At 46.4% G+C, this 112,087-nt stretch overlaps 2 protein-coding genes across 5 annotated transcripts; one reads left to right on the top strand and one right to left on the bottom strand.

The window, feature by feature from the left end:
- Positions 1-26,272: 26,272 nt before the first annotated feature.
- ACSBG1 (acyl-CoA synthetase bubblegum family member 1) lies at positions 26,273-85,561 on the top strand. Of its 3 annotated transcripts, XM_027520730.1 has the most exons (16): positions 26,273-26,456; positions 52,689-52,787; positions 54,059-54,159; positions 67,665-67,885; positions 68,329-68,417; positions 68,716-68,836; positions 77,691-77,771; positions 77,860-78,009; positions 78,346-78,522; positions 79,434-79,615; positions 80,539-80,769; positions 81,478-81,695; positions 82,741-82,880; positions 83,430-83,676; positions 84,903-84,984; positions 85,250-85,561. In XM_027520730.1, the coding sequence occupies exons 1-16, from the start codon at positions 26,377-26,379 to the stop codon at positions 85,275-85,277; spliced, it is 2,247 nt and encodes a 748-aa protein (XP_027376531.1). In that variant the 5' UTR covers positions 26,273-26,376; the 3' UTR covers positions 85,278-85,561. The 3 variants fall into 3 exon arrangements, with proteins under 3 accessions (XP_027376531.1, XP_027376532.1, XP_027376533.1); XM_027520731.1 differs by lacking the exon at positions 52,689-52,787 and having other exon boundaries at positions 26,274-26,456; XM_027520732.1 differs by lacking the exon at positions 52,689-52,787 and having other exon boundaries at positions 26,275-26,456; positions 84,903-85,561.
- Positions 85,562-85,841: 280 nt separating this feature from the next.
- Positions 85,842-102,970, bottom strand: IDH3A (isocitrate dehydrogenase 3 (NAD(+)) alpha). 2 transcript variants are annotated; one of them, XM_027520733.1, is made up of 11 exons: positions 102,872-102,970; positions 98,580-98,642; positions 96,138-96,221; positions 94,457-94,571; positions 93,194-93,381; positions 92,599-92,732; positions 91,632-91,734; positions 91,467-91,531; positions 90,441-90,525; positions 89,835-89,987; positions 86,700-87,398 (listed from the first exon to the last, which is right to left on the bottom strand). In XM_027520733.1, the coding sequence occupies exons 1-11, from the start codon at positions 102,896-102,898 to the stop codon at positions 87,315-87,317; spliced, it is 1,101 nt and encodes a 366-aa protein (XP_027376534.1). In that variant the 5' UTR covers positions 102,899-102,970; the 3' UTR covers positions 86,700-87,314. The 2 variants fall into 2 exon arrangements, with proteins under 2 accessions (XP_027376535.1, XP_027376534.1); XM_027520734.1 differs by lacking the exons at positions 98,580-98,642; positions 102,872-102,970 and adding an exon at positions 96,356-97,337 and having other exon boundaries at positions 85,842-87,398.
- Positions 102,971-112,087: the final 9,117 nt, after the last annotated feature.

Below are 112,087 nucleotides of genomic sequence, written 5' to 3'. Positions count from 1 at the left end.
GTCTGAATGGTCAGATAGACATCTTCTTTGGCCTGGTCCCAGCAGGACACCTAGCTAACCCAGGGACTTCATGGGGTACAGGAAAAGCAGATACGCCTACTAAGGGCTGGGTACTTTTTTTTTTGGCTGTACTATAGGGCATATGGAATTTTAGTTCCCCAACCAGGGATTGAACTCGTGTCCCATGCAGTGGAAGCGTGGTCCTAACCACCGGACCACCAGGGAAGTCCCTGGGCACTTTTTACTTAACCTTTGTACCTGCCCAGAAGAGAGGGGACACGCACTTCATTTCACCAGTGAGGAAACTGAGACTCAGAGAGTTTCAGTAGCTTGTCCAAGCTCACACACAGCTAAGACAGGAACACTGCCAGAACTCTAACCCAGACTAAATGATCCCAAAGCCCACCATGTTCTTTCCAGGCCACCTCACACCTGCTTCTGTGGCCAAGGTCAGATAGCTGGGCCGTAAGTAACAGAGCCAAATCTTCACATGACGACTGTAACAAGGGAGCAGAAAAACAGCTCCAGCTCTGACCAAATCTTAGACTCTTTTCTTTCTTTTTTTTAATAAGGAGTCAGGTTAACCACAGTTCAAGCATTTTGCTGAGTTTCTGGAAAAATTGTATAATTCACATACATTTCTAATTTTGAAATAAGGAGCTGAGACCTGAAAGGAGGCCATAGCCTGCAGGCTCACACACCATCTTTGTTCAGGAAGGTAAAGTCTAGAACCTGAGCCTTGTAATTCCCAGCCACCAAAATACCCTAATTACTATAGTATGCTCATGAATAATCTAAAAAACAAACTTCTCATTGCAATATAATACATCCCTGCTGTTGCTATTTATTGCTCAGTCATGTCTGACTCTTTGCAAACCCATGGACTGTAGCCTACCAGGCTCCTCTGTCCATGGGATTTCCCAGGCAAGAATACTGGAGTCGGTTGCCATTTCCTTCTCCAGAAGATCTTCCCAACCCAGGGATTGAACTCCCATCTCCTGCTTGGCAAGCAGATTCTTTACCACTGTGAGCACCTGGGAAACCCCATAATATACCGATAGAAAATACAGAAGTCCCAAGTGTGCAGTCCAGTGAATTATCACAAAGTGAGCACTTGTTTTTTTACCCCTGTCTAGAATTGGAACATTGCCAGCTCTCCAGAAGCACCCTGTGGTGCCTCTCAATCACAATGCACTCCCACTCCCCCAGCCCCCAGGGGAACGAACCACTATTTAGACTTCTGAAACAGATCCGTTTTGCCTCTTTGTAAGCCCTGTATCAACAGAGCCAGGTAATAGGTATTCTTCTGTGCCTTGCTTCTTTTGCTCAATTTTAAGTTGGTGAGAATTATCAGTGTTGCTGGTTTAACAAGAGTTTATTCATTCTCACTGCCATCCAGTGTGTGGTCCATTCTACCATAGTAGCCATCTGCTCTACTGTTGATGGACATTTGGGGCACCAGAGGTCATTGCCGTACTGCCATGAGCATTCTGGTGTATAAGATTTGGTGCATGTATGTTCATACTTGTGTTAGGTACACCCCTAGGAGTGAAATTGCTAGTGGGCTGGGGGTGGCTTGCTCCTCTTGCCTTCCCCCTGCACATCGCCCCCACCCCGCTGCTGCCCCCCCGCCACACACACACAATAGAGACTCCTACTTGTTGCTTTGAGAAATCCCCTGTGGGCCCTGCCCACACACATCCCCCGTTGCCCATGAGACCCTCAGGCTGCACTGTGGAGACTTGGGCACAAATTTGCTGCGATGCAGCCATACCTTTTCTATCTCTCACACCTTTGTTCCTAGAATTCTCACACCCCCAACCCCCTGGCTGGGTATGGCACATCTGCTGAGAAGTGCTCTCCTCAGAGCTCTTCAGATAACTCCTTTTAAACAAAGGCCCTGCAATTGCCAGTCGGGAACCAGTCCTGTTCAGCCTGCCAGTTAGTGATAACTGCAGCTCATCTTACACCAGCCTCTACCCTGATATGGAGCAACTGTAGCTCCTCCCAGGGCAGGGACTGCAGAGTTCCTCTTGCCATTATCTCCCTGCGGCTCATCATGGTATGTGGGAGGTGCTCATAAACTTCTGTGGAATTGGATCCAGCTTTCTAAAATGACAGTGGGGTGATGCTGCTGAAAGTCCTGTGACCTGTGCTGTGCTTGGCCTCACTCTGTGTCTGTCTGCTACAGCTGCTGTAACAAATTGCCACAGATTGAGGGGCTTCAAACAACAGGTATTTATTCTCTTCCAGTTATGGAGGTCAGAAACCTCCGGTTTTGCTGAACTAAATCGAGATATTGGCAGGACTGCATCCTCCTAGAGGCTCTAGGGGAAGGATCCATTTCTTCATCTTTTCCAGTTTCTAGAAACCGCCTGCATTGGCTCATGACCCACTCCTCCATCTTCAAAGGCAGCAGCACAGCGTCTTCAAATCTCTCTCCGTCTTCTTCCATCATCACATCCCCTCCTCTCATTCTGGCCTTCCTGTCTCCCTCTTATAAGGACCCTTGTGATTAGAGTGGGCTTTCCTGCATAATCCAGGATAAACTTCCTGTCACAAAACCCTTCACTTAACTCACATCTGCAAAGTGCCTTTAACATGTAACATATTTTCAGATTTGGAGTATTAGGACATGGACATCTTCAACAGCCATGATACTGCCAGCCACAAGCCCCAAACCCTTAGCCTGCCAGTCAGGGCCGCAGACCTATGCACTTGCATTTCCTTCTGGTCAGGCCACACCCACACCCTCTTCTCCTGGCCCACACGCCCCTCCTTGGTCATTCTCCACACGTGACACTTTTCTACCCCCACACTTGTGTTCCTAGAATTCTCACACCCCAAAGCCCAGTGCCTCTCATCCAGTCTCTCCTTCAAGCCCCCACTGAAAATTCAGCTTCCCAGGAAGCCATTCCTGATCCCCCAGATGAGAGTGGCCTCCTCTCCTGGGTCACACACGGGCGATGGCTCTGACAGGTGGCATTGCTCAGGTTCAAAGCCTGGCTCTCTCATTTGCTGCCTGTGTGACCTCAGGCAATTTAACGTCCGTGTGTCTTAGTGTTTCTTCATCTATAACATCTATAATTTAGAAAAAAATTTAATGAATAATAGTGGTGCTTTTATTAGATTGTATAAGGGTTAAATGAGACAATGTACATAAGATGCTTCAGCACAGAGCCTGGTATGTAGTAAAAACTTGATTTAAAAAATAGTCCTGGGGACTTCCCTGGCTGTCCAGTGGTTAAGACTCTGCACTTGCACTGCAGGGGATGTGGGTTCATTCCCTGGTTGGGGAATGAAGATCCCGCATACTGCACAGTGCAGCCAAAATATAATAAAAATTAATTAAAAAAAAAACTTGCATTATTTAAAAGGAAAAAAGGAAGTCCTATTTCCATTGTTACTGGTGTGCAAGGCTGTAACTCATAAGTAGACCAGTGTTACTCATCCCTGTGACCCCAAGGGACCCCCTGGCACAGTCACAAATGCTGGCTGATCTGCATGAGAGGGATGGAGGGATGGATGCGTGGCCGCATTTATTTGCCATTATCCAGCTGAGTGTGTGATCAGAGCCTTGGAGCCAGCAGGAGAAAGAAGTAGGCTTCTATGGCCCCAGGCTGAGCAGAAGTGGCAGTTTAGCTGTGAGTGGCAGACGGGTGTCTCTATGAAATGTATCAAAGAAAGCTGGAGAATGTAGGGGTATCTGGAAAGCTTCCCAGAGAAGGTGAGTGTGGGAAGCTTGGAGTGAAGCGAGGCAAGGGGCCAGCTGGCTTCTCTTCCTGGGCCCTCTCCGTCTGTCTGCCGTTTTATATCACCTTCTCTGGCCTCCCAGGCCCTGCAGTGCGAATGTTCTTTCAAACAGTGGCAAAGCCCAAGAGAAGTCGGTTTATAGGTGCTGAGAGGGTCCCTGGGGTTGAGATAGCTTTTTTGTGACTAGGGGTCCACAGAAGGCTGATCAAGGCTGTTTCCGCTCAGCCAGGGTTGGGGGCTGTTTGCTCCAGGCCTACTTGGTGGCAGGGGGGAGAGCCAAGGTTTGTCAGGGCTCTGACTCAGAAAGACCCCCATAAAGAAAAGAGCTCTGAAAATTCTACCAGGGCAAGAGTGGTCTATTGGGGTGACCAGATTCCTATTTGGGAAAAGAAAAAAAAAATCATTTTCTAGACACTTGGGCAACATTACAGAAAAGAGGCCCCATTCACTCACCTGAGACTGGGCCCTGCACTGTGAGTGCCTCTGGGCTTCCAGAGAACAAGCAGGGAAGACCCCGTTCCTGGGTGACTGCACCTGCTCACCATGCTGTGGCCGCAGAGGCCTCCTCTGGGCTCCCACCACAGCCCGGCTGGCCCTCAGCACTGGAGACCAAGGCCTGGATTGAAGGCCACACTGCCTGGGTTCTGATCCCACGTCCGTGAGAGCTAGCTGTGGGGCCTCGACATGTTCCACCCCTCAGAGGTTACCCCTCCACCCCTGGAGGACGGGTAATAATGCCTCCGGGCAGGGCTGTCATGAGGCATGCGTAACCCTTGGATGAGGATGCTTGGCATGGCTCTGGGTACACACAGCACCTTGTTTCAGAAGGCTGGAGCTCCCAGCATCATTAGAGAGCCATCACTCACACCTGACTGTGAACTTCTCTGGGCACAGCTCGGGCCCTCTGGACATCAAGGAGCAGGTCCTGGGAGAGAAAAGGGTCACCCTAACCCTGACAGGAGAGGGGACTTCCCTGGCTCAGTCAAAGACTCTTCATCCTTCACAAAGGGCTCTTCACCCCCAACAGCCTGGCCTTGGAGGTTTGTCGTTAAGCAGGACACTGGGTCTGAGCCAGGAGCAGATTCTCCACGCTCGGGTGTTCAGCCCTCCTGGGGAGCAGCGCCGACTGTCCCAGCCTGCCTGGGCCTGACTCCTGGCTGCCCAGGCCACTCGCCAGGATGCTGAGGCCTTGGCCGCTTGTCTGTTGTTCCCACTCCTGGCCATCCCCTGGGGAGGTCACAGACACAGCCAGCCCAGGCAGACGCTGGCGATGTCCCAAGCTCAGAGGAGAGCCCACTGCCAGCTCCCTGATGTTGGGGTGTGTCCCAGAAGAGGGTCTTCCCAGGCCAGCATTCGGGCTCAGAGAGGAGGACCTGTGTGCCCCTCCCCCAAGGGCACCCCTCTGTCCCTGTCCAGCGCCACAGCCCCTCTCCCTTATGTCAGCCAGGTTATTTCTCCTCTCTGGACCTCAATTTCCTCATCTGCAAAATGGAGGCAGAAGGCTGGAAGACGTCGACCCCTGGCCTTTCAGGTCTGAAGTTACGGACCTCACCTGAGTGCTCACTGGGTTTCTGGGTTGAACTTTTGGAGCACCCTTGGCTCCTGCCCAGGGGAGGAGCCTCAGAAACAGCTGTGTATAAGTTATAGTCACTGTCAGGTGAGGAAAGAGACGTTCTGAGACGCGACGGCCGTGTCCAGGGTCGCACAGGCTGAAATCAAGTCATGCTAGCTCTCAGCCCCTTGCCCATCGCGGCCCACTCTCCCACCCTCAGGGGCACCAGCCCAGGCAGCAACGAGCACCCTCAGCCCTGAGGTTGTAACTGATGAGAGACCCTGAAGAAAGCTGTCCAAACCTCTGTTTTTCTCATGATGGCCTGCCTCCATCCCAAGTTACAGAGTTTCCCCGGGCTTTAGGGTAACAAAAAAATAAACATTCGTTCTTACTGAAAGCTTCCACTCTGTTGTAGGTGCTTTCTGTGTACTAACTCAGTATGACCCTAAGAGTTAGGAATTATTGTGACTCCATTTTACAGATAAGAACACTGAACCATGGGCTTCCCAGGTGGCACTAGTGGTAAAGAATCTGCCTGCCAATGCTAGGAAACGTAAAATACCTGGATTTGATCCCTGGATAGGGAAGGTCCCCTGGAGGAGGGCGTGGCAACCCACTCCTGTATTCTTGCCTGAAGAATTCCATGGACAGAGAAGCCTGGAGGCTTATGCAGGCTTGGAGGGTCACAAAGAGTCGGACACAACTGAAGTGACTTGGTGTGCATTCACACTGAAGCACAGAGAGGTTAAGTAATGTGCCTGAGTCACACAGCTTGTAAGCATCCCCATGTTCCCTAGAGAACAGAGCCTAAGGCAAAGCTTATGCTCTACGGCTTTGCTGGGAGTGCATCGTAGGGCACAAAAGTAAGGAGAGGGGAAAGAAGGAAGGAAGAAAAGGGAGGAAAGCAAATACAAGATAGTAAGGGCATTTGTGAGCTGGACACCATCCCACAGGAGAACACAGCTCTTTGCTACATTGTGGAGGACATCTGGACAGGCCCTGTGCTCTGCTCCTGGGAACACTTCGTTGAGGGGAGGAAGGGAAGGGACTCACTGCAAACTTTCTCCTGTGTGTCCACAAGAAGGAGCCCATGCAGAGTGAGGAGTGTGGTGCCCAGGAAGGAGAAAGGACGGGAGAGGTGAGGGCCAGCCATCCACGTGACAGACCGGATCCGGGTCCCAGCCGGCACCTGCACCCTCCCGTGTTCAATTGTTAGCCTTGTCTTGGATTGTATGGGTCATTTTGCTGTCCTTTTTGCTTCAGCTGGTTTCATTTAGGGTTTCTGGCCCCTGGCAACCAAGAGTCCCCATTTTACAGATGAGCAGACTGAGACTCTGAGTGGTAAGGTGACTCGGCCTGGGTCACATAGCTAATCCAGAAGCCAGTGTGCTCAAACTCGGCCTGTCCCATCCAGACCCTGAGCGTGAGGGTCACGTGGCCCACCATCCAGGCCTCTCTAGGTGAGGGAAGATCAGGGTAAGGGGAGAAAGTGTGTCCTCTGCAGACGTGGGGCAGGCGTCTAGGTCTGCTCCCTTCCTTCCTTTCTGCCCTAACTTCTTCCAACAAAGGACTTGGTCCTGGGTGGCCCCGTCACCCTTTACAGTCTTCCCCCACTAGTTATCTGTAGAGTCGTCTGTGCTCCCATCTTCCTCTGCCCCTACTCTCAGCAAACTTCTACCCTGGTGGCCTGAGTCTCTGAGAAGCTGAGTCCCTGGAGAGGAGACTGAACCTCAGAAATCCCTGTCTTCTATCTGCAGCTGGAGAAAACTCAGCTCTGATTCCAGGACCGAACTCTGCACCGCACCCACCACCGCCACCGCCCCCCACACCCCCATTCATCACAGACAGGGACCCCCACGAGAGGACGCGGCTGCAGCCCGGGGCCACAGCGCTCTTCGGTGTGCAGGGGTCTCACAGCTGAGGCCTTGGGGCCCGATGTCCAGGGCACACTGCGGCGGCTGACACAGGTATCCCGTGGGGGATGGAGGAAGACAGTTTCTGTGGGTGGGGGTGGGGGTGGGGATGGGGGTGGCAAGATCCATGTATCTTGAGAAAAGAGGTGGGAGGCACTGTGGCCAGCAGGGGTCAGCAGAGGCCCAAAGTGCTCCTGCCCTTCCAAGCCGTGGGGCCAGGATGCAGCATTTCAAAAAAAAAATACATATGTAATACATATGCTGCTGCTGCTGCTGCTAAGTAGCTTCAGTCATTTCCGACTCTGTGCGACCCCATAGACGGCAGCCCACCAGGCTCCCCCGTCCCTGGGATTCTCCAGGCAAGAACACTGGAGTGGGGTGCCATTTCCTTCTCCAGTGCATGAAAGTGAAAAGTGAAAGGGAAGTCGCTCAAGTCCTGCCCGACCCTCAGCGACCCCATGTACTACAGCCTACCAGGCTCCTCCATCCACAGGATTTTCCAGGCAAGAGTCCTGGAGTGGGGTGCCATTGCCTTCTCCGATGTGACACATATACATGGTAACAAAAAAGTAGCCCAGAGGAACTGATACAGAAAATATACACCATGCTCCCCCTGCCCAAGCCCAGAGGCACCTGGCAGGTTGGGTGTGGGAGGTGTCTTACCAGGCTCCTCCCGTGGGATTTCCCAGGCAAGAGTACTGGAGTGAGGTGCCATTTCCTTCTCCAGAGGATCATCCCCACCCGATCAAACCCGATTCTCCCACATTGTAGGCAGACACTTTACCATCTGAGCCACCAGGGAATTCATTCATTTATTTTTATTGAAGTATGTTGATTAAGGCAGTGGCACCCCACTCCCGTACTCCTGCCTGGAAAATCCTGTGGATGGAGGAGCCTGGTAGGCTGCAGTCCATGGGGTCGCTGAGGGTCGGGCAGGACTTGAGCGACTTCACTTTCACTTTTCACTTTCATGCACTGGAGAAGGAAATGGCAACCCACTCCAGTGTTCTTGCCTGGAGAATCCCAGGGACAGGGGAGCCTGGTGGGCTGCTGTCTATGGGGTCGCACAGAGTCAGACACGACTGAAGCGACTTAGCAGCAGCAGCAGATACTGTATGATATCTCTCATATGTGGAATCTAAAAAATAATACAAATGAATGTATACACAAAATGGTAACAGACTCACAAACAAATTTATGTTTGCCAAAGGAGATTGGGAGTGAGGAGAAACAAGTTAGAGGCATGGGATTAGCAGAGACAAACCATTTGGGGTTTTTTAAAACTGTTTTTATTCTTTTTTTTTTAGCTGTTTCTTTAAATTTTTTTTAAGCTTTTTAAAAAGTTGAATTGTAGTTGATTTACAATGTTGTGTTAGTTCTTTGAGGTATACAGCATAATGATTCAGTTATATATAATTCTTTTTCAGATTCTTTTCCATTATATGTTATTACAAGTTATTAAATATAACTATAAATACAAAATAGAGACAGCAGCCCACCAGGCTCTGCCGTCCCTGGGATTCTCCAGGCAAGAACACTGGAGTGGGTTGCCATTTCCTTCTCCAATGCATGAAAGTGAAAAGTGAAAATGAAGTCGCTCAGTCGTGTCCGACTCTTCTCGACCTCATGGACCGCAGCCTACCAGGCTCCTCCGTCCATGGGATTTTCCAGGCAAGAGTACTGGAGTGGGGTGCCATCGCCTTCTCTGAAATAACCCTGTACTATACAGTAAATCCTTGTTGCTTACCTATAAAGATTTCTAGGTTTAGGGCTTCCTGGTGGTTCGGATGGTAAAGAATCAGCTTGCAATGCAGAAGACCTGAGTTTGATCCCTGGGTTGGAAAGATCCCCTGGAGAAGGGAATGGGAACTCACTTCAGTATTCTTGCCTGGAGAATTACATGGACAGAGGAGCCTGGCAGACTACAGTCCATGGTGTCGCAAAAAGTTGAACATGACAGTGACACTCACTCACTCATTTCTATGTTTATCTATAACCTATCTCTTGCGAGGGCTCTACTGGTTTCAAGCATGTGCTTATCTCTCTAGAGTGTGATTTGTTACTGCAAAGGACACCTGTGAACAATGATTGCACTCATATACTTAGCTCCCCTCCGCACTTCCTTCCAGTGCTTGATCACTTCAATTTTTGGTTCTACTATTCATTTCTGTAGCTCTAAACAGCCTCTTATCTATCTCTTGTTCCATCCACTTGGCACAGTATCTCAAAACCCTCAGTGTAAGATGAAAGTCTGAGAGAACCCTACTCCCATCTATCCTGTGACTTCTGTCAACTGGCCCTTAACTCTGACTTTGTTCAGATGAATAACATTTACATTCTTTAATGAAAACAAAATTCAAATTTCCAAGCTTTTCTATAGCAGTTTCCAAAAGTATCCTATGATCAAATATTATATATGTACATATATTATATATATCCTATATATCAAATAGTATAAATAATCGAAACTGTGCTCCCTGCATTGTGAGCACGGTGGTACATGGACAAATACTTTACAAAATGGTTTTATATTTATTTTAATATGCATTATGTACGCATGTATATAATGAGTCCTTCAGTATGTGTTTTTACAAATCTAATTGCTTAGGATGAAGCTAGAGTCGATTCCTAAATGCTAAAACTGAGTTAAGGCGAAGAAAAATATTAAATGATGGTAAACACCCAAGGCATGCAGATGTAGGAAAAATCATGAAAGGGCTAAGAGATTGATTGGAAAACTGGTTTTGATTCTCAAATTCAAAAACTATTAATAGCAAGCACAGCAATTGCTTTGCTATGACAGTACTTCTCCTCCTCTGCAGAGCCCAGCAGCAAAGTGCAATGATGTTTCCATCTGTAACCAGGTGTTCCAGAGCCTAGGTTTCTCAAGAAGCAACGTGCCAGCACTGAGAACACTGTATGCTCAGGCCATTCAAGATGGCTGTTCTCTTGCTTTCTGTACATCCCCTGCTAGACTCGTTCCTGCTTCATTCACGTGACTATCCAATCCTCTAATTATAGGCCTTACTTAGTCCCTGGTAACTAATGAGCCCAGCTGATGTCTGTTCCCCCTATAAATGGTAGCCTCTTCTCCCCAGTGTAACAAAGATGGCTGCCACTTCCTGCTTGCCAGGTGCTGCCCACAGAGTGAAGTTGTCCCAGAACTCTTTGAGACATATAGGATCCCTTGCCTAATAGACCATTGATGTCTCTGCCACAATCTTCAGGCTTTCTTCAGTCTCAAGGCTGGGCAACTACCCGTCTTGCAGACCTGCAGGACGCAGCCCAACCCACGTATCAACTCTGTCTTCTTCCACTTAATTGTTTCCAAGTGTTTCACGTTTGTTGTTGCACCACCATTCATTTCTGCAAGTTGTTTCTCTTGGTGTCCCTAATCACCCTTCTTTTTTTTTTGTCTCAATCAAACAGCACATCTTCAGGTTTAATCATTGTCTCAGTCATCCCACTGGTTACATGGAGGGGCCCTTTTACCTGGAGAAGAACTGTTAATCACCCAAGAACTGTTGATTATGTTGTAATGGTTAGAGTCCGTATCTATACTCACAGGTCAGAAGTCATTCAGTTGATCTGCCACCCCCACACCCCCCGCCACAAGCCTCCTCCAGCTTGTGGAAGCCTGTGCCCCAGCTGGCCCGTGTGGGCATGTGTGCTTCAGGATGGAACACTTGCAGAGGTGGGGCAGACACAGTGGGTCCAGGCACCTACCTCAAGGTCTCGGAGGGCCTCCTAGGGAGGCAGGGGTTAGATGCAGCCCTCCATGGGGATAAGGACACCAATAGCGGAGGCATCAGGGAACTTTCAATTTTCTTATATATACAAAATCTTATTTTTTATTTTCTTTTGTTTTCTTGTATTTTTTTTTTTGCTGTTGTGTTTTGCTTTGATGTTTCCTTTTTTTCTAATATATTTTTATTTTTCTACTTTTATTTTATCGTTTATTCTGTTATTCTGCTCTTTTCTGCATGTTGTCTGTTTTTGGTTTTTGTTGTTATCTGTCCATTTGATATTTTTGTGTTGTTTAATCTTGCTTTTATTTATTTTACTTTTTATTTTTGTTCTTGTCATTTTCATGTCTTTTTTTTTTTTGTCTTTTGTCCTCTTAGCTTTTCTTTCAGTTTTTTAACTTTTGTTTTCTGTTTAGGTTAGTTACTGGTTTTGATTTGGGAGCTCATGTTTCTTTGGGTTACTTGTTTTTGCTTTCCTTTTTTTTGCTTGTTGGTTTGTTTTTTGGTTGCTTGGATTTGCTTTTGCTATTTGTCTAGGATTGTATCTGTCTGTTTGCTTTCTTTTTTGTTTGTGTGTCTGTTTTTATTTTTTGTTCTGTTTTATTTTTATCATTTGTTTTGGGCTTTGTTTGTTTGGGGAGGTTTTGTTTTTGTTTGTTTTTTGCCACACTGCAAAAACCCATGACTTGGAGGGTCTTGGTTCCCAGGGCAGGGGTCAGGCCCGAGCCCCCATGATAGTGCCAAGTCCAAGCCACTGGACCACCAGAGAACTTCAGACCCCAAGGAATAGTAATCAGTGTGAGCTCTCCTGAAGGTCCTCATCTCATCACCAAGACCAGGTTCCACCCAGCTGCCTCCAAGATCCAGTGCTGGACGCCTCAGACCTAGCGATCAGCAAGGCAGGAAAACAGCCCCATCCATCGACAAAAAATGAAACAACAGAAAAATATGTCACAGATGAAGAAGTAAAGTAAAAACTTACTAGGCCAAGTAAACAAAGAGGAAATAAGCAACCTACCTGAAAAAGAATTCAGAGAAATAAAAGTAAAGATGATCCAAAATCTTAGAAATAGAATGAAGAGTATGGGCTGAGAAAATAGTGTTTAATAGGGACCTAGAAGAAGTAAAGAACAAACAAATAGTGATGAACAACACCATAACTAAAATAAAAAATATATACTAGAAGGAATTAACAGCAGAAAAACTGAGACAGAGTGGGTAAGTGCGCTGGAAGATCGAATGGTAGAAATAACTGCTGTGGAACAGTATAAAGGAAAAAAAATGAAAAAAAAAAAATGAAGACAGTCTCAGAAACCTCTGAGACAACATTAAATGTACCAACATTCAAATGATAGGGGTCCTAGAAGAAGAAAGAGAAAGAATCTGAGAAAATATTTGAAGAGATTATAATTGAAAACTTCCCAAACATGGGAAAGGAAATAGCCACCCAAGTCGATGAAGTGCAGAGTCTCATATAAAATAAACCCAAGAAGAAACATACCAGGCACATATTAAGTAAATTAATAAAAATTAAATATAAAGAAAAAATATTAAAAGCAGCAAGGGAAAGCAACAAATAACAATCCCATAAGGTTATGAGCTGACTTTTCAGCAGAAACTCTGTAGTCCAGAAGGGAGTGGCAGGATATATTTAAAGTGATAAAAGGGAAAATCCTAAAACCAAAATTACTCTACCCAGCAAGGATCTCATTCCGATTCAGTGGAAAAATCAAAAGCTTTATAGACAAGCAAAATTGAACAGAATTCAGCACCACCAATCCAGCTTTACAATAAATAATAAAGGAATTTCTCTAGGCAGGAAACACAAGAGAAGAAAAAAGACCTACAAAAACAAACCCAAAACAATCAGGAAAATGGTAACAGGGACATCAGTTCAGTTCAGTCGTTCAGTCGTGTCTGACTCTTTGCAAATCCATGGACTGCAGCACACCAGGCCTCCCTGTCCATCACCACATCCCAGAGTTTACCCAAACTCATATCCATTGAGCTGGTGATGACATCCAACCATCTCATCCTCTGTCATCCCCTTCTCCTCCTGCCTTCAATCTTTCCCAGCATCAGGGTCTTTTCAAATGAGTCAGTTCTTTGCATCAGGTGGCCAAAATATTGGAGTTTCAGCTTCAACATCAGTCCTTCCAATGAACACTCAGGACTGATCTCCCTTACGATGGACTGGTTGGATCTCCTTGAAGTCCAAGTGACTCTCGAGAGTCTTCTCCAACACCACAGTTCAAAAGCATCAATTCTTTGGCACTCAGCTGTCTTTATAGTTCAACTCTCACATCCATACATGACCACTGGAAAAATCATACCCCTGACCAGACGGACCTTTGTTGGCAAAGTAATGTCTCTGCTTTTTAATATACTGTCTAGGTTGGTCATAACTTTCCTTCCAAGGAGTAAGCGTCTTTTAATTTCATGGCTGCAATCACCATTTGCAGTGATTTTGGAGCCCCCCAAAATAAAGTCTGCCATTGTTTCCACTGTTTCCCCATCTGTTTACCATGAAGTGATGGGACTGGATGCCATGATCTTAGTTTTCTGAATGTTGAGGTTTAAGCCAACTTTTTCACTCTCCTCTTTCACTTTCATCAAGAGGCTCTTCAGTTCTTCACTTTCTGCCATAAGGGTGGTGTCGTCTGCATATCTGAGGTTATTGATATTTCTCCTGGCAGTCTTGATTCCAGCTTGTGCTTCATCCAGCCCAGGGTTTCTCATGATGTACTCTGCATATAAGTTAAATAAGCAGGGTGACAATATACAGCCCTGACGTACTCCTTTTCCTATTTGGAACCAGTCTGTTGTTCCATGTCCAGTTCTAACTGTTCCTTCCTGACCTACATACAAATTTCTCAAAAGGCAGATCAGGTGGTCTGGTATTCCCATCTCTTTCAGAATTTTCCACAGTTTATTGTGATCCACACAGTCAAAGGCTTTGGCATAGTCAATAAAGCAGAAATAGATGTTTTTCTGGAACTCTCTTGCTTTTTCAATGATCCAGTGGATGTTGGTAATTTGATCTCTGGTTCCTCTGACTTTTCTAAAACCAGCTGGAGCATCTGGTAGTTCACGGTTCACGTAGAAGCCTGGCTTGGAGAATTTGGAGCATTTTGAGCATTACTTTACTAGCGTGTGAGATGAGTGCAATTGTGTGGTAGTTTGAGCATTCTTTGGCATTGTCTTTCTTAGGGATTGGAATGAAAACTGACCTTTTCCAGTCCTGTGGCCACTGCTGAGTTTTCCAAATTTGCTGGCATATTGAGTGAGGCACTTTCACAGCATCATCTTTTAGGACTTGAAATAGCTCAACTGGAAGTCCATCACCTCCACTAGCTTTGTTCATAGTGATGCTTCCTAAGGCCCGCTTGACTTCACATTCCAGGATTTTTCACATCCTGCGTGGCACTGGAGTGGAGAGCGGCAGCTGTGCAGCACTGGAGTGGCCGAGAGGAGATACTCCACATCCAAGGGCAAAGGAGAAGCCCCAGCAAGACAGTAGGAGGGGCGAATTTGTGTTTAGACACAAACCCCATTCCTGCCCGAGACACTAAGAGGGCTCAAACAAACCTTGTGCACACCAGGATCCAGGGACCCCACAGAGACTGAGACAGAACAGTGCCTGAGCATCTTCTATTGAGGTACGGCTCAGCAGTGGACTGCCGCAGGGACAGGGGCTCTGGGTGCAGCAGACTTGGGTATGGCATACGTTCTCTTGGAGGAGGTCGCCATTAACCCCACCGTAGAGCTGCCAGAACTTACACAGGACTGGGGAATAGACTCTGGGAGGGCACAAACAAACCTTGTGCGCACCAGGACCCAGGAAAAAGGAGCAGTGACCCCACAAGAGACTGACCCAGACTTGCCCATGAGTGTCCAGGAGTCTCTGGTGGAGGCGTGGATTGGTGGTGGCCTGCAGCAGGGTTGGGGGCACTGAGTGTAGCAGTACATGCATGGGATGTTTTGAAGGAGGTCACCATTATCTTCATTACCTCCACCATAGTTTCGCCCCAGGTAAATAGCAGGAAGGGAACACAGCTCCACCCATCAACAGAAAATTGGATTAAAGATTTACTGAGCATGGCCCCACCCATCAGAACAAGACCCAGTTTCCCCCTTAGTCAGTCTCTCCCATCAGGAAGCTTCCATAAGCCTCTTATCACTCTCCATCAGAGGGCAGACAGACCAAAAACCACAATCACAGAAAACTAACCAATCTAATCACATAAAACTGTAAGCCATGCTGTGTCACCCAAGACGGGCGGGTCAAGGTGGAGAGGTCTGACAAAACATGGTCCCCTGGAGAAGGGAATGGCAAACCGCTTCAGTATTCTTGCCTTGAGAACCCCATGAACAGTATGAAAAGGCAAAAAGTTAGGACACTGAAAGATGAACTCCCCAGGTCGGTAGGTGCCCAATATGCTACTGGAGATCAGTGGAGAAATAACTCCAGAAAGAGTGAAGAGGTGGAGCCGAAAAAACAACACCCAGTTGTGGATGTGACTGGTGATGGAAACAAGGTCCGATACTGTAAAGAGCAATATTGTAGAGGAACCTGGAATGTTAGGTCCATGAATCAGGGCAAATTGGAAGTGGTCAAACAGGAGATGACAAGAGTGAACATCAACATTTTAGGAAACAGCGAAGTAAAATGGACTGGGATGGGTAAATTTAACTCAGATAACCATTATATCTACTACAGTGGTCAAGAATCCCTTAGAAGAAATGGAGTAGCCATCATAGTCAACAAGAGTCCAAAATGCAGTACTTGGATGCAATCTCAAAAATGACAGAATGATCTCTGTTCGTTTCCAAGGCAAACCATTCAATATCATGATAATCCAAGTCTATGCCCTGACCAGTAATGCTGAAGAAGCTGAAGTTGAATGGTTCTATGAAGACCTACAAGACCTTTTAGAACTAACACCCCCAAAAGATGACCTTTTCACTATAGGGGACTGGAATGCAAAAGTCAGAAGTCAAGAAACACCTGGGGTAACAGGCAAATTTGGCCTTGGAGTACAAAATGAAGCAGGGCAAAGGCTAATATAGTTTTGCCAAGAAAACGCACTGGTCATAGCAACACCCTCTTCCAACAACACAAGAGAAGACTCTACACATGGACATCACCAGATGGTCAACACTGAAATCAGACTGATTATATTCTTTGCAGCCAAAGATGGATAAGCTCTATAGAGTCAGCAAAAACAAGACCAGGAGCTGACTGTGGCTCAAATCATGAACTCCTTATTGCCAAATTCAGACTAAAATTGAAGAAAGTGGGGAAAACCACTAGACCATTCAGGTATGGCCTAAATCAAATCCCTTATGATTATACAGTGGAAGTGAGAAATAGATTTAAGGGACTAGATCTGATAGACAGTGCCTGATGAACTATGGACAGAAGTTCATGACATTGTACAGGAGGCAGTGATCAAGACCATCCCCAAGAAAAAGAAATGCAAAAACGCTAAATGGCTGTCTGAGGAGGCCTTACAAATAGCTGTGAATAGAAGAGAAGCGAAAAGCAAAGGAGAAAAGGAAAGATATACCCATTTGAATGCAGAGTTCCAAAGAATAGCAAGGAGAGATAAGAAAGCCTTCCTCAGTGATCAGTGCAAAGAAATAGAGGAAAACAACAGAATGGGAAAGAGTAGAGATCTCTTCAAGAAAACTAGCCCATGCAAAGATGGGCTCAATAAAGGACAGAAATGGTATGGACCTAACAGAAGCAGAAGATATTAAGAAGAAGTGGCAAGAATACACAGAAGAACTGTACAAAAAAGATCTTCATGACCCAGATAATCACGATGGTGTGATTACTGACCTAGAGCCAACAGGGTCATACGTATCAATAACTACCTTGAATGTAAATGGATTAAATGCTCCAACCAAAGGACACAGATTGGCTGAATGGATACAAAATAAGACCATATATAAGTTGTCTATAAGAGATCCACTTCAGACCTAGGGACACATATAGACTGAAAGTGAGGAGATGGAAAAAGATACTCCATGCAAATGGAGATCAAAAGGAAGCTGGAGTAGCAATGCTCATATCAGACAGCATAGACTTTAAAATGAAGACTGTCAGAAGAGACAAGGAAGGATACTACATAATGATCAAGGAATCATTCCAAGAAGAAGATATAACAATTGTAAATATTTGTTCACCCAACATAGAAGCATCTCAACCCATAAGGAAAATGTTAATGACCATTAAAGGGGAAATTGACAGTAACACAATAATGGCGAGGAAGTTTAAAACCCCACTCATATCCATAGGCAGATCATCCAGTCAGAAAAGTAATAAGGAAACACGAGCTTTAAATGGCACATGAGACCAGGTATACGTAATGGATATGTATAGGAAATTCCATCCGAAAGCAGCAGAACACACTTTCTTCTCAAGTGCACATAGAATATTCTCCAGGATAGATCACATCTTGGGTCACAAATCAAGCCTCAGTAGATTTAAGAAAACTGAAATCGTATCAAGCATCTTTTTTGACCACAATGCTATGGGGTTAGAAATCAATTATAGGAAGAAAACTGTAAAAAAAAAAAAAAAAAACAAACACAAATGCATAGAAACTAAACAATAAGGTAGTAAATAATCAAGAGATCACTAAAGAAATTGAAGAGGAAATAATACATCCAAACCAATGACAATGAAAGCACGGTGACCCCAGACTTATGGGGTGCAGCAAAAGCAGTTCTAAGAAGGAATTTTACATCAATACAGTTCTACCTCAGGAAAAAAACAGGAAAAATCTCAAATAAACAACCTAACCTTACACCTAAATAAGAACAAACAAAACTCAAAGTTAGTAGAAGGAAAGAAATCACAAAAAGCAGAGCAGAAGTAAATGAAAGAGGAACAAAGAAAACAACAGCAAAGATTAATAAAACTAGAAGCTGGTTCTTTGAGAAGATGAACAAAATTGATAAAATTTTAGCTAGACTAATCAAGAAAAAAAGGAGAGGATGCAATCAATAAAATTAGAAATAAAAAAGGAGAAATTACAACTGACACTGCAGAAATACAAAAGATCTTAAGAGATTACTACAGGCAACTATATGCCAAGAAAATAGGCAACCTGGAATAAATGGACAAATTCTTAGAGAAGTACAACCTTCCAAGACTGAACGAGGGATAAATAGATAATATGAACAGACCAAACACAAGTAATGTAGTTGAAACATTCTCCAGGATATGTGATTAAAAAGTCTTCCAACAAACAGAAGTCCAGGACCAGATGGCTTCACAGATGAATTCTATCAAACATTTAGAGAAGAACTAACATCCATCCTTCTCAAACTCTTGCAAAAATTGTGAAGGAAGGAACATTCCCAAGCTCATTCTACAAGGCCACTATCACCCTAATACCAAAACCAGACAAAGATATCACAAAAAGAGAAGATTATAGACCAATATTACTGATGAACATAGACACAAAATACTAACAAACAGAATCCAACAACATATAAAAATGATCATATACCGTGATCAAGTGGGATTTATCCCAGAGACACAAGGATTCTTTAATATGTGCAAATCAATGTGGTATACCATATTAACAAATTGGAGAATAAAAACTATCTCAATAGATGCAGAAAAAGCTTTTGACAAAATTCTACACTGATTTATGATAAAAAAAATAAAGACAAAACTCTAGAAAGTGGGCATAGAGAGAACCCACCTCAGGATAATAAAGTCATATATGACAAGCATCATTCTCAATGGTAAAAAATTGAAAGCATTTCTTCTAAGTAACAAAAGAAGAAAGTCCATTGTCACTACTATTATTCAACAGAGTTTTGGCATTCCTGGCCATGGCAATCAGAGAAGAAAGGGGAATAAAAGGAATCCAAATTGGAAAAGAAGTAGAACTGTCACTGTTTGCAGATGACATGATCCTGTATATAGAAAAATCCTAAAAATGCCACCAGAAAGCTACCGATAGAAAATTAATACAAATAAATCTCTTGCAGTCTTATACACCAACAACAAAAGATCAGAAAGAGAAATTAAGAAGACAATCCCATTTATCATTTAACAAAAAGAATAAATACCCAGGAGTAAATTTACCTAAGAAGGCAAAAGACCTGTACTCAGAAAACCATAAGATGCAGATGAAAGAAATCAAAGACTACACAGATGGAGAGATATACCATGTTCTTGGATTAGAAGCATCAATATTGTGAAAATAACTATACTTCCCAAAGCAATCTACAGATTTAATGCAATTGCTATCAAATCACCAACAGCACTCTTCATAGAATTAGGATAAAGGATTTTACGGTATGTGTGGAAACCCAAAAGACCCTGAACAGTCAAAGCAATTTTGAGAAAGAAAAACAGAACTGGAGGAATTCGGCTCCCAAACTTCAAACTATACTATAAAGCTTCAGTAATCAAGACAGTATGTTACTGGCACAAAAACAGACATATAGATCAACGGAACAGAGTAGAAAGCCCAAAGATAAACCCATGCATCTACCGTCACCTAATCTATGATAAAGAGGCAGGAATATACAATGGAGAAAAGACAGTCTTCAGTGAATGGTCCTGGGAAAACCGGAGAATTAAAGGTAAAAGAATAAAATTAGAGGGACTTCCTTGGTGGTCCAGTGGTTAAGACTCTGCCCAGAGCAGGGGGCCTGGGTTAGATTCCCTGGTCAGGAAACTAGACCCTGCATGCTGCAACCAAGACCCAGATGGGCAAAAAAAAGAAGAAGAATGAAATTAGAACACTCCCTAACACCAACACCATACACAAAATAAGCTCAAAATGGATTAAAGAACTAAATAGGCTAAACACTATAAAACTCTCGAAAAGTGAAAGTGAAAGTCATTCAGTCGTGTCTGACTATTTGTGACCCCATGGACTACACATTCCATGGAATTCTCCAGGCCAGAATACTGGAGTGGGTAGCTGTTCCCTTCTGCAGGGGATCTTTCCAACCCAGGTATTGAACCCAGGTCTCCACCAGGGAAGCCCTTAAAGGAAAACATAGGTAGAAGGCTCTTTGACATAAATCGCAGCAAGATCTTTTTTGGCCCACTGATAGAATGGTGAAAATGAAAACAAAAATAAATAAACGCGGCCTAATTAAACTTACAACCTTTTGCATAGCAAAAGAAACCATAAGCAAGACAAAAAGACAACCTTCAGTATGGGAGAAAATATTTGCAAATAAGGCAACTGACTAGGGATTTGACAGAGGCAAATTGACAGAGGACCCTGGCAGGCTACAGTCCATGGGGTTGCAAAGAGTCAGACACGACTGAGCAACTAACACTTTTCACGTTCATATATACATATAGTTGATTCACTTTGCTGTACAGCAGAAACTCACACAACATTGCAAAGCAACTATATTCCAAACTTTTTTTGAAAAGTCATTCACTTGACCAACATTTATTTAGCACTTACCCTCTACCAGGCACTGTTTTGTTTTCTTTTTTTGAAGTGAAAAGGCTACATTTTATTTTCCAAAATGCCATCACAGGCCTTCTTTTTAGAAACGCAGTTTTAAGCAGTTGTATGATTATTTTTTTCAGTTAATTTTATTGGAGAATAGCTAATTTACAATGCCCCGTTAGCTTCTGTGCATAGCAAAGTGGATCAGGGTACATTTATTCACTCGTTTTTAGATTCTATTCCCATATAGGTGATTAGAGAGTATTGAGTAGAGTTCCCCATGCTATGCAGGAGGTTCTTATTAGTTGTCCATTTTATAGATAGTAATACTAGGCATTGTTTTTAAGAAAGGAACTAAAGAGACGGAATTGCTACCTTGTAGGAGCCTGTGTCCTAGTGGACAGATAGATGTTGACGCACAGAGTATCCTGAAGTGAGGTGATGGTGAAGGCATGGAGAAAAAATAAACAGAAAGAGAGCAGGGTGCTGGGTGGGGGTATGGGTTTAGCTGCAGCGGTTGGGGAAGGCCTCACTGAGAAGGTGATTATCTGAGTGAATGCTGAAGGGATGAAGAGGGAGTTGGATGATACATGGGGACAGTGTGTCCCAGGCTGAGGGAACAACCTGTCCAAAATCTGTGGCAGGAGGTAGAACACGGGCAGCAGGGAAGGGAAGCGAGGCAGGCGGGAGGTGTTGTGGGAGGAGAGCTCAGAGAGGGGGTCAGGGCCAGATCAGAGAGCCCCGTGGCCCAGCGTGAGGACTTTGGCTTCTGTTCTGATAAAAGAAGCCTGAGACAGTTCTGGCAGAGTGCAGTGTGCTTGCAGACTTTGCTTGCAGTATGCTTCTCAGAACAAGGCCTTTGAGGCCTCAGCCCTGGCTGGGGCGGGGGAGGTGTGTGATCTGAGACCCACTGCTCAGGGAGGCTCACAGGGGCCCAGGACCCAAAGGCTGGTCATCCGCATCTGATGGGGTCGGGGCTCCCCCATCAGCACACCCTGTCCTGAATCCTTCTAGCTTCTCCCTTCCCGTGTACCCCCTCAACTCTCACTCCACCTCCTCTCTTTTCTTATCTAATTTCAGGAGGAGGAACAACTGGTTCTGTGCACTCCTTTGCATCAACATGTTCTAGGTCAGATGTTTCTGGGAACCTCTGTTTCTGCCTTAGTGTGGACCAGCGGAGGGAATGTGGTGTTCACCGGGCCCCAGTGGAAGGAGGGAGGCAGAGAGGTAGGTACCAGATTATCATCAGAGATACAGCAGTGCCTCAAGAAAGCCCTGACTCACCCTGTCTCCCCAGTCTTCTAGTCCTCCTTACCCACAACTCCAAGAAGCATTGATTACTGACCCCCATCACTATGACAAAGCTCAGGCTCAGAGAGGTTTGATGCCTGGGTTGGGAAGATCGCTTGGAGAAAGGCGTGGCAACCCACTCCAGTATTCTTGCCTGGAGAATCCCTTGGTTAGAGGAGCCTGGCAGGTTGCAGTCCATAGGGTTGCACAGAGTTGGACATGACTGAAGTGACTTAGCACACACGCAGGCTCAGAGAGGTGGGGCCCTAGCCCAAGGTCACGCAGGTCATAAGCAGAAGATGAAGAATTTGAACCCAGATCTGTTTAAATGCAAAGTTTGGGGTTTCCCACGTCCTGTGGTTCCTCACTGTCAGATACAGATTCTGAGGGTCTACAAAGAGCTAGGAGCCTTTTCCCCCCCAAAAAAGGCAAACACACACACACACACACACACCCATTGCCTGTGACTTCAGGGGATTCCCAGAGTCTAGTTAAGAACACCCATACCATCCTTGGGCTGTCTCTCTGAAAGGCACTCAGTGGGCTGGGCCCTCCTTGCAATGCAATGCCCTTGGCCCCCAGAGCATCCTAGAGATCCCTAGAGCTCCTAGCCAACAACCACATCCCCCTGCCCCCCACGCAGCCAGAGCAAGAGGAGAGCCCTCCAACTGATGCAGAAAACATTTTAGCCTCTCTCTCTCTCTCTCTCTCTCTCACACACACACACACACGGAAGGAACAGATATTCCCAGTCAACAAACTCATGTAGGCAAAACTGAAACTTTATTTTTCTGTAACTCCATGAATTTTTAAAATCTCTTCCCCCTTCCTCCTATTACAGAATAATTAATGTATCCATTTCACACAAAAAAACTGTCATTTTCCAGTTTAAACTAAGTCGAGTCCCAATGGTTCCACTTCTAGGGATTTATCTTAGAGCTAGACCAACTCGAGTGCGTATGGTGCAGAAATAAGGTTGTTTGTTTCATCAAAAGACTGAAAACAACCTCGATGTTCATTGCACAGGACAGATTAGATGCATCCCGGCCAGACCATCCATGAAATGCTGTACATCCCAACAAAAGCACTAGGAAGCCCTCAGTACAATAGGAAAGAGAACATTGTCAAGTGTGAAAAACAAGATACAAAACTGCATACTGTGTTACCATTTGTATATGTCTAGAAAGACCCTGATGCTGGGAGGGATTGGGGGCAGGAGGAGAAGGGGACGACAGAGGATGAGATGGCTGGATGGCATCACCGACTCGATGGACATGAGTTTGAGTGAACTCCAGGAGTTGGTGATGGACAGGGAGGCCTGGCGTTCTGCGATTCATGGAGTCACAAAGAGTCGGACACGACTGAGCGACTGAACTGAACTGAGAATACTTCTGCATGCGTGTGTGCTCAGTTGCTTCAGTCATGACTCTTTGTGACCCCATGGACTGCAGCCCGCCAGGCTCCTATGTCTATAGGATTCTCCAGGCAAGGCTACTGGAGTGGGTTGCCATGCCCTTCTCCAAGGGATCTTCCCAACCCAGAGATTGAACCCATGTCTCCTGCATTTCAGACAGATTCTTTACCTCTGAGCCCCAGATGAAGCCCCTAGAATACTTCTAGAATGATGCAAAAGCAAGTTTTAACAGTGGTGGCTCTGGGAGAAGAAATGGGTGAGCAAAGGAGGGAGAAGGATGGAAGGAAACTTGACACTTTTCACTGTGAAGTTCTCTGTGCCTCTTTTAAGAAAAAAATTTATTGAGAAAAAAATTCACATAATGTTACCATTTTAAAGTGCACAATTCTGTGTCATATTGTGCATTCACCATGGTGTGCATTCACCATTTTGTGGAGCCAACACCTCTATCTACTTCTAAAACATTCCATCACCTCAAAAAGGAAAGTTTGTGCCCGTTAAACAATCAACTCCCTTTGTACATTTTATGTTCCTGCTTTATCAGTGAGGGTCCCCATAAAAAAGAGATGGCCCACTCAGAGGGGAAGTTAGAGAGGGGAGGGTAGGGTAAAGGGGGCCGCAAAGGATGGGAAAGCCACAGCAGGGAGTTGGACCACTCCTGAGGTCCCAAGCCGTCTGGGCAGGAGGTCAGACAGGACCTTCAGCTGCCAGGACCAGGAGGAAGCTGCTGCCAAAACTGTGGCCAGCAGGGAGAGAGCACGAGGAATCAAATTCCCAACCTCTTTCTATCGGCCCTCCGTTCCACTGCTGTCTGTATTGGCCTAACTTGACCAGAGGCCAGGGGCCTCGGAGATGCCCATACAGGTCAGCTCCCGGGGGACGGAGCCCATGGAGAGGGAATCCGGTCACAAAGGCCGACTAACCAGCACATGGTTATAGACACTTTTTCAAATGAAGTTAGGTAACTGTTTTTAAAGCTCAGCAAAATTAGACTTTGCTGCTCCCTGTCCCCCTCCTTCTGTATGAGATCTGTGGTCCTGGGCCTCAGGTGGGGTCAACTCTTCCTGCCGGGCCCACTGAATACCCATTCTCCCATCAGCCTCTGTGGCCAGCACGCTGACCCTGCCCTCTGCTCATGTGGACCCTTGCTCCACTGCTGCATTGAGGGGGGCTGCCCAGGCCCTCTTGGTTCTGGTGCCCTGGACCATCTCCTCCTCTGTGGCCTGTGCCACATAATCTAGGGCCTTGTCACTTTCTTGGGAAGCCTCAGGCCCTACTGACTTCTTCCCTTCTTACTGCTCAGGAAATGTACTCTAGGGAGCTCCTCTCTGAGCCCCACTCAGGGTCTGGCTTCCTTTTGGAAGTTTCTTCCCTTCTCAGCTCTCAAGATCCCTAAGAATCTGAGGGGTGGGGTTGGGGGAGGGAGAATTTGTTCTGCCACATTGCACATCTTTCCAAACCTTTCAGGCTTTCATCTTAACCAAAGCTTTTGAGCTTAAGAATTAGATGTCTTTTTTCTCTGATTCAGTATCTCCTTTGTGGCAGGCTCACCACTTAGCACTCACAATGATGTCCCTCTCAGCGTACCCAGTCAGCCCGTGAGCATGACTCGGCCCATCACCTTCTCATGTCCAGTTGGAGCTGGCAGCCACCTTGGCCAGCCTCCAAGCCATCACCCTTGTGATCCAAACAGTCAATTTGAGGCCCAGAGAGGGAGAGAGGCCTGCCCAAGGTCACAGGGAGAAGAGGTGAGTGGAAGATTCAGGCCTCAAAGCCAGACTTCAGGCCTCCTGTCTAATGTGCCTTCAATGTATTGGGAGACAGCACCCTGGGGTCCATGCCCTGAATTTCCATGAATGCTGGCAAACTCTTTCTCAGCCACCTGCGTCCACCAGTTAAGACAGTATTACCTGTGACCCAGCTGAACCTACTAACCACTTTTGGGGACATCTTGCAGGAGTCTCCACCAATGCCTCCTGTAGACAGTTTCAGCAGACTCATGTTCCCCCAGAAGTCATGCCCACCCACAGTCTCGGAATGTGACCTTATTTGAAAATAAGGTCTTTAGAGATATAATTTTTTAAGATGATGTCATATTGGATGAAGATGGGTCCTAGTCTGATGACTATCGTCCTTAAGGGGATATAAGGGCAAAGACACAGAGGGGGAAGACAGTCATGTGAAGACTCAGGCAAAGACTGGACAGATGCAGCTATGACCCAAGGAACTTCAAGGATTGCTGGGAGCCACCAGAAGCCGGAAGAGAAAAAGAAAGATTCTTTCCTGGAGCCTTTAGAGCAAGGCCTTGCCAAGACCTTGATTTCAGACTTCTGGCCTCCAGAACTGTAAGAGAATACATTTCTCTTTTAAGCCACCCAGTTCACGGTACTTTGTTCTGGCGAGAACTGCCCAAGGGAGGAGATTCCTGGTATTCCAAGAAAGCCCTCAGTTTGCCCTGCCTTACGTGAATTTCCCACATCTGTTTACAGATGCCTGCAAACCCACCATCAACACCCTGCTTTCCTTTAACTGAAGGCGCAGATCCATACTTCTACTAGGAGGCCCTGGTAGTCATGCTCCTGGGTCCCTTATGACATCTGCTTCAGTGCAAATGCTTCTGTCAACTATACCGTAGTCCTCAGTGTTGGCAATGTCTCTCTCCTTCCTTCAGACTGGGGTTCCTTGAGGGCAGGAACCACGGGTCCTGCTCAGAGCTCCAGCCTTCAGCGCAGAACCTGGGGGAGGTGGGTTGAGAGGATAAAACCCCTTCCTGGGTGCTGTGTCAACAGTGAGGCAGGTTTGCAGGGTGAGCTACTGCAGGATCTGAATCCAGACTGGTGCTGAGAACCCCTTGTGCTCTGACATGGCCTCTAAAGCCAGTGAGGAGGTTTTCTGGGGACCCAGAAGCCCTGAGCCCATTGGCCAGACTTCCTGGGAGAACCAGAGCAGATTTGCATGAAAAAGAACACTGGCTTCATTGAAATTCTTCTCATCTTGAGTGAAAACAAAACCACAAAGAAAAGGAAAGTTTTAATCTTGAGCAATTTCACCGTTGAGGAGTGTTTTGAGTTTCTAAAAATGGAGAGGAAATAGGTCTCTTTGGGCCACTCCAGTCGCCGCCTCCCCCGGCCCCAGGCCCGCCCCCCTGCCCCGTCAAGGCCAACCTCCCAGGCTGAGGGAGACCGCTCTCTCTGGCAGATGCCCGAGGCTGGTGCCACACAGTTCTGGAGCTGGACGCAGCTGTCCCCCCTAGAACCCCAGCATGCCGGACAGCAGAGCAGCCCCGAAGGAGAGCCTGCTGGATGCAAGCCTGGGGACCACCCAAGAAAACGTGGGAACCAGGTAAGTTGGAGGTTGGGTCTCTGTCCACTGAGCCCATGGCCAAGTTCTGGACTTGACTCTGCTGTGTGACCCTGAGTAGGCTGCTTCACTCTCTGAGCCTCAGTCTCTTCATCTAGGAAACGAAAGAAAGGGTCTGGATGATCGCTAAATGGGATAAGCCCTGGAGTGGGACATGCGTACTCCCCTGTGTGGCCCAGAAGGGCTCAGCCGAAGAATGAGGGCATGAGTAGGGGGCTGCAGTTGGTTGGAGGAAGAAGAAGACAATAAGAATGTATCCCTGTCTTCTCAAGGGGGAACTTTGGCATGTGGGGTCAATGTCAGACAAGGACAGGGGAAAGCCAAAGAGTCCGGCTCCAACTTGCTGTGTGACCTTGGTGGGTCCCTGCCCCTCTCTGGGCTGCAGCTTCCCTGTCTGGATATGAATGCAGGAGGTGAAGTTCCCCCAAAGCCCTTCTGCTGTATATGTTCTACTAATCTGGGTTTCCCTGGTGGCTCAGTCGGTAAAGAATCCACTTGCAACGCGGGAGACCTGGGTTCAATCCCTGGGTTGGGAAGATCCCCTGGAGGAGAGCATAGCAACCCGCTCCAGTATTCTTGCCTGGAGAATCCCCATGGAGAGAGGAGCCTGGGGGGCACACCCCAGTGGGGTCACAAAGAGTCGGAAAGGACTGAGCGACTGAGCGCAACTGTGATCCAGAGGAAGCAGATTCAATTTGTCAGTCATCACCAGTGCCCACTCTAGCCTAGGCCCTCCCCATTCAAGGATGGGGGATCCTGAGAAGTTGGAACCCAGTCCTGGCCCCAGGATTCCCCAACAAGAGGGCAGGGAGAAGGCAGACACACAGACCTCCAGATGCCTGTGATCTGTGCCAGGAGGGTACAGGCCCAGAGGAGGTGAGAGGGGCTTCTACCGCGGACTATTTTGTTTGTTTTTTGGGCGGGGTGCTGCGCTGGGTCTTAGTTGCGGCCCACAGGATCTGTGGTTGCAGCCTGCAAACTCTTAGTTGCAGCATGTGGCATCTAGTCCCTGACCAGGGATTGAACTCAGGCCCCCTGCTTTGGGAACGTGCAGTCTTAGCCACTGGACCATCAGGAAAGTCCCGAACATCACACAGGCCTTGGATGGCCAGGAGGGCACTGACATTCAGAGAGGAAGTGCCGTGCGGCTAGAGGGAACAGCGTTGGGATGGTGAGAAGATGCGAAGAAAGATGGGGAACTCAGGGAGGGGCGAGGTCTCGCTGGCTGCAGTGCGCAGTGCAGAAGGGGAGAAGGACAAGGGAGAAATGCCAGGGGCTGAGCCCTCTGGGGAGAGTTGCCGGTGTTTGAGCTACAGAGTGAATGGCCATTGTTCTCATGGGAGTTATGAGGAAGGAAAGATGGAGCAAATGAAAGAAATGTCAATGTGACGGACAGGCAGAGGACCCCCCTGCCCCCCAAGGCTGAGGGTCTGGGCCCTGCCCTGGGTCTCCAGAGAGCCCAGAGTGGGCTCCTGTCCTCACAGAAGCAGAGGCACCTTACCTGCAAGGCCTCCAAGAGCTTGAGGTCCAGCCCCTTCCCTGGACGTGGGCCACACGCAGAGGGTCGATAGGATTCAAGGGGGCTGGCTGGAGCTCCCTCACCCTGGGGAATGGGCTCACAGAGGCGGGGGCCTCTTTTGCAGACTCTATGAAAGGGAGGCAGAGCCGGGAATGGTAGGTATATGAGGGGGCCTATGAGGGAAGAGAGGGCAGAAAACTCAGAAGGTCAGTCCCCCTCCGCTTTCTTGCTTAGCAACTTTGGGTAAGTTGTTTAGCTTCTCTAAGTCTCGTTATCACTCTCTGTTCAAAGGAAGACAAAAGCCTGTTCTCTGTTGACCTTGCAGAAAATCTGTGCAGAGTCTATCAGCTGGTGTGTATGAAATGCTTCCAAAGGCACAAGGGCCACCCCTCACAGGCACAGTGAACCTCCTAGGCCTTGCAGAATAGCTACGAGGAAAGAGCTTTGAACCCTTGTTTAACATGTTCTAAAGTCAGAAGCCATTACCATGGCCGTAATGCTCCTCGTCCCTCCAGACCGGCCCCAGGAGCACAGGGCTCCATCTCAGGCTTGCCCATCTCTCCTGGCCTTGCGGCCCCTGGCAGGCTGCTGCTCCTGGGGCAGGGTGGGTCTGCACTCCTCCAATAGTCTGGGAGAGGCCTTATCTTTCCCCCCCTCCCCTTCCCAGGGTTTCGGAAGGAAGGCCGGAGATCGGGGAGCTGGAGACTGAGAGCAGAGGAGGGTTTGCATGCCAGGCTCCCCCAGATGAGTTTCCTTTTGTATCACACCACTTGCAGGGCTGGAGGGAAGGAGCCTCTGCGGGGCTGGAGCTGGGGCGGGTCTGATGCTGACCTGGCAGCTTGTGCTCTGCGTCCTTCGAGGCCACAGTTGTAGACTGTGCCGTCCATCAGGGGTACCCATTGGATATGTCGAGTCCTGTTAAATTCTTGGTCCAGTAGAGGCACCAGCCTCCCTGAGCTGGAAGAAGCCCAAGTTGGAGGAAGGGCTTTAAAAGAACCAGAGGAGGGGACAGTTCATCCTGGGTTTGAAGGGCCGTGGATGCCCTGGTGGCAGGCAGGGTCATTCTGTGGACAGAAGGTGTGGTTGTGGAAGAGTTAAGGTAGCCATCGGACCAGTTAGATTGGGCCAGATTAACTGCTAGGTCTGGATAGGCCGGTGTGGCCAGACTAGGGGCCACCAGAGTCAGAGGAGGCAAAGAGGAGACTTGGGAGGCATGGATGCAGCAGAAGCAGAAGAGGAGCCTAGTTTGTGGAGGTGGCTCTGGCAGCGGTGAAGACAGGCTGGAGTTGGGTGGGCTGGAGGCAGACGCCAGAGGAAGGGAACCTGCAGAGTTGAGTGTGGCCCAGAGGAGGACAGTGAACCCTGAACTGACCGTACTCCTGGACTCCCAGCTGCCTTTCCCAGCTCTGCCTGCTCTGCACTGGGGGCAGAGAGGAGACCCCTTGGAGTCAGGGGCATGGGGCAGGCACAGGAGGCTGCTGCAAGCCTGGTGAAGAAGGCTGCTCTCACTGCCAAAGCTTCCTGTGGATGATAGGGAGTGAGCTCCCCATCTCTGGGGTATGCAAGTCTGGGAGGAACAAACAATCACAATGCAAATACTATGGAAATTATACAGGCATCCTTAAGAATATGGAATATCCAGGGCCTTCCAGTTTTCCCAACTTCCTTCCCCTCACTTCCCCGTGGTACAAAAAATGGTTATTGTAGTAGAATTACTTTCTCTCTCATATTTTGGATTCTTTGCTGCTTATCGGTTTCTGTGAGTATACATTTGTCTATTGAAGATTGTTTCCTGTTGGGACTTCCCTGGTGATCCAGTGGTTAAGACTCTGTGCTTCCAATGCAGCGTGGGCAGGTTCAATCACTGACTGAGGAACTAAGATGCCACATGCTTCCTGGTACGGCTAAAACTTTTTAAAAAATAAATAAATAACAGCAGTGTAGTCTTCAAACTCAAAAATATATAATATTTATTGTTGAATAAATATTGTCCCAGAGGACATGGGAGTATATTATAAGTGTCACTGGAAGGCAAGGTCAAGAGTCCTAGGATAAAGGGCAGAGCACATCCCAGAAATCAGAGTCCCTAGGGCAAAATAACCCTGTCCCAGACATCTGAATACAGATCTGGATGCCTTCAGGATGCAGGTCAACCCAGGCCAGAGCTAAGTTTTTGCAGGGGCTACAGAGTCATTAACTAGGAACAGCAGAACCCAGGCTGGCCTGGAGTCAGAACACTGAACCAGAAGCTGACTCACTCTGTCCCCAGGCAAGTTCCCTATTGACAGCCTCTCAGGCCAGTGAAGTTTTTCTTTAGGTCATTGAGTCTAACCCAACATTCCCATATTATTAACCTACCCTGACTTGAAGACCTCCAGGGACGAGGAACTTACTCACTTAACTCTTTGTCCCTGCAGAAGACAGGGGCAGTGGCGGGAGAAAGTCCTGTATCACATTGGGTTCCATGTGTGCTCCCTGGGTCCTGGCTCTATAGCCCTCCTCCACAGGCAGCCCTGGTTCCTTGCAAAGGAGCCTGTGAGGAACAATGAAGTCAGGGCTAGGAAGGTACTTTGGAAACTGCCAAGGTTGTGACCATGTGAAGGACATCTAGGACCTAGCATGGACTCTAGCCCCAAGAAGCTGTAGCATAAGCATTTACATCTGCAAAATGTAATGCGTTGTGTTTTTTATTAATGGAAGCAAATTTTTCACTAGATGGCTTTTGACAAAAAGCATATACCCATGTAATCAACAACTCAATAGAAAGATAGAATATTTTCATCACTCCAGAATGTTCTCTGCGCTTCCTTCTAGTCGACTTTCACCCCCACTCATCCTTAAATAACTAGATTTGAAAAGCCACTCTTCGGTCTGCTCTTGAACATCATACTAATGGAACCCACTGTATGTGCTTTTCTATGCCTGGTTCCTTTCACTAATCACAGTGTCTACAAGATTCCTCCACACTGTGAAGTGTTTCAGTGGTAGTGTTGTTTTCTGCTGTTGGCTAGAATGCTGTCATGTGGCTATACCACAATTTGTTTATCCTTTCTCTTGTTGAGAGGATTTGGGTTGTTTCTGGTTTGGAGATTTTATGAATAAAGCTACTGCAAACACTCTTGTATAAGGTTTTTTTTTGTGGACATATATACTGATTTCCTTGGAGAAGTCTCTAGGTTGTTGTATCAAAAGGTCAGTTCAGTTCTGTCGCTCAGTCATGTCCAACTCTTTGCAACCCCATGGACTGCAGCACGCCAGGTTTCCCTGTCCATCACCAACTCCCAAAGCTTGCTTAAACTCAAGTCCATTGCGTCGGTGATGCCATCCAACCATCTCATCCTCTGTCATCCCCTTCTCCTCCTGCCCTCAATCCCTCCCAGCATCAGAGTCTTTTCAAATGAGTCAGTTCTTCGCATCAGGTGGCCAAAGTACTGGAGTTTCGGCTTCAGCATCAGTCCTCCCAATGAATATTCAGGACTGATTTCCTTTAGGAATGACTAGTCAGATCTCCTTGCTGTCCAAGGGACTCTCAGGAGTCTTCTTCAACACCACAGTTCAAAGCATCAATTCTTTGGCGCTCAGCTGTCTTTATAGTCCAGCTTTCACATCCATACATGACTACTGGAAAAACCATAGCTTTGACTAGATGGACCTTTGATGGCAAAGTAACATCTCTGCTTTTTAATATACTGTCTAGGTTGGTCATAGCTTTTCTTCCAAGGAGCAAGCATCTTTTAATTTCTTGGCTGCAGTCACCATCTGCAGTGATTCTGGAGCCCCCCAAAATAAAGTCTGCCACTGTTTCCATTGTTTCTCCATCTATTTGCCATGAAATGATGGGACCGGATGCCATGAACTTAGTTTTCTGAATGTTGGATTTTAAGCCAATTTTTTCACTGTCCTCTTTCACTTTCATCAAGAGGCTCTTTAGTTCTTCACTTTCTGCCATAAGGGTGGTGTCATCTGCGTATCTGAGGTTATTGGTATTTCTCCCAGCAATCTTGATTCCAGCTTGTGCTTCATCTAGCCCAGCATTTCGCATGATATACTCTGCATATAAGTTAAATAAGCAGGGTGACAATACACAATCTTGACGTACTTCTTTACCTATTTGGAACCAGGCTGTTGTTCCATGTCAGTCAAAAGATAGGTATACATATAAGGGGATTAAACGAGTCAATCCTAAAGGAAATCAATCCTGAATATTCATTATAAGAACTGATGCTGAAGCTGAAGCTCCACTACCTTGGTCATCTGATGTGAAAAGCCAAGTCATTGGAAAAGACCCTGATTCTGGGAAAAATTGAAGGCAAAAGGAGAAGGGGGCAGCAGAGGATGAGATGGTTAGATAGCATCACCGACTCAATGGACACTAATTTGAGCAAATTCCAGGAGATAGGGAAGGACAGGGAAGCCTGGCATGCTGCAGTCCTTGGGGTCGCAAAGAGCTGGACATGACTTAGCGACTGAACAACAAATTACATGTATAAGGAAGCCACCAGAGGTTTTCCAAAGTGGTCCTAGCATTCCCACAAGAAGTTTCTGTTGCTCCACATCTTTGTCATCATTATCTATTGTTACTCTTTTTCAATGATAGCTTTTCTGGTGAGTGAATGGTGCTATTTCATTGTAATTTTAATTTCCCTGATAATGATGTTGAGCATATTTTCATGTGCCTGTTGGCCATCTCTGCATCTTCTTTTGTGAAGTATCTATCCAAAACTTTAGCCCATTTTGTAATTGGGCTTTTATTATTAAACCTTTTATTATCGATTTGTAGAGATTTCTCCATAAATTCTTGATATCAGTCCCTCTATGAACACGTAGAACTCTTTCTCTATATGTTCTATGAGAAGCTTTATGGTTTTTGTTTTTATAGTTAGGCCCATGATCCATCTCAAATTAATATTTTCCTTTTTCTCACATATTTATCCAGTTCTTCAAATGCCCTTTGTTGAAAATGATTTTTTTTTCTGTATTAAATTGTTATGGCCCCTTTGTTTAAAAAAAAAAAACGTCAACTGGCTACATGTCTGAGTCTATTTCTGGGTTTACTTCCACTGAACTATTTTTCTCTCTTTATGTCAATACCGCACTGTCAGCATTGCTACAGCTTTATACTAGGTCTTACATCAGATAGTGTTTGTCTTTCAACTTTGTTCCTTTGTTTTATAAACACGATCGTTTTGGCTGTCCTGGGCGTGGCAGAAAGCCTCTAAGATGTGCCTCGGTGACTCTTGCCTTTTGCATTCTTGTGTCATTCCATATCCGTGAATGGGGACCAACCTACTAACTTATTTCTAAGAAGCAGAATATGGCAAAAGTGATGGGATTTCACTTCAGAGATATGGTTATAAAAAGACCATGATTTCATTTTTACTGCTCTCTCTCATTTTCTTACTTACTTTCTCTGAGGGAGAGGCCCACGTGGCAAAGACCTGAGGGAGACCTCTCTGGCCATCAGCCAGCGAGGGATTGAGATCCTCAGCCCAACAACCTGCAAGGAACTGAGTTCTGCCCACAACCCCATGAGTTAAACCTTCAGCTGAGACTGACGGTTTAATGACAACGTCATGAGAGATTTTGAGCCAGAGGCACTCAGCTAAACCTAGATTCTTAACCCATAGAAACTGCAAGATAATAAATGCCTATTTTTAAAAAGTCACTACACTTGGGGATGCTTGTTATAATATAATCGGTTAATAACACAACAGCTCCTTTGGGTTTTTTTGTTTGTTCATTTGCTTGTTTAATATTTATCTTTATCTATTTATTTGGCTGAACTTAGTTGTGGCAGGCAGGATCTTTGGTTGTGTCATTTGAACTCTTAGTTTTGAAACAGAGCAGGACTGCATGGTCCTTGTCCCCCCCCCACCCCCCCATCGTGTCCTCTGCCTTCCTTTTGTCTGTGGGAAACTTTAGTCAAAGAATAAGTTTAATCAGAGAAATGAGAAATACTGAAACAAAGGACAACAGTCTAAGGAGACCAAATAATAATAACGTAGTTATTAAACATAGTTAGGGACCTTCCGTTCTCAAGGGCTGTAGATAATATTCTTAGCCATATCGTGTGAGCTGTCTTAAAGATACCAAAACACCAGGTGGAAAAGTTAACTACATGATGACCAGACTGTACCCAGGACTTGAGCTTCCACAATTCTGAAAACTGACCACAAAAAAAAATGAGAACAAGTGCACCCGAATTGAAGACTAACTGTACCTAAAACAACCAAGATGATGCTAGTCAGACCGCTGATGACCGAATGAAGATGACTGTTAGAGATGACTATGTTGTTTCTGCAGGTAACAGCATCCCCTACTCTGTCTATAAATGCTCTCACCCCATGCTTGTCAGGGGAAGGAGTCAGCCTTTGGAAAGATATCCACCACCTTCCCCTCGCAGTTGCCAGCACCTGAAATAAAGCAAACTTTCCTTTCCACCTGATCTGCCCTGCTAATTGGCTTCCCTTCCCTGCCCCCACTCATTTCCATAATAGTTTCAGCATGTGGGGTCTAGTTCACTGATCAGGAATCAAATCTGGGACCCCTTCATTGGGAGTGCAGAGTCAGCCACTGGGGCACCAGGGAAGGCCACACAATAGCTCCTTTGTATTCTCATGCAGAATTTAGAATTATCTAGTCACGGGACTTCCCTGGTGGTTCAGAGGTGATGAATCTGCCTGCCAATGCAGGAGACTCAGGTTCAATCCTTTGTTCAAGAAGATCCCCTGGAGAAGCAAATGGCAACCTACTCCAGTATTCTTGCCTAGGAAATCCCATGTACAGAGGAGCCTAGCCAGTTACAGTCCATAGGGTCACAAAAAGTCAGACAAGAATTAGCAACTAAACAAGTCAGTCTCAACAAAAAAGACTGTTGGAATTTTGGCTAAGAACAAATTGAATCTATGTTTCAAACTGGGGAGAATTTCCTGATCAATGAACATGGTATGTATTTCCATTTATTTAGATCTTTGATTTCTCTCAGCTATGAACTGTAGTTTTCAGTGTAGATGCCTTACACACTTTTTTCCTAAACCTGTTCTTTAGAATTGCATGGGTTTTGATACTATGTAAATTGTATTTTATAATTAATTTTCTAATCATTTGTTGTTTGTATAGAAATACAATTGATTTTAAAAAAATATTGACCTTGAATCTTGTGATCTTACTTAATTACATTTGTTAGTTCTAGTGCTTTTTTTTTTGGTAGATTCCTTTGGATTTTTTAGGCATACAAATTTGTTATTTAACAGATAGCTTTATTTCTTCTACCTGCTTCCAATCATTTCACTTTTTAATTTGTCTTGCCTTGTTACACTGACTAGGACCTCCAATATAATGCTGAATAGAGACAGTAAGAGCGGGTATCCTTGCCTTGTTTCTAATATATTTAGTATTTCCAGTGATCTTTATTCCCTCTTGTAGATCTGTTGCAGGAAGGGGGACCCCTTCCAGGGCCTGAAACTGGGCTCTTGTCTAACACTAGGAAATGTGTCTGAGGAGACACATGTGCTGACAAAGCAAGAGATTTTACTGGGAAAGGGCACCGGGAGGAGAGTAGCAGGGTAAGGGAACCCAGGAGAGCAGCTCTGTCACATGGCTTGCGGTCTTGGGCTTTATGGTGATGGGATTAGTTTCTGGGTTGTCTTTAGCCAATTATTCTGACTCAAAGTCCTTCCTGGTGGTGCACACCTTGTTCAGCCAAGGTGGATGCCAGAAAAAAGGATTCTGGGACGTGATCAGACATATGGTGTCTCCTCTTGACCTTTCCCGAACTCTTCTGGTTGGTGGAGGCTTATTAGTTCCGTGTTCCTTACCAGGACATCTTGTCCTAAAACAACTCATGCAAATAGTTGCTATGGTGCCTGGCCAGGGTGGGTGGTTTCAATCAGTGTGCTTCCCCTAGCAGATCCATGTTTTCATCTGGGGTAATTCCCACTATAAACCTGAATAAACATTATTCCCTGAATACACTCTTGTAGCATTTCTTGTAGTGAAAATGTTGTGGTTATTTCTTGCTGCTTAACAAGTCACTCAAAACTGTGGTGCCTCAAGCCAACAACAATTCCTTATTATCTCTCATGGTTTCTATGGGTCAGTAATTCAGGTGCAACTTAGTTAAGTGATTCTAGCTCAGGGTCTCTCATGAGGTTACACTCAAGATGTTAGCCAGGGTAACACTCATCTGGATGGAAGATCCTCTTTCAAGCTTATCTATAAGGTTGTTGGCAGACCTCTGTTCTTCATTGGCTGTGTTAGCTTCCTGTTGCCACCGTAACAAATCACCATAAGCTTAGTGGTTTAAAACAGAATAAATTTATTCTTTCATAATTCTAGAGGGCAGAAGTCTGAAATCAGTTTCATGGGGCTAAAATCAAGGTGTCATCAGGGTTGTGCTCCCTTCAGAGGCTGCAGGGGAGAATCTCCTCTTCTTTGCCTCTTTCCTTTTTCCTCTTCTTTCCTCTACCAACATCTACCCTTGGCTTGTGGTTATACCTCTCCAGTCTCTGCTCTCTGCTCACATTGCCTTCTTCTCCTTTGTGTGTGTGTCAAATCTCCCCCTATCTCCCTCTACCTCCCTCTTGTGATACATGGGATTGCAATCCAGTTCAGTTCAGTTCAGTTGCTCAGTCATGTCTGACTCGTTGAGACCCCATGGACTGCAGCACGCTAGGCCTCCCTGTCCATCACCAACTCCCGGAGACTACTCAAACCCATGTCCGTCGTGTCGGTGATGCTATCCAACCATCTCATCCTCTGTTGTCCCCTTCTCCTGCCCCCAATCCCTCCCAGCATCAGGGTCTTTTCCAATGAGTTGGTTCTTCACAGCAGGTGGCCAAAGTATTGGAGTTTCAGCTTCAGCATCAGTCCTTCCAATGAATATTCAGGACTGATTTCCTTTAGGATGGACTGGTTGGATCTCCTTGCTGTCCAAGGGGCTATCAAGAGTCTTCTCCAACACCACAGTTCAAAGCATCAATTCTTTGGCACTCAGCTTTCTTTATACTCCAACTCTCACATCCATACGTGACTACTAGAAAAACCATAGCTTTGACTAGATGGACCTTTGTTGGCAAAACAATGTCTCTGCTTTTTAATATGCTATCTAGGTTGGTTATAGCTTTTCTTCCAAGAGGCAAGCATCTTTTAATTTCATGGTTGCAGTCACCATCTGTAGTAATTTTGGAGCCTAGAAAAATAAAGTCTGTCACTGTTTCCATTGTTTCCCCATCTATTTGCCATGAAGTGATGGGACCAGATGCCATGAACTTAGTTTTCTGAATGTTGAGTTTTAAGCCAACTTTTTCACTCTCCTCTTTTACTTTCAACAAGAGGCTGTTTAGTTCCTCTTTGCTTTCTGTCAAAAGGGTGGTATCATCTGCATATCTGAGGTTATTGATATTTCTCCCAGCAATCTTGATTCTAGCTTGTGCTTCATCCAGCCTGGCATTTCACATAATGTACTCTGCATGGAAGTTAAATAAATGGGGTGGCAATATACAGCCTTGACATGCTCCTTTCCTGATTTGGAACCAGTATATTATTCCATGTCCAGTTCTAATTGTTGCTTCTTGATCTGCATACATTTCTCAGGAGGCAGGTCAAGTGGTCTGGTATTATCATCTCTTTCAGAATTTTCCACAGTTTATTGTGATCCATACAGTCAAAGGCTTTGGCATAGTCAATAAAGCACAAATAGATGCTTTTCTGGGACTCTGGCTTTCTTGATGATCCAACAGATGCTGTCAATTTGAACTCTGGTTCCTTTGACTTTTCTAAAACCAGCTCAAACACCTGGAAGTTCATGGTTCATGTACTGTTTAAGCCTGGCTTGGAGAATTTTGAGCATTACTTTACTAGCGTGTGAGATGAGTGCAATTGTGCGGTAGTTTGAGCATTCTTTGGCATTGCCTTTCTTTGGGATTGGAATGAAAACTGACCTTTTCCAGTTCTGTGGCCCCTGCTGAGTTTTCCAAATTTGCTGGCATATTGGGTACAGCACTTTCACAGCATCATCTTTTCAGATTTGAAATAGCTCAACTGGAATTCCATCACCTCCACTAGTTTTGTTCATAGTGATGCTTCCTAAGGCCCGCTTGACTTCGCATTCCAGAATGTCTGGCTCTAGGTGAGTGATCACACCATCATAATTATCTGGGTCATGAAGATCTTTTTTGTCTAATTCTTCCGTATATTCTTGCCACCTCTTCTTAATATCTTAGGCTTCTGTTAGGTCCATACTGTTTCTGTCCTTCATTGTGCCCATCTTTGCATGAAATGTTCCCTTGGTGTCTCTAATTTTCTTGAAGAGATATCTACTCTTTCCCATTCTGTTGTTTTTCTCTATTTCTTTGCACTGATCACTGAGGAAAACTTTGTTATCTCTCCTTGCTATTTTTTAGAACTCTGCATTCAGATGCATATGTCTTTTCTTTTCTCCTTTGACTTTAGCTTCCTTTTTCTCAGCTATTTGTAAGGCCTCCTCAGACAACCATTTTACCTTTTTGTATTTCTTTTTCTTGGGGATGGTCTTGATCACTGCCCCTTGTATAATGTCACAAACCTCCATTCATAGTTCTTCAGGCACTCTGTCTATCAGATCTAATCCCTTGAATCTACTTGTCACTTCTACTGTATAATTGTATGGGATATGATTTAGGTCATACCTGAATGGTCTAGTGGTTTTCCCTACTTTCTTCAGTTTAAGTCTGAATTTTGCAATAAGGAGTTCATGGGACTGAGTTCAGTGCCCGCCAAGATAATCCATGATCAACTCCTTGTCTCAAGATCCTCAATTTAATCACATCTGCAACACCCCCCTTTTATTGGATGGGGGAGCATATAAGGTAATATTCAGTTTTGAGAGATTAGGAGATGAATATTTAGGTAGGGGGCATTTTCAACTTACCACACTTGCTGTTCACCAAAGACCTTTAGTTTTGCCAGTGGACTTCTCTAGTATAGTCTGCTTGAGTGTTTTCTTGACATGACAGCTGGTGGCTGGGTCTGGGGTTGTCTCCAGTGTTCTTTACTCATATGTCTGATGCCTGAGGTGGTGAGACGCAATAGTCTGGGGTTTGGATCAACCAGGAAGGCTCAGTATCTCCTCTATTTAATTTCACATGGTCTCCTTCATAGTGGCTTCAAGGTAGCCTGACTCCTGACATGGTAGGTCAGGGACACAAAAAGTGTGTATTGTGAGAGAATCAGGTGAAAACCGTATTACCTTTTATGAGCTAGCCTTGGAAATCACATAGTGTCACTTCTGCTACATGGTATTTGTTAGAAGCTGGTCATTAAGGCCATCTCATACTTAAGAAGAGGAGAATAAGATGATTGATGGGAAGAGTGTAAAGAATTTGCAGACATGATTTCAAGTCATCACATAAGCGTGGTGATGAAAAAACTCTCATATGTCATTTAGATATCATTTCACTTTAAAAAATATTGAAATATGGTTGATTGACAATGTTGTGTGAGTTTCAGGTGTACAGAAAAGTGAAAGTGATTCAGTTATACATAAATGTGTGTGTATACATATGAAAATATATATATATACACACATTCTGTTTTTGACTATTTTCCATTATAGGTTATTAAAAGGTATTGAATATAGTCCTCTGTACCAACAATAGGTCCTTGTTTGTCTCATATTTACATTCATTTTTAAAGATATTTGATGTTTTACAGGTAGCTGAGGCTCCATTTATTTTTTTACTATAACAGCTTTATTGAGATACAAATCACATACCATAAATTTTACCCATTTAAAGTATAAAATCCAATGATTTTTAGTATATTTCTAGATTTGTGCAAACATCACCACAGTCTATTTTAAAGTATTTTCATTACCCAAAATGAACCCCTAACCCATTAGCATTTCCATTTTCCCTCAAGCCCCCAGTCCTAGACAACCACTAATCTACTTTTTGTCTATATAGATTTGCTTAGTCTGGATGTTTCACTTAAATGATCTGATATGATATATCATCTATTGTGAATGGCTTCTTTTATTCAGCATGTTTTCATGATTCATATTCATGTTCTATCATGTATCAGTCCTTCATTCTTTTTATGGCCAAATAAATTCCAATGTATTGACATGCCACATTTAGTTTACCCATTTATCAGCTGATGAACATTTGAGTTTTTATTTTCAGGCTATTATGAATAATGCTCCAATAAATATTTACGTATAAGTTTTTGTATGGACATATGTTTTATTTCAGATATAAACCTAAAAGTGGAATTGTTCGATCATATAACTCCATGCATAATCTTTTGAGGAACTAGCAGACTGGTTTTCAAAGCAGCTGCATTACCTACCATCAGAAGTGTACAAGAGTTCCAATTTCTGCACATCCTCACTTGTGGGATCTTAGTTCTCTGACCAGGGACTGAACCCATGCCCTGGGAAGTGATAGCACAGAGTTCTAATCATTGTGCCATGAAGGAATTCCCAGTATCCATCTTTTTTATAAGGCCATTCTAGTGGGTATGAAGTGTTACCTCATTCTGGTTTTGATTTGCATTTTCTGATAGCTGATAATGCTGGACATCACACATTTCTTCTCCATTTGTTTATCTTTGGAAAAATGTATATTCAAATCCTTTGCCCAGTTTCCATTGGGTTATTTTTCTATTTTGTTGAATCATTAGAGTTCTCATATCAGGATAAATGATTTGCTAATTCTCTTACCAGATGAATGATTTGCCAATATTTTCTTCCATTCTGTGGGTTATCTTTTCACTCTCTTGATGATGTCCTTTGAAGCACAAAGAGATTTCATTTTGATGTAGTCCAATTTGTCTATTTTTCTTTTGTTTCTTGTGCTTTTGGTGTCATAGCTAAGAAGGCTTTACCTAATTCAAGTCTATATAGATTTATTCTTATATTTTCTTCTAGCATTTTTACAGTTTAAGCTCTTGCATTTGGGTCTTTGATACATTTCAAATTAATTTTTTGTGTATGGTGTGAGGAAAGTGTCCAACTTTATACTTTTGTACATGGATATTGAGTCACCCCAGTACCACTTGTTGAAAAGACTACTTCCCACATTGAATTGTCATGGCACCCTTGTTTAGAATCAGTTCAGTCGCTCAGTCGTGTCTGACTCTTTGCGACCCCATGGACTGCAGCACGCCAGGGCTCCCTGTCCATCACCAACTCCCGGAGTTTACTCAAACCCATGTCCATTGTGTTGGTGATGCCATCCAACCATCTCATCCTCTGTCGTCCCCTTCTCCTCCCGCCCTCAATCTTTCCCAGCATCAGGGTCTCTTCAAATGGGTCAGCTTTTCATATCAGGTGGCCAAGTATTCGAGTTTCAGCTTCAACATCAGTCCTTCCAATGAATATTCTGGACTGATTTCCTTTATTAAAAAAAAAAATTATTTTATTTTATTTTATTTTTAAACTTTACATAATTAGGAATGACTGGTTGGATCTCCTTGCTGTCCAAGGGACTCTCAAGAGTCTTCTCCAACGCCACAGTTCAAAAGCATGAATTCTTCGTCACTCAGCTTTCTTTATAGTCCAACTCTCACATCCATACATGAGTCCTGGAAAAACTATAGCCTTGACTAGACAGATCTTTGTTGGCAAAGTAATGTCTCTGCTTTTTAATATGCTTTCTAGGTTGGTCATAACTTTCCTTCCAAGGAGTAAGCGTCTTTTAATTTCATGGCTGCAATCACCATTTGCAGTGATTTTGGAGCCCCCCAAAATAAAGTCTGCCACTGTTTCCACTGTTTCCCCATCTATTTGCCATGAAGTAATGGGATCGGATGCCATGACCTTAGTTTTCTGAATGTTGAGTTTTAAGCCAACTATTTCACTCTCCTCTTTCACTTTCATCAAGAGGCTCTTTAGTTCTTCATTTTCTGCCATAAGGGCGGTGTCATCTGCATACCTGAGGTTATTGATATTTCTCCCAGCAATCTTGATTCCAGCTTGTTGAGAATCAATTGACTATAAATACAAAGACTGATTTCTGGATTCTAGATTCTACTGCATTTATCTGTACGTCTGTTTTACGCCAGTACCACTTTATCCTGATTACTGAAGGACACACTGGCCGTGTGTGCTCAGTCGCTTCAGTCGTGTCTGACTCTTTGTGAACCTATGGACTGTAGCCTGCCAGTCTTCTCTGTCCATAGGGTTTTCCTGGCAAGAATCCTGGAGTGGGTTGCCATTCCCTCCCCCAGGGGATCTTCCCCACTCAGGGACTGAAACTGCATCTCCTGCATTGCAAGCAGATTCTTTACTGCTGAGCCACCATGGAAGCAGGACACTGTAGCATTATAGTATGTTTGGAAATCAAGAAGTGTGGATCCTCCAACTTGTTCTTTTTCAAGATTATTTTGTCTATCTGGGTCTTATGAAATCTCATAGTAATTTTATACCAGTTTGTTAATTTCTGTAGAAAAACCAGCTAGGATTTTGATAGGGATTATGTTGACCTGAAGATCCATTTGGGATCTACAATATCAAGTCTCTTGATCTTGAGATGCCTTTGCATTTACTTAGCTTTTTGTCTTCTTCTTTCAGCAACGTTTTGTTCTGTTCAATTAAAAAACCTTTTTCTCTCTGCTCTTTGGATTGAATAATTTCTATTATTCTGTCTTAAGGGGAATGAACTTTCAGGTATACGAACTTTTCAATCTGCTGTCAAACTCATCTGGTAAATTTCTCATTTCAGAGATTGTATTTTTCTTATACTTTCTATTTTTATGTTGTGATTTTCCATCTGTTCATCAGTTCTATCATTTTTTCTTTAAATTACTGAACTATTAGTAACCGTTTTAAAGTCTTTGTATGCTTATTCCAGGGCTTCCCAGGTGGCTCAGTAGTAAAGAATCTGCGTGCCAATGCAAGAGACACAGGAGACTTAGGTTCAATCCCTGGGTTGGGAAGATTCCCTCGGGTAAGAAATGGAAACCCACTCCAGTATTCTTGCCTGAGAAATTCCATGGACAGAGAAGCCTGGTGGGCTACAGTCCAAAGGGTCGCAAAGGGTCAGACAGGACTGAGCAATTGAGCAAGCACTCATGCTTATTTCAACATTTGTGTCATGCCCGAGTATGTTTCTATTGGCTATTTTCTCCTCTTGATTTTGGCCCACATTTCCTGATTTTTCAGATGTCTGATCATTTTTTATTACATGTTGGATACTGTAATGACATGTCAGGAGTATATTTACTTGAAGAATTTAAAATTACCTGCGCATTAAACTTGCGTCTCAACCACAGTGCTCTGCCTTTCTGAGTCAGTTTCTCCTACCAAATCCCATGTTGCTGAAGCGTGTGGAGAGGAATAAGGAGCCTCAGAGAGCCTCACTCAATTTTAAGCAGTGCCCATTATGGTTCGTAACATAAAATCTGGAGCCAGATTGCCTAGATTTGAATCCCAACCATTCTAGTTACAAGCTCTGTAGACTTTAGCAAGTTACTTCATTTCTCTGTGCTTCATTTGCCTCTTAAATGGGGATTATAATTTAGTACCTGCTTTATAAGATTGTTGAGATAAGTAAATGTGTTGACACGTATGACATTATTGGAACAGTGCCTGGCACCTACTAATTGTTCAGTAAGTATTAGTTCTCATTGTTAATAAAGTGAAATGATGTTCTCCTAGGAGATCAGTCTCCCGAGGCTCTGTGTCCACACTGCACAACACCCTTACCTGCCAGGCTCACAGATGTCTCTCGTGTGTGTAGGCCATATATGTGCCTGTCTCCTTCATGCCTATCTTTAGACTATGGGCTCCTCCAGGACAGGGACCAAGTCTGGGAGCCAACATCCATATGCTGCAGGGGCATAACACCCCTGTTGGCAGAAGTCTAAACCCCAACCTTGCCCCCATCCTGACACCATGAAGTTTCTCTGGCTAAGAACTGGTCCAGAACCTGAAAAATGGCAGTGTTCTTCCTTCCTCTCATCTCCTTAGTAGAACATGGAAAACCACCTATCATCAGAGCTGGAATTTAGAGACCATCCCTTCCACCCCTTCATTTTATAGACGGACTAACTGAAGCCATAACAGGAGAAAAAGTGTAACCCAAAGTCAGACTTGTGGGTCTTCAAATAAAAACGGCGAGTGACGGGAGATGGCAAGCTTCTTTGCTGTCTGCCAGAACTGCGTCAACTCCAAGTTTCATGCTGCCTCCCAATTACGATGCAAAACACCAGTTGACAGTTCTCTCTGTCAGTCATCAATACAATAGAAGAAAATGGTTTGAGGATTTAAACCTTGTTTCTACCCCAAATTTTTCAAAATTTTGGAGGAAGGGCGTAATAAACACATCTAATCATGAATGCTCGGGAGTGGGAGTTCCGAGGACCGTGGGACGCCCACCTTCTGCACCTCACTCGCTTTGGCCCCTGCCCCACCCACTCAAATCACCCAGCAGGCCGGAGACTATCAGGTACAGCCTGCCCAAGGTACACACTGAACCTGCCCAAGTTTGCATCCTACTCTGCTAACCAAAAGACCTTTGGCAAATTACATAATCTCCTTGTACCTCAGTTTCCTCATCTGTAAAGTGAGGATAGTGATAGGCACTGTTGAGCTGTTGATAGTGATTGGGCTGTTGAGTGGACTGAATGTGTCAATATATGTATAAGGTGCACAGAACCCTGCCTGGCACACGTCACTAGTGCAAACGTGGTGATTGTTAGCCATTCAGTTCACTTCAGTTCACTTCAGTTGCTCAGTCGTGTCCGACTCTTTGCAACCCCATGAATCGCAGCATGCCAGGCTTCCCTGTCCATCACCAACTCCTGGAGTTCACTCAAACTCATGTCCATCAAGTCAGTGATGCCATCCAGCCATCTCATCCTCAGTCATCCCCTTCTCCTCCTGCCCCCAATCCCTCCCAGAATCAGGGTCTCTTCCAATGAGTCAACTCAGCCATTACTATCATTATTCTTGCCTTGCTCCGCCCAGCTTCTCAGGCCTTGGAGTCCAGAAACACCCAGTCCTGTAGCCTTGTCCTTGCCTGGCACAGCAGAATTCCAGCCCAGACATCCAAATCACCAGTCATAAACAGAAAACTGGAAAGCCCTCTGCCTGTGACTTGCCTGGGGAAATTGAGTCCCAGAGAGGACCAGGGACTTTCCCAAGGTTATCCAACTGAGGTGGAATTTGAACTAGAATCCACATGTCCCAGTGTCCAGGGACCTGTCTAGGGCATGACCAGACTCCTCCTAGGCCATGCAGAGGACCTTGGTGTGACCCTGTAGGCTGTGTGATGGCTTGAGAAGGTTAAGCATTTGGTGCTGCAGATTGGGTTAGAAGTCAGCTGGCTGGTGGGACACCCACATCCACCATGGCAGGAGCCAAGATGAAGCTGAGACAAGCCTTTGGCCTCTCAGCAAGCACTCCTGTTAGGCAAAGATGGAGGAGAAACACTGATCCTCCTTGCACTGGGGATCAGTCACAGTCAAGGGCCCCAGGTGCCTGCCCCGAATATGTTCCTTCTGATGAACCTGGCAAGATATGTCTTGGGCTACCCCTGCCCTGCCCTCACCCTTTCTGAGAGACCGTGTGTTCCCAGAAGATCTCTGCCTTGGACAAGCTCCATCTGTGGGCTGTGGTCCCAGGCCTGGGGGCGGTCCGCAGCCTGAGTCTGTGGCACTTGGACACTCTCCTGTCCACACCAGCTTCCTCTGCTCCACCACTGCCTGGGGCACTTGTCCTCTGCCTCATGTTAAGTAAACCTTCACCCCTATCCATCTTTCCTCCTTCAATTTCCTTGTACCCTTTCCCCAGCCTGGTCTGGTGACCCCACAGTGACCTTGAAAGCATCTTTACTTATTAACTGTCAATTCCATCATCTCTAAGACTTTGAGGCAGGGACCAGGCTCTGCCTTTGAGACAAGGGCTTGCCTCCACCCCAAAGGCCCCGAGCAATGTCTGCAGAGGAGGTACTCAGTAATCATAGTAGGAAGGAGGAGCCTCCTGGAGCTGGCAGTCATGGGGCAGGCAGAGGTCATTTCCAACTCTGAGAATATGGGCTTAAGATTTCTATTTCATAGTAGACAGTTCGGTTTTAAAAAGTAACACCCAGCCTCTAAACGTTAAGCGCTCTGGGATGGACACAGCTAGCATGGCTCCAGCAAGAAGCATGAGAGCTGGGGGTCCTTCCCAAAGGGCTTCCTGGAGGAGGAGGGGTCTGAAGAACAGTGGGAAATGTGTGCCAGGGAAGGCAAGCTTGCAGTTTTTGAGAGGGGATAGAAAGGGAAGATGACACATCTCCCAAGTCCTCCTGCCTAGAATAAGCCCATTTGCCCAGCCTCCTATCAGTTTGGAAACTCTACATTTAGAGGAGTTGTCGAGCTGCCTGGGAGGAGCTGAGGGATCTGGGCATGCATTCCTGCTAGCCCCCCAAAGTGAGGACATTTCTCCCACCATCCCCACCAACTTCGACCCCCAGTGCCAACTCCAACATCAATGCTCTATCCTCGCCAGGAGAGTGGGAGGAAGAGGAAAAAAGTGGGGCAACCCACACTCTCTTTAGGACAGAGGAAGGATCTGCATTTCTATCTGGGGTTCACTGGGGTTGGAGTGTATGGATTTCCAAAGCACCCTGGGTGCCCTGAAACTGCAAGAGCATTTGGGCACATTGATAGGGGTGAGCGGAGGGCTTCCAGCAGGTTCTCAAAGGGGCTCCTGACCCATGAGAGGCTCAGGGGCAGCACCCCAGGCCTGAATTGTCAGGTGCCCCAAAGTGGTAGTGGGCGAGGATCACTGCTAAGAAAAAAGCTGTTAAGAAATTGGAATTGAAAGGGGAGAATTCTCTTGAAGTTGGTGTGCTGGTAGTGACACACCAGCTTAGTGTAGCAATCTGGGAGTCATATGCCATGAATGGGTGGAGAGCCTTGGAATAACCCTTGCCCCATCCTGCTGCTGTGCCCTGCATCTGAGCCTTCAGTTTAGGGCTTGCTTAAATTTTCCCCTAAAACCCAGTGGCCTCTGTTTTTTCACCTCTTCCAACACCTGCTCACCCGAGAGGCAGTTGGCAGGTGACAACTCAGGTGGGAAGGGGTTTGGGGTTGGAAGGTGAAATAGCACAGTGATTGGCAGGGGTGTTTCCAGAGAGCAGGGCCCAGGTTTTAGAAGATGCAGATATAATGCCACAAACCCAAGAGTCTCTGGAATGAGGTGGAAGTGGTGAGGGCATTAGAGGAAAAAGGGCAACGTGCAGAGATACTGTTTCCATGGAAGAGGGGCTCTCTAGAGGCAACGTGAGATGGAGCTGTCAGCCGAGTTTTATGATGCAAATAATGGTCAAATCCAGCTTACATGGTGTCCTGGTTTCAAAGTCAGTTATGGAAAGCTGGATTTCAAATGACATCTCTGCCTCTTGCTGGGCATAACATCGAACATGTCTAAAGCTCTCAAGTAGCACTGACATATACACCATCATTTGTGAAATATATGGTTGGTGGGAAGTTGCTGTATAACAAAGGAGCCCAGCCTGGTGCTCTGTGATGACTTAGAGGGGTAGGATGGGAGGTAGGAGGGAGGTTTAAGAGGAAGGGGATATATGTAACCCTTCCCTTCTCCAAGGGATCTTCCTAACCCAGGGATCGAACCCAGGTCTCCCACATTACAGGTGGATTCTTTACCAGCTGAGCCACAAGAGAAGCCCATGTATATATACAATTATGTGTGTGTATATATATATAATTATGACTGATTCATGTTGCTGTGCAGCAGAAACCAACACAACACTGGAAAGCAATTATCCTCCAATTTAAAAAAGGGGGGGATAAAAGAGGAAGGAGAAAAAAATAAAATAAAGTTCTCTGGGCCTCTGTCACCTCACCTGGGAAATGGCACCATTAATCCACCTTGGGCTGTTGGAAGACGTGAAGAGTCAACACACATAAAACACTAGGCACAATATGTGTATTTAGTAAAGAAAAGTTTGAAAAAGCAAAGGAAAAAATGTTCAGGTTGCCTGCCTAACCCCTGGGGCCCAGCACCAGCTCCAGGCAGAAAGCCCTGCAGCAGGAACAGTGTCTTCCTGCGTCTCTGCCAAGGATGACAGACAACACACCCACTGGCATCGGCAGGCCCTCCCTTGCCTCCCACCCCTCTTTATGTAAGCCTCAGAGGTGGGCAGCAAGGACCTGTGCCAGGTAGGTCAGAGGTATCTGTGGCCACACCTCACTGACAGTGTCAGGGCAGACTGGGGCGGGTCCCCACTCCCGCCCAGCCCCACTGCCTCATCACCTGGCACCAGGGACCCTGCAGCACTGGCTCCCACACCTACGATGCCTTAGCTGAAGGAGCACAGCGAATGCTGTGCCCTGTGCCTACCAGCCCCAAGGAGGAAGGTGAACACCCTGTGGCAGCCAGATCCTCCCTGGAGGTGCACAGTCCATCACTGTAAGTCCTCGGTGGGGGTCTTCCGGCTGGGAATCAGGGATCGCAAGAGAGATGCCAGGGTAGCCTTATCTTTGAGATGAGACAGGCAGGTCAGGCCAACTAACGAGCGGTATGGAGTGTGGGGTCTGCTGTGCGGGGCAGCAGGGAAGCCAGTAGGAAGCCACTGCCGTCAAGAGCTCCAGCTGTGCAGCTATGTCTGTGTGCCCAGGACCGTGGGATCAGAAGGAGGCACAGCTCCCCTCCCTACTCAGGAGGTTTTAGGATTTGGGGAAGTATTTGGACAATGCCCTCGATTGAAAATATCCTGCAGCATGTAGAAGACAGGTTCTCCCTTTGCCCCCAGGACAGAGAGAGGTGAGAACCAGAACAAGAAAGGGATGGGAAAGAGTGGTGATGGTGTTGGTGGTGGTGGTGGTAGGGGTTTACTAATAGTGGACAGGAGTGAGGAGGCTGGGAATCTGATGTATTTGCTCATCCTGGTAATTGATTGGCCCTGGGGCCCAAGGCAGCCACCTGCTGTGAGGCTGTGTTGTTCCGAATGTGATCAGAGCATGTGGGCTTAAGTGATGGTGAATTACAGACAGGTACCGAGGCCGGGAACCAGTGAGGTATGCCCTGGAAGGAGGGCAGTCGCCCCAGACCTGGCCAGGCCACAGGGTGACTCACTCTGTATCTCTATTGCAGGGCGCTTTGGTGGTGCTGGGCCTCTCTGGGGCTGATGCGGCTCTCCCAGGGGACACCTGAACAGGCTCTCTGAGGTTCTCGTTCTCTCTGGGGTGAGCTTGCAGGGTGTGGCCACTTCTCGGGGACAATGCCAGAGGCACTCCTGCTCAGGTCTGCCAGCTCCATCCTGAGGACCGTGTAAGGAACAAGGATCCTACCCCTTCCCACCTCCTGGCTCCCACACTGCCTTCCAGGAAGGAGAGTTCTTGGGCTTGGCAGGGTACCTGGACACCCAGACTTGGATTGGGACTTTTCACCTCATTTAGTAACCCTCCGAATCTCACCAAAGAATTTCCTCCTACTTATTCACCAAAAGATTCGTGAGAGCCTAAGCACTACATGTATCCTGTTATCCTCACAATAGCCATGGGATTAAGGCAGAAAACTTGAGGCTCAGAGAGGTGCATGACTTTCCAAAGGTTGTACAGCAAGTAAAGTGACTTAAACACAGGCAGGCCAACTCTGGGTAAATCTGAGTACTCTATTGTTTCAAGAAAGCATTTATGGAGTACTTAATGCATACAGACCAGAGTGCTGAATGGGAAGAAAGGGCAACAGAAATAAATAGGAGCTAGATCTCCATCCATGAGGGGTTCACATGAAAAATGAAGGCTCCCCTTGACTTAAATGTCACACACATAGTGACGACTTGAGAAGGATTAGATCCAACCAACATTTACTGAGCTCCAACTGCCTGCCAGAGAGCACTTAGGGCCAGAGGACAGGGTTGAATCAGGCATGACCCCTACTCTCAAGAAGCTTCCCAAGCTACGGGTGGCCTTCAAAGCCCAAACCTGCGTGTTTGAGGGCTACAAGGGTGAGAGGGTGTTGGGGATCATCCAGAAGTGCTTCCTGAAGGAGGAGCTGAAGGAAGCTATTGGCAGGCTCTGTTTTTAAATGATTCCCATCAGATCTTCTGGAAAGTTAGGAGGAGAAAGGAGAGCCAGTTCAGGGAAAGGAGAGTGCAAGCCCTCCCAGACGCCTCTGCTTACCCCCCACACCGCACAATATACCTGCTCCTACGTGCCCTCGAAGTGCTTCTTGCTCCCCATGCTACTACAGGGCAGATGCTGAAGAAGTTCTTGCTTCTGTGAAAGTGAGTAAGGCAGGATGCTCACAGTCCGTGTGTGTGAACTGGGGCTGAGAACAGTTTGCATCCTTGTGCTAAGTTGCTTCAGTCACGTCTGACTTTGCGACCACATGGCCCATAGCCCACCAGGCTCCTCTGTCCATGGAATTCTCCAGGCAAGAATATTGGAGTGGGTTGCTGTGCCCCTCCTCCAGGGGATCTTTCCGAATCAGGGATTGAACCCACATCTCTTATGTTTCCTGCATTGGTAGGTGAGTTCTTTACTACCAACACCACCTTAGCGTCCTCATCAGGGATCTTTTTCGGATTTTCCTCTTTCTCCAAGGAATGGAAAAGCAGAGGCAAGTCAGTCCCCTTGGGCCGTTCTCTCGTCGTCACTGTCATTCTGCTACTTAGGAACTTTCTCCTGTGACACTGAGCTAAGTTCTGGAGTGCCATGTTCCAGGCGTAGTGGAGGGAATACTGTGTTCCTCACCTTCGACAGGCTGCATGGGTTGACTATATAATATTCACACTTCCCCTGTCACAATGATTTGCCAGCCACTTGTGATTTCTGGAACAGCAGCAAGAATCAGTAGGGGCCCAGATTGCTCTTGAGGAGTCAAAACAGAAGGGATTTCTCCCCATATCTCTTTTCTTTGAGGAAAACATAAATTCCACTTTGGAAGCCATCTCCTCTGACTTAACAATTCTAACAAGCTTGGCTATTTTATTTACTAGTCTGCTACCGGAAAAACCTCACAGAGTAGGAGGGAGGTGAGTCACTGGAGGCCAGCACAGTGACAGTGGCACGAAGTGGCCACTGGTGATGCAGGCAAGGATTAAAGACTAAAGACAAGCATGGCCAGCAGCGACACGTGAGGCAGCAGCCACCTCAGGAAAGGACAGGTGGCCCTCCATGCCCTGCAGTTTGACTCACTTCTGTGTCACAACCAAACCGGTAGATTTTGTTACTAGCATGACCCTGGGTGAGCAGGAAAAAGTCATAGGAAGGTTCAGCACATTCTGTTTCAGTCGATGGAAAAGGGTGCCCTCCCCTTAAGGGGACTAAATCTTGAAGGTTTGAGCCAAGGGGCAGAGTACTCTTTACTCATTTGGATAATTAGATCTTGGCCTTGTCTTGCTGCTGCTAAGTCGCTTTAGTCGTGTCCGACTCTGTGCGACCCCATAGATGGAAGCCCACCAGGCTCCCCCGTCCCTGGGATTCTCCAGGCAAGAACACTGGAGTGGGTTGCCATTGCCTTCTCCAGTGCAGGAAAGTGAAAAGTGAAAGTGAAGTTGCTCAGTCGTGTCTGACTCTTAGCGACCCCATGGACTGCAGCCCACCAGGCTTCTCCAGTCATGGGATTTTCCAGGCAAGAGGACTGGAGTGGGGTGCCATTGCCTTCTCCTGGCCTTGTCTTAAGCATGCAAATTTCTTCAGGCCCATAGAGGGCTGAGTAAGACCCTCCGTGGGCCATCCTCAAGGGGTTCTCGTCTCGCCAAGTACAGGCAGGGGGACAGGATCCACCCTCTTCTTGAGGGAGGGTCGGCTCAGGACACGGGAGAGGAGAGGACAGCAAAGGCGACTGAGTCACAAGAGGTTTGCTGCTGCAGTGGCAGGGGTAGGGGGCAGACGCTTCCCGAAAGGCCCCACAGGAAGTTGCTTCCTACCGTCTCTCCTCCCCATAGACTGAAGGAGGCTCTAATCTGATGGTTAGGCTGGGCCCTTGGCTTCCTGAGGTGTTCCTTCATTTACTGTTTGTTTAGCTATTTTAAAACCAGAACGAGTTTATGCAAATTTGATTAGGTGGCAGAAATGCCGCCTGTACCTTTTGATGGTGGGGATTTAAAAACAAGCTTGTTTGTGAGGCAGCAGTTAAGATGGTGGGAGATTATAGCCAACGATGGCCTTGGCCAGTGTGGGGGTGGCTACCCAGCGGGTGATTTCAAAAGTTGATCACTTTAAGCAGGCAGCCCTATCTTTTGAGGGCAGGGACCAAGATAGAGCATGGATGTTATACCGAGTTCACGGGATACCATCCTCCACCCCCAGACTCTCAGTGTGGGACCCTCAGCCTAGTTGGGTGTGTGTGCCCCAGCTTGCCCTGTAATTGCCTGAGCCCAGAGCTCAGGGGTCATTTGGTGACATCACAGTCTTCTTTGCCCCAAAGTGGAAGCAGCTTTTACTCAATGACCCAAGAGAGTAGTGGCAGTGACCAATGATCCAAAGTCACAGGACACGTCCTACGGTTTTCAGAAGCCTCTGTTTCCCTCTGCTGGCACAACAGGCCTCATCCCAGAAGCACGCTTTTCAGTCCTTCTGGCAGCCTCCTGGAGCAGGTTACCATAGCAACAGAAGGGCTGCTCCAGCCTTGTGGCCCAGCCTTGCTCACAAAGTTCCCAAGAAGGGGACCAGCCTGGCACCCCACTCCTTATCTCCCTCCTCCTCACCCTCCCCCTTTCAAAACCTCATGATGTCTTTTGCTTTCAAATCTATCTCAGGTTCTTAAACAGACTACCGCCAGGTGGGCCTGAGTGTGTTCGCAAACTCAGTTTGAACCTGCGGTACCAGCAAGAAGTAAGAGCGAATGTGAAAAGCAGGTAACTGAGCCAGGTGCCTGGGAACTGGGCAGGGATGGGACCAGCTCCACTCTGACAGACAGGTGGGACTCTGAAGCCAGGGTCCTGCCTCAGGGCTGCCAAGACCAGCTGCACAGGTTACACACTGCACAACTCCAGGCTCTGTTTATATAGCCTATCACTGTGACATGAGTCCCCAGAGTTGAGTAACACCATAGCCTTGTTTGACCCTGAGGTGAATACTGAACCCCATCTGCTCATCCACCCAGAAGGTTGAGGTCTGGCCAGATTCCTTCGAGGAGGAATCATGCGAAAGAGCATTGAGGCTGAGTATATAACAGAGGCCCAATAACCCCGTGGGCTGTGTTGACCAGAAGATGATTCATTGTGCAGGGCCACCAAGCCTTGAAGGCAAGGGGATCTAGACCAGGAGTGAAGACAGATGGCAAGAGCCCCAGGTTTCCCTGGTCCCATGCCTCTCCTCTCCATCAGGGAATGGACACAGGGCACCTTCACAGACACCACTGGGAAGAGGGCCTCATTTGGGGGCCAGCTTAGGAGCCATGAGAGCTGTAGGAATGTCCTCAGCTCTGCATGAGCGTCTAAGAATGGCTGCTCTCAGTGCCTGAGGGCTGGTGGGTATGGGAGTGAGGGACTTGGAGGCACCTCCCAATCCTCAAACCTTGCAAGCTGGACTCCAAGCCTGTCCTTGTCCAGAGGGGGACACTGAGCCCAGAGAGAGTCATGTGCGTTCCCAGGGTCACACAGCAAATTAGAGTAGAGCAGGGCTTGATTTTGCTTTCTACTGAGCCCTTAGAAACTGAAGGGAGAGCGTGGCATGGGGGTGAGGTTGCTGCTGCTGCTAAGTCGCTTCAGTCGTGTCCGACTCTGTGCGACCCCATAGACGGCAGCCCACCAGCCTCCCCCGTCCCTGGGATTCTCCAGGCAAGAACACTGGAGTGGGTTGCCATTTCCTTCTCCAATGCATGAAAGTGAAAAGTGAAAGGGAAGTTGCTCAGTCGTGTCTGACTCTTAGCGACCCCATGGACTACAGCCTCCCAGGCTCCTCCATCCATGGGATTTTCCAGGCAAGAACACTGGAGTGGGGTGCCATTGCCTTCTCCGGGGGGTGAGGTTAACTCCTGCAAATAATAAGGTCTTGTCCCCTGAGCCCCCTAGGATACAGCGATGCCAGTGTCACCCCCGGGGGTGCTCGACGCATTCTGGGCTGGCATCGAGAGCCCAGGCCAGCCTGTTATTTTCTAACAATTGTTTCCCCCTTACCCCTCCAGCTCCCTGACTGATGGGCAGACGCTCTCCAAAGAGCCCCTAAGCCATGCTCTCAAACTCTCGACCCCAGAGAAGGTGAAAGATGCCCAGTTGAATCCTCCAGGTGAGCTGGCTGGGAGGCTGCCGGGCAGGACTGGGTGGGCGGGACAGGGATGTAGCTGTACTGGGAGTGCTGGAGGGGGTTAACAGAACACTACGAAGCAACCCAGGTGACCCACAGGACAAAACTTGGGGGGACAGGCCAGGTAGATATACTGATCTCCACGTCCCCAGGGACCCCACTACATCCCTTCTCCTTTCACGGCCATCAGGGCCAAGCTTGATGGAAGGTGGTGGGAGGAAGGTTTTTCTCTTCAGGAAGCTTGGGAAGAAGAGAGGTCAGCGATGGAAAGACACCTGGGGCCTCACGTGTTGGGTACCTGGGATCTCGGCTTGGGGTTGGTAAAGGAGGAGAGGAGGCCCAGATAAACAAGGCCTTGGAGTTTCCAAGTGGGTTGAGGCAGTTTCTTGCTGGGCCAAGGGGCAGGCTAGCCGGCAGTCACTGGCAGAGTTGTTTTTGAAGACTTGGGAGGCCGCGTGCTCTTCTAATGACGTTTACTTCCAGATAATTGCACCTTGAGGGAGGCGTTTACCCTGGCGACTCATCAAAATGATAGTAACAACATGGCTTTTGTTCACTTTTATTGGCTGTACAACGATATTGTAGCAACAGTGGAAGTTTAAAAAAAGTGGAAGTGACCGGTGCCCAGGGGAGCGGGTCACTGCCTCCCCGGTTCCGAGATGTCCTTGGGACGGCCCATTGTTGCCATCATGTCTCTGGTCTGTGTCAGCTGCCCGGGGATGAGGTCCCTCAGAGGTGCTGGTTTTCTCAGAGCTTTCCCAGCTTCCCCCAGAGAAGCCAGGCTTAGGGGTAGGTCCCTGAGGGGGGTTTGGGTGGGAGCTGGTCAGGGAGATAGCAAGTTGACTTTTAGGTGGTAGAGTCTGGACTGGTTGAGTATTTTGTAGGATGATCTCCAACGTGGGTACGCCTGGTGTCTTCAGACAGGGATTGTGGGTTTAGGGGTAGCAGGTGGTAGCATTTGAAGTGTGACTGGCTGGGGAGGCCAGTTCTAAGGGTCCCCGAATGGGGCAGTAAAAGATGCCAGAATTGGGGACAGGAGGAAGGAGAAGGACTGGGGCCTTTATTCCAAGGTCTCTTCCCTCAGCTTTTCTTCTGACCTGGGTTTCCTGGGGAGAGGACAGGCCTGGTGTGAGGGCAGGGAGAGAATCAGGACCTCTCTGCTCTGCCACAAACTCTGTCATGGACTCGAGGCAGAAACTGGGCCCAGATCACCATGCTCCTCATTGGTGAGGAAGCTGAGACTGAAGAGGTGGTAACGCCAGCCCAGGGCTCTGGATCCCCAACTCCCTTGCTGCCTGGCGTCCTGGAGACCAAATGCCACTCCCCTCACCCTGGTGGGGCTCGCAGCTGCCCCTCGCCCAGGCTGGGTGTCTCGGAATGGCTTTGGCAGGGATCTGGCCTGTAATGTGTACTTTCCTGGACTCTGCCTCTCTGCTCTTCCTCAGAGATGAAGAAAGACTAGGACCAAGGAAAGGATTGACTGATTTCTTCTTCTTTTTTTTTCTTTCTTTTATTTGACTGCTCTGGGTCTTAGTGGTGGCATGTGGGATCTAATTCCCCAACCAGGGATTGAACCCAGGCCCCCTGCAGTGGGAGTGCGGAGTCTTAGTCACTGGACCATCAGGGAGGCCCCAGGTTGACCAATTTTTGAGGGGAAGCATTCGAAAGGCACCAAGAGAGCCCAGGAGAGGGGCCAGCTGGGCCCAGGCAACTCCAGCATCTCGTCCTGGGATTCAGGGCAGCTAGCTGACTTGCTCTGTTGCTGTGTCTCACCTCTGGTAGGTCCCATTGCCTTGCTCAGGCTTACTTTCCTGACTAGATAATTCTGTCTCTGCAGTGCTCACGCAGCAGCTGTCAGCACCTGGGGAATGTGCACAGCAAAGCCCTGGAGCTCAGAAGTCTTGGCTGTGGGTGATGGCTTTGGTGTTTTGCAACTTGAAGGGCAGGAAGGGAGCTAAAGTGGTGCAAGCTCGGTGTCCTCAGAGCATTCGGTGTCTGGAATGTTTCCAAGAAGAAAGGAGTAATCTCCAACCCCGTTGGGTGTAATTGCTTAACCTGAGTTAGTACCTGGCAGCCCTGCAGCAGTAGGGCAGAAACTAAGCAGATTTCAAACAGGTGGGTAGGGAATCCCAGAGAGGGTCCGTCAGCGAGGGCTAGCAGCCAGGGGCCAGGCCAGAGTGAGGTGGGGGCAAGTTACCAGCTTGAATGGAGGGGTGGGGAAGGAGGAGGCAACTGTAGGGGAGGCAGCGAGGCCATTCAGATTTGCCAGAACTTCCAAAAGCTGTGGGAACAGCCAGGCTGGGGGTGCATCTGGACTCCCCATCCTTCGTGCAGGGCTAGGCTGCTGGGGATACTGAGGTGGACAAGTTTCTTTCCTGCCCGCCAGGAACTCCTAGTCTGAGGGCAGACAGGCTCTGGGCGAAGGACACACTGAGGCTGAAGAAGGAAGGCATGCTATCTAGGAATTGGGTGATCAGGGTGGACTTCCTGGATGAGGACAATTTCCAACTCATCTCATATTTTTAAACTCCCCTTAGGCCTAGGCCTGAACTGAGTGGTCTGCCCTTGGGAGTTTAGCATCTAGAGCTGGGGATTAGGAGACAGGGACAATCTGGGAGGGACTGAGGCGGTTTCTCAGCACAGTTGCCCAAGGGACCCCAGGCACAGGGTCCGAGGTCAGTGCCAAGCCGACCTCATTGACTCCCACAAGCCTGGCCCATGGGTCATGCTCTGCCCATTTCCATCTCGTGCAGCCTCCAGGGTTTTGAAGTGTGGAGGGGGAGGCTCTGGAATGCAGCTGCACTAAGATCCAGATTCACCACGGCTTGAGTGCCCACCGGGTGCCAGTCTGGCCCTGGGTCTTAGTTTCACAATTTCCCAGAGGCTCCAAGAGCCCCCGCCTTGTGTGGAAGAGGATATTGGAGCAGCCACACATGGGGAGGGGCCTAAAAACTGCCATTTCCATAAAACTGAGAGAAAGCAACCATCTGCACCAAAGACTGTTAGGGAGAAGGTTTCAGGGGATTATGAGATGGGTTAAATCCCCACACATCTGCCCCCGTAATAAGAGTAGCTTTTGCTAGGCTCGGTGCTGGGCTTCCTGGGTGGCGCTAATGGTAAAGAACTCACCTATCAATGCAGGAGACTAAGAGATGCAGGTTCAAGCCCTGGGTTGGGAAGTTCCCCTGGAGACCAGAATGGCAACTCACTCCAGTATTCTTGCCTGGAGAATCCCATGGACAGAGGAGCCTGACGGGCTACAGTGCACAGACTCACAGAGTCGGACACGACTGAAGCCACTTAGCACAGGCTCTGTGCTAAGGGACTGACTTGCATTCTTTCATCTTCTCTTCATGGCAGCAGTAGAGTAGGCACGTCTATCAATCTCATTTGGTAGAGGAAACTGAGCTCAGAGAGGTTCCGTGATTCTTCTCAGAGTCACACAGCTAGTAAGATGTGAAAGTCGGAACTGGCACACTCCTCTTTGGAACTGTTTAGGTGGGGTCCCCTCCCCTCCTGCACACCCTGGCCAGCCCCTGTGTCCTAACTGCGGAGCTGCAGCCTCTCTGGGGAGCTCTTGGAACCTTGCCTGCAGGATTCAGTGTTCACCTGAGTCTCCTGAAGTTCCCAAGGAGCTGGCGGGTCCTTGAACTGTGCTCCCCAGGCTGGGCTCTGAGCAGCCCAGATGGCTGTTCTCCCGGGAACAGCCCCACTGTGTCAGGCTGCAGAGCTGCGGGGATCTGACTTCCATACAAAGGCAGCCTTGTGCCGAAGCTAGACATACATTTTTTCCTAGCCCTTTCTAAATTGAGCAGGAACCCCAGCTGGAGCAATGCAATGTCAAGACCACAGGGAGGGGAGGGTGTCCAGGGGGAGCAGCTGCTGGGGATGGGGCTGGTAGAAGTGCTGGTCAGCCCTATTCCCCACACCCACTCTCCCTAGGCGATTCTCACATCCACAGGGGAGCTTTGAGCTGGAGGTCAGGAGGCTGAGAACTCAGCCCGGCTTGGTTTCCAGGCCTCTCTGTGTCCCACGCTCCTACCCTCCCACACGTTTCAAGGGCAGACATGGTGTTTCTGCTGGAAAGAGCTCAGGGAGCTCAGAGCCTGTGGTTGGGGCAGGGAGGGCTCCTGGAGACAGTGTGAGGTAGAAGATCTGCTATCATTTCAGCCTGAAGCAAGTGTAGGGGAAGGTAAGAAGGACTTCGCAGAGGTCAGAGGAAATGGGAACACGTGGTAATCTTAACCTTTACAGTCGAAAAAAGCAGAGCCTCTGGGGATACTTGCGGAAAACTTACCTTAATGAAAATGTCCAGTTCTGCCAATTATAGGTGAGCCTGGGGCTGGATACACTGCTGTGGCCTGGGCAGGCCTTGACTTTAATCTCTTGCCAGGTCCTGAAGCCACCATGGCCTCTTTGCCTTATATATCCCCAGAGTGTCTGGCAGGGGTAAATGGGTTCCAAAGACTCTTAGCAGAGGGTCCCTGTGTGAAGGGGCATCCTCCTGGTGCTTGTCACCAGACGGGCCTTTGCAACAGAGGCTGTGGGATCCGGTACCCTGAAGGGAGGTCTGTCCTGGCTGGGGAACAACATGGGTTGATCCAGGATCAGAGTCTCCCTCCTTCTGCTTAATCTGCTTCATTCTAAGGCCTTTCCCACAGGTTGCAGAAAACACTCCGGGTTTCTCCTCTTCACTCTTGCTCTCCTGTTTCGACCTTTCCCAGTGAATTAGGAGTGGCTTCCTCTGCTGTTTAGAAGCCTTTGTTCCAGAGCCCCAGAGAACACAGCTCCCCGCCTGCTCAGTCACCCTCAGCATAAAGGGCAATTGATAAAATACAGGACTGGTCAGGCCAAGAGGAGTTGGAGAAACATGAGAGGCAGGGAGGGAGGGAGGGAGGGAGGGAGGGGGAGAGAGGGGGAGGAGGAAGGCAGTACAAAGTGCAATCTGGGCCTTGGGAAAGCCCAGCCCAAGACTCAGCGGACACTCTCTGGATGTGTGCTTAAGGCTATTGGTCTAACTGTTGGTTGCCTTCTAGAATTAGGTCTGATTTGGCTCTTGGGTGCCTAACTGGGTGACAGGGACCTTGATTGGATCCTGGCCATGTTTTGGCTATGATGACAGCAGTGAGCTTGGCCAGGCACAGGGCAGACCTATGCCCCTGTTGAGTGTCAAGGCAAAGAGATGGGGACAACTATAAGGGCCTGGCAGCCCATTCTGATTTCTTACATCTCTGCTATCCTCCAAGGACTCACTCCCGGGAGGCAGGCTGAGAGGTACCACAGCAGCCCTGAGCCCCTTCACGACCCCTCCCTCCTGCTCACTTCTGAGCAGGTCACTTTGTGGCAGAGGGTCAGGGACCCAGGCACCACTTTTCTCTTCCCCAAGGGAACAGACCATGGACCCCCAGAGCCTAAACCTCATTCACTAACCAGCCCCCTGGCTCCTGAACTGGTGCCTTGTCCCAGTTCTGCCCCTAACCTGCTTTGACGTTGGCCATTCTTGCTCACTCTGAGACTCCGTTCCTTCTCCTTCTGTGTGCTGTGTGTAGGAATGCCCTGCCTCCACTTCTCAAGGATGCCCTCCCCTCCCCCCAACCCTGAGGTCTCAGTCGATATCCCTGCTGGGCAGTGTGTGTGTAGTTTTATTCATTCTTTTGGCAAACATTTACTGCAAGTCCAACACTTGCATCAGAAGTTCAGAGTCTAGTCAAGAAGGCCAGAGAGCTATTTCTTGAGCAGCCAAAATGTGCTAAGCTTTTTAACAACATTACTTTGATGCAAATCTTTTCAGTTTTACTTATGTATTTTTATATGCACTTTTATTTGCTCCTTTTTTTTACTTGAAATTATATTGTGAATATCTCCTTGCGTTATTAAATATGTTGTAAATACTTTGTTTTGATGACTGCCTATGAATCCATGATATGGCTATACTCGATCGAATTTAGCCAGTGTCCTATTATATCGATTGACACTTTTACATGACACAGTGCTCTTGCCACAGTACAAAGGCCAACTCTTGTCTGTTTATTTATTACAAATCTTTGCTACTTCATGTTCTTTGATTTCAGGAGAAACCCAGGTACATAGGAAGGTAGGTGAGTTCAGATGGTTTTAGTGGATGGAGGTGACCGTGAGGACAGGCAGGGAAGAGAGGAAGCTTAGAAAGTGGCTGTGTGGGGGTAGGGTGGGGGTGGGAAGAAATGGACTCCATGGTTCCCTACTCCAGTGGCAACCACCACTGTTCAAACCCAGCCTCTCTGTGCCTGGCTGAAACCACCTGCTTCTCTCTGCTCCCTAGACCTGCTAGGACTCCCACCACCCCATGATCTCTGCAGGAGGGGCCACGAGGAGCATCCCTACGGGGCCCTGCACGGTGACCTCATGGTCCCTGTGCAGGTGTGGGCTTCTGGTCTCATCGCTGTGGCCAGGGGAGTGGGGCTTCATAGGCAAGGGACCCTTCTGACTGCTCTGCCCACCGCACTGATAGCTAAGACTGGATCTTCCAACATGCTGTCCAGAGACTTCTCCTCTGACAGAGATGAGATTGGGAGAGGAAATGGTGTGAGCAAAGGCCCAGAGATGGGGATGCATGAGAAGGGAGGATGGATGAGGCACCTCAGGCAGGGGCACTCATCTGCCTTCCTTCCCATCCATTCCTAAGCCCAAGGCCACAGAGCTATGGTGGACTCAGGAGGACACTGGGCAAGGCTGGGTCTTGCCAGCCCTACCTAGGGGCGCTTAGGACAGAGGTTCAGCCTGGCATGGGCTGCTGGAGCAGGCGTCTGCTCTGGATGCCCACCTCTCTCTATGCCTGGGCACCAATGTGTCCTGCACCACCCTCAGGCCACCTGGGGAGAAGGGAGGCAGGGAGCGAGGGGCAGGCCTGGGTGCCCTGGACACAGTCATTTGGTCCAGCCCTCTGGGATTGGGATGGGACAGAGGCTGACTCCTGCTTCCCTGAAGGCCCCCTGACCTCTGCTCAGAGCCAGGCGTCTGTGATCAGGACCCAGGGAGGAGTCAGACCTGCCTTGGAGAGCCACTAGCCTGATGGGAGAGGCACATTCGACCAGGACTCGGCCCGCAGTGAGGCTTGGGCACTGAAATCCTCAGTGAGGGGGTTGCACTTGGGGCCTGAAGGGCGGGAGAGGGTGATGTGATGGAAGAAGGGTGTTCAAGGCAGAGTCACAGCCTGGGCAAAGGCATGGGGTGGCCAGGAATGCAGGGCACTGGGAGCAGCTCAGGCTGGCCACGTCAAGGTGGCAAAGGCTGGTGAGCCCTTCTAAGGAGGGCCTTCCTTAGAAACCACTGTGAGGGCATCACCCTGTGGTCAAGGGGAGATGTGGGAGGCTTTGAACAGGTCAGATATGGGTTAAGAAGGGTGGTTCTGGGAAACTCTGGAATGTAGGAAGAGGAAGTGGCCAGAGATCATGACTGCCCAAGGTCACTGAGCCTGAGCTTGAGCACAGGACTTGGGTAGGAGACAGGATGGTCCTTTTGCAGGGGAGGTGTGGGTGCTGAGGTCAGCCTGGAACCCTACTGCAACCCCAGTGTGGCTTTGGGAGTCAGACCGTGGGTGGGGATCCCAGCTCTGCCAGCTGTGGCTTAGCCTTTCTGAGAGTCATAGAGTGAACTACAGCACAATATGGAAGGTTGTTCAGTGTGAGGTCACACAACCAGATGGCACGCAGCCCACTTGGCACAGGAGGGTGCTCGGTAAACGGGAGCTGTGATCATTTTAACTCCTTCATGGGAAGGACAATGATGGGGCCTCTCTCTGGGAGGCCAGGGGCAGGGTAGACCCCTTCACACCAGAGTCTCCTCTTCTGGTGGTCTGGGGGTTCCGACAGCTGAGCCTGTGCAGTAAACGTGGAGAGAAAGGGCCAGGCCAGAGCCAAGCTGCCTGGTCACACTTCCTGAAGGGCGTGGTTCCACCAGAGGCCAGGGCTCTCATCCCTGTCACAAAGCAACCAGGCTAAGAGGAGACTGAACTCACAGACCAACTGCCTTTCCTTCCCTTGTCTGTTCCTTCTTTTCTTCTTCTAAGAAGGAGGTGAGACAACTTATCCCTGAATCATAGGCACCATGGATAAAAAGAGAGGTGTGTGTGTGTGTTAGTTGCTCAGTCGTGTCTGACTCTTTGTGACCCCATGGACTGCAGCCCGCCAAGCTCCTCTGTCCGTGGGATTCTCCAGGCAAGAATACTGGAGTGGGTTGCCATTTCCTCCTCCAGGGGATCTTTCCAACCCAGGGATCCAACCAAGGTCTCCTGCATTTCAGGCAGATTCTCTACCACCTGAGCTAAAAAAAAAAAAAATACAAAAACCCAATGCAGCAAAAAGACAGAACCATGTATTCTGTGGGAGAAAAGGAACCAAATAAAGGAACTTTATCCAAAATAGCCATCAAAATTTAAGTGCTTTTTTCTTCAGATGCAGTAAACCCACTTCTAGAAATCCATCCTTAGGACAGCCTAGAACAGGGCTGAAAGCTGGAAATCACTTGAGTATCTTTCAGTGGGGAGGCTGTTATGATATGTACATTATGTTATGAAATTGATATGGCCAATGGAGTATTATGTAGCCACACACAACGAGGGAGAGAAAGATTTTTTTTAAGTTAAAATCTTTTGTTTTACTAGATTTTTTAAATTTAATATTAATTTATTTGGCTGCACCGGGTCTTAGTTGCAGCCCTTGGGATATTTCACTGTGATAGGTGGACTCTCTCGCTGCAGCTCGCCAGATTAGTTGCTCTGCAGTACATGGGAATCTTAGTTCCCTGACCAAGGATTGACCCCATATCCCCTGCATTGCAAGGCAGATTCTTAACCACTGGACCACCAGGGAAGTCTGGAGAGATAGATACTAATGTCGCAAAAGCTAAAGATGGATGATTTGGATAATGATAATGTTTGATTGGGTCCATATAACATTTTTTAAAATGTGAGCAACATTAAAAAATCAAGTGATTGTACTTTAACACCCAGATTTCAGGTAGCTCTTGGTTTCCATTCCTCCTGGGCACCAAATCCTAGAGCCAAGGAGCAGCTGCCCTCTTTAGAGGCTTGTATCCCCCTGCCAGTCTCCGCTACTCCCTGTTACCTCCCTGGCCCTGAGTCTGGGGTCGGGACAATGGTCACTGCCCTTGTATTACAGCTTCCCTTAGCGAAATATTGCACAATTCTCTGTTTTTGTCAAAAACAGAGAAACAAAAGGCAGACTACAGGAGCCATGTGTCTCAAAGAAAATGGGAGGGAGCCTATTTCTTTGTGAAAAGCAAGACTGTGCCTCTGAGTTTCACTTGCAAATCCTGGGGCAATTCATTTATTTATTGTTTAGTATTATACATTATTTATTATTGATGTTGATACATTACCCACCTGCCCCCTGTTGGCATTTTGGGTTTGCTACCCTTGATTACTTTACCCTGAGTAAAGTTGCTCAGTAATGTCCGACTCTTTGAGACCCCATGGACTGTAACCTACCAGGCTCCTCTGTCCATGGAATTTTCCAGACAAGAGTCCTGGAGTGGGTTGCCATTTCCTTCTCCATGGGATTTTCCTGACCTAGGGATCGAACCCAGATCTCCAGCATTGCAGACAGACGCTTTACCGTCTGAGCCACCAGGGAAGACCCTTTACCCTTGATTAATACAATAGTAACATGATTCTTTTTTTTCCCCCTTTGGTTAAAAAGATAACAGCCACAAAGTTAAAATGAATTCCTTGTACATATATTTGTATACACAGTGCGTGTGTGTGTGCTCAGTCGCTTCAGTCGTGTCTGACTCTGTGCGACCCCATGGACTGCAGCTGCCAGGCTCCTCTATCCATGGGATTCTCCAGGCAAGAATACTGGAGTGGGTTGCCATTCTCTTCTCCAGGGGATCTTCCCAACCCTGGGATTGAACCCACGTCTCTTAGGTCTCCTGCATTGGGAGCCGGGTTCTTTACCACTAGCATCACCTAGGAAGCCCCTGTATACGCAGGACACACACCAAATGACAACAGTGATTACCTAGACTTAAGGAAGACCTATCCATTTTTATTTTATGTACTTCTAACGTTTCCTGTTTCTTAGAACAAACATATAGTTTTGTAATTTTTTAAAAAAAAGGTTCACTTAAAAATTGATAAGTGAAAACTTTTGGCTGAGCGAAACTTTCACAAGAGGTTGTAAGACTTATCTCTCATTATCTTGGCAAGCCTGGGGGAACAGGTAAATGTAGTGGAACCTGAGCAACTAGAACGCCCACAGGAAAATATACCTTTTCTGTCCTAAGCACCAAGAAGAACCTGTACTAGGGAAGGGAAGACAGCTACCAGCTACTGGAAAGTGATTGCCAGACTCTGGGCACTCTGGTTGGGCTACCTTACAGAATTCTCGTGCCAATTTGGGGGGTGGTGTTAGCATTCTTCCTCCTTTTTTTTTTTTTCTGGCTGTATCTCATGTCTTGTGGGATTCCCAACCAGGGATCGAACCAGGGCCCTTGGCAATGAAAGTGCAGAGTCCTAACCAGTAGACCACCAGGGAATTTCATTTCCTCCCATCTTTCCATTTTTAAAAGCAGTTTTGTTCAGGTGTACATTTGCCCTTTGTAAATGCAATGATTTTTCACTTTTTCATTGAAAAAAGTCACCTTTTCAATGATTTTTTAGCAAATTTGCAAATGTACCAGCCTCATTGCAATTCAATTTTAGAACATTTCCATCACCCCAAAAAGACCCTTGATGCAAATTTGTGGTCACTCCCCATTCCCAAGTCCCAGGCTACCACTCATCTGCTTTCTATCATTTCCACATTTCTGGACGTATCATAGAAATGAAATCAGACAATATGTGGTCCTTTTGGCTCCTTTCACCAGATATGTTTTGAGTTTCATTCATGGTGTGGCCTGTATCAGCACTTTGTTCCTTTGTGGAGCCAAATAGTGTCCAGTTGATGGACATTTGTTGTTTCCACCTCTTGACTGCTGTAACTCACGCTGCTATGAATGTTCCTGTACAAGTCTTTGTGGGGTACGTACTTTCATTTCTTGCTGGGTTGTATAGTAGATTTACGTTTAACTTTTTAAGAAACTGCCTAACTGTCTACCATCATGGCTGCACCATTTTATATTCCTGCCACCTGTATGAGGCTCTGGTCTCTCTTGCCAGCCCTTTGCGCTTGAAGACTATTCGAATGGAGCTGGGAGGAGAAAGACTTGCCAAAGTCACGCAACAGGGAATGGCAGAACGGAATTTGAACCCAGGTTGACCTGACTCTACAGGCTGTGTCTTTACCCTGGTCTGCTCATGTGAGCAGACTTGCACAAAGTGCAGGGGTTGGAGACCGTAAAGAGGTTGATCTCTGGGGTCTGCCAGGCTGGGGTTCCAGGAAGAAGAACCTGGAAGAAGGGGCTTGGAGAAGTCTAAGGAGCAATTGGAGAGGGCTCCTCAGCAGGCGCTGACTCAAACCTCCACTAGGGGGCGTGGGGGTCCAGCAGCGGCTGGTGATGGGCCTCTGCAGAGAAGGCAGCCATGGATGCCAGCCAGCCTGGTCTTGGCCTTCAACAGTACACACTGCCTGGCACTGGGTGACCTTCTCTCTGCCCTAGCCTGCATTTCCAAGCAGCCATGCCCCTGCCCCAGACATTCTGTTTTCCTATTTGGGCCTGGATATGTCCCCTTTTTGGAGAAGGCAATGAACCCCACTCCAGTACTCTTGCCTGGAAAATTCCATGGATGGAGGAGCCTGGTAGGCTGCAGTCCATGGGGTCGCTAAAAGTCGGACACGACTGAGGGACTTCACTTTCACTTTTCACTTCGCTGCATTGGAGAAGGAAATGGCAACCCACTCCAGTATTCTTGCCTGGAGAATCCCAGGGACTGGGGAGCCTGGTGGGCTGCAGTCCATGGGGTCGCACAGAGTCGGACACGATTGACGTGACTTAGCAGCATGTCCCCTTTTAATGGCTTCTCTGATGGCTCAGTGGGTAAAGAATCCATCTGCAATGCAGGAGACACAGGAGACGTGGGTTCAATCCCTGGGTCGGGAAGGTTGCCTGGAGGAGGAAATGGCAACCCACTCCAGTATTCTTTCCTGGAGAATTCCATGGACAAAGGAGCCTGGCGGGCTACAGCCCAAAGGGTCCCCAAGATTCAGACGCGATGGAGCAACTAAGCACGCGTGTATGTCCCCTGTTCCCCGTCCCTGGCCTCCATGGGAGGAAGGGTGGGCTCTTCTGTCCCAGCCCCAGGGCCTCCACCTCTTTCTGCCAACTCCAGGGTTCACATGAAACCCTAGAGTATTGAAGGAAGAGACAAGGTCCATCTGCTGGCTGCCTCAGAACCGTCTGTCATACAGCTCACTGTTGGTCTTGGCTCCAGATGGATGTCCAAGGAAGTGGGACCTCTCCCTCTCAGAGCGGGTTGGCCAGCAGGTGGCGCCGTAGCCCCTGTGGTCCCCACTCCCTCACCGGTGACTCACCGTAGAATGACTGCTCTGGCCCCAGAAGGCAGCCCCATGGACAAGTGTCTAGACCACCCAACCCCTTTGCAAATGATCCGGAAAAAGGGAGGAAGAACAAGGTGTGCATTTATTGGGCACCAACTACATGCTGAAGCTCTTTCATTCTTTTGACCCTCATAACATCCCTGAGAACTAAACCCTCAGCTTTCCCCTGAGAAAACAGACTCAGAGGTCAAATAGCTCACCCCACATCTCACGGACGAGATGGTAAAGCTCTGTTTCATCTATCGCACTCAGTAAACTTAATGGGTAGGTGGTGCCCGGGACAGTGTCAGGCATGCCTTTCCCACTGTGTGACATGGGGGAAATGACTGAGCCTCGCTGAGCTGCAGCTGCCCCATCTGTAAAAGGGGGCTACCAGACCCATGTTGTGCAGATGAGATGAGATCCCCACGTGAGGGTTTCACATGGGGCCTGGCCCTGGCAGGGATGAGCAAAGAGATGGTTAGATTATCTCGTGGGACTGGGAAATTTTCCAGGCTAGTGATCAGAGCCGGCTAGTTTCCAGTCTCCTCTAGCCCCCTGGAAGTGTTGCTATTTTTGATGTTTTGATCTTCTGCCATTTGGGTCTGTCCCCAACCACTTCTCAGGAGACAGAGGAAGGGTAGAAACCCCAGAGGATCCGAGAGTCCTGCTCTTCTGGGCAACCCCCACATCCACTGCTGACTACCCAGCCTCTGGGGGCAAATTCCAGCTGGCATGATGGACCCTAGCAGAAAAATGTCTAGGGTCCCCAAGGCCTCCTTCTGCCCTCCCTCTTCATTGCTGCCTCCCTAGAGCCTTGCCCATCCTTCAGGGCCGTCAGGCATCCCCCTCCAGGCAGCCTCCTCACCAGTCTGCCAGCCCTTGTGGCTCAGTGCTCAAGGCGTTGTGGGAACCAGAGGCCTGGGAGCTCTGCCCAGGGAAGGAGCAAGAGTCCCCTGGGGACAAGCCCTGGCTGGCACAATGCAAGCTGTGGTCTCCCTGACCCTGCAGAGGAGGCGCTATGGACGACTCGGGCCGACGGGCGCGTCCGCCTACGCATAGACCCCATCTGCTCGCAGACTCCCCGCACTGTTCATCAGATGTTCTCCACGACTCTGGACAAGTATGGGGACCTCAGTGCTATGGGCTTCAAGAGGCAGGGCACGTGGGAACACATCTCCTACACCCAGTACTACCTGCTGGCCCGCAAAGCTGCCAAGGGCTTCCTGAAGGTGAGGAAGCCGCCCAAGGCCTGACCTCAGTTCTGGCCTTCACAGACCTCCTTCCGATACCCCACTGGACAAGCCCTTAGACAAGATCACTGTAAAACCGTCCTGTTCATTGAGCTAATGGTCCATTCTGGCCTGGGGCTGAGGGTTTACGTTCATTGGACCCTTACTACGTGCCAGGATGTGTCACAAGCTTCTCATTTGTCGGCCCGCTCGAGGGGGCTGGGAAGCCTGGTGCACTGGGCTGAGGGGTGGGCTCCCCGGGAAGGCCTGGGAGGGGCAGCAAGGGCTGTTGAGTGGCTGGTCCCCCAGGGCACACTCTGACCCTGGGAGGTGGTCCCTGAGGTGGGCCGGCAGAGTCCCCTGCTGTCTGGAAGGGGGGTTTGGTGAGAATGAGAGGCCCCTTTCCTGCTGGTTGACCCGGACTGTCTACCTTTGATCTGGAGCTCGGCCTGGAGCGGGCCCACAGCGTGGCCATCCTCGCCTTCAACTCCCCGGAGTGGTTCTTCTCAGCAGTGGGCGCAGTCTTCGGAGGGTGAGTGGCTGAGGGAGGGGCAGAGTTCCCAGTGGGTTGGAGGGGGGCAAAGAGTGAAGAGAGGGTCATTACTCTTTTTAGGGGCCCCCCACCCCCTCCCCAACATCTCATCTCTTCCCTGGGGCCCTCTCCAGACCCGCTTTTGTCCCCTTCTGCCCAGGGCAGCTGTGCTGAGCTGCCTGGCCGGCCATGGGAGCTCTCTGGGGCCAGGGGCTGTGGGTGTGTTGGGCAGGGGTCGGGGCTGAGGGGGTGGGCTGCTCTACCCGCCCAGACACCCATCTTCCCGGGTCTCTGACAGTGGCATCATCACCGGCATCTACACGACCAGCTCCCCTGAGGCCTGTCAGTATATCGCCTATGACTGCCGTGCCAACATCATCGTGGTCGACACACAGAAACAGCTGGAAAAGATCCTGAAGGTTTGGGGGAAAGGGGGCAGCAGCCACGGGGGTCAGGCTAGGCACCCTCATAGACCTCCACCTTCCCTGCCAAAGTCACCCATCATCCTCAGCAGCAACCCTCCTCAGGACAAGCACACATCAGCACAGCAGGGTGATGGCCGCTGACCCATTTGTCAGGTCTGAAAACTGAGACCCAGGAAGCTCAAGGAACATACCCTTCATCCCCCACAGCCAGCCCATGGCCTTCCATGGTTTTCCCTTCAGGGAAGTGTTGAGTGCCCTTGGGTGGTTCAGGGCACTGACACATGAGCACCCAAGTCTGAGTCTTGGTGGGGAACGGGCGTACGGGCTGCCACAGGGTGGGGCTTGGGCCAAGCCAGAGCAAGTGCTGCAGTGTCTTCTAGAGACTGTAGGGCACAGTAGGAGCCCAAAAGTGCCTCTTGGGGCAGCTGGCACCTTTCTGGCACACTGATGCCTCCTGATCCATTTAAGGCCCCTTCTTGATTGACCCTGTTATGTACACCACACTGGCATTCAGTGGCCTGAGGACACCTCTGTGCCCCAGCTGTACCCAACAGCCTGCAAGGCCCTCCGTGGCTCCTTGCATCTCAGAGAGGCTTCCTCCGGGTTGACTTGGCTCTGGTTCTGGAGCTGTTACCTGGACCTCGGTGCCCCCCTGCTCCTGAGGGCAGGAGAAGTGGTCTCCAGCCTCCTGGGATGGTGGGACCTGGAGCCCCGGACTGGCCAGACTAAAATCTGTGTTCTGAAACTCTCCAGACAAACATAAATAGAGAGAAAAGTATAGTGGACCCTCATAGAGTGATCATCCAGATTTAATAATCATCAGTGTTTTTTCATCACACCCATCAGTAGGAAGTATTTGAAGGCAAATGTCTGACATCACAGCATTTCACCCCCTAAATAGCTCAATATTTATAAAATATAAGACAGTTTCTTCATCACAGCAACTTTATCGCCTTTATTTACACTAGTCAAAGAATTCTTTCCTATCATCTAATACTGACAATGTGTTTTTCCAGGCAATTCGTTTGAATTGAGATCTAAACCAGGCCCATGTGTTGCATTTGGTGGTGTCTCTTAGGAGTCTTTTAATTCAAAACAGAGCCCCCACCTTTTGTCCGGTACCATAGACCAGTGTGGTCCAGGACCAGTCACATCACCTGGGAACTTAGTTTCATAACCCACCCAGACCTACGGATTCTAAAAAACAGGGTGTGGGGCCCACACCTCCCGGTGATTCTGACACAGGCTCAAGTGTGAGAGCCTCTGTCATAGACATGCTGCAGAAACCAGGTCAGGGGTCCTGAGCTGTTGTGTAGCTTATCCCTGTAACCTCCACGCTTCCTTTAGATCGCAAGCCTCGATGCCCTTCAGATTAGGTGCTAATTGGCAAAAACACTCCGTGGGTGGTGCTGTGTGCTTCCCATCGCACAGCTTCAGGAGGCATGTGATGTCAGGTGGTACCGCTTAGACTGGCGCTGAGCTTCATTCCCTGGATTCGGGTGGCCACCTGCTCATCCACTGCAGCATTCCCCATCACTCTCCACTGATGAACTTTGCCTGAATTAATTATTATTGAATACATGAGCCATGGGAAAACACTGGTTTTCTAATTGATCAGCTAGGATTCTTTTCCAAAGAAAGAACTTTCTCTCATCACCTGGGGCTCTTTGCTACTTGAAACATCCTGTTTGTACAAAGTAGATGTGGTAGATAAAAAACTGGCCTATGTCGGTGACTGTTCCATGCATATTTGAATGAATGTGCATTCTTCAGTTTGTTGGGTAGAATGTCCTATAAATATTAATAATGTCAATTGATTGATATGTTAACTCATCTATATCCCTGTTAATTTTCTATCTGTTTGTTCTACTGGTAACAAATACTGAGGGTTGAAATCTCAATTATTGTGGATTATTTATTTATCCTTTTAAATCTGGTTTTGCTTTGTGTACTTTGAAACTCTGTCATGTATGCACATAGTTATGTTGTTATGTCATCTGGATGACTTAACCCCTTTATCATTAAGAAATGTCCCTCTGAGAACCATTCTTCCAAAGCTACTTTGTCTTATATTAATATAGCCACTGCAGATCTCTTCTGATCAATGTTTGCATGGTATATATTTTTGCATTGTTTCTCTTTTAACCCACATATGTCCTTATATTTAAAGCAAGTCTCTTTAGACAGCATATAGTTGAGTCATACTTTTTATCTAGTCTGACAAAATTGTCTATAAAACTACCACTTGGTTCTTTCCTATTTGTTCTTTGATCCCATCCATCCCTTGATCCTTTTCTCCTCTCTCGTGATTTCTTTTGAATGCAATTTTTTGTTTTGTTTTATTTTTGAGTATTCCATTCTATGGGTTTCCCTGGTGGCTCAAAATTCTCCAAGCCAGGCTTCAACAGTACGTGAACCATGAACTTCCAGATGTTTAAGTTGGATTTAGAAAAGGCAGAGGAACCAGAGATCAAGTTGCTAACATCCACTGGATCATCAAAAAAGCAAGAGAGTTCCAGAAAAACATCTACTTCTGCTTTATTGACTATGCCAAAGCCTTTGACTGTGTGGATCACAACAAAATGTGGAAAATGAGATGGGAATACCAGACCACTGACCTGCCTCCTGAGAAATCTGTATGCAGGTCAAGAAACAACAGTTAGAACTGGACATGGAACAACAGACTGGTTCCAGATTGGGAAAGGAGTACATCAAGGCTGTATATTGTCACCCTGCTTATTTAACTTACATGCAGAGTACATCATGAGAAATGCTGGGCTGGATGAAGCACAAGCTGGAATCAAGACTGCCAGGAGAAATACCAATAACCTCAGATATGCAGATGACACCACTTTATGGCAGAAAGTGAAGAACTGAAGAGCCTCTTGATGAAAGTGAAAGAGGAGAGTGAAAAAGTTGGCTTAAAATTCAGCATTCAGAAAACTAACATCATGGCATCTGGTCACATCACTTCATGGCAAAAAATGGGGAAACAGTGGACACAGTGAGAGACTTTATTTTGGGGGGCTCCAAAATCACTGCAGATGGTGACTGCAGCCATGAAGTCAAAAGACACTTGCTCCTTGAAAGAAAAGTTATGACCAACCTAGACAGCATACTAAAAAGCAGAGACATTACTTTGCCAGCAAAGGTCCATCTAGTCACGTATGGATGTGAGAGCTGGACTATGAAGAAAACTGAGCACCAAAGAACTGATGCTTTTGAACTGTGTTGTTGGAGAAGACTCTTGAGAGCTCCTTGGACAGCAAGGAGAGCCAACCAGTCCATCCTAAAGGAAATCAATCCTGAATATTTGCTGGAAGGACTGATGTTGAAGCTGAAACTCGAATACTTTGGCCACCTGATGCGAAGAGCTGACTCATTTGAAGAGACCCTGATGCTGGGAAAAATTGAGGGCAGGAGGAGAAGGGGATGACCGAGGATGAGATGGTTAGATGGCATCACCAACTCAATGGACATGAGTTTGAGTAAACTCTAGGAGTTGGTGATGGACAGGGAGGCCTGGTGTGCTGCAGTCCATGGGGTCACAAAGAGTCTGACACGACTGAATGGTGGCTCAGATGAATTTGCCTGCAACGCAACAGATGTGGGTTCCATCCCTGGGTCGGGAAGATCCCCTGGAGAAGGGAATGGCAACCCACTCCAGCATTCTTTTCAGAAAAATTCCATGGACAGAGGAATTCCATGGACTGGTGGGCTACAGCCTATGGGGTCATAAAGAGTGGGACACGACTGAGCGACTGACACTTTCACTTTCATTCCATTCTATCTACTGGCTTCTTAGCTCTCCCTCTAGTGTTTGCTCTAGGGCTGACAATATGCATCTTTAACTCATCACAGTCTACTTTCAAATACGATCAGCATGTAATATTGTACTACTTTGCATGTAACATATGAATCTTACAACTGTGTACTTGCATCCCCTTTCCATACTTTGTGCGATTGTCATTCCTGCTTAAGTTCTACGTAAGTTATAAGCCCTGCAATGTAGTATTTTATTTACTTGCTTAGTTATTTATTTGGCTGTGTCAGATCTTGTCAGATCACATGGACCACAGCCTTGTCTAACTCAATGAAACTAAGCCATGCCGTGTGGGGCCACCCAAGACGGGCGGGTCATGGTGGAGAGGTCTGACAGAATGTGGTCCACTGGAGAAGGGAATGGCAAACCACTTCAGTATTCTTGCCTTGAGAACCCCATGGACAGTGTGAAAAGGCAAAATGATAGGATACTGAAAGGGAACTCCCTGGGTCGGTAGGGGCCCAATATGCTACTGGAGATCAGTGGAGAAATAACTCCAGAAAGAATGAAGGGATGGAGCCAAAGCAAAAAGAATGCCCAGTTGTGGATGTGACTGGTGATAGACACAAGGTCTGATGATGTAAAGGGCAATATTGCATAGGAACCTAGAATGTCAGGTCCATGAATCAAGGCATATTGGAAGTGGTCAAACAAGAGATGGCAAGAGTGAATGTCGACATTCTAGGAATCAGCGAACTGAAAGGGACTGGAATGGGTGAATTTAACTCAGATGACCATTATATCTACTACTGTGGGCAGGAATCCCTTAGAAGAAATGGAGTAGCCATCATGGTCAATAAAAAAGTCTGAAATGCAGTACTTGGATGCAATCTCAAAAACGACAGAATGATCTCTGTTCATTTCCAAGGCAAACCATTCAATATCACAGTAATCCAAGGCTATGCCCCAACCAGTAACACTGAAAAAGCTGACGTTGAACTGTTCTATGAAGACCTACAAGACCTTTTAGAACTAACACCCAAAAAAGATGTCCTTTTCATTATAGGGGACTGGAATGCAAAAGTAGGAAGTCAAGAAACACCTGGAGTAACAGGCAAATTTGGCCTTGGAATATGGAATGAAGCAGGGAAAAGGCTAATAGAGTTTTGCCAAGAGAACGCACTGGTCATAGCAACACCCTCTTCCAACAACACAGGAGAAGACTCTACACATGGACATCACCAGATGGTCAACACTGAAATCAGATTGATTATATTCTTTGCAGCCAAAGATGGAGAAGCTCTATACAGTCAGCAAAAACAAGACCAGGAGCTGACTGTGCCTCAGCTCATGAACTCCTTATTGCCAAATTCAGACTTAAATTGAAGAAAGTAGGGAAAACCACTATGTCATTCATGTATGACCTAAATCAAATCCCTTATGATTATACAGTGGAAGTGAGAAATACATTTAAGGGACTAGATCTGATAGACAGAGTGCCTGATGAACTATGGACAGAGGTTCGTGACATTGTACAGGAGACAGGGATCAAGACCATCCTCAAGAAAAAGAAATATAAAAAGGCAAAATAGTTGTCTGAGGAGGCCTTACAAATAGCTGTGAAAGGAAGAGAAGTGAAAAGCAAAGGAGAAAAGGAGAGATATAAGCATCTGAATGCAGAGTTCCAAAGAATAGCAAGGAGAGATAAGAAAGCCTTCCTCAGTGATCAATGCAAAGAAATAGAGGAAAACAACAGAATGGGAAAGATTAGAGATCTCTTCAAGAAAATTAGAGATACCAAGGGAATATTTCATGCAAAGATGGGCTCGATAAAGGACCTTCTGTTAGGTATGGACCTAACAGAAGCCAAAGATACTAAGAAGAGATGGCAAGAATACACAGAAGAACTGTACAAAAAAGATCTTCACGACCCAGATAATCATGATGCTGTGATCACTCACCTAGAGCCAGACATCCTGGAATGTGAAGTCAAGTGGGCCTTAGGAAGCATCACTATGAACTAAGCTAGTGGAGGTGATGGCATTCCAGTTGAGCTATTTCAAATCCTGAAAGATGATGCTGTGAAAGTGCTGCACCTCAATATGTCAGCAAATTTGGAAAACTCAGCAGTGGCCACAGGACTGGAAAAGGTCAGTTTTCATTCCAATGCCAAAGAAAGGCAATGCCAAAGAATGCTCAAACTACTGCACAATTGCACTCATCTCACATGCTAGTAAAGTAATGCTCAAAATTCTCCAAGCCAGGCTTCCGCAATACATGAACCATGAACTTCCAGATGTTCAAACTGGTTTTAGAAAAGGCAGAGGAACCAGAGATCAAATTGCCAACATCCACTGGATCATGGAAAAAGCAAGAGAGTTCCAGAAAAATATCTATTTCTGCTTTATTGACTATGCCAAAGCCTTTGACTGTGTGGATCACAATAAACTGTGGAAAATCCTGAAAGAGATGGGAATACCAGACCACCTGACCTGCCTCTTGAGAAACCTATATGCAGGTCAGGAAGCAACAGTTAGAACTGGACATGGAACAACAGACTGGTTCCAAATAGGAAAAGGAGTATGTCAAGGGTGTATATTGTCACCCTGCTTATTGAACTTGTATGCAGAGTACATCATGAGAAACGCTGGGCTGGAAGAAACACAAGCTGGAATCAAGATTGCCGGGAGAAATATCAATAACCTCAAATATGCAGATGACACCACCCTTATGGCAGAAAGTGAAGAGGAACTAAAAAGCCTCTTGATGAAAGTGAAAGTGAAGAGTGAAAAAGTTGGCTTAAAGCTCAACATTCAGAAAACGAAGATCATGGCATCTGGTCCCATCACTTCATGGGAAATAGATGGGGAAACAGTGGAAACAGTGTCAGACTTTATTTTTCTGGGCTCCAAAATCACTGCAGATGGTGATTGCAGCCATGAAATTAAAAGATGCTTGCTCCTTAGAAGGAAAGTTATGACCAACCTAGATAGCATATTCAAAAGCAGAGATATTACTTGCCAACAAAGGTCCGTCTAGTCAAGGCTATGGTTTTTCCAGTGGTCACGTATGGATGTGAGAGTTGGACTGTGAAGAAAGCTGAGCGCTGAAGAATTGATGGTTTTGAACTGTGGTGTTAGAGAAGACTCTTGAGAGTTCCTTGGACTGCAAGGAGATCCAACCAGTCCATTCTAAAGCAGATCAGTCCTGGGTGTTCATTGGAAGGACTGATGCTAAAGCCGAAACTCCAATACTTTGGCCACCTCATGAGAAGATTTGACTCATTGGAATAGACCCTGATGCTGGAAGGGATTGGGGGCAGGAGGAGAAGGGGACGACAGAGGATGAGATGGCTGGATGGCATCACCGACTCAATGGACATGAGTTTGAGTGAACTCCGGGAGTTGGTGATGGACAGGGAGGCCTGGCGTGCTGCAATTCATGGGGTCGCAAAAAGTTGGACACGACTGAGCGACTGAACTGAACTGATGTCAGATCTTAGTTGCCTCACTTGGGATCTTCACTCTCCAGTGTGGCATGGGAGCTCAACTCTTAGTTTTAGCATGTAGGATCTAGTTCCCTGACCAGGGATTAAACCTGGGCCCCTGCACTGGGAGAGCAGAGTCTTAGCCACTGGACCCACCAGAGAAGTCACTACAATGTAGTATTTAAATAGTCATGTATCATTCAAAATTTTTTTAAAGAAAGGGAAGATGTTCTTTTTGGTTTGCCCACATATATGCTGTTTCTGGCTCTCTTCATCCCTTCATGTCCTCCCCTTCATCTGGTTCGTCTTCCTTCCTCCTAAAGAGTTTTCTTCAACATTTCTTGGAATACAAGTCCAAGGGCAATTGCCTTCTGTCAGCTTCTCATTTTTGCCTTCATTTTTCAAAAGATATTTTCATTTGATTTAGAATTCAGGGTTAATGGGGTTTCTTTTTTTTTTCCTTTTAGCTCTTTAAAGACTCCATCCCAATGTTTTCTACTTTGCATAACTTCTGATAAATAGTCTGTACTTTCTTATCTTTGTTCCTTTCCACATGGTATATCTTATTTCTCTGACCTCTTTTAAGATTTTTTCTTTTATCACTGGTTTTCAGCAATGGGATCATGCTGTGTCTTGGAATGGTTTTCCTTTGTGATTACCCTGCTTGGAATTCACTGGGAGTCTTGAGTTGATGGATTTACAGTTTTAATCAAATTTAGAAATTTCTCAGGCTTTTTTCAATTAAAAAATGTTTCCTGGGACTCCAATTACGTGTATGTTAGGTTTCTTAGTTTTCTCACCCATGTTAATTTATTCAAGTTTTTTTCTCTTTCTCAACTTCGTTTTGAAACTTGTGTTTAATGAAGCCTTTCAGGGCAGGTTTACATAGCCTTTCCTCTAAGGCTGATTTAGCCCCATAGCTAACACTTGTCGCTTCTGAAGTCTGTATTTCATACCTCCTAAGGGCCCTTCACTCTGGCTGATGGAAACACAAATATCTCTGGCCCCATACAAGCTCTTGTTTGTCTTCTAGCCCCAGCCATTGATCTTCCTCCAGCATCTATTCTTCCAGTTTCTTGAAGTTTCACCTATGCCTGTGCGGATTGGTATTCCGCCAAAGACTCAAGAAGACACCTAAAGAGATTCATCGAACTCTTTCTCTGCCAGTTCTCTCTTGTCTGGTATTCTATCTCACAAATTCTAGGCACCCCAGCTTTCCTGAACTCTGACCTCTGACACCTCAACTCAGTGAGATAACTGAGTTCTGATTTCCTCTACCCCTTCCTCTCTGCTTCTCTCTTCCATAGTTACACAGTCTTCTGTTCCATTCAGCCAGGCCCCAGCTTGTCTGGCTTTCCTTTAAGAGAAGTCATTCCCTGCCGCCTGTTTATTCCACCTCTGATGCTCCAAAGTTCTCATGATGGGAAATCAGGCATTAAGGGTGGCATGTGTCCTGCTGAGTCGAAGGTCAGAGCTGGGGACCAACAACCTTTGCCACAAGACGCCTGCCAGGCTGGCTAACACCTGGGGATGGGGTTCTTCTTAAGAAGTGACTTTTATTTTTAATGAAACCCCACTTATTTTCTCTGTCCACACAGATCTGGAAACACCTACCACATCTGAAGGCAGTAGTGATATATAGAGAAGCGCCTCCCATGCGGATGCCCAGCGTGTACACGGTACGGGTAGGGGGCCTGGGGGGCAGCGGGGGCCTGTGCGAGCCCACCCAGCTCACCGGGACTGCCCCCACTCTCCCACCTGGTGCAGATGGAGGAGCTCATGGAGCTGGGGAATGAGGTGCCTGAGGAGGCCCTGGACGTCATCATCAACGCCCAGAAGCCTAACCAGTGCTGTGCATTGGTCTACACGTCGGGCACCACCGGGAACCCCAAGGGTGTGATGCTGAGTCAGGACAATGTAGGACGGATGCCCAGATGTGTGGGGGTGGGCTGAGGGTGGATCTGGGCAATGGCCTTGCCCCAGCAGCCCTCGAGGGGGCTCCTTCAGCCCCTCCGTTCAGAGATCTGAGATAAGTACGACAGCTCTTAAGTCTGTGGTCCAGACTGAGCCCAGCAAAGTGGAGCGGGATGGAAGGGCAAGGCCTGGCCCAGAGGGGTGCCTGCAGAGATGCCCAGGAAGGTGTTCAAAGAACACTCCAAAGAAGTACCCCAAGCCCCTAGGGTGGCTCCAGGTGTGGGCACTTCCAGAGCTGACTTGAAGATACTGCCCGGCGCCCATCTGCCCATCCTCCAGATCACGTGGACAGCACGGTACGGCAGCCAGGCCGGTGACATCCAACCTGCGGAAATCCAACAGGAGGTGGTGGTCAGCTACCTGCCTCTCAGCCACATTGCCGCCCAGATCCATGACCTGTGGACAGGCATCCAGTGGGGGGCCCAGGTCTGCTTTGCCGAGCCTGATGCTCTGAAGGTCAGTCTGCCTCTGCCTGTACGTGTGCCCATGTGTGTGCTTGTGTCTGTGGGCCCTGTGCGAGCATTTGTGAGCCTGCCGGTCCCCTGTGTGTTCACAGCCTAACTCAGATGACCAAACAAGAAGGGAACTCAATGATATTACGTAAAGCGAAGTTGAGTCAGAGTGGTTCTGTGGGTCCACAACACCAGCAAGGTCAGGCCACCCTCAGTGTAAGATCACAGGATGGTCCCAGATGGCCACAGCCCTGCCCTGCATCACGGTCTCATACACTACACCTGTGCTTGGGCTCCTTCTTTTTACCTTGAGGAGAACATCCCCAGATGCCCTCTAACAGGCTTCTTCCTCCCCCTACATGGGTCCAAATCATGTCCCATGTCCATTCCTCGACTAGTCACTGCTTGTGTGTGTGTGTGCTAAGTTGCTTTAGTCATGTCTGACTCTTTGCAACCCTATGGACTGTAGCCCACCAGGCTCCTCTGTCCATGGGATTCTCCAGGCAAGAACACTGGAGTGGGTTGCCATGCCCTCCTCCAGGGGATCTTCCCAACTCAGGGATTGAACAGATTTAGCAGATGGTTTCTTTACCACTAGCGCCACCTGGGAAGCCCAGTCACTGCTTAGAGGAATGGGGTGACCATGTCTGAGTTAGACTGATAGAAAAGTGGCTGCTACCAGGACTGGCCACCCTGGCACCTGAGCAACATCAGGGTTCTGTTAACAAAGAGGAGCGGGGAAGGGATGGCTGTTGTGTCCTAGCCAATAGTATGGGACGTGAGTTGCATGGTGTGCACCTGTGCGAGTGCCTGTGTGCAGGGGGCCTGCACGGGTGCACGCTGACTCTGGGGACAGGCCTCCTGGCTCCCAGCTGGCTCTCCACCACAAGCCTGTCTCTCGCTGGTGGCAAACAGGGGAGTCTGGTGAACACGCTGCGGGAGGTGGAGCCCACGTCCCACATGGGGGTGCCTCGGGTGTGGGAGAAGATCATGGAGCAGATCCAGGAGGTGGCGGCTCAGTCTGGCTTCATCTGGCGCAAGATGCTGCTCTGGGCCATGTCGGTGACCTTGGAGCAGAACCTCACCTGCCCGAGCAGGTACAGGGGACCAGGGAAGAAGAGGCCTGGGGAGGCAGCAGGGCTGGCTCGTAACCCTAGGACACAATGTAGGATCTGAGAGGCCAGGCTTATCCCGACCCCTTCTCAGAGGCCCCATCAGTGGCTGGGCTTGAACCCCTGTTCTCCTCCCAGATCCCACAGGAGACAGTAACCCCATCTTTGGGTTCTGACTGCAAGAACTGACTTGCTCCCTCTGGAGTAGCATTCACCTCCCTGGGAGCAGCTTCTGGCAGTCTCCTGAGGGGACTCCTGACTTCAGAAGGTGGCTCAAGTAGAGGCCACAGTGATGGGGGTTTTACCAGCCTTCCCAACATCCCAATCTTCCACCCACAGTCTTTTGATTGCTTTTAAATTCTCACCCAGTGCTGTAGGAGGGTCGACAGCATAAATCTGGCCTGTTCCAGTTTGGAAATGCTTTCCACCACTAGTGTGTCTGTGAAACTGTATCGTGTCACACGCGATGTGTACACGTGTCTGTGCCATTTCATTTGCAAGGATGTGAAAAGTAAATATGTATAAACGACTCTATTCCGGGGTTTCAAATGGGATCAGACATGTGTGTTCACGTGTCCGTGCATACATACTTCAAGTGTCTACATGTGCATGTTATTGTATGTTCGCTTTTGTGCATCTGTGTTGTCATACACAGCTGAATCTGTTTTTCTGACTTCCTGCTCAAGATGTATTTGCACAAAACTACATGTATACACCCATGTGTGCATGCATGTTCATAGGAAGGGCCAATATTGAAAATATTTAGTGATGGATTCAGCATCACCACATCATCCATCAGAGTAGATAACTGAAATTGCCATTCAGGGTACCCACTGACCACCCCCTCCCTTTTAATGCATGTGTGTGGATGTGTTGTCTTCTGCAAGCCATTCTCTCTCTCCTACCAGCGATCTGAAGCCCTTCACAACCCGACTGGCAGATTACCTGGTGCTAGCCAAGGTCCGCCAGGCGCTGGGCTTTGCCAAGTGTCAGAAGAACTTCTACGGGGCAGCCCCCATGACTGCGGAGACACAGCACTTCTTCCTGGGCCTCAACATCCGCTTGTATGCAGGCTACGGCCTCAGCGAGACCTCAGGCCCCCACTTCATGTCCAGCCCCTACAACTACCGACTCTATAGGTATGTCCCAGGTTTTGGCACATATGCTGGCCTGAACATCTTTGCTGATACCTGTCGGTGCCTATCTGCTGATTAGGACCTTGGGCCCAGACCACTGGACCATGGATCCCTAAGTGCCAACAGCTCTATCTTGGGCCAAGTCCCTTTGCCAGGCCTGAGTCTTGTGGGGGTGGTCCCTGTGACAGTGTCACATGGGTCTGTGGATATAAACAGCCTTGCAGCTCAGGGGCTCCCTAAGCAGGGTTCTGAGGGAGGAACATCCCTTTGTTCCCTCCCTCCAGTAGCATGGGGTGTGTTAGAGGGTGTCCCAGCATTGTTGATGGCCCAGGCTCCAACTGTGATGGGAGCTGGTGGGGACTGGGCCAGTCCTCTGGTGCACTGGGAAGGCAGTCAGCTCTGGGGAGTGAGTTGAAGGATTCTCTGTTGTACTTAAATATCTCCCCTCCCTGCCTGCCCATCACAGCACATGAAGTTATCCCATTAAGATTTTGCCCATTCATTCATTCATTCATTCACCTGTAAACATTTAACTGGCCCTACCTCTTAGCTATGAGGACCCTATTAAAATATAAAAATCCCAGGAGGGGACATTCTAGCTGTCGATGAACACTGAGAGGTTGGGGGCCCCAGGGCTCCCTGTAGGGACTGATCTAGGGCTTGGAGGAAACTGCTCCCTCTGACCATCCCTCCTGGCCTCTCTACACCCAGTTCCGGCAAGGTGGTGCCAGGTTGCCAGGTGAAGCTGGTGAATGAGGACGCAGAGGGCATCGGGGAGATCTGCCTGTGGGGCCGCACCATCTTCATGGGCTACCTGAACATGGAGGACAAGACGTGTGAGGCCATTGACGCCGAGGGCTGGCTGCACACCGGAGACACGGGGCGCCTGGATGCCGATGGCTTCCTCTATATCACGGGGCGTCTCAAAGGTGAGTGCCGCCAGCTGGGTTCGAGGCTGTGATGGGACGTGGGAGCAATTATACTGCAACCACTATTTGTACCCACTATAAGTATTGAGGTCTTAGTTAATGCCACATGCCTTGCCATCGATGAACATTTGAGAAGTTGGGGACCTCAGTACTCCCTGTGGGGTTGTTCCAGGGCTTGGAGGAACCTGCTCCCTCTGACCACGCCTCCGGGCCCCTCCACCCCCAGCTGCAGCAAGGTAGTGGGTGCCAGGCTGCTGCAGAGCTGAGAGGTAGGGCCAGTTAAAGGTTTTTAGGTGAATGAATGAATGGCCAATGAAAAACAATGAATGAATGACATTGTTTTACTTATTATTGTCTCCCGTGGGAAAGATACTGCTATTACTCCAACCTAACTAATGAGGACAACCAGAGAGGTTAAGTAATTTGCCCAAGGTCACACAGCTAATAAATGACAAAGCCGGAATTCAAACTCCCTCTGTAAACAAGGCAAGCCTTTCCAGAAAATTGGAGGATGTAATTTTTGGAGGGAAGGGTGGGGCATGCTGCTCGACTTGCAGGATCTTAGTTCCCCTACCAGGGATTGAACCTGGGCCCCAGCAGTGAAAGCACTGAGTCCTAACTACTGAGACGTGAGGGGTAATATTTTGTATTTCTATATGCAAACATGGACCCAAACATGGATATGATGCCAAGTAGAAAACAAATTGGACGTAAAATTTAAAATAAAGCATGAAACTTCAAATTTCCCATGAGCAACTTGGCTCCCCCAGGGAAGAAAGCTGGGGACACCTCCGAGGAAGAGGTGCTTTATTTATGTTGCCCAATGCCCTCAGCATCCCTGTGGGAACCCCACACCTCAATTTCCCAGGGGAAACTGAAGCTCAGTGAGTGGTGAATACCTTTCTGGAAATCATGCAGGCAGGTGTGTGATCGAACCTGGGTCCTTCTGGCCATAGAGGGTCAGCTCTCCGGGCAGAATCTGGGTGTACTTGTCCTGAGCCCCTGGACTAAAGCCTATGCTGGGGGCCTGGCCTTGCCTCCTCAGAGTTAATCATCACAGCTGGTGGGGAGAACGTGCCCCCTGTGCCCATTGAGGAGGCCGTGAAGACGGAGCTGCCAATCATCAGGAATGCCATGCTGATTGGAGACCAGAGGAAGTTCCTGTCCATGCTGCTAACCTTGAAGGTGTGTCTGGGGGGTGGGGGAAGGAGCAGCCGGTGGGTGGTCTGTGGGTCTTGCCCCAGGCAGAAGCAACGTTTGGCCAAGACAGTGCGGATGGCACAACCGTATTCTGGAATAAGTTGTCAGTTCTTCCTGTACTACGGGGCAGCCGTGGCATAAAGGAATCCCTCTGCCCCGTTTTAGAGTTAGTAATGTGCTGTCTTGGTGATCCTGTTTTCTAGTACAGTCCAGTGTACAAAGTGCTGTAGATACCTCCCAGTTTGATGTCTGGTATCTGATTCTGGGGTAGTAGACAGGCCCAGAGTTGTGGCCCCTGTTTTAAAAGATGATCTCATTGGCCGAGGTCATCTAAATCTCAGTCCTCCCTTCCTTCTACCTGCCCTAAGGGGCTCAAGCAGTCTGAGTAGCACATCCTATTCGTTCTAGAACCATCTCTCTGAAACAGCTCACAGTGATCCACATCCATGATGATCAGCAGTGAGACCTCCTCCAAGGCCCGGGCATGCGACCTGTGGAGCGAGGCTTGGTTCTGATCTGTCTCTGGCTTTTCAGTGCACTCTGGACCCTGACACCTTTGAGCCCACGGATAATCTGACGGAACAAGCTGTAGAGTTCTGCCAGAGGGTTGGCAGCAAAGCCACCACGGTATCTGAGGTTGTGGGGAAGAAGGATGAGGCCGTGTATCAGGCCATCGAAGAAGGGATCCAGAGAGTCAACATGAATGCAGCTGCACGACCCTACCACATCCAGAAGTGGGCCATTCTTGAGAAGGACTTCTCCATTTCAGGTGGAGAGTTGGGTAGGTGTTTTCTTTACACAATTGCAGGGGCTGTGCAGGTGGGCAGAGGCCATGGCAGAGCCTGGGAGGTGCCCACTAGGAAGCAGCCTTGGCAAACCGAAGGTCCCTGATGGCACTTCAGGTGACACCTACCTCCTTCCTGTGGGAGGACCTTGACTGCTCAGTGCCTGGGCTTGTGTTTGGGTAGAGCCTGTTCAATGTACATGTGCTGGAACTCATTCATTTGAACATACGACATTTAACTTTGCTTTGACTGAGAAATCGTTTTCCTCTGAAAGCACAATGGGACCACCAAGCAGACACCAAGGCCCTGTTAGAGTTTGGGCTAGAGTTTCACTTGGCTCCAGGGAGTGAGAACACCATAATCTTTTGTAAAGGCAGCTCATGCAACAGGTAAAGGGATGAAACCCTTCTGGACCAATGGTCCACAGAATCAGAAGAGACCTCTGGGGTGGCCTCAGCCAGATGGATGAAGTCGCTCTTGGCTGTAGCATCTTGGGGTGTTCATGACACAGGGCAAAGTGGAAATGGCTTTTTCAATGAGACTCCCTCCAACCCGTCAGGCTGAACCCAGAGGCAAATATCTACAGTAATGCTGAGCTGCTATCAGAGACCCTGAGTTTATCTGGCTGTCTGGTGCTAACAAATTGAATGTAAGGTCAACCAGACAGATGTCCTCTCTAAGCAGTTTCTATAAATGGCTTTGATCTTGAAGTCTCCAGTTACACAGCCAAGTATGAGTTAGCACAAAATGGAATCTAAGCTACCCAAAGCAGAGCCCTTTCAGCCTTGCCTGAAAGGAGAGAACCAAGGCCAAGAAAAGTGAAACGAGGAAGACCTCTCATAAAGACCATGGCAGAGGCCCTCCCTGGCCAGGGCTTTCCCCTGCCCCCATCACAAGCAATCAAAGCATAATGTCCAACATTGTATTAGTGATCACTGAAATGCAGGGATGATCTGCCTATTAGTTACATCATGTAAACTACCCAACTTCCTCTGTATTCTACTGGCCACTTAGACCAACCCTGGCACAGTGTGGGAAGGAGCCACACAAGGGGTATGACTGCCAGGTGCAGGGATCACCATGGGCCGTTTTGGAGGCTGGCTACTCGTTGGTCTGGCTTAGTTCCAGGGTTACGGAACTTAGTGAGTCTAGAGCTTTACCACATAACCTTCACAAACATCTCAGAGCCCAGGCCTCACTCATCTCTTCCAATTTCTCTTAGGTCCCACAATGAAACTGAAACGGCTCGCAGTCCTGGAGAAGTACAAAGATGTCATCGATTCCTTTTACCAAGAGCAAAAAAAGTAAGCAGGGGTCATCCCTCCCTGGTTTTTCCTTAAGATGGCAGACTGGAGCGTCTTCCTGACCCTCAGGTCCTCTTTGGTCTGGGCACGCGGACTTCTGGCAAGTCTCTTAGGTTCTCCAGGTTAGGCACAGTCCTGGTATCTGCCAGGCCTTACATCAACAATAGCCGACAATCCAGAGAAGCTTCATGCGTGCTTTTTGTTCAGGTGACAACGGATTAGCTCTCCTTCCCAGAACTAAAGGGCTGACAGTTTGGGATCTTAGTTTTCAGGTAGATTTAACACGCTGCTAGCTCACTTCACCGGCCAGCTGGAGGCAGACTGGGTGCTGAGGGGAGGGAGGAGAGGGATGACAGCTTGGATGAAGTGTGCAACCGGGAAAGCCCTCATCTGTGACTCCCCTCTCCGGCTGGCCTACTGTGGACTCTCATTGGCTGCTGCCGCTCCCATCATCCCGTTACCAGGCGTTCCATCAATGCACACGCCCACTGACTCTGATGCTTAATAAAACTGCTGCTGCCTATTTGATTGTATTTAATGTGTAACTTGAAATTAAACTTTTTAACAGAACTGTCAACAAGCACCTGATTTTGTCAACTGAGCAACAGATGAGTCCAGAGTGGTGGGTATTCAGCCCACAGGATAGTGTGCGATAGGTATACGAGTGACCTTTAGTGCCCTGGAATAAGCAAAGGTGAGGGAGGGGGTCAAGGGGAATGTTCTCATGAAAGCATGCCAGTCTGTGACCACCATGCCCCTCTGCCCACTCTGAATACTTGGAGCAGCCATCCTTAGTAGCAAGCTGAGCCAAGATGAAACAAGGCATCTAAATGGGTAGAGGAAAGCATACAGCTCAATTCGTTTGGGAATTCTTTATTTGTGTAAACCGAAGGGTCACCGATGATTAGCACAATTCAATAAAACAGAAGCAGCAGCAGTTTAAACAGAATAAAATACATATAAGATATTTGTCTGGTTTCGAGCTTCAAAAAAGGACCCAGACAGGAGTATTGGTTGTGGTTAAAACCCCCCCGTGACAACGTAAAGCCGCAGGTTGGAGATGTTACACGAGGGCCAAGGAGGACATGAGCTGCCTTTGGTTTGGACCAAAGAGTTCATGAAAATAGTGACTCAGTTTCTGAAGATTAAAGACAAATCATGCTAAAGGTGAGGACTGGAGGAAGGATGGGGAGGTGCCTGAAGGTCAAAAGCTGAGCCAAGCCCCAGGGTGGCACGATTTTGTGAATCAATTCAGGCTGAGTTTGCAGCTCCTCTTTCCCTGGTGGTGCTGAGGCAGAGGGTGGTGATTTGGTGCTTTGGGGAAGGAGAAGCCAGTGAAATGTAAAATTAATAGCCAGTACTCCAGGTTCCTCAATTGCAGTCAAAATTTATATGGTGAGGCCTGTTAGCCCTATCAGCGGGAGCATGGTCCACTTCTGGACAGCGCCATACAGGCTGCGGAAGAGGGACTGCTCCCAGGTCCGAGTCAGGGTCCCCCAAGGGACCAAGGGACAGGAGATCGAGGGCTGTGTTAGGCACCATGCTTGATATATGTCCAGTGAAAAGGAAGGACCACCCCTTCACTTCATTAAAAGCTCTTACCAAGAACAGTAAATCTCAAGATAACAAAAATAACTGAACACACGATCCACTTGTGTCTTTATACCCAATATATTACCCGTATCCTCTGAACAAAAATTACATCTCTCATTATATATTCTCCGATCCAAAGTCTTTATTTATACTCAGTAATTCATGTAAAGTACAAATTAGTCTTTACTTTCCATATCACTAAGAAATATACCATATTCACTGTTTTTGATGTAAACTTTCCCAGGAAATTTCTCTTGTGCCCATTTAGTTTTATAAGAATATCCTCTCATGCTATTATGCCAACATTCTACTTTATCTCCATTATATTTTTCGTAAACCAAGAATATCAGTGTTTTTCTTTAAAAAGTTAGATGTTTTCTCTTAGTATTTCTGTATCATGATATTTACAGTGAAAGAAAAACTATTTTAACTGAAGCATAAAATGGTTAACAACAGCAAATGATAACCGTTCACTTGAGAGTTTACAAAAAAATGTATACCAGATAGACGTTTAATAAATAAAACAAGCACTTGGAAGAAGTCCTTTGAAAGCAGGCCTGGGGACATTACCTGCACCCTCTGCACAGATTTTTAAGAAAAAAGGCCAGGTCTAAAAATGTACTCTGTCAAGAAACAAGCAACAAATGCATAAATGCATACATAATGGGAAGTATTCTAACACAGGCTGATGTGGCGTCCACTAGGAGTGACTGATGCAGATACCATCCGTAGAAGCCTTAATCTAAATCTTTTACTCGGCGACAGATTTCTTCTGTGAAGTCCGAGCACTTTGAATTGCCTCCCAAATCTTTGGTTAAGCTCTGAGAAAAGGAAAAAGCAAAGACAGAAAATGTACCCACATGTTAAACTGAAGTAAAAAACGTTTTTATTTAAAGTCCTCAGTGAGACACCAGCTGAGTGAGTTACCTGGCTACTCTCTCATTTAGTTCCTCATTTCAAAGTGAGACAGGTTCTACCACCATCCACCTACCCGAGGCGGACTTGGAAAAGCTAACTGGATAGTGTATGCAGAAACACGGCGAGAACAAGATCAAGTCTCTTGGGACTTCCCTGGTGGCCCAGTGGTGAAGAATCTGCCTTCCAGTGCAGGGGACATGGGCTCAATCTCTGGTCAGGGAACTAAGATTCCAGGAGCTGTAGAGCAACTAAGCCTGCGCACCACAAGAACCCCACTAGCATGCCTCAACAAAGACCCAGCACAGCCAAAATTGAAAAACAAAAGAAGATGCTCTCACCCCAAAGGGAAGGAGGGATGCTTTCCAAAAATTTTCCCTTGATCTGTACAATAGATTCTAAGGAAGCATTTGATCATGGACATTTCATTGACAGCAAATCTAAACAAGAGGTTGCAAAAATCTCTGGGGGAATTTAAGTTTGTTTTTTAAAAAACACATTTTGACCTATTTGGGGAGGCCGAGAAACCAATACTAGGGAAGTATTTAAATTACTAACTCAACTCCCCTCTTCAGGAGAGAAATCCTCCCATTTCCCCTGTTTTCTACCAGCTTATGTTCTTTACTCCCAAACAGAACTCAATATATTTAATTCTCTCATCTCATCACATCCTATGCAATTTAAAGAGCCTACTGTGTAATTTAGGCATCTCTCTGCTGGGTTCTATGAGTAGCTTCTCTAATACAGCGTCAGAACAAAAAATATGTATAAGCACATGCCCTTCAATATGACTATATCAGGCTGTTAAAAACAAGCTTGGGTTTCTTATATTTTGGCCACAGAAATTTCAAAGTACAGAATTTTTTTAAAAATAAGCAGCAAACCTTGTGCTAAGTGAAGTAAGGCAGTCTGAACAGTACAAGTGTGTGACTCAGCTGACGTGAGGTACCTAGAGCAGTCAGATTTCTAGAGACAGAAAGTAAAATGGTGCTCGCCAGAGGCTGAGGCAACAGCAGAAAATAGGGAAATCATTGTTTAATGGGGACAGTTTCAGTTCAGGAAAATGAAAAAGTCTGGAGATGGATGGTGGTGAAGGTCACACAACAATGTGAAAATACTGGGTATTTAATACCCAATAGACTGTGCACCTCAGAAATTATTAAAGTGGTCAATGTTGTATTATGTGTACTTTATCCTTTTTTAAAATGATAACTTGAAAAAAATGAAGAGATCTCAGGCTAAGGATCAGCCTTTCGGGCCCAGCCTTGTAAAGCCATGATCTCCTCCATTCTCCCACTTTCAGAATAATCGATCACAACCCTCCCACAGGCCACAACCACTTATGGAAACAGTGAAACTTGTTGGGTAAGAGCCAGACTAGGTGTGAACCCCAACTCTGCCAGTTAGGAGCTGTGAGACCTTGGACAAACTTCCTCATCTATGTGCTCAGTCACTTTAGTCATGTCTGACTCTCTGAGACCCCATGGACTGCAGCCCGCCAGGCTTCTCTGTCCATCGGATTTTCCAGGCAAGAATACTGGAGTGGGTTGCCATGCCCTCCTCCAGGGGTTCTTCCCAACCCAGGGATCGAACCTGTGTCTCCTGCATTGGCAGGTGGGTTCTTTACCACTAGCGCCACGTAGGAAGCCCTCATCTCTAAAATGGGCTTAACTACAGTATCTATGCCACAGAGTAGTAGAAATTTGCTCAGATTTTATATATATATTTATATACACACACACATATATATAGAGTATAAGATCATGTTAGTATTCAAGTATTAGCCATTAATACATCTATTAAACTTCTATATTACTTTTATATCACAGATGCATTTAAAGTAACACAGAGCACCACTGTATTACAGACACGTCTATATCTGTATCTACTGCTAGATTTCCAGCTCCTTGAGGTCTGAGACCTTATCTTATTCCTTATTTTATTATATCCTCCATACCTCATAATGTATGCAACAGATGTTTGCTGGAAAGAGGAAAAAGCTACTGAGAAAAATTCCTGGACTTAGCCAAGACCCCATGGGTAGCAACAGGATACGCAGGTCTGCCCTGCTCTGACCCCACATCACTGTCCTTCCCACTGCACACTGGTGCCCTTGCCTCGGTGCTTCTCAGCCCTCCCCTGATGAAACGCACGGGTCCTCCCTTCAGAAGAGGCAACATGTGCACCCGTCCTGAGTTCACCCAGGGAGCCTGCGTTAGGAATGCCTGCTTGATGTCCGATCCTTTGGCCTTCTTGAGAAGAACCATCATCTGTCCTTCACATACAAAACCCAATGAGGAAATGAATTTCACCCAGCCCAAGTACGGCAAGATCACCGATACCTTTCCATCCTTAATTGTAGCAAAACACGCCGTCTCAATCTTCGCAGCGTGGTCAAAAAGCCCCATGTGGCGCAGCATCATCACGGCGCTGAGCAGGAGGGCTGTGGGATTGGCCATGTCCTTGCCCGCAATGTCCGGGGCGGTCCCGTGAACCTGCAGGGGTCGGGGTGGGGCAGTCAGAAGGGGGACAGAAGCAAACGGCTCTCCTCCAGGGAAGCTGGGCTCTTAATCAGCTTTCCTCTCTGATGGAAAATAGCTACGGAACAGCTATCCAGACACAGGTTTTAGAAATAAAGCCTCAGAAAAATGAAGAGCTAAAGTAATTTTTTTTAAGTGTAAAAAGATGAACAAACAATCTTATCCAGTGAACTTCTGGTAAAATATTTTAACTGAGGAAGGAAACACAATAAATAATAAGGATTACAAAAGAAATCAGCGGGAAATGAATGAATCAACTGAGCTTATAGAAAAAGCTAAACAAAGCTTCACTTTCTTTTGACAACTGGAAAAACTCAAGAGTTAACAGATATTTATGCGGATAATCCCTCTTGGATTCTCACGTCACTCTGACTTGAATTCAGCTTCAGGTGTCACCAGGATCCTTACCGACTCGAAGATTGCAACTCCGTTGGCTCCAATGTTGCCGCTTGGTGTCACACCAAGACCTCCAATCAATCCCGCACACAGGTCACTGCGGGCAGAAAAGCATTTCAAAGGACATTTTGAAAAACAAAACAGCTCACCTAGTGGTCAGACTTCTATCTTTACATACCATTCTCCACTAGGAGAACCTTGGGCTCCTTGAAGAAACAGCTGATTTCAGGACTAGTCAGGAACATATAGGATGAGCCTGAAGCACCTTACTGTGCCAGAGAGCAAATAAGGGGCTTTGTCAAGAGGGCACAGACACGGCTCCGAGGGACTGACACTGGCCAAGTCTGTGCAATCTAAGCACCGATATCAGTGACGATAGTGAGGGACAGAACCCCTGAGTAAAACAGAAGCCGAGAGTCCAAACTGACATAGGTAAGTCAGTAAACAAATCAGACAGAAGGAAAAGCTTATCCTTACAATAGAATGCCAACTAATAGATGTAAAAGGAATGATGGGTTTACAAAAGCACCATTTGGCCACCAGCATGTATGTGTGTGGAGACAGAGAAATGAGGAGGAGGAAGGAGGGAGTAATAAAGTCAGTCTGATAAAAATGTTAACATTTGGTGAATGTGGTGCTGAGTACACAGGATTTCTTTGTGCTGTTCTTGCAACTTTCCTGTAAGTCTGAAATTATGCCAAAAGTTACCCCCCAAAAAACCTTGTAAAAATGAACACCCACCTTCCTAGCTATACATGATAAAACACTGAAATCAACCAACCAACCAATAAAATATCTGTAAAGTGGGAAGAGGGAACTAATGGTCAGGGAACTACAGTCCAGAGCTAATTTGGCAAATGAACAAAGGAATAACCTACCCAACATGTAACCATTATCACCACCTGCACTATCAGAATTCAACTCATATCTTCTAACAAACGCTATTTTTTATAACCCTTGATTAAAATTCTTAAGCCACAATTTATTTTAGAACATTTATAAATAAACTGTAGGCTAAAAGGGTGCAGCCAGACTTACCTAAGGATGTCTCCATACAAATTTGGCATAACAAGAACATCAAACTGGGACGGGTCTTGGACCATCTACAAAAAATGCATTTGTGCATTCAGTAATCAAAAACTGCACCACATGTACACACTATACACCACAAAACATAGCAGGTAAGTGTGAATATATACTTACATTCAAACATACTGTATCAAGGTACATCTCATTAAATTTAATATCTTTACAGTTTTCTGCAACTTCCCTGCATTTTTGCAGAAAAAGCCCATCTGACATTCGCCTGTATTTAATCAAATAAAAATTGTTGAAAGCAAAGACTTGCAGAGAGAGAAAGATCAAATCAGAGAAGTAAAGTTCAAGAAACTCAAGTTCCAGAAGCCAAGATGTCTGATTTCAATTACAGTAAAAAAATTTTGGGGGGCAATCAGTAAAATGCAAATTTAAATGTTGGGATACTTCTGGAAGCACAGAAGGGTATAAAATGTAAAGTAGTTTGATCATAATGAAGAAGACTATATTTTTGTAGTGTTACCTAGCAAGAATTAAGAAATATCTATTAATAAGGAAATGCTAAAATTGCCTTAACAAGGTTAACTTACTCAATTATTTAAATAGTTTTACTATTTTACATGCTCAACACTTTTCTTAGGTTAGGAAACCTGCTTCATAACACACCAAGTTAACCTTTACTGCACTAGAGATGAGGAGAATTCAAATTGCTAGAATGATACATTGGATCAGATTAGCGCTATGAGCACTATTTTAAGCTCCTGAACAGGTGGCCATTTCAGAAACATTCCTGCTATTCCCCTCCTAACACAGGAACGACTGCCCTTTTATTCACGTGACTAGCTAACTGGCCACCTCATCTGGGGATCTGGTCTCTCTGGCTTCCTTCTCTTCCCCTCCCTTAAACTGCCGAGACCGGAATTCCTGCTCCTTCCAAACTTGTTCATCACCCACCCGAGGAAACACATTAAATAGGAGACTCTGACACAAGAGCAATGCCCGACCCTCTGACTGGCTGCAAGGCCATCTTCCAGAACTATCAGGAAGCAGTGAGCAAGCTGCAGAGAGGAAAAGCAAGCCCTGCCACTGCTTGGCACCCACACAGCTGGAGGGAGCACCGCCCACTGGGACTCACATGATGTTGGCTTTGTGCACGGCTGTGACGTTGCTCCGGTGGTTGTTCCGTGCGTATTCAAATGCAAACTCCGCGATGCGCTTGCTCGCTGCCTCGGTGATGAGCTTGATACTCTGCACAACTCCATCCACGATCTGAAAGAGAGGAAGCCCTGTCTTGTTGAAAGGGTGTGGCTCTAGACTGCCGGTGTGTGCAGACAACACCATCTGTGCCAAGCCTGCACGGCGCCAGCTGCCAAGGCGAGCATCATGCATATGGCATGTCGGCAGGGTTAGTCATGTTCACCCCCGCCCAGTGAGCCACGTATTATAAGCTCCACTGCACAGATGAGGAAAACCGAGGTACAGAGATGGTCACCCATGAAGCTGAGGATTCAAACTTCAAACAGAGGACAAGTTCCCAAGCCTGTGCCCCGAAGCACCACGCTCCCTCCCCCAGGCATCCTTTTGAGGCCACAAGACAAATACCCACAACTCCTCAATGAGTGAAAGGGAACTGTCTTTGGGAAATATTTTCACCTGGGAATTTGAACAACAGTCCCAAGTACACAGAAAGCAACCTAACTAAAAATGAAAAAGGATCCAAATGAACATACCACATGCTCGATTCCACTGTATTCTCCTTCCGTGTTCTCTCGAATGGTGACAATATTTACATCATGGTAAGGGGTTTTATAGCCTTCGATTGAGACACATGGTCGGACATTTGCATAAAGGTCAAATGTTTTACGCAGCAATAAATTCATAGATGGGTGACCAGCAGCTATTGGTGTTTTTAAAGGGCCTATAATAAAGAAGAATATGCAGATGACAACAAAATACATTCTGGTCTTTTCTTTTTCTTTATAAACCCAAGCTCATAATGTTGACACTTGTCCCTCAGCATCAAGTACGGGAAGGGACCTAGCAGATAACCAAAATCCATGGATGATCAAGTCCCTTATAAAATAACACAGTATTTGCATATAACCTACACACATCCTCCTTTAACAACCCACTCCAGTGTTCTTGCCTGGAGAATCCCAGGGACGGCGGAGCCTAGTGGGCTGCCGTCTATGGGGTCACACAGAGTCGGACACGACTGAAACGACTTAGCAGCAGCAGCAGCAGCAGACTACTTATAGTACCTAACACGATGTAAACGACTATGTTAATAGTTGCCAGTGGAAATATTCAAGTTTTGCTTTTTGGAACTTTCTGGAATTCTTAATATTTTCAATACGTGGTTGGTTCATGTTATTTATGAATGCACAATGCATGGATATGGAGGGCCAACTGTATTTGAAATTCTGATTTTCATTTTTTCCACTATTCCATCAGAGCTGTATTTAGGATCCTTTCTTTGGACATGAAGTAGCTGTGTGACACGTCTAACATGCATGCTTCATGAAACGAGGGACACTTTTACCAGCATCATTTGAAAGGACAGACAGGGGCTCTGTTTCTAAGTCTGATGCCCTCTTCATCATAAATGAGCCCACGCATAGCTGGTCACTCTCAGGCAGCAGTGAGCACACGCTACACACCCTGTAAAAATGTCTTCTGCCTCTAACTTGACCCTCTGCTTCAGATTCAGATATGGAAGAAATTTCCTCAGTGAAGCTTTCTGGAATATCAACTGCACTGAACACCGACTGCCTGAGGACCAGGCACTGTATCATGTCCCTGACATTAGCTAATCCTATGACACCACCTCCCCAGTGCTTGATTCCAATCTGTCACATGCCAGTGTTTTGAATCATGGCCTGGAGCGTGTATAAGCCAAAATTAAAAATCATGCAAAAGATAAACCCAGGTAGAGATAAATACAACGCCTGTCACAGAAATCAATAATAACGATCATATCACATCAGCACTACCTTTCAAGCCCATCTTGTTCTTATCCATGGACTCTTTGGCTTCTGGAGGGATCATCCACTTGCCTCCCGGACCTTGAATGGCGGTGACGTTTCGCTCCTCCCACTGAATAGGTGCCTAGATGCCACACCACAGAGCACAGTGAACTGGAAAGAACTATATGTGACTCACATTCACACTGCAGCTATAAACAGACTTCTTCAACTTTGGATGCAACTGGTGAAAACACATACAGTAAAGGTCCAGAAGGTTCCTGGCATGCAAGAAGAGATGTCATTCTCCAGCATGCCCAGAGGGATTCTCCACATTACCCTTGTCCAGTCATCACTCCTAGCTGCCACCTGCCCATCTTTTTTTCACAATGACTCTTAGCGTGGCTATAATTAGAATATCGTAACGAGCAGAGAAATAGGATTCATGGAAGTATCACATAGTACTGATACGTGGATGAACTTTGAAAACATTATGCTAAGTGCAAAGAGCCAATCATAAAAACCATGTAATTTTAACATTCTATTTATATGAAGAGTCCAGAATAGGCAAATCTACAGAGAGAGAAAGTAGATTAGTGGTTGCCTAGGGCTGGTGATGGGAGTGGGTAGGGTGGGAGAGATAAGGGTCATGGGGAATGACTGCTGATGAGTATGGGGTTTCTTTTTGAGTGATGAAAATGTTCTAACATTAGATTGTGGTAATAATTACACAACTCCATGAATGAAATGAACTGCATACTTTACATGATGAACTGAACAGTATATGAATTAAATCTCAATAAAGCTGTTAAGAAAAAAAAAAAGAAATATTATATAACCTATAAAGGCAAGAATTTTAAGGTATAAACCAGTGCTATCCTTTCTTTTCACCCACACTTTTCATTGTGTACACACACATCTGACAGCCAACAGGCAATGCACTAGTAAGAGGAACCATAGGAAGAGGAACCAGAGCAAGACGGTCCTGGCTCACCGGGAGCTCACAGCAGACAGTGAGCAGAGTTCAGCTCCCTCAGGGAACGCTTTTGCATAAGCATCATTTCCTCTGTAGGAGTTTTAATTAGAAATGCATATAGAAAAACAATGTATATTCAGCATAAATAAATCAAATTCCTTGACTTTTATCTGTTGGTATCAAAATTAACCACTTATTTAATTTTATATATTATTTCACCTAGCAGCTATAAATAGCAATAATAAAGCATCAGGTCAAACAAAATCCAACTTTCCTAAATTCCCACTTTTAAATATCTACCTGCATTGAAGGATAGACTATTTGATAATAATATCTCATATTTGGTATTACCACACCAGAAAAAAAACTTTCAGAATCGCCTACATATCAATAGTTTTTTGAAATATCTATTCTGTTTTCTAAGAAGGTAGAATGACGGAGACAGGTGACTTGGCAGGACTTAAAAGACCTTAAACCAAGGCAGAGTTCAAAAATCCATAAAAATTACAGTACTACTTGGATTCCTTTACACATAACTGATGCCAATGCAGTAGCTTAAACCGTTCACAATGATGGCAGCAACAACACTCTTCAAGTCAGAATCTGTGAAGTTTTAATGAGAGACCTCACCAACTTCACACAAATGTGAACAATTCATCCTAAGAGTTCATAGACTCCAAATGGCTAAGAAAACTTTTGTACATTTTATTATCAAAAGTATGTAAGCCCACTTACTTTGGCAGCATCAAAAATCTTCATAACTGCAGCAGAAATTTCTGGGCCAATTCCATCTCCTGGAATTAAAGTTACTGTCTTAACCTGAATATAAGAAATCATCAGAGGAGACAGTCAGAACTGATTTTTGAAGGTTTAAAAAAAGAACATCGTTCAAAAAGAAATCCAGTTTAGGGGTTCTTAACTCATAAGAAATGCCTTTAAGAAAACAGACCTACCTCCCAATAGCTCATCAAAGTGGAGGCAAGAATCAAGAGATGCCACAACTCCACTTCCTAGCTGAGTCCAGAGGTTTCAAAAAGAACTTAAGCAATGCTCTCCAGAGAAAACAAAAATAAACTACCAAGCAAACTTCCCAAGTGAAATTTCTTTTCAGACAAACTACGAAGAGACCACTTTGTTCAAGTCTGTAAAACCAAGGAGAGCAAAACATTGCAACAGTGTTCTCTCACTAAAATTTAGAGGGTTTCCTATGAAGGCAGGCATATTCCTCTCCAACAGGAGGCTAGAAATTTCCATTTCTCATGCAACTCATTCAGTCTTATAAAACACTCTCAGACACCTCCAGAGTAGCACTGTGGTCTATTTTGACACACAGAAAATCAGACTTCACATCAAGAGAGGGTCTGTTTTCCTGAGTTCCTTTATAAAACTGGCCCCTAATGACAGCAGTAATCCAAATAAGCCCAGTGAAGTTAATTTGGAACCATTAAGAATATGGTATGTGATCATGCCTGCAATGTCTGAATCACACATTGAATGACAAAGTGATCTATAATGTAACATCAATGATTTAGTGCAAAGGCTTCAAATAGAATAAAGCCAGCATTTCAAACACAGGAAAAAAAAATATGTAAAGGGAAATGATGAGAGGATTTAAGTGAGGGCTTCCATGTGGAAACTAAACATGCCATTATTTGTGGACGTTCCCCTACCTAGAAGTTTGGCCCAGACAATGGTCCCTGGCATTTCTCAGTTCTAGTTGCCTATGCTGGTTTGGCTAAGCTAGACAAAATAATCTAGGATGGAAACAATTTTCTCTAAGAATTAAAAAAATAAAAACTTAGATTTAAAAAAAAAAATCACTGATTCATTTCCCTGGTCTTTTAGCTTCCAGTGATCCTGCCCAAGGGGCTTCCCAGGTGATTCAGTGGTAAACAATCTGCCTGCCAGTGCAGGAGACTGGGGTTTGATCCCTGGCTTGGGACTATCCCTGGAGAAGGAAATGACAACCCACTCCAGTATTCTTGTCTGGAAAAATCCCAAGGACAGAGCAGCCTGGTGGGCCACAGCCCATGGGGTCACAAAGAGTTGGACAGGACTCAGCAAGCACACATGATGTTCCCTAAGCAGGTGGACTAATTATTTCTGAATTTAGCTATACAATGGAAGGATGCTTTTTTAAAAATTAGTTTCTCTTATTTCTCTCAAACATAACCGCCTTCCCACCAGTATAACATAAATTTTAATGGAAAACCTGAAAATTAAGTAATAGCAGAGAGCAATGATCATCTCATTAGCTTTCAGAATGCATCTGAAATGCTAACAAGCCTCTTTCTGCATCTTTTGTAGCAAAAGCAGAGCCAAAAGAACCCCTTTGGCTTCTTCTTCCTGTTCTCCCAACATGTAATACAAAATGTCATCAGGCCACCAGAAAAATCTACTTTACTTCCAGAGTTCAGAAAGTAAATGGAAAAAAAAAAAAAAAATGTACTATGCTCTTATAAATACCTCATGGGGTAAGATATTATATGGGAGTATAGGAATTATGAATCCAAATCAGATTCTGTAAAAAGGAGGTAAAATAAAAACATACAGGAAGTCACTGACCCACAGTCTTAGAATGCTCTAAAAATGTGGTATCAGTTTTTAAAGCACACAACTCTAATGCAGGGAATTCTAAAAGCAGCAGATTTAATGAGAAACAGATGATCCGTTAACAGGAAAGTCTATGAAGACTATGTAAGGAACATATCAATACATATAAGCCTATAGGGCTTACAGATATTTGAGGCATTCTTAATTGGTGATCAATCTACTGTTTTCAGGGAAGCTTACAAAACAAAAATGCGAAGCAGGTTTTGAAGCTTCTCAACAATTTTCTTTCAACTTGTACTAGTTTGGAAAAAAACTGTCTTATCCAAATGAGACTGTGAAATAAAGTAACAGGCTCAAGGGTAATTTCTATCTATTTTTAAACAAGCCTCCTTCAAGATATTAATGTGACAGGCTTATATAGCCAGCTATAATACAATCTTTTTTAAAATGTACAAGTGACCTAATAGATTTACACATGTTCATCAGTAACTTAAATGTATAAGTATGGCCACTTTTCCCCAATTTTAAATAAATGGAGATTAAATGCCATATAATAAATGCATTAGAGCACTTTTCTTGAGAAACTTCTAAAAGGGAAAAAATAAAAGACATAATTATACTCACACCACCAGCAAAACCTCTGGTCACCTGTTTTTGGTTGTGGAATGCCCCCAGCAGCCGAGAGACCTACATTTAATATCAACAAAGAAATGTCATGCACAGAATTAACCACATAGTGTTAAAAGGCAGACATGGCACCGTTCCTGACAGCTGACAATGCTGCAGCTCACATAGATAAATTCAGGAACTTCCGAGGAATATTTTTCTCAAGTATTAGCTCAACGTAGCAAGCTCTCTTGGATTTGAAAACCAAAATTTTCAGTTTACCTTTGCTCTGAGAATTTAAGTACTATATATGTACTTTTAAAGTCGATTTTATCAATATAAGTCGTCAAAAGATGTTGAAAATAGAATGAAACTCTACTTTTTTTAAACTCAAACACTGAATTTTCCTCAGATGGTCTGGACAGTTTTATGTCCACATTCTTAACCACTGGATCAATTTGGGGGTCACACACACCGTAGGAAAACTATCACTAATTTTAAGAGCCAGCAGGGTCCTTATGAATCCCAGAGCCCAACTCACTCATTATACAGTAGAAACAGTGGGTCCAAAGAGTAGGGATTTGTCTAAAGCCACAGAGAGACCACAAACAGACCAGAATCTGGGTCTCCTAACTCCTATTCCAGGGCTCCTCCAGTTACACACTCTGCCTATTCTTCTCCCATGAAGATTAAGAAATTATACTTTGTAATAAAAATCTAACAAAGTTTATTCAATACCATCTTGACATGCATCATACAGAATGAAGATTTTAAATAAATTATCTACTTCGGACAATATAGGTAATGCCATCATTATTGTTAATTGGTGGGATGGGGAAAGATATAAAAAAATAAATAAATGTGACCTACTAACCCCATTTGGAGAAGGAAATGGCAACCCACTTCAGTACTCTTGCCTGGAGAATCCCATGGACAGAGAAGCCTGGCAGGCTACAGTCCATGGGATCACAAGAGTCGAACACGACTTAGTGACTAAACCACCACCGACTCCACTACCCAAAGATGTTGCCATTGGTACATCTTTTTCCACTTAACACTATGACATACCAGAAATATAAATTCTAAAAGGTTATTTTGAACTTCAATAATTCAGTTCTTGAAAATTGGTACAAAGTCACATTACATTATAATACACAGAATATAATAAAAGAAATTGGCTACATAGACCAAACGTATTAAAACTAAAATTCATTAAAAGTTTTAAAGGTTAACTTTTTTTCATGCTAGATACATGAGCAAAGATACATTTGTTATATCCTTAGTCTTCCTTTTGGGGGACAGTTCTTATAAGTCCTGAACCTTTGGCTGTAATATCAGCATGTAGTAAAGCGACACTAACGGCCAAGGAGCTGAGAACAGGTTGTATCCTCTAACCCAGCTACTAGTTATCTCTCTGGACTGAAAATAAAATAAAAGATAGGGCATGACCCCAAAGAATACACTATGCCAAAACTACTGGCCAAAAACTCAGCCCTAGAGTGTGGTTCATCCACCAGCGAATGGGCTATTGGAAGGAAGGGAGACCACTTTAAGGCTATGTTATAAAATCTGCGTGGGTCCTTCTCCCCACCCTTCAAAAAGAGACAAAAAACATTCACTCAAAACAGGCCCATGTCTTTGTGGCAAAAGACCCAACCAAACTAACTGATTTAAAATGTAAATCCACAAGGCAAAGATTTTCATGTTTTGTTCACTGCTTTTCCATCTCCAGTACCTAGAAAGTGCCTGGTTCATAGTAGGTGCTCAGAATACTTTTGGAAAAACTGAATCCAGTCTCAAGTATCGCCCTATCTGATGAGTTCCCAGCCACTCCAGCAAACAGCTTCAATACTTGCAATAGCTTTCTCTTAACAACCTGTCTTTTCCATATTTGTCATCTCTCCATTGTGACCTTAAAAGTAAGGCAGTACTGCATCTAAATCACCCAGAACTTAAAGTAAAACAAGATTTTTTAAAGCACAGACTGTCTTCTACTTTATATTGTACTTGTATAATATACATACATAGTTATATGTATTATATACATATATTACATCATTTTATTTTTTATAAAACCTGGGGAGATTGTATTAGTAGCCCTTTTCAGGTAAGGAGACCAAGACCAGGCTCACAGAATATGGACTGAACCTGTGACTTCACACATAGCACCTCATTTCCTTTTTTACCTTCATCCTCCAACTTAAAAACATATAAATACACTCTTGAAAGTATGACAGGTACTCAATAAAAGCCTGCTAATGGGAAACTGCCTCATTATAATTATAGAATTTTAGAGCCAGAAAGGTCTTTAGAAACCCTTTAATTTTCTCTAAATAAACCTTCTTTAGAAAAAAAAAAAAAAAAAAATATATATGTATAAGCTTATACAGATCTTTTTCAAATAGAACCTGAAATGGAACTCTTAATAGAGGACTTATTTTGACTGAAACTCACAACCCAGCTCAGCATCCTGGGACGTCAACTTCAGAGGCACTGCCTACTCCAGTCCCTAAAGGGAGCATCCAAGGCACCACCTACTCCAGTCCCTAAAGGGAGAAACTGGACCACAAAGGTCAAATGACTGCCAGAGGTCAAATGACTGCCAAAGGTCACACTGGGAGTCCATGTCAGAGAACCTCATCATCTGATTCCACAACCCAACACTTTCTGAATACCTACTGCATAGTTTTTTCCTTAGAGACCACACTAAGGGAAGAACAAATTTACTAGCACTTTACTAGCTGTTTTAGTCTCTCATTCTGAACTCTTATGTATCGATCAAAGATAATTAGGTGTTAGGTGTAAGGTCAGTGATTGAAGGATTGACTTCTTTTTAGACAATGACACAGAAGTTGCTTTACCTTCAGGAGTGAATGTGAAATAAGTTACCATTACACACAAGCCCAGGTCTGAAGAGGGTAACAAAGCAGAACCCAGTTAGTAAATAAAATGCGGCTACTGATGCCCAACTGTCTGCTTGAAGGCTGTAAGATAAGTATGTTGACAGGTAGGAGAGCTTCAGACTTTTGTGTTGCTTCTATATGTATTAGGTGCTCTCACATTATTTTATTCAATCCTCAACAACTCTGTGAAGCAAGTATAGATATTTTACAGATAGCTTATTAAGACTCACAAATGTTAAGTAATTTGCTCAGGGTCACATGGCCAGTCGGTGGCATTGCCAATATTTAAACCTAAGTCCCCTAAATTCCGGTGTAGAGCACTTTTCACTAAATTAAATGTATGCAAACCTCACTTTAAACTCAAAGCAAGGGAGAAATACAGTATCAAATTTTCTAGAGAAAAAATTAAACTGCTTATGGTAGGTTTTTAGGGGATCATTCTCTAAAAGCAACAGGAGACCTGAGGGCCCATTTTTCCCTCTGCCTATAATTTGTTGTCTGACCTTGACCACAGACAGAGCAGGCAAAATGGGACTTGGAACTGGTAATCCTGAGACACCTGAGTTCCTCTTCCAGTTCTGGCAGGGATTTCCTGTGTGACCTTGAGCAATTACGTTTTCAGGCAAAGTTAGTTCCACTGAGGAACCAAGGAACTGCAGACGGTCTGCAACCCTTTCCAGCTCTGGCAGGCATCCTAGCTGTCAAGGTGAGATCACAGGACTCTCACCAACATAAGGTAAAGGAAAGGCGTTGCTGGTCTCCCTCTCCCAGTCTCTGGGTGCTCAGGTTCCAAGGTGCAACGTGTCCCGTGTCCTTTGAAGGGGAAATAGCTACAACAGCAGACTGGGAAGCGCTCCAAGGGAGAAAAAAATCTGGCAGGAAAATGACCCCGGGATTCCCTCACCTGAGAAAACCTCTCAAGCCCAACGCACGTGCCGGTGGCTAGGGAGGTTACCCGGCCGGGGCCGGAGTAGAGACCGGGGGAAGGCCCGGGTCGTGCTGAGGCGGACTCTGCGCGATCAGCAGGCTGCAGGGCCGCAGCTTCGGAAATAGCCGGGATGGTGGAGCCTGGTCGGCGACTCCGGTGACCTTCCCCGGCTCCGCGCGAGGCCTGGGCTCCGGCCGGGACAGATGCCGGCGGTAGCACTGGGGTCTCATCGGGAACAGGACCGGCGCTCCCCGCCTTGACCTTGATGCTGTCCCCGCTCCAGGCGCGACCTTCCGGGAGCGGGGCTGCCTACACACCGCCTGCGGGCCACCGAGCCAGGCGCACGGGCGGCCGGGACCGGCTCCCTGTCTGTTCCCAGCCAGTCGCGCGCCGCCGTCTTCCCATCGGGGCCCGCGCGCCAGCCCCCGCCCAGCACCCAGCACGCCCGCCAGCCACATGCGGGCCTGCCCGGAGCTCACCTTGGAGATCCACGCGGGCCCTGCCATCGCGTCCACTCCTCTCACCCCGGCGACAGCGGCGGCAGTAGTGCGCAGCCGCCCAGCCAGCGTCTGGAGCCCGCCCCCTCTTGGCCCCGCCCCCTGGAAGCCCCACCCCGCGAGTTCGCGTAGGGGATTTTCCGAGCACCTCCTGGTCCGGGCCCTGGACAACCGGCTCCGCTGGCCAATCGCCGTGCTCGTCTCGCGGCGGCGGGCAGAGCAGCGACCCGGAAGCTGCTGGCGGGGATCTCTGGCCAGAGTCCTTCCTCTGCCGCTTCATTCATAGATTTCAGTGTTTAGGTGGGCTGTTTGTTCCGCGTCTACTGGATGCCAGTCACTCTTATGGATTTAGAGGATAGAGCTTCTCTTACGGAGTTTACAACCTCAGGGAGGGAGATAGATCATTTACTCGTTTCACAAACGTTTTATTATTTTAACAGCTTTATTGAGGTATAACGTATACGTATAACATATACAATAAAATTCACTGGCTGTAATTTCGCAGTAATTTTCAATAAATGTAAGCACTTGCACAAGCATCACCACAATCCAGTTTTCCAACCTGTGAAAATGCTCCTTGTGCCTATTAGCTGTCAGCCCAGCTTCCCATCCCACGTCCCAGCAACTACCGATCTACTTTCTGTCTTCAAAGCTGTAAACATATTTCTGAGTGCCGCCTAGTTACCAGGCACTGTTCTCAATGGTAATTTTACAGTCCAGTAGAAAAGACAGACGCCAATCAAGTATGACAGAAATATGTAAATGAAAACTGTGATAAGTATCAGGAAGGGAAGGCGCAAGGAGCAATGAGAAGGTAAAATCAGGGGACTTGATTCAAATCTAAGAAAGAGGGAAGAGGAAATAACGTCATATTCCCCTCCCTCCTCATCTTCTCAGCAACCAGAGTCCTGAAGCTCTGCTGATCACAGGTCCCATAGTTGGGTGTCAGGGTGATTTAGACCAAGTCTTCCCACACCACACCATGAAAAAGGTTCTTTCCAGAGAAGAGCTACCCATCTACCTAGGGAAGTGGTGAATTAGATGCACAAGTGATGCCAGTGGCTTTGATGAGGTAACAAAGTACTGCTAAGTCTGTGGCTTCATCAGGATACAGGGACCTCATCACTCTCTTCTTGGCCTTTGCTCTCATCAGGCCCTGGCAGTTCCCCCCTAAGGTGTTCTCCACAGTGCCCCTCCACTCCACCCCCACTGCCATCATTGCCCTCCTTCAGGACTGACCATCTCATGTCCAGACAACCGCAGCAGCCTCCTCCCCCGACAACCTGCCCCTTCCAATCTTTTCTCCACACAGTCCTCTCCTTCTCTCACAGCTCTGACCACAGCCCATGCCGCCCTAACACCTCTTGGCTCTCCCATTCATCTCTCACCACCGTCTTTTATTCAGCTGTATTTCCTGTCACTCCGTCCAGCCCCAAAGTCCTGGACTGCCCGCCAAGTAGGGCTCCTGGCCAGCCCACAAATGCTTCCCATATTTTACCTGCACTATGCTCATGCCGTTCCCTCTGCTTGAATGCTCTTTTGTGCCATTTCCACCTGTTGACATTCCAGTCACTCGTCAAGACTCAGTTCGGATGTTGATTCCTTTGGGAAGCCCCTCAGACTCACGCATGTGTTCCTTCTCCGTACCTAGAGCCAGTAGAACTTGGTTCCCACCTCTTCCAGGAACTTTATCGCTTTCTCCCCTGCTGTGTACCACTGAAGAGCCTCCTCAAGCTCAGAGACAGTCTGTTATGTCTTTGTTTCTGGAATATAGACTGAAACTACTTGCTGCTCATTGATGGAAAAACAAAATGTGAAATGATTTTCTCCAAGGTCTATTTAATCCTCACAACAGTCCCGTAGGAAAACTGAGGTATAGCTAGTAAGTGATGATGCTGACATTGTACTAGGATGCTTCCTAATTACCAAGGCAGTTCTCCTCACGGTTAAACTACCCCTGGGAAGGAGGGTCATTCACCTCACCAGATCCTTCCTAAGTGGAGTCCCTCTCAGGTGCACTGTGAAGACAAGGGAACGAATCAGCCCCAGCCGTGCCCTTGGAGTCTAGTGAGGGAGAAACACAGAAGAGATTCAGCCAGGTGCTCTAACAGTTTGGGGAGGGGGTGCAGTGGAGGGCGAGAGGGGGTGTTGATTGGGGAAGATTCCACTGCGGAGATGGCATTTGAATCGTCCTTGAAGAGACTGACGGCTTCCCTGGTAGCTCAGATGGGATCTCAAAGAGCCGGACAGGACTGAGCAACTAACACTTTCACTTTCACTTTGAAGAGATTGAAAAGGTCAGCAGCCTGAGATGGGGCCCTGAGGAAAGACCAGGGCCAGCCAAGACTTTGAGGCAGAAAAGTGACAAATCCTTGGAAGCTCAGGCTCTGGGGATTGACAAGACCTCAGAGGTTTCCTAGTCTAACTCGCGTATCAAGGTGCTTCCTGACTCTGGAGCAGCTGGAAGGACAGCAGGGAGAGAGAAAGCTACCTCCCCCGCAGCCAGGACCTGTTCCCTGAGTCCAGAACTGCCAGGCACTATTCTTCATACGCGTTCCAGAGTTTCTCCAACATGCAGGTCACTCTCCTCTGGAAAAGCCGCGTTGTCCTGTCTCTTGTGCTCTGTAGTGTCCAGAGATCCCATCAGCGAGCCGTGTTTGGACCAGACAGTGGGAAAACTGCCTCTCAGGAGAAGGATCTGGGAAGTGAAAGTCAAGTCGCTCAGTCATGTCTGACTCTTTGCAATCCCATGGACTGTAGCCTACCAGGTTCCTCTGTCCGTGGGATTTTCCAGGAAGATTACTGGAGTGGGTTGCCATTTCCTTCTCCAGGAGGATCTGGAAGGTGTGCCCTTATTTGTGACAACAACACTACCCGATCCAGGTGTGCTTTACTTTAAGTAAAATTTTTGTAGCCAAAATGGCAATTTTTAAATTAGTCGGTAAAACTGGAATATGATTATTCACATACCAAAAGCTTTTCAAAAAATTTTTACCAAAGGGACACAAATCTATTTCAACAGAATATCCCTAGTTTATTTTCCTATTAGGGCTTTAGTAAATAAATGGAAAAAGGTTCTGAATAACCAGTTCACAGTCAAAGAAATGCAAACATTTTATTTTTAAAATATTTACTTACTTAATATATTTATCTTTGACTGCATCGAGTCTTGGAGAAGGTAATGGCAACCCACTCCAGTATTCTTGCCTGGCAAATCCCATGAATGGAGGAGCCTGGTAGGCTCCAGTCCATGGGGTCGCTAAGAGTCAGACACGACGGAGTGACTTCACTTTCACTTTTCACTTTTCACTTTCATGCATTGGAGAAGGAAATGGCAACCCACCCCAGTGTTCTTGCCTGGAGAATCCCAGGGACGGGGGAGCCTGGTGGGCTGCCGTCTATGGGGTCGCACAGAGTCGGACATGACTAAATCGACTTAGCAGCAGCAGCAGCCGCAGGATCGGGTCTTACTTGTAGCACACGGGATCTTCATTGTGGTGCTCAGGCTTCTCTCTAGTTGTGGCAAGGGCTTCAGAGCACACCGGCTCAGTATTTGCAGCACAGGAGTTCTCTAGCTGTGGTGCATGGGTTCTCTAGTTGAGGTTCATGGGTTGAGTAACTGGCAGGGCCTTACCTCCCCCACTGCATGTGGAATCTTAGTTCCCCAATCAGCGACTGAACCCGAATTTCCTGCATTGGAGGGTGGATTCTTAACCACTGGACACTGGGAAATCTCACAAATAAACTTTAAAAAAATTTTTCTTTTCTTCTTTAAAAAAAATTTTTTTTTTATTGAAGGATAATTGCTTTACAGAGTTTTGTTGTTTCCTGTCAAACCTCAACATGAATCAGCCATGGGTATACATATATCCCATCCCTTTTGAACCTCCCTGCCATCTCCCACCCCATTCCATCTCTCTAGATTGATACAGAGCTTCTGTTTGAGTTTCCTGAGCCATACAGCAAATTCCCATTGGCTATCTGTTTTACATATGGTAATGTAAGTTTCCATGTTACTCTTTCCATATATCTCACCCTCTCCTCCCCTCTCCCCATGTCCATAAGTGTATTCTCTATGTCTGTTTCTCCACTGCTGCCCTGAAAATAAATTCTTCAGTACCATTTTTCTAGATTCCGTATATTTGCTTTAGAATATGATATTTATCTTTCTCTTTCTGACTCACTTCACTCTGTATAATAGGTTCTAGGTTCATCCACTTCATCATAACTGACTTAAATGTGTTCCTTTTTATGGCTGAGTAATATTCCATTGTATATATGTACCACAACTTCTTTATCCATTCATCTGTCTATGGACATCTAGGTTGCTTCCACGTTCTAGCTGTTGTAAATAGTGCTTCAACGAACAATGGGATACATGTGTCTTTTTCAATTTTGGTTTCCTCAGGGTGTATGCCTAGGAGTCGGATTGCTGGGTCATATGGTGGTTTTATTCCTAGTTTTTTAAGGAATTTCCATACCATCTTCCATAGTGGCTGTATCAATTTACATTCCCACCAACAGTGCAAGAATGTTCCCTTTTCTCCACACCCTCTCCAGCATTTATTGTTTGTAGACTTTTTGGTGATGGCAATTCTCACTGGTGTGAGGTGATAGCTCATTGTAGTTTTGATTTGCATTTCTCTAATAATGAGCAATGTTGAGCATCTTTTCATGTGTTTGTTAGCCATCTGTATGTCTTCTTCGGAGAAATGTCTGTTTAAGTCTTTTTCCCACTTTTTGATTGGGTCGTTTGTTTCTCTGGCATTGAGTTGTATGAGCGGCTTGTATATTTTGGAAATTAATCCTTTGTCAGTTTTCATTTGCTATTATTTTCTCCCATTCTGAGGGTTGTCTTTTCACCTTGCTTATAGTTTTCTTTGCTGTGCAAAAGCTTTTAAGTTTAACCAGGTCCCACTTGTTTACTTTCGTTTTTATTTCCATTACTCTAGGAGGTGGATCATAGAGGATCTTGCTTTGATTTATGTCATCGAGTGTTCTGCCTATGTTTTCCTCTAAGAGTTTTATAGTTTCTGGTCTTACAGTTAGGTCTTTAATCCATTTTGAGTTTATCTTTGTGTATGGTTTAGGAAGTGTTCTAATTTCATTCTTTTACATGTAGCTGTCCAGTTTTCCCAGCACCATTTATTGAAGAGACTGACTTTTCCCCACTGTATATTCTTGCCTCCTTTGTCAAAAATAAGGTACCCATAGGTGCATGGGTTTATTTCTGGGCTTTCTATCTTGTTCCATTGGGATATATTTCTGCTTTTGTGCCAGTACCATACTGTCTTGATGACTATAGCTTTGTAATATAATCTGAAGTCAGGAAGGCTAATTCCTCCAGCTCCGTTCTTCTTCTCAAGACTGCCTTGGCTATTCGGGGTCTTTTGTGTTTCCATATGAATTGTGAAATTTTTTGTTCTAATTCTTTGAAAAATGCCATTGGTAATTTGATAGAGGTCACGTTGAATCTGTAGATTGTATTTGGTAATATAGTCATTTTCACAATATTGATTCTTCCTACCCAGGAACATGGAATATCTCTCCATCTGTTTATGTCATCTTTGATTTCTTTCATTAATGTCTTATAATTTTCTGTATACCATTCTTTTGTCTCCTTAGGTAAGTTTATTCCTAGATATTTAATTCTTTTTGTTGCAGTGGTGAATGGGATTGATTCCTTAATTTCTCTTTCTGATTTTTATTTGTTAGTATACAGAAATGAAAGTGATTTCTGTGTATTGATTTTGTATCCTGCAGCTTCGCTAAATTCACTGTTCTAGTAATTTTCTGATACTATCTTTAGGGCTTTCTACGTACAGTATCATGTCATCTGCAAACGGTGAGAGGTTTACTTCTTTTCTGATCTGGATTCCTTTTATTTCTTTTTCTTCTCTGATTGCTGTAGCTAGGACTTCCAGAACTATGTTGAATAACAGTGGCAAAAGCAGACACTCTTGTCTTGTTCCTGATCTTAGGGGGAATGCTTTCAGTTTTTCATGATTGAGAATAATGTTTGCTGTAGGCTTATCATATATGGCCTTTACTATGTTGAGGTAGGTTCCTTCTATGCCCATTTTCTGAAGAGTTTTAATCATAAATGGGGGCTGAATTTTGTCAAAGGCTTTTCTGCATCTATTGAGATGATCATATGGTTTTTATCTTTCAATTTGTTAATATATTGACAATTATATATGATAATGTGACAATTAAGTCACATTGATTGATTTGCATATATTCAAGAATCCTTGCATTCCTAGAATAAACCCAACTTGATCATGGTGTATGAGCTTTTGGATGTGTTGCTGAATTCTGTTTGCTAAAATTTTGTTGAGGATTTTTGTATCTATGTACATCAGTGATATTGGCCTATAGTTTTCTTTTTTTGTGTTGTCTTTGGAGAATTCCATGGACTGTATAGTCCATGGGGTTGCAAACAGTCGGACATGACTGAGTAACTTTCACTTTCACTTTTGTCTGGTTTTGGTATTAGGGTGATGGTGGCCTCATAGAATGAGTTTGGAAGCGTTCCTTCCTCAGCAATTTTTTGAAAGGGTTTTAGAACGATAGGCATTAGCTCTTCTCTAAATGTTTGATAGAATTCTCCCGTGAAGCCATCTGGTCCTGGGCTTTTGTTTTTTGGGAGATTTTTTATCACAGCTTCAATTTCAGTGTTTCTTATTGGGTTGTTCATAATTTCTATTTCTTCCTGGTTCAGTCTTAGAAGATTGAACTCTGTCCATTTCTTCCAGGCTATCCATTTTATTGGCATATCAGTCAGTTCAGTTCAGTTCAGTCGCTCAGTCGTGTCCGACTCTTTGCAACCCCATGAGTCACAGCACGCCAGGCCTCCCTGTCCATCACAAACTCCCGGAGTTCACTCAGACTCACTTCCATTGAGTCAGTGATGCCATCCAGCCATCTCATCCTCTGTCGTCCCCTTCTCCTCCTGCCCCCAATCCCTCCCAGCATCAGAGTCTTTTCCAATGAGTCAGCTCTTCGCATGAGGCGGCCAAAGTACTGGAGTTTCAGCTTTAGCATCATTCCTTCCAAAGAAATCCCAGGGCTGATCTCCTTCAGAATGGACTGGTTGGCTCTCCTTGCAGTCCAAGGGACTCTCAAGAGTCTTCTCCAACACCACAGTTCAAAAGCATCAATTCTTCGGTGCTCAGCTTTCTTCACAGTCCAACTCTCACATCCATACATGACCACAGGAAAAACCATAGCCTTGACTAGACGAACCTCTGTTGGCAAAGTAATGTCTCTGCTTTTGAATATGCTATCTAGGTTGGTCATAACTTTCCTTTCAAGGAGTAAGTGTCTTTTAATTTCATGGCTGCAGTCACCATCTGCAGTGATTTTGGAGCCCCCAAAAATAAAGTCTGACACTGTTTCCACTGTTTCCCCATCTATTTGCCATGAAGTGATGGGACCGGATGCCATGATCTTCTTTTTCTGAATGTTGAGCTTTAAGCCAACTTTTTCACTCTCCATTTTCACTTTCATCAAGAGGCTTTTTTAGTTCCTCTTCACTTTCTGCCATAAGGGTGGTGTCATCTGCATATCTGAAGTTATTGATATTTATTGGCATATAGTTGTTCATAATCGGAGAAGGCAATGGCACCCCACTCCAGTACTCTTGCCTGGAAAATCCCATGGATGGAGGAGCCTGGTGGGCTGCAGTCCATGGGGTTGCTAAGAGTCAGACACGACTGAGCAACTTCACTTTCACTTTTCACTTACATGCATTGGAGAAGGAAGTGGCAACCCACTCCAGTGTTCTTGCCTGGAGAATCCCAGGGACGGGGGAGCCTAGTGGGCTCCCGTCTGTGGGGCCACACAGAGTCAGACATGACTGAAGCGACTTAGCAGCAGCAGTTGTTCGTAATAGTCTCTTATAATCCTTTTTATTTCTGCATTGTCTACTGTAACCTCTCCTTTTAATCTCTAATTTTGTTGATCTGATTCTTCTCTCTTTTCCTTGAGTCTGTCTAAAGGCTTGTCAATTTTGTTTATCTTCTCAAAGAACCAGCTTTTAGTTTTATTAATCTTTACCATTGTTTCTTTCGTTCCTTTTTCATTTATTTCTGCTTGGATCTTTATGATTTCTTTTCTTCTACTAATTTTGTGTGTGTGTGTGGGGGGGGTTGTTGTTGATCTTCTGTTTCCAGTTGTTTTAGTATACTGTTAGTATACTGTTCCAGTATACAGTTAGGCTGTCTATTTGATGTTTTTCTTGTTTCTTGAGGTAGGATTGTATTGCTATAAACCTCCCTCTTAGAACTGCTTTAGCTGCATCCCATAGGTTTTGAGTTGTCATGTTTTCATTGTCACTTGTTTCTAGAAATTTTTTGATTTCCCTTTTGATTTCTTCAGTAACTTGTTGGTTATTTAGAAATGTTGTTAATCTCCATGTGTTTGTGTTTCTTACAGCTTTTTCTTGTAATTAATACCTAGTCTCATAGCATTGTGGTCAGAGAAGACACTTAATACGATTTCAGTTTTCTTAAATTTACTGAGGTTTGATTTGTGACCCAAGATGTGGTCTACCCTGGAGAATGTTCCATGTGCACTTGAGAAGGTGTATTCTTCTGAATTTGGATGGAATGTCCTGAAGATATCAATGAGATCCATCTCATCTAATGTATCATTTAAGACTTGTATTTCCTCATTAATTTTCTCTTCTGATGGTCTGTCCATTGGTGTGAGTGGGGTGTTAAAGTCTCCTACTGTTATTGTGTTACTGTCAGTTTCTCCTTTTATGTCTGTTAGTGTTTGTCTTATGTATTGAGGCAGTCCTATGCTGGGTGCACAGATATTTATAATTGTTATGTCTTCCTCTTGGATTGATTCCTTGATCATTATGTAGTGTCCTTCCTTATCTCTTGTAATATTCTTTATTTTAGGGTGTATTTTGTTTGATATGAGGATTGCTACTCCAGCTTTCTTTTGCTTCCCATTTGTAAGGAATATATTTTTCCATCCTCTCACTTTCAGTCTATATGTGTCTTTAGGTCTGAAGTGGGTTTCTTGTAGACAGTATATATACGGGTCTTGTTTTTGTATCCATTCACCCAGTCTGTGTCTTTTAGTTTGAGCACTTAACCCATTTACATTTAAAGTTCAGTTCAGTTCAGTTGCTCAGTCGTGTCTGACTCTTTGCAACCCCATGAACTGTAGCACTCCAGGCCTCCC

The sequence above is a fragment of the Bos indicus x Bos taurus genome, chromosome 21 (genome assembly GCF_003369695.1).
Source record: "Bos indicus x Bos taurus breed Angus x Brahman F1 hybrid chromosome 21, Bos_hybrid_MaternalHap_v2.0, whole genome shotgun sequence".
NCBI lineage: Eukaryota > Metazoa > Chordata > Mammalia > Artiodactyla > Bovidae > Bos > Bos indicus x Bos taurus.
Note: the sequence above shows the minus strand (reverse complement) of the source record. Positions and strands in the feature narration are given on the sequence as shown.

Bases quoted from the DNA above. Each gene is read 5' to 3' on its own strand.
- IDH3A (XM_027520733.1), bottom strand. From the start codon at position 102,898: ATGGCAGGGCCCGCGTGGATCTCCAAG. The intron at 92,733-93,193 runs GTATGTTCATTT...CCTCTCTTTCAG, and splicing joins ACAGTGGAATCGAGCATGTG to ATCGTGGATGGAGTTGTGCA. The intron at 91,735-92,598 runs GTGAGTCCCAGT...GATTAAATACAG, and splicing joins GTGCACAAAGCCAACATCAT to GCGAATGTCAGATGGGCTTT.
- ACSBG1 (XM_027520730.1), top strand. From the start codon at position 26,377: ATGCCGGACAGCAGAGCAGCCCCGAAGGAGAGCCTGCTGGATGCAAGC. The intron at 68,418-68,715 runs GTGAGTGGCTGA...GGTCTCTGACAG, and splicing joins GTGGGCGCAGTCTTCGGAGG to TGGCATCATCACCGGCATCT. The intron at 82,881-83,429 runs GTGTGTCTGGGG...CTGGCTTTTCAG, and splicing joins CCATGCTGCTAACCTTGAAG to TGCACTCTGGACCCTGACAC.